The sequence below is a fragment of the Kogia breviceps genome, chromosome 15 (genome assembly GCF_026419965.1).
Source record: "Kogia breviceps isolate mKogBre1 chromosome 15, mKogBre1 haplotype 1, whole genome shotgun sequence".
NCBI classification, from domain to species: domain Eukaryota; kingdom Metazoa; phylum Chordata; class Mammalia; order Artiodactyla; family Physeteridae; genus Kogia; species Kogia breviceps.
Genome location: NC_081324.1, coordinates 64,554,916 through 64,671,077, shown reverse-complemented (window position 1 = coordinate 64,671,077; position 116,162 = coordinate 64,554,916). Strand labels below are relative to the sequence as shown.

General features: G+C 43.9%; 1 protein-coding gene, 1 long non-coding RNA gene and 1 pseudogene across 2 annotated transcripts; 2 read left to right on the top strand and 1 right to left on the bottom strand.

Moving 5' to 3' along the window:
• Nucleotides 1-13,277: 13,277 nt before the first annotated feature.
• MAPK1 (mitogen-activated protein kinase 1) lies at nt 13,278-102,848 on the top strand. The gene is made up of 9 exons (XM_059041198.2): nt 13,278-13,429; nt 69,110-69,292; nt 71,014-71,203; nt 77,692-77,808; nt 84,040-84,154; nt 84,420-84,551; nt 94,391-94,500; nt 96,755-96,880; nt 101,325-102,848. Exons 1-8 carry the CDS (start codon nt 13,311-13,313, stop codon nt 96,869-96,871), a joined length of 1,083 nt encoding a protein of 360 aa, XP_058897181.1. The 5' UTR covers nt 13,278-13,310; the 3' UTR covers nt 96,872-96,880; nt 101,325-102,848.
• LOC136792633 (small ribosomal subunit protein eS27-like) lies at nt 52,119-52,366 on the bottom strand (annotated as a pseudogene).
• A 5,909-nt stretch (nt 102,849-108,757) lies between the features above and the next one.
• On the top strand, nt 108,758-114,221 carry LOC136792632 (uncharacterized). Its single transcript, XR_010836700.1, has 3 exons — nt 108,758-109,010; nt 112,650-112,881; nt 113,921-114,221. It is a non-coding gene; the product is annotated as an uncharacterized lncRNA (long non-coding RNA).
• The last annotated feature ends 1,941 nt before the right edge of the window (nt 114,222-116,162 follow it).

Here is a 116,162-nt window from a genome sequence, read left to right as displayed (position 1 = left end):
ACTCATAGAACCTGATTTAAGACTTACTGTATAGTTGCAGTAATCAAGACAGTCTGGTACTGCCACAAGGGTAGACAGATAGATCAATGGAACTGGAAAAAATCCAGAAATCAGCTATCACAAATGTAGCTAACTGATTTTTTGGTGATAAAATATATCTAACATAAAATTTGCCACTCTAACCATTTTTTTAAAACATCTTTATTTGAGTATAACTGTTTTACAATAGTGTGTTAGTTTCTCCTTTACAACAAAGTGAATCAGTTATACATATACATATGTTCCCATATCTAACCATTTTTTTTAAATAAATTTATTTATGTATTTGTGGCTGCATTGGGTCTTCGTTGCAGTATGCAGGCTTCTCATTGCTGTGGCTTCTCTTGTTGCAGAGCACAGGCTCTAGGCATGCGGGCTTCAGTAGTTGTGGCTCGCGGGCTCTACAGCTCCGGCTCAGTAGTTGTGGCATGCGGGCTTAGTTGCTCCAAGGCATGTGGGATCTTCCTGGACCAGGGCTCGAACCCGTGTCCCTGCATTGGCGGGCGGATTATTAACCACTGCACCTCCAGGGAAGTCCCCTAACCATTTTTTAATCGTGGTTAAATATACATAACAAAATTTAGCACCTTGATCATTTAAGTGTACAATTCAGTGGTATTAAGTACATTCACAGTGTTGTGCAGCCATCAGCACTATCTATTTTCAAAACATTTTCCTCACCCCAAGTAGAAGCTCTACCCATTAAGTAATAACTCCCCAGTCTCCACCCTACCTGCAACCCCTGGAACCTCTAATCTACTTTCCGTCACTACTAAACACTCATATAAGTGGAATCATAAATATTTGTCCTTTCGTATCGGGCTTATTTCGCTTAGCATAATGTGTTAAGGGCTCATCCATGTTGTGGAATATATGAGAACTTCATTTTTATGGTTGAATAACATTCCACTGTATGTATGTACACATTTTGTTTATCCATTCATAGATAAACATGTGAACAAACATGACATTTATGTTGTTTCCACACGTTGCCTATTGTAAATAATGCTGCTATGAACATTGAGTTCCTGTTAACAAATCTTTGGGGTATGTAGCAATACCTAGGAGTGGAATTGCTGATGGTATGGTTATTATATCTTTCACCTTTTGGGGAACTATCAAACTATCTTCCCCAGCAGCTGCACTATTTTATATTCCCACCAGTAAGGTACAGCGTTCCAATATCCCCCATGTTTGCCAACTCTTATTTTGTGTTTCTTTGTTTGTTTGGTTTTTTGCGGTACGCGGGCCTCTCACTGTTGTGGCCTCTCCCGTTGCAGAGCACAGGCTCCGGACGTGCAGCCTCAGCGGCCATGGCTCACGGGCCCAGCTGCTCCATGGCATGTGGGATCTTCCCGGACTGGGCATGAACCTGTGTCCCCTGCATCGGCAGGCGGACTCTCAACCACTACGCCACCAGGGAAGCCCTGTTTGTTTGTTTTTAATCATACCCATCCTAGTAGGTGTGAAGTGATATCTCATTGTGGTTTGATTTGCATTTCCCTAATGACTAATGATGTTGAATATATATATATATATATTTTTTTTTTTTTAATAATTTTTGGCCGCTCAGCTTGTGGGATCTTAGTTCCCCGTTCAGGGATCAAACCCCGGCCCTGGCAGTGAAAACACTGAGTCCTAACCACTGGACCGCCAGGGAATTCCCTTGAGCATCTTTTAATGTGCTTATTTGCCATTTGTGTATCTTCTTTGGAGAAATGTCTATTCAAGTCCTTTTCTCCTTTTTTAATTGGGTTGTCTTTTTGTTGTTGAGTTGTAGTTGTTTTTTTTTTTAATTGAGGTATAATTGACATACAACATTATATTAGTTTCAGGTGTACTACATAAAGATTCGATATTTGTATTCATTGCAAATTGATCACCATGATAAATCTTAACATCCGTCACCATACCCAGTTACAGATTTTTTTTCTTGTGATGAGAACTTTTAAGATTTACACTCTTAGCAACTTCAAATATGCAATACAGTATTATTAACTATAATCACCTTACTGTACATTACATCTCCATGACTTATTTATTTTATAATTGGATGTTTGTACCTTTAAAAACATCTAGAATGAATTTTTACTTTTTTCTTCCAACTTTATTGAGATATAATTGACATACAGCACTGTGTAAGTTTAAGGTGTACATCGTAATGATCTGACTTACACACATCATGGAATGATTGTCACAGTAAGGTTAGTGAACATCCATCATCTCATATAGATACAAAATTAAAGAAATAGAAAAAAATTTTTCCTTGTAATGAGAACTCTTAGGATTTACTCTCTTATCCACTTTCATATATAACATGCAACAGTGTTAATCCTATTTATTATGTTGTACATTACACCCCAGTACTTATTCATCCTATAATTGGAAGTTTGTACCTTTTGACTGTCTTCGTCCAATTCCCCTCCCCTCCCCCCACCTCTTATAACCATAAATCTGATCTTTTCTATAAGTTTGTTTGAAGTGTAATTGACCTAAAACACTATGTTAATTCCTGGTTCACAACGTATAGATCCTATATTTCTATACATTTAAAATGATCACCACGATAAGTCTAGTTACCATCTGTCTACTGTCTGTCGCCACACAAAGATATTACATAATTATTGACTACATTCCCCACACTATATATTTCATATCTGTGACTTGTTTATTTTGTAACTGGAAGTTTGTACCTCTTAATCTCCTTCTCTATTCCTTTCCCCTCCCACCCCCTTCCCTCTGGCAACCACCTGTTTGTTCTCTGTATCTATGACTCTGTTTCTGTTTTGTTCTGTTGGTTCATTTGTTTTGTTTTTTAGATTCCACATATAAGTGAAATCATACAGTATTTGTCTTTCTCTGTCTGACTTATTTCCTTTAGCATAATACCCTCTAGGTCCATCCATGTTGTCCCAAATAGTAAGATTTCATTCTTTTTTATTTCTGAGTAATATTCTGTTGTATAAATATACCACATCTTCATTATCCATTCATCTATTGATGGGCACTTAGGTTGCTTCCATATCTTGGGTATTGTAAATAATGCTGCAGTGAAAATAGGGGTGCATATATCTTTTATAATTAGCGTTTTCGATTTCTTCAGTTAAATACCCAGGAGTGGAATTGCTGGATCATATGTTGGGTAATTCTATTTTTAATCTTCAAGGAACTTCCATACTTTTTTCACCAATGGCTGCACCATTTTACTGCCCAACCAACAGTGCACAAGGGTTCCAAGTTCTCCACATCCTTCCAACACTTGTTATTTTCCATTTGTTTTTATTTTTAATAGTAGCTATAACTAATGGCTGTGTGGTGATATCTCATTGTGGTTTTGATTTTCATTTCCCTAATGATTAGTGATTAGTGGTGTGCTTATTGGACAACTGTATATCTTCTTTGGAGAAATTTCTATTCAGGTCTTTTGCCTATTTTTTAATTGGGTTGTTTGTCTTTTTGTTGTTCAGTTGTAGGAGTTCTATATATATATTCTGGATATAATCCTTTATCAGATATATGATTTGCAAATATTTTCTCCCATTCTGTGGGTTGCCTTTTTACTTTAGTGATAGTGTCCTTTGATGCACAAAAGGTTTTAATTCTGATGAAACACAATCTTTTTTTTGTTGTTATGTGTGCTTTCAGTGTCATATCCAAAAAATCTTTGCCAAATAGTAAGCCATGAAGCTTCTCCCTAATTTTTTTTTTTTTTTTTTGGCTGCGTTGGGTCTTTGTTGCTGCACACAGGCTTTCTCTAGTTGCAGCAAGTGGAAGCTACTCTTCGTTGTGGTGCAGGCTTCTCATTGCGGTGGCTTCTCTTGTTGCGGAGCATGGGCTCTAGGCACACGAGCTTCAGTAGTTGCAGCATGAGGGCTCGGTAGCTGTGGCTTGTGAGCTCTAGAGCAGAGGCTCAGTAGTTGTGGCACACAGGCTTAGTTGCTTGTGACATGTGGGATCTTCCCAGACCAGGGCTCAAACCCATGTCCCCTGCATTGGCAGGCAGATCCTTAACCACTGCACCACCAGGGAAGTCCCAGCATTGACATCTTGACAATATTGTCTTCCAGTCCATGAACTGAGGATGTCTTTCCATTTATTTGTGTCTTCTTTAATTTCTTTCAGCAATGTTTCATGGTTTTCAGTATACAAATCTTTGGTCTCCTTGGTTAAGTTTACCCCTATCTTATTCTTTTCGATGCTATTATAGTGTTTTCTTAATATCCTTTCTGGATTATTCATTGTTAGTGTGTAAAAATGCAACTGATTTTTGTGTGTCGATTTTATATCCTGTAACTTTATTCAATTCATTTACTAGTTCTAACAGTATTTTGTATAATCTTTAGGGTCTTGTACATATAAGATAATGTCGTGTGCAAACATAGGTAATTTTACCTTCCTTTTCAATTCAGATGACTTTTATTTCTTTTTCTTGCCTAATTTCTCTGGCTAGAACTTTTAATAGTATGTTGAGTAGAAGTGTTGAAAGCACACATCTTGGTATTGTTCTTGATTTTAGAGACAGAGCTCTTCTTTTTCAATGTAGACATTTACAGCTGTAAATTTCCCTCTGAGCACTATTTTCACTGCACACCTTAAATTTTGGTATATTGTGTTTTCATTTTCATTCATCTCAAGGTATTGTCTTATTCCCTTTGTGATTTATTCTTTGACCCATTGGTTGCTTAAGAGTATATGTTGTTGAATTTTCACATATTTGTGAGTTCTTCAGCTTTCCTTCTGTTATCCTTTTCTAGCTTCAATCCATCATGATTGGAAAAAATATTCTGAATGATTTCAACCTTTAAAAATTTTTTAAGACTTGTTTGGCAGCCTAACATATAATCTGTGCAGGAGAATGTTCCATGAGCACTTGAGAATAATGTGTATTCTGCTGCTGTTGTGTGGTGTTCTGTTTATGTCAGGTCTAACTGGTTTATAGTGTTGTTCAAGTTCTCTATTTCCTTATTGTTCTTCAATCTGGTTGTCCTATCCATTATTGAATGTGGGTATTGAAGTATCCAGCTATTATTGTAGTATTGTCCATTTCTCCCTTCAGTTCTGTCCATCTTGATTTATTTAATCTTTTGTCAATATATAATGACCTTCTTTGTCTCTTATAATCTTTTTTTAAAATTTATTTTAATTTATTTATTATTTTTGGCAGTGTTGAGTCTTCGTTGCTGTGTGTGGGCTTTCTCTAGTTGCAGTGAGCAGGAGCTACTCTTCATTATGGCGTGTGGGCTTCTCATTGCAGTGGCTTCTCTTGTTGTGGAGCACAGGCTCTAGGCACATGGGCTTCAGTAGCTGTGGCTTGCAGGCTCTAGAGTACAGGCTAAGTAGTTGGGGCACATGGGCTTAGTTGCTCCACAGCATGTGGGATCTTCCCAGACCAGGGCTCAAACCCGTGTCCTCTGCATTGGCAGGTGGATTCATAACCACTGTGCCACCAGGGAAGCCCTCTTGTAATCTTTTTTAATTGAAATTCTGTTTGTCTGACAATAATATAGTGACCTCAGCTCTTTTGTTTATTATTTGCAAAGAATACCTTTTTCCATTCTTTTATCAATACTTTCAAGCTCTTTGTGTTTTTATATTTAATGTGAACCTCTGGTAGACTTCATAAAGATAAGGTCTTGTATTTTTATCCATTCTGCCAGTCTCTGTCTTTTAATAGGAGGGTTTAGTCCATTTATGTTTTTTGGGTTTTTTTCCGGCCATGACACACGGCTTAGTTCCCCAACCAGGGACTGAACCTGGGCCCTCAGCAGTGAAAGCTCTGAGTCCTATCCAGTGGACCACCAGGGAATTCCCTAATGTAATTAGTAGTAAAGAAGGATTTATTTTATTTATCAATTTTAGACAATGTTTATTTCTTATTCTGGAAGTGAGGAATTAGCTTTTCTGTGCTACTCTAACCCCCACTTTTCTCCTTTCATCCTCACAATATATTTTCCCACTGTGTATAGTTAAATCAATAGTTAGTGTTTACGTTATTGACCAAGTAAGTAAACTCTGTTCACTCAAGCTGTAAATTATTATTACATTTTCTTTTTCTTACAAGTTTATTTTATCTGGAGTTAATAATTATTTCTTTCTTCAATTTTTTTAGTTTTCTAAGTACCTAGAGCTGTTTTCTTCCAAAGGTTCCAAACACATAGCAATAATTTTTCCAAATATTCAACCCATAACTGATCAATTCCATCTTTTCCTTGGAGACTTAATCCCACAGACCTCTGTCTTTCTGCTCCACTTTGGGCTGGTTGCTCACTAAACCTGGTACACAAACGTTGTCCTGGAACTTCCTTTTGCCAGTCAAGAAAGATTATTTTTGTCATTTAGCTATTTGTTTTCTGTGTGTCTTTTGTGTTTTTTGTTCTTCAATCTCCCCATTACTGCCTCTTTTTAAAAAAATTTAGTTGATTTTTTTTGGTAGCATACCATTTTAACTCCCTTCCCCTTTCCTTTTCTGTATATTTTTATTTTCTTAGTAATTACCTTGGGAATCACAGTTAACATCTTAAATTTATAAGTTATAAAATAAATATAACACATAAACAATTTCAATTAAGTAACAATTTTTAAAAATTATTGGACTTCCCTGGTGGCCCAGTGGTCAGGACTCTGCACTTCCACTGCAGGGGGCATGGATTTGTTCCCTGATTGGGGAAGTTCCATGTACCGCGCAGCATGGCCAAAAAGAAAGAAAAGAAAAATTTTTAATTATAAAATACTATGAATTATACTAGCTTCCTTTCAATATTAAATTATATTACATCTCCATCCTTCCTCTTCTGGCCTCCATGATTTATGAGGAGAAATCAGCTATTCATCTTATCGAGAATCTCTTGTACATACTGAGTCACTGCTCTCTGGCTGTTTAAAAAAATTTTTTTTGTCTTTGGGTTTCCACAATTTGAACATAATGGATCTCCTCTGGATAATGATTAGACGGGGTGGGCATGTGACCCAATCTGCCATGAGACAGGAGGGGAGGCTGCTGTGTGTCTGGTTGTCTCCTCACTCCTAAGAAGGGGACTCACCAGGGGAGACCATCCTTTCTGCCTTTGAATAGTGTGGCGCCATGTGTAGTCTGGAACTGCTGCAGCCACCTCCCTACCTGCCTGAGGATGATGCCAATGCACAGAATAGGCTAGAAGGGCAGAGAAGGGGAGCAGAAGCCGTACTTGTGGGATTCTTGTCAGGTGAGAAAGAGTCCGTACTGTTTATACAAATTTGGTTTGGCAGGACCACCACTTAGTGCCTAGGATGTAGCAATTAAGGAGGTGCTTGCTGTCAGATGCTGATGCTGCACTGTGTGACCCTGAGAGTGAGTATTTCCTTAAATGTTTCACCCTAAGTGCCTCACTCATCTCTTCCTGGTCCTGACCCTATGTGATTCAAAGTTTTCTGAACCTACAGCTGAAAGGTTCTAACTGACAAGCAGAGGACACTGAAATGTAAGGAATGGACAGGTAAGAGGAACTCAGAAAAGGAGATGAATAACAGCTGCTCTGTTTGGGCCAGCGTGCTGTTATATAATAATGGTGCCAGTGGCCAGCCCATGCTTCCGCCTAATACTAAAATTGCCCTCCAAATTTTCAGTTGTAGCCATCTTATTGTCATGATTTTCTACAGTATGTTACTGCATCTGACCTGAACAATATATGCTTCTTTGAATTTATTTAAATGTTTTATGGTCCAGTGTAGGATACTTTTTATATTTTATGCAGAACTCAGTATGTTTTTATGCCTTATTATTCTGCTGTTTAACTCGTCTTTATTCTTATTTTTGTTTATTTTATACATCACAGTCTAATAGTGGTGTGTAATATATTTTACTATAACTGTGTTTCTATTAGTTGTATTGTATTTCTAAAGATTGTTTCCTGGTTTGTGTTGCTGTATAATTTGGGGCATTTGGTTTCACAATGACTTTTTATTCTATGTGTATTTTTTGTACATCTTTTCTAACAACAGTACATATTCAGAGTTTGTCCTTTGATCTGATCTGAGATTTTCATAATTTTATATAGGAATTTTAGCTATTTATGTGTTTCTTATTTATTTACATTTCCCTTATTTGCTACACTTAGTTTCACTTTCCATCGTCTAATATTCTTGTATTTTGAGGTGTTTTTTTTTTTAATGATTCCTTGCCATTTCTTTTTTATTTACAACGTGAGGAAAGTGTCTAGTATACTTCTGGTTACATACTCTTGATTTTTGCTGTATGAATTACCTTCTTCCTTTTATCTCTTGTAATAATTTATAAGGTAGACATACAGCTTTTTACACTGAAAAAATATCTGAAATTATATAATTTTTTTTGATGTGGACCATTTTAAAAGTCTTTATTGAATTTGTTACAGTATTGCTTCTGTTTTATGTTTTGTTTTTTTGGTCGTGAGGCATGTGGGATCTTAGCTCCCCGACCAGGGATCGAACCCGCAGCCCCTGCATTGGAAGGCGAAGTCTTAACCACTGGACCGGCAGGGAAGTTCTATAATTTTTTTAAATAACCTTTTTCCTCATTTTACGTAAAACAAAGACTTAGTATCTTGCTTTTTCTACCCTCTTTCTTCCTATCTGATTGCATTAATCTGAGGTTAAAACCCCCTATTTTAAAAAATCTTCTTTCTCAATTTTTTTCCTTTTGCATTTTGTTTGTTACTATAGCAACAACAATTATTTCAACTTATCAGCATGGGTCTCTACTGAGTGTTTTTATTCAGTTATCTCTCTATCTTTAGCTAGTTTCAAGGCTCATTGCCAGTTCTTTTCTCTCGTTTCATCATTCATGAGTTTCTGATTCATGTCCCTGTGATTTATTGTTTGACTCTGAGCAATTTTTGCAGAAAAGGGAGTTAGTTGGGTCGTGTATTAGTCACAAACTCTTGTGGTTTCAAGTGACAGAATCCTAATTCAAATTGATTTCAGTTAAAAAAAGAGAATATATTGTCTCATGAACCTGTAAAGTCCAGGCTCAACTGCATACAGCCTCGAACTGTGTCATCAGGAAACCGTCTCCATCTCTGGACCCTGCTTTCCCCATCTCAGCTTCATTCTCAGAGGGCAGTTCTCACATGGTGGCATGTCTGGCCCCAGACTCATACTCCCTGCCCTGGCATGCTGGCAGAAGGGGAGCACTCCTTTCCCAATTGTTTCTGCAGAAGTCTGGGCTGAGGGATTTCCCTGGCGGTCCAGTGGGTAAGACTCCGCACTCCCAATGCAGGGGGCCCGGGTTCGATCCCTAGTCGGGGAACTAGATCCCGCGTGCCGCAACTAAGAGCCGGCATGCTGCAACTAAGAGTCAGCATGCCGCAACTAAAGTTCCTGCACGTGGCAGCGAAGATCCCGCCTGCCGCAACTAAGACCTGGCGCAGTCAAATAAATAAATATATTTTTTAAAAAGTCTGGGCTGGGCTTCCCTGGTAGCGCAGTGGTTAAGAATCCACTTGCCAGTGCAGGGGACACGGGTTCGAGCCCTGGTCCGGGAAGATCCCACATGCCGCGGAGCAACTAAGCCTGTGTGCCACAACTACTGAGCCTGTGCTCTAGAGCCCGCGAGCCACAACTACTGAGCCTGCATGTTGCAACTACTGAAGCCCATGAGCCTAGAGCCCGTGCTCCGCAACAAGAGGAGCCACCACAATGAGAAGCCTGTGCACCGCAATGCAGAGCAGCCCCCACTTGCAGCAACTAGAGAAAGCCTGCATGCAGCAACGAAGACCCGATGCAGCCATAAATAAATAAATAATTAAAAAAAAAAAAAGTCCGGGCTGAGTGTCAATTGCCTGGATCAGATCTCATACCCATCCTTTAAACCAATGTCTGTGACTCTGATTGTGGAGCCCTGGATCACATGCTTACTCTTGACTTGGGGGTGGGGCCAGCCCTGCAAACCACATAAGGGTGTAAAAGGGACAGTTCACCAAAGAAAAACCGGATTGTTACTACCAGAAGGAGAAGGGGTCAATGCTGGGCAGGCAAAAAATAACATATCCATTGTTTTCTAAGATTCTACAGATCTGTGAACTGTCACCACTCTAGAGAGACAATAAGGAAGACATCCAGGTGGCCAGCTGGCCATCTAAGCAGGGTCTTAGGCTTAAAAGTGGCTTAGCATGGTCTCACAGTGTTCCAGAGCCTCGTTCTCAGGTTCTCAGCTCTGTGCTTCTGGAAATTTGTTGTTGTCAGTCTAGCTAGATGATTGTCCCCCATGGGCCTGGCTCACAGCCTGACTCAGCAGAGACAGATGTATATCTAAATCCCATTTTAGAGGGAACAGTAATTGCCAAAGGACCTAAACAGAGCTGTCTCCTGGTCAGTGCACTTTTCCTGTCAAAAACCACAAGTGAAGCCAAACTCTAATCATAAGGTAGCATAGTAACCACAGAACCGGGCAAGAGAAGTTCTCAAGAGAAAGGTTATTGGCCAGATGCATCATGCCATGACAATACAGTGACTTTAAAATATACATAAACACTGGAAGAATGAAGAGACGACATATTACAAGGCTGAAAGGCAGGAAAGAACTGAGAGCTGCCTGGTCTGGCTGGAGCACAGGGGAGGGCAGGTGAGGAGGGCAGGTAATGTTGTGTGTCAATTATACCTCAACTAAAAAAAAAGAAAATAAAACAGTGCTTTTCAAAGTTTAATATCCATGTGAACCACTGGGGAATCTTGTTAAAATGCAGACCTTGAATCAGTGGTCTGGGGCAGGGCCTGAGATGCTGCCTTTGGAACAAACCCCCACATGATGCTGATGCTGCTGGTCTGGAGACCACACTTTGAGCAGCAACAATTCCCAAAATATTAAGAAATAGAATTTATAGGCGTTTGTGATGGGTTGGATGGGAAGAGGGGTTGGGAGCAAGGTAAAATGCGTTGTTAAGGATTATCCCCAAACTTCCAGCTTGCGATCCACAAGTACAAGACGAGGAACAGGTTTGCGTGGGGTTGATAATAATGAGATAACATTTATTGGGTATTTACTACGTGCCAGGTTCTTTACATATGCTGTCTTATTTATTCCGTACAATAGGGAGGTAGGTGCTATTGTGATCTTTAAGAGTGAGGAAACTGAGGCCAAGGTCATACAGGTAGTAAGAGGAAGAGCCAAGATTCAAACTCTTTCTGGTAGTCTGAGGGCAGAACTCCTGCAGTTAACCATTGGCAGTTTGGAAATGTAAAGTTGAAGCCCCCGTAGGATGTCACATGGAGCTGTCCAGGTGGACAAGCTGACCACAGATTCTGACAGTTAAAGACCTGGGAGGAAGTGAGGCATCAGTGGGAATTAAACCATGCAAGAACGGCTACAACCTATCCTCTCAGAGTGCTGCCAATCTTGTTCCATTTTCCTTTGGTATTTAATTATTACAGAGGAGGACTCTGAAGAAAACCAGCTTTTAGCTTCTTAAATAAATTATCTTTTTTTTTCCTGATTGGATACTGTGTTTGTTCTTTATCCCTGAAATTTAAGAACTTTTCCAGATTATGTCTTGAAGTTGGTTTCTGCTTATTGATTTTTCTGAATTCAGAGAACTCACTCAAGTTTCCACTTCCACCTCAGATCTTTTTAGACCAAGGGCAAGTTTTCTTTTACTATAATTTAAGTTATTGTCTCTAATTGATTTGCTCTGTCTTCTTTGGGGGTGCCTATAGTTTGACTCTCCGTGGTATTCTCCTGTACATTTTTTCTCTTAAAGAATTTCATCACTGACTTTTTCTTCTATACTGCTGATTTGCTCTTCTGCATTGTTAAGTCTGCTTTTTACTGATCCAACCATTGCTTTTACTTTGGCTATCATGGTTTTAATATCATGGTACTCTCCATTTATCTTGTCCTGTTCTTTAAAAGATGCAATGTCCTCTTTTAGTCGAGAGTAAGAATTAGGTGTTTTCTGCAACTGGGCTCTGCTTCATGGACTAAATATATTGCAAAGGAGTAATTTTTGGCTCTAGCACTTTATTTTTCTCATGTGCCACATATATCTTTCCCCAGAGGGTTAAATTTTTTTTTTCCTTATTCACCTTTGATATTGTCTAGTTGATCTTTGTTGTTGATGCCTGGAAGTCCAGGCTTACAAGATCACAGTGTTGGACAATCAGGATGCAGGGTTCCCCACCCTTACTCCCGGTCCACAGATGGCCCGGGTGTCGGTTCAGAAGCAGTGGTTAGATCAGCTTCTGTCTCATTGTCTTAGCTATTCTTGGCATTCACTTGCTTCAAGATTCCGACTTTTTTCAACCTCTGGTGTCTGTGACTATTTCTGAGCCTCAGTGTGTTTATCTCATATTCTCTAGATCTTGATGCTTTGGACTCCAGCGTTTCTATCTTTGCGTTTCTATTTCAGTATGTCCTATGTCTGAGATGCTGTCCATCTGTACAAATCTGGGTCTCAGTCTCTGAATCTCAATGTTTTTCTCAGTGTCTCGGCCCCCTACTCCCGAACCCCTTACTGATGTTTATATTTCTTCATAGCACTTATCACAACTCGAGTCTCCCTCCCTCCCTTCCTCGCGACCCATCCATCCATCGATCCACATCTCCTTATGCTGGAATGTAACTTGTGGCAGAGTGGACGCACAGAATCAGGGTAACACTTGTTGAACGAGCCTCTGTCTGATCAGCGGGTCCCGTCCTGGCCTCTCGTCTCGGCCTCCACCTCTAGGTTTCACACTTTCTCAGGATGCAAATGTCTTTCTCGGTCTCGGTCATCCTTCCGGTTTCTGTCCGTGTGTCGAGGCCTCTAAGTCCGTGTGGGCCGCGGACTCGCACAGGCCTGGCCGGGGCGCGCGGCGGGGCATGACGGAGGTTGCCTTCCTGGGCCCCGCCAGCCCACTGGCTCAGCCTCCGCGTCTCCTGTGCCTAGGGTTCCGCCTCCCGCGAGTGCACGTGACCGCGTCCCGCAGAGCCGCCGCAGTGCCCCGCCCCGAGCGCGCTGCTTTCGCCGGCCGCGCAGCCCCGCCCCCGGGCGCGGGGAACCAATCAGCACGCACGTCTCCCGGCCCCGCCCGACGCCCTTCTCGGCGCGCGCCCCTCCCTCCGCCTGCCGGCCCGCCCGTCAGTCAGTCAGTCAGGCAGGCAGTCGGTCCTAGCGGCTGGCTGCTCCTCGGCTCTCCCGAGCGGCGGCCTCCCTCTTCCCTCCCGGCCAGCGGCGGCGGCTGCAGCAGCGGCGGCGCGGTCTCCCGGGAGGCGCGGCGTGGGCCGAGCGGCGGCCGCGGAGCGTCGAGCCCAGCGCGGCGGCTGCGGCGGCCCGGCAGCCAACATGGCGGCGGCGGCGGCGGCGGGCGCGGGCCCCGAGATGGTCCGCGGGCAGGTGTTTGATGTGGGGCCGCGCTACACCAATCTCTCTTACATCGGCGAGGGCGCCTACGGCATGGTGTGGTGAGTGTCCGCGCCCCGCAGCCCGGCCGCCCCCGCTTGGGACTGGCGGATGCAGCCGCGGTCTCGCCCGGGCCCCGGCCCTGCCCCGGCCCCGGCCCCCGGCCCCCGGCCCCCGGCCCCCGGCCCCCGACCTCGTTCCCCACCCGGGCTGCGCCGTCGTCCTTGAGCTGGGGGCCTCGGGCCGGGCCGGGCCGTCGGGCCTGGGCGTTGCTCCTCGCTGGGCTCGGGGGGCGGAGGCCGGGGCCGGGATCCCGGGACCGGCAGCGAGGCGCCCCCGCCCCCAGTGTGCGCACAGCGCGGCCTCGAATTCCTTCGGATGCTCTCCGTGGCGTGTGTGCACAGCTCCGAAATAATCATATGATTTTCCTCCCCTCGTCTGCGTTTTCCGCGAACGGCTTTCGTTAAGTGCCTTCCGTGGTGCCAGGGGGGCTCTCCTACGCAGGCTTTAGTGGCCTATAGTTAGTGGCACCAGTGTTCGTTGTGGAATATTTCAGTCTTGAAGTCTTTAAACGGTTTTTAATACCGTACTGCTAGCGTTTCAGGAAGGAGAAGCCAGCATTGCCCTTTTGGTTTATTAAGGAGTCATTTGGAGTTGGGCGTAATTTGACTTGTTTTTTTTTTGCCCCGCGTGAGCTCTCTTACCAGCATAAAGGCATCCAGACGTTTTAGCACAATTACTGTGGACTTTCCCTGTTAATGCTTTAGTGGTCAGTATGTGTGCGACCCTAATGGAGTTCTTGCAGAATCACATTCAGGCTCTCTCGTCTCGATCCAGCTCACCGAAACGTTTGTGGAATGGGGGTGACGGTCTTGTTTTTCATTAGAACCAACTAGCTGTCTTGTTTTGTGCTGGTGAAGACCTGTGCAAGTGTAGACTCCCTTACACCGAAATCTTCTCGTGAGTGTGTCTTTTCCGTTGAACGAAGGAAGCGAACTAATATTTATTGAACACTTCGTGGCAGGTACTGTGCTTGGTCCATTATCTCATTTTATTTTAACAAACAGCTGGAGGGAGGGGAACGCGGTGATGTCTTTCAGATGAGAAAGTATTTCGAGGTGAAGCCAGTTCCTAAGGTCATACAACTAAAGAGGCATACTTGAGATTGTGGACTGAGATCCTGTTTCAGTTGCTGCAGCTCTTTTCATTACACCCCACTTTCCTTAAATAGTGTTATTAATCATTTTAGAATTTTAGGGTGTTTTATAAGCATTTCTATTTCAGAATGTATTCAAGTTTGAATGATCATAATTTTAGAAATACCAGAGGGCATGTTTTGCCAAGTGTTAGTTAAAATTATTTTTTAAAAAAATACTTTAATTGAATCCTGAATATTTTCATTCTCTTCAGGAGCAAAATGTTTCACAGTGTACAGCTGTGAAAATTAACATGAACTCAGAGGCTTAGGAGCCAAAAGAGAAATTAAATTAGGCCAGGCCTAAAATAAATAAGGTCCTAGAATGTAATGGAGAGAAAGAACTGCCCGCAGCATCAGTTGTACCTGCTGGTAAGTGTGCCAGTAAACGTGTCTCTTTATGAGAGGTTCAGAATTGTCCATCAGGTCCTTCAGCCCTTTAAAATATGTACTAAAAAAACCTAGTTTTATGACATTTAAGTTGAAAGTTTTTTTAATTTCTTTTTAATCTGAAGCTGATTTAGATCTGGTAATTTTCTATCACTGCTATAGACTTATTTGACCTTCTCAGTCTCTATCAGGTGAAATATCAAGTCCTCTTACTGTGATGTTCTTTTCTTAAGTAACATCCAAGTACAAATATTATTGGAATTAGAATCTGGGTCCAGATTATAGCTTTTTATCTTAAGGTTGATGATATTTATTTAATATAAGAATTTAATCTACCTCATACAGTATTAGCATTTAGTAAATGTTGGTTAACAATGCTGGGTTTATGGAGGATTTCTTGACTGAAATGTTAATATTTGAATAGTGACATTTTTTAAAACATTAATGTTTCCAGAAGGATTTAAGGATTTTCAGGAAAAAAGGTGGGTTTTTTTTCATTTCCTGAATCAGTTCATTAGGAATTTGCCTTTTTCTTGCAGAGTCCTTTCCTAATCATCAAGTGGAGGATATAAAGATGAAAAGTGGAGTTTGAATTGGGCATTTAGGAGTGAGTGTGATTTTGATAGAAAGATAATAGGTGAAAGTGACAGTTTGAGCTGTGGAATCTAATCCTGGAAAAGTATTTAGGTGACAAACTTGTAGAGGACTCTAAAGGCAAAACTGAGTTTGGTTGTATATTTGTACAGTGGAGATGCATGAATGTTTTTGGAAAGAGGCAGGCACATGGTCAGTTTTGGAATTTGGGGGAGGATAGACCAACGCTGGTGGAAATGACAGGAAGAAAAACTGAGGTGGGGAATCAACTAGGCTGTTGTAACTTCTAGAGGTGAAGCAATATAGTGGGCGTGGAAGATAGCAGATGGAGATGAGAGCCCTTATAAAGATAGAATCAGTAACAGGGGCTCTTGTCAGAAGAGTGGTGGACTTCTAATCATGGCAAGTGTGGGATGAAGCAGAGGATGATGAGTGAGGTCTTAACCAGTAAGAGGTGAGAGAGGTGGGATTTGGATTTGAGAGGGATTTCCAGGCTTGATGTGGCATGGACATGGCTGTTAATTCCAAGGCTTCTAGCGTGGGAGCCTGGGAGGATGGTGGAGCTGTTTTGAGAGAAGGAATACCGTATAGGCAGAGGAGGTTTGCTAAGGAGAAATAGTGAGTTCTCGTTTGGACTTGCTAAGTTTGTGATGCCTTTAGGCCATTTAAGCTATATCCAGAAGGCATCTTGAAAATAAGAGGGAAGTAAAGTCTGGAGATGAAAATTTGTGTAAGTTATAGTCTTGGGTGGAGGAGCACAGATTCTTTTTTTTTTTAATTAATTAATTAATTTTTGGCTGTGTTGGGTCTTTGTTGCTGCGTGCAGGCATTCTCTAGTTGCAGCAAGCTGGGGCTGCTGTTTGTTGCGGTGCAGGGGCTTCTCCTTGCTGTGGCTTCTCTTGTTGCGGAGCCCGGGCTCTAGGCACACTGGCTTCAGTAGTTGTGGCGCATGGGCTTAGTTGCTCCATGGCATGTGGGATCTTCCCGGACCAGGGATCAAACCCGTGTCCCCAGCATTGGCAGGTGGATTCTTAACCACTGTGCCACCAGGGAAGTCCAGAGCATAGATTCTTATTTGAGGTCATTGGTTAGGTGAAATTCCATGCATATGTTATGTATGTTTATCTTTGTAGTGAACAATCCATAATATTTATTAGATTTTCAAAGGGTCCATTATCCCAGAAAGGTTAAGAACCAGTGAGACAGAAGAGAAAGCCCAAAGAGGTAACTCTGGCAAACAAGTGCTTTTAATAAGTGGGCAGAGGAAGAGGAAGCTGAGGACTGGTGAGATGTATAAGAATCAGGAAAAAAAAATGGTATGATAGAGGAGAAATTGAAGCTCTTTGCTTGGTCATCTAATTAAGATAAGTATTTTGGATAAGTCAGTTTGAAACACTTTCTAAATGTGACTGAGAGGTCGTGGGGTCATCTCCATAGAGACACTAATTGAAGCCTTGAGAGTGGATAAGATGAGAAAAATGTGAGAGCTGAGCCAAAGGAATGCCTGACTTTAGGTGTCAATAGAGGGCAAGTTACAGAGGAGGACGGAGGAAATGTGGTCAGAGACCAGAGAACCAGAGTTCACACTATTAAAGGAGGTCGTGGTCATTAGGGATTGGTTTAAATACTGTAGAGAGCACCGTGCAGCTGGAAGAGCAGCTGTTGGATTTGTTAACTTTCAACTCTCCTAACAGATGGGCTCTCTTCTCTTCTCTGCCATCCTGTGTGTGGTTGAGCTTGCTCCTCACCATGCCTTCTCACAAGACTTCAGGATCAAGCGATTTTTGGCCAAGAAATAAAAGCAGAATCGTCCCATTCACCAATGGATTCCAGTGAAAACTGGTAATAAAATCAGATACAACTCCAAGAGAAGACATTGGAGAAGAACCAAGCTGGGTCTATAAGAAGCCTTGCACATGAGGTGGCACACATATTTATGCTGCATCTTACCATGTCACTCTGAGAACATCACTACTATTTGAACAGCTGGATGTGTTTTATTGCGAAAATGATTTTTCTCTTTGTGTGTTTGTGCACTAGTGCTTTGGCTCAGTAATAAATATGTGAGACCTTAAAAAAACCCAAAAAACCAGATGTTTCCAACTAAAATTTCATTGTGATCACATTCCTGATGGTATAATATCCTGTCCTGTGAAGTTTTTTGTCATTATGGCAGACTAATAGAACTTTTGTTATGTTTTTTAAATGTACATACATTAATAATTAACATACATTAATTAATCCTCACACTGCCAAGGTGGTTACTTTAAGTAAGTGGGAATTTGAGACACAGAAGGGTTAGTTAACTTGCCCATGGACACCCAGCTCACAAGTGATAGAGCATCCTAATCTGGTTCCTAAGTGATACTCAACCAAAGACCCAAGTTGAGAAAATACAAGTTTTCAGTAACAGGAAATATCTGTTGTCTGCTTTTTGCTTGTGTCACGTTTTATTTTTTTTTAATTTATTTTTTGGCTGCCTTGGGTCCTCGTTGCTGCGTGTGGGGGCTACTCTTCGTTGCAGTGTGCGGGCTTCTCATTACGGTGGCTTCTCTTGTTGCGGAGCATGGGCTCTAGGCGTGTGGGCTTCAGTAGTTGTGACTCATGGGCTCTCTCGAGCGCATACTCAGTAGTTGTGGAGCATGGGCTTAGTTGCTCTGCAGCATGTAGGATCTGCCTGGACTAGGGCTCGAACCCACGTCCCCTGCATTGACAGGCGGATTCTTAACCACTGTGCCACCAAGGAAGCCCTGTGTCACGTTTTTTTCTTTTTACATTTTAGCCTTTTAAAAAACGTTTCATACAAGGTTATTCACTCAGAAAACTTTCATTGAGCACTTGTTATATGTTAGGATGCACATGGTCCCAGCCTTTTAATACCTCTTAGTCCAGATAGTGGGATGGAGTTGGGCAGTAATGCAAAGAATGTACCAGTGTCATACAGAAGAGACGTGTGCAGTATTGTGAGGAAAAAAAGGCCTGAATGATAGGGGACTGTCTATGTATGGTTTCACAAACTTTTGAGGTGGATGTTGATATATGACTGGGAGTTTGCCTTGAGAAGTGCATTCTAGGTAGAGGAAGACGTACATGCAAAGGCACAGAAGTATGAAAACAGCACATCAGGTCAGGAAAACCAGGAGTTGTTTGGGAAGTAGGGGTATGGGTTGAGTGCCTTCGGAAGAAAGCTGGAGTTGAGACAGTTGGGGTAGGCCCGGCCATATTCTGAAGGACACTGTTTACTGATTTCAGACTTGATTTTTTAGGTGAAAGTCATTAGAGGATGCCCTTTTTCTGCCAGTTCCTCATGACATTTTGTGTTCCCTTCCTTGTCTCTCTTATGCTCTCTACCTGCTTGTGCTTATTTTCACTTCTTATCTAGGGGTATTCAGCGGGTGTGATTTTTTTTTTTTTACTCCCTCTCCAGTGACATTTTGAAATGTATGTGGGTTAGGTTTTGTTTTTTGGTTGTTAAATTGATTGGGGGGTGTTACTGGCCTTCGGTGTGTGTATGGTCAAGGAAGATGTGCTGAACAACCTGCAGCTCACGGTGTAGTACTGTACTGGAGGACCATCCTGCTAAGAGGCCAGCAGTATTTCCCTCCAGCCAATTCCCAAGAAACACTGGGCCCTGTTCAATTCCTGTCTTCCTCTAAGGTTCATCTCCTCCGTAAACTTGTGCTTATTACTCTCTGCTGTAGTGCTCCCTCCTGCCCTTCCTGGAACTCTGCTGGGTATTTGTACCACCTGTCTGAAAGGCAGGGCCAGCAGTAATATAAATCATCTATAAAGGCCTGAGACCTGGAAACATCTGGATTCAGATTCATAGTTTTGCTTGTTAACTGTTAATTTAACTTTTAATAAAGATGTCTCTTCTATGCTTTTTGGAGCTCAAAGATGTGAGGAGACCAGCTTAGATGAGCAGCAGAATATCCAGAGTTTCTGAACGGTTTTGAGTGCAAGTAAAACTCAAACAAAATTAAATTTGATATTAATAACATCCTGGTGGTTAGCTCTGATAGGCTATTCCCAAGAATTTAATGGGAATGCTCTCAATTCTCAAGTATTTATAAAAAGAGTCTCATGAAAAGCATCCAAGTTGAGTTTTCCCAGGAATCATCTATAATTTACTCCTCATCTCACATTAACATATCCACTAAGTAAAAAACAACTGATTCCCCAACAAACATCTAGAGCTACCTCACCATCATGCATCCAGCCTGTTCTACCTACCCACCTGCCTAACCCTGAAATGCTTTTTCTCCCCGTTTGCTTCTCTTGGGGCTCCCATACATTGGAAAGCCAACAGGATAGACATTCTCCAAGATCTCTCTGAGATGCTCAGTCTTAGGGCAGGCTCTGGGTTCTGAACCCATCCACAGCTAGTAGGAGCTGGGAAGTGAAGTGTATGTATGGGTGGGGTCTGCATGGGATATGCCATGACCAACTGACTAACATTAGTTGCAGGCCTGCCTTGATTTAGGTGCTATGGTTTCAAATTCATTTTCATCCTAATCTTTGAGGTATTTTTTTCAGTTTACAGGTAAGAAAGCCAGATCTTGGGTAACTTGTCCAAGGTTCACAGCTAGTAAATATATAATAGAACTGAGACTTGTCTAGACCTCAAAACTGGTGATTTTTTTTTTTTTCCCCACTACTATAGCCCTTCCTCTGTTATAGCAAGTTACCTGGAAACATGCTTCCTCCAGCCTGAGTTCCTAAATGCATTGGCCACCAAAGTATAAAATGATGATTGTCAGCCAACTTGGGCCTGTTGAGATGGAAGAGGGAAGAACTAGATACTTGGAAAATGAGAGGGAGGTAGGATCAAAGCAACTTCAGTTTTTATCAGGAGGGTCATGTTGATTTCTTCTCACTCCTTCTACTTACCTCCACCAATTTCTTGATTTTTATTCATTTATTAACATTATTAAGCTTGTACCTGACTTATGTGCTAAGCAGTGGGATAGAAGTGATTTTTACTCTTTAGTGTTTACAGTTCAAAAGGAAAGTAATCACATTTACTGAGTATGATGAGGTATAGAGTGCTTGCTGGAGGGTTATCAAAAGTGGAGCAAAGAGTTTGAGGAGTAGTATGGGAGGGTTTCCTGGAAGAAGTAGTGTTTAAGCTGGGACCTGGAGAATGACTTGGAGCTAGCTGAGTGAAAGGTACGGAAGAGTGCTGAGTGTTTCAGGCACAGCTTGTAGAAAATAGATTGTAGAAATTGGGGAGTTTATGGTTAAGATCCAGTGATCTTTCTCATGGTATCTCAGGGACAGGGAAAGTAGTTAAAGCTTCAGGTATGGTTGTAACCAGGAACTAGAAAATAGACCAAGGCACTACCCCCCTCTCTCTTTACATTTACAAAATCTTCTTGCATCCCGCATCTCTCTGCACAGCTGTTTTGGGTTTTTTTTCCCTTTTCTTTTCTCTTCTACCACATCTTCATGCACTTGGCAGAAGAGAGCTGACCCTAGCTTCTCAAAGGTATGTGTCTTCAGTTTATTGACACCCAGGGGCTGAGAGCACTCTGATCCTATTCCTGGGGTAGAGAATCTGATCCAGCTTGGGATAGTGTCCACCTCTGGTCTAGTCTGCTGAGGCCCAAGTTGCAGTCGTCTCATGAGGCTAGACAACTCGAAGGTATGAACAGTGGGCTGGGAGTGGTCAAAAGATTCCTCCCATTGACTACTGACTTTCCTGGTTAAAGTTCTTGGTGCTGCTTGCCTGCTCTTGAGCTGGAACCTTGCCTGATGTTGGGGCCTGTCAGCAAGGAGAGGGGAGAGAGAAGTAGTTGAGGCAGGAGAAGGGCTATGAGTTGCTTTTAGGGCTCTTCTGCCTTCCTGTCTGTGGCAGTATGGTGGTGGCAGCTAAGCTGGGTGGCATCTTTAAAATTTATTTAGTATTTAATATATGTATAACATGTGAGTTTTGCATCCTAACGGTGAACACCTAAGAACCCACCACCCACTCACTGACTGACTTCAGACCAGATTGTCTGAAGCCCATATTCTGATCCCTGTCCATAGCCTTCATCCCAGAGTTTTATCATCTTTCTGGGAGTCTGTACAATGGACTGGGTAAGAACATGGGCTTTGGACACTTATATGAGAGCTACACTTTTTTTTCTCACCTGTAAAAGGTGATAATAATACATTTCCCCAGAGTTGGGAGGACTGAATGAGATATGTAGGTGAAGTGCTGAGCACTTAGTATCTGGTTGCTTGTCATTGTTGTTATGCTCTTAAAGTAAATGGGCAATACCTGGATCCTCCCTCAGCGCAGTCTCTTGGAGTATCATCTTGGGGTGTAAAGCAGAACATGCAGAAATAAAAGTATTAGACTTGGCGTCACATAAGTGTGTTGAGTTCCAGTTATGTGATCTTGAGCAACTTCCTCTCCCATTTTTTAAATTAATTAATTAGTTTATGGCTTTGTTGGGTCTTTGTTGATGCACGCAAGCTTTTTCTAGTTGCGGTGAGCGGGGGCTACTCTTCATTGTGGCGTGCGTGCTTCTCATCGCGGTGGCTTCTCTTGTTGTGGAGCACAGGCTCTAGGAGCGCAGGCTTCAGTAGTTGTGGCACGCAGGCTCAGTAATTGTAGCTCGTGATTTCTAGAGCGCAGGCTTAGTAGTTGTGACGCAAAGGCTTAGTTGCTCTATGGTATGTGGGATCTTCCCAGACCAGGGCTCGAACCCATGTCCCCTGCATTGGCAGATTGATTCTTAACCACTACACCACCAGGGAAGTCTCCTCTCCCATTCTTTGATTTTACAGTCAGCATCTCCCGTGCCTATCCTGGTCCATGTTCCTGCCCTCCCTCAGGAATGTTGCAGTGCATTGTTGGAGACAGACTGATAAGGAAATAAATTATTGTGTCGTGTGGTAAAAACACTGTTCTGAGATCATTCTGGACAGAGCGGCTAACTCCACTTGGGCTTCCCAGTTACTAATTAAATCAACAAATAGTGTATGTCTATACCAGGCACGCACTCGTTGTTCCGCTACATTGGTGAACGAAACATTTAGCCTTCAGGGAGCTCATAGTCTATGGGTGCCTGGCTGAATGGGAGTGGCTTGAAGAGAGGATTAGAAAGGTTTGGTCAGGCCTTGGCTTTAGGTTCCTTTTAAGGGGTTTCCTTTTGGGAATTCCCTGGCAGTCCAGTGGTTAGGACTGCACGCTTCCATTATAGGGGACACGGGTTCGATCCCTGGTCAGGGAACTAAGATCCCGCAAGCTGCATGGTGTGGCCTAAATAGATAGTTTCCTTTTATTTCTCTTTTTATAGTACTTATCATAGACATGTCTAAGGTACTTTTTTCAGTTTATTGATAAATCATTTAAGCCCAAAATTAAAGCCTTGAGGAAAATTATTTTCTGTACTGTAAAGTTAAAGAACTTTCTAATGCTGTTGTTCCAGAGTAATAGTTTACCTCGAGTGATTAGGTTATTCACATGTGTTTGGCTAAGAGAGTTTTTAACTGAGTGGCTGGAAGGAATGTTCTTTGTTTTTCTTTTTTTTAAATAAATAAATTTATTTATTTTTGGCTGCATTGGGTCTTCATTGCTCCACGTGGGCTTTCTCTAGTTGTGGTGAGCTGGGGCTACTCTTCATTGTGGTGCGGTGGCTTCTCTTGTTGCAGAGCATGGGCTCTAGGCATGTGGGCTTCAGTAGTTGTGGCACGTGGGCTCAGTAGTTGTGGCTCGCGGGCTTTAGGGCACAGGCTCAGTAGCTGTGGCATGGGCTTAGTTGCTCTGTGGCATGTGGGGTCTTACTGGACCAGGGCTCGAACCCATGTCCCCTTCATTGGCAGGTGGATCCTTAACCACTGCGCCACCAGGGAAGTCACTAGAACAAATGTTAATGTTGCTACATTGTCATTGGGAACAAATGTATAGTAAAAAATGTAGAGTTTCAGAGATAGGGAAATTCTTAAATAGAACTGATTAAAAGTAATTCTGGGGAAAAAAGTAAGTACAGTCTTATTTATAGAACAAATAGTTTTAGCTGCACAGCTAAGGAAAATAAGCAAAACCAATGCACTTCTCCAATTAATACCTAAATTGCCACTGATCACAGGTCAGGATTGCAAAGTAGAGAGTAAAACCTACAGAATGCACCTTGGTCACAAGGATTTATCTTGAGTCAGTAACTAAGTTGAGGGTACTGTTACTTATTACTTCAGTCGATATGTGAAAATGTTTAGTTTGGGGCTTATTTGAGATATCCTTCCATTTTCAGTGTTATCAGTGCTGAACCCATCCTCAAACTTGTATTTCCCACATTACATCATCTTTCTGTTTCATGGTTGAAACAGATAATTTTTTGTTTTTTTAAAGGATCAATATAATCCTTTCCCATGAGTTAATTTTTACTTCAGGACTATATAGACATATAAAAATATTTGATGTTATGTTTCAGACCAGTGAGAAACCATTTGATAGGAATGCTAAGTAATTCATTATCTATTACCATTTCCAGGAATGTTCATTGTGCCATTCTACCTGTTGTGTGTTTTGCTGTTTTCAAGCATCCTTTCAGGACAGCTCTGATCCCTTAATTTAAGTGATGGTAAAAGTGATATTCCTTAAGAGTGTTGTAAATTATTTCTTTAGTCCAAAGCGAGCTGGAAAGAAAAGACATTTTGATTCTCTGTCCACTCTGACATAACTGTTGGAAAGAGCCATTTGTTTCCTGCCACAGAGAAAGTATAAGACAGAAATTAGTCATAAGAGGGCTAAAGTTTTATAGAAACTTTAGGAATGCTTCTGGATACCCCAGCAGGCAGAATGTAGCATTCAAGAACTGGTAAATGTTTATCTAGCATCCTAGAATGTAGTGCTTACCTATAAAAATGTAAATTGGAAAATATTTTGGCCTCACGTGGTTTTTGGCTTTAGCAGGAAAGCCTCTAGTGTTTCCCTATTAAGATGCTGGCATTGGGCTGAAGTGTATTTTAGTTATTATATTTACAGAAATATCCATCACTTCTGTTTTGGTTGTTTTTAACATAAATAAGTGAATTTTCTCAAATGTCTTTTCTGCCTTCGTGGAGATGATCATATGGATTTTCTCTCTTTAGCATTGAGGATCATACTAATGGATTTCCTTATATTGAATCTTCCTTGCGTTCTTGGAGTAAAAATCCTAGTTGGTTATGTTGTATTCTTTTTTTTTTTTTTTTTGAATTTTAGTTTATTTATATTTTATACAGCAGGTTCTTATTAGTTAGCTAATCTTATGCATATTAGTGTATATATGTCAATTCCAGTCTCCCAATTCATCCCACAACCCCCCCCCCCACTTTCCCCCATGGTGTCCATGTTTGTTCTCTACTTCTCTACTTGTGTCTCTATTTCTGCCCTGCAAACTGGTTCATCTGTACCATTTTTCTAGGTCCCACATGTATGCATTAATATACAATGTTTGTTTTTCTATTTCTGACTTCACTCTGTATGACAGTCTCTAGATCCATCCATGTCACTACAAATGACCCAATTTCGTCCCTTTTTTATGGCTGAGTAATATTCCATTGTATATATGTGCCACATCTTTATCCATTTGTCTGTCGATGGGCATTTTGTTTCCATGACCTGGCTATTGTAAATAGTGCTGCAATGAACATTGGGGTGCATTTTTTTGAATTATGTTTTTCTCTGGGTATATGCCCAGTAGTGGGATTGCTGGGTCATATGGTAATTCTATTTTTAGTTTTTTAAGGAACTTCCATACTGTTCTCCATAGTGGCTGTATCAATTTACATTTCCACCAGCCAGTTTAAGAGGGTTCCCTTTTCTCCATACCCTCTCCAGCATTTGTTGTTTGTAGATTTTCTGATGATGCCCATTCTAACTGGTGTGAGGTAATACACCTCATTGTAGTTTTGATTTGCATTTCTCTACTAATCAGTGATGTTGAGCAGCTTTTCATGTCCTTCTTGGCCATCTGTATGTCTTCTTTGGAGAAATGTCTGTTTAGGTCTTCTGCCTATTTTTTGATTGGATTGTTTGTTTTTTTAATATTGAGCTCCATGAGCTGTTTATATATTTTGGAGATTAATCCTTTGTCCGTTGATTGCTTGCAAATATTACCTCCTATTCTGAGAGTTGTCTTTTCGTCTTGTTTGTAGTTTCCTTTGCTTTGCAAAAGCTTTTTTTTTTTTTTTTTTTGCGGGCCTCTCACTGTTGTGGCCTCTTCCATTGCGGAGCACAGGCTCCGGACGGGCAGGCTCAGCGGCCATGGCTCACGGGCCCAGCCACTCAGCAGCATGTGGGATCTTCCCGGACCGGGGCACGAACCCGTGTCCCCTGCATCGGCAGGCGGATTCTCAACCACTGCGCCACCAGGGAAGCCCAAAAGCTTTTAAGTTTCATTCGGTCCCATTTGTTTATTTTGGGTTTGATTTCCATCACTCTAGGAGGTGGATCAAAAACGATCTTGCTTCTGTGATTTATGTCAAAGAGTGTTTTCCCCTAAGAGTTTTATAGTATCCGGTCTTACATTTAGGTCTCTAATCCATTTTTTTTTTTTAAAGATGTTGGGGGTAGGAGTTTATTAATTAATTAATTTATTTTTGCTGTGTTGGGTCTTCATTTCTGTGCGAGGGCTTTCTGTAGTTGTGGCAAGTGGGAGCCACTCTTCATCGCGGTGTGCAGGCCTCTCACTATCACGGCCTCTCTTGTTGCGGAGCGCAGGCTCAGTAGTTGTGGCTCACAGGCCCAGTTGCTCCGCGGCATGTGGGATACTCTCAGAACAGGGCTCGAACCCTCATCCCCAGCATTAGCAGGCAGACTCTCAACCACTGTGCCACCAGGGAAGCCCTCTAATCCATTTTGAGTTTATTTTTGTGTATGGTGTTAGGGAGTGTTCTAATTTCATTCTTTTACATGTAGCTCTCCAGTTTTCCCAGCACCACTTACTGAAGAGACTGTCTTTTCTCCATTGCATATCCTTGCCTCCTTTGTCATAGATTAGTTGACCATAGGTGTGTGGGTTTATCTCTGGGTTTTCTATCCTGTTCCATTGATCTATATTTCTGTTTTTGTGCCAGTACCATACTGTCTTGATTACTGTAGCTTTGTAATATAGTCTGAAGCCAGGGAGTCTGATTCCTCCAGGTCCATTTTTCTCCCTCAAGACTGCTTTGGCTATTCGTGGTCTTTTGTGTCGCCATACAAATTTTAAGATTTTTTTCTTCTAGTTCTGTAAAAAATGCCACTGGTAGTTTGATAAGGATTGCATTGAATCTGTAGATTGCTTTGGGTAGTATCGTCATCTTCACAGTATTGATTCTTTCAATCCAAGTACATGGTATATCTCTCCGTTTGTCATCTTTGATTTCTTTCATCAGTGTTTTATAGTTTTCTGAGTACAGGTCTTTTACTTTCTTGGGTAGGTTTATTCCTAGGCATTTTATTCATTTTGTTGCAATGGTGAATGCGATTGTTTCCTTAATTTCTCTTTCTGATCTTTCATTGTTAGTGTATAGGAATGCAAGACATTTCTGTGCATTAGTTTTGTATCTGCCAGCTTTACCAAATTCATTGATTAGCTCTAGTAGTTTTCTGGTGGCATCTTTAAGATTCCCCATGTATAGTACTATTGTCATCTGCAAACAGTGACAGTTTTACTTCTTTTGCAATTTGTATTCCTTTTATTTCTTGTTCTTCTCTGATTACCATGGCTAGGACTTCCAAAACTATGTTAAATAATAGTGGCGAGAGTGGACATCTTTGTCTTGTTCCTGATCTTAGAGGAAATGCTTTCAATTTTTCACCATTGAGAATGATGTTTGTTGTGGGTTTGTCATATATGGCCTTTATTATGTTGAGGTAGGTTCTCTCTCTGCCCACTTTCTTTAGAGTTTTTGTCATCAATGGGTGTTGAATTTGTCAAAAGCTTTTTCTACATCTATTGAGATGATCATATGGTTTTTCTTCTTCAATTTTTTAGTATGTTGTATCACATTGATTGATTTGCATATATTGAAGAATCCTTGCATCCCTGGGATAAATCCCCATTGATCATGGTGTATGATCCTTTTAATGTGTTGTTGGGTTCTGTTTGCTAGTATTTTTTTTTAAATTTATTTATTTTATATTTTATTTTTGGCTGTGTTGTGTCTTCGTTGCTGGGCATGGGCTTTCTCTAGTTGCGGTGAGCGGGGGCTACTCACTGTTGTGGTGCACGGGCTTCTCATTGCGGTGGCTTCTCTTGTTGTGGAGCACAGGCTCTAGGCACGTGGGCTTCGGTAGTTGTGGCACGTGGGCTCAGTAGTTGTGGCACGCGGGCTCTAGAGCACAGGCTCAGTAGTTGTGGCTCACGGGCTTAGTTGCTCTGCGGCATGTGGGATCTTCCCGGACCAGGGCTCGAACCCGTGTCCCCTGCATTTGCAGGTGAATTCTTAACCACTGCACCACCAAGGAATCCCTGTTTGCTAGTATTTTGTTGAGGATTTTTGCATCTATATTCATCAGTGATATTGGTCTGTAATTTTCTTTTTTTGTAATATCTTTGTCAGGTTTTGGTTATCAGGGTGATGGTTGCCTCATAGAATGAGTTGGGGAGTGTTCCTTCCTCTGCAGTTTTTTGGAAGAGTTTGAGAAGGATGGGTGTTAGCTCTTCTCTAGAATTCACCTGTGAAGCCATCTGGTCCTGGACTTCTGTTTGTTGGAAGATTTTTAATTACAGTTTCAATTTCATTACTTTTGATTGGTCTGTTCATATTTCCTTTTCTTCCTGGTTCAGTTTTGGAAGATTATACCTTTCTAAGAATTTGTCCATTTCTTCCTGGTTGTCCATTTTGTTGGCACAGAGTTGCTTGTAGTAGTCTCTTACAATGCTTTGTATTTGTGCGGTGTCTGTTGTAACTCCTCCTTTTTCATTTCTAATTTTATTGATTTGAGTCCTCTCTTTCTTTTCTTTTTTTTTTTTTTTTTTTTTTTTGTGGTACGTGGGCCTCTCACTGTTGTGGCCTCTCCCATTGCGGAGCACAGGCTCTGGACACGCAGGCTCAGTGGCCATGGCCCATGGGCCTAGCCACTCTGCGGCATGTGGGATCTTCCCAGACCGGGGCACGAACCTGTGTCCCCTGCATCGGCAGGCAGACTCTCAAACACTGCACCACCAGGGAAGCCCGTCTCTCTCTTTTTCTTGATGAGTCAGGCTAAAGGTTTATCAATTTTGTTTGTCTTGTCAAAGAACCAGCTTTTAGTTTTATTGATCTTTGCTATTGTTTTCTTTGTTTCTGTTCCATTTATTTTTTCTCTGATCTTTATGATTTCTTTCCTTCTACTAATTATGAGTTTTGTTTGTTCTCCTTTCTCTAGTTCCTTTAAGTGTAAAGTTAGATTATTTTTTTGAGATTTTTCTGGTTTCTTGAGGTAGGCTTGTATTGCTGTAAGCCTCCCTCTTAGAACTGCTTTTGCTGCATCCCATAGGTTTTGGATCGTTGTGTTTTCATTGTCATTTGTCTCTAGGTATTTTTTGATTTCCTCTTTGATTTCTTCAGTGATCTCTTGGTTATTTAGTAACGTATTGTTTAGCCTTCATGTGTTTGAGTTTTTTACCTTTTTTACCCTGTAATTGATTTCTAATCTTACAACATTGTGGTTGGAAAAGATGCTTGATATGATTTCAGTTTTTTTAAATTTACGGAGGCCTGATTAGTGATCCAAGACATGATCTCTCCTGGAGAATGTTCTATGTGTGCTTGAGAAGAAAATGTAATCTGTTCTTGGATGGAATGTCCTATAAATATCAATTAAATCTATCTGGTCTATTGTGTCATTTAAAGCTTGTGTTTCCGTATTAATTTTCTGTCTGGATGATTTGTCAATTGGTGTAAGTGAGGTGTTAAAGTCCCCTACTATTATTGTGTTATTGTCGATTTTCTCTTTTATAGTTCTTATCAGTTGCCTTATATATTGAGGTGTTTCTATGTTGGGTGCATATATATTTATAATTGTTATATCTTTTTCTTGGATTGATTCCTTGATTATTATGTAGTGTCTTTCCTTGTGTCTTGTAACGTTCTTTATTTTAAAGTCTATTTTATCTGATAAGAGTATTGCTACTCCAGCTTTCTTTTGATTTCCATTTGCATGGAATATCTTTTTCCATCCCCTCACTTTCAGTCTGTATGTATCCCTAGGTCTGAAGTGGGTCTCCTGTAGACAGCATATATATGGGTTTTGTTTTTGTATCCATTCAGCAAGCCTTTGCCTTTTGGCTAGAACATTTAATCCATTCACATTGAAGTTAATTATTGATTTGTATGTTCCTATTACCATTTTCTTAATTGTTACGGTTTGTTTTTGTAGGGCCTTTTCTTCTCTTGTGTTTCCCACTTAGAGAAGTTCCTTTAGCATTTGTTGTAGAGCTGGTTTGGTGGTGCTGAATTCTCTTAGCTTTTGCTTGTCTGTAAAGCTTTTGATTTCTCCTTCGAATCTGAATGAGATTCTTGCCAGGTAGAATAATCTTGGTTGTAGGTTCTTCCCTTTCATCACCTTAAACATATCGTGCCACTCCCTTCTGGCTTGTAGAGTTTCTGCTGAGAAATCAGCTGTTAACCTATGGAAGTTCCCTTGTATGTTATTTGTCATTTTTCCCTTTTCGTTTTCAATAATTTTTCTTTGTCTTTAATTTTTGTCAATTTGACTACTGTGTGTCTCAGCGTGATTCACCTTGGGTTTATCCCGCCTGGGATTCTCTGCACTTCTTGGACTTGGGTGGCTATTTCCTTTCCCATGTTAGGGAAGTTTTCAACTATAATCTCTTCAGATATTTTCTTGGTCTCTCTCTCTTCTCCTTCTGGGACCCCTATAATGCGAATGTTGTTGCGTTTAATGTTGTCCCAGACGTCTCTTAAGGTGTCTTCATTTCTTTTCATTCTTTTTTTGTTTATTCTGTTATTCTGTCTTCCAGGGCACTTATCTGTGCTTCTGCTTCAGTTATTTGCTGTTGATTTCTTCTAGTGGTATTTTTCATTTCAGTTATTGTATTGTTCATCTCTGTTCTTTAATTTTTCTAGGTGTTTGTTCTTTAATTCTTCTAGGTCTTTGTTAAACATTTCTCGCAACTTCTTGATCTTTGCTTCCATTCTTTTTCCGAGGTCCTGGATCATCTTCACTATCATTATTCTGAATTCTTTTTCTGGAAGGTTGCCTGTCTCCACTTCATTAAGTTGTTTTTCTGAGGTTTTATCTTGTTCCTTCATATGGTACAAAGTCCTCTGCCTTTTCATTTTGTCTTTCTGTGAATGTGGTTTTCCTTCCACAGGCTGCGGGATTGTAGTTCTTGCTTCTGAGGTCTGCTCTCTGGTGGATGAGGCTATCTAAGAGTCTTGTGCAAGCTTCCTGATGGGAGGCACTGGTGGTGTGTAGAGCTGGGTGTTACTTTAATCCGCTTGTCTCCTGATAGGTGGGGCTGGGTTCCCTCCCTGTTGGTTGTTTGACCTGAGGCAACCCAGCACTGGAGCCTACCTGCTCTTTGGTGGGGATAATGGCGGACTTGGGAGGGCTCTTGCCAAGGAACACTTCCCAGAACTTCTGCTGCCAGTGTCCTTGTCCCCACGGTGAGCCACAGCCACCACCACCACCCCGCCTCTGCAGGAGACCCTCCAACACTAGCAGGTAGGTCTGGTTCAGTCTCCTATGGGGTCACTGCTTCCCCTGGGTCCCGATGCATACACTACTTTGTGTGTGCACTCCAAGAGTGGAGTCTCTGTTTCCCCCAGTCCTGTCAAAGTCCTGCAATCAAATCCCATTAGCCTTCGAAGTCTGATTCTCTAGGAATTCCTCCTCTCATTGATGGACCCCCAGGTTGGGAAGCCTGACGTGTGGCTCAGAACCTTCACCTCCAGTGGGTGGACTTCTGTGGTGTAAGTGTTCTCCCGTTTGTGAGTCACCCACCCAGCAGTTACGGGATTTGATTTTATTGTGATTACGCCCCTCCTATTGTCTCATTGCGGCTTCTCCTTTGTCTCTGGATATGGGGTATATTTTTTGGTGAATTACAGTGTCTTCCTGTCGATGATTGTTCAGCAGTTAGTTGTGATTCTGGTGCTCGCAAGAGGGAGTGAGTGCAAGTCCTTCTACTCCACCATTTTGAAACAATCCTGTGTTCTTTTTTATACGTGCTGTTTGAAGAATAAGTTAAATACATGTAATTATTATACAAATTTGAAAATAGAACACTGTCAGGACCTTAGAAATGTCTTATCAAATCCCCTTCTAGAGTTGACCACTATCCTCAATTTTGGTGATAATTGTTCTTTTCTGCCTCTCCCCCTTATTTTTTACTTTTTAAGAAATTTTTATTTTTTTTAAATTTTTTATTTTAATTGAAGTATAATATACATACAGAAATGTGCACATATCATCAGATTACAGGTTGATAAATTTTCACAAACTAAGCACACCCATGTAACTAACCAGTGTTCAGATAAACAGAACCCCAGCACCTCAGAAGTTCCCCTTGCACTCCTTCCAGTCGCCATTCTCCAGGCGGAAGCTCTATCCTGATGTGTAACAGCATGGATTCATTTTGTTTTGTACTTCCCATGATTGGAGTCGTATAATACGTTTGTTCTCATTGGTATCTGGCTTCTTTTATTCAGCATCATGTTTGTGTGGTTGTGGATTATTCATTCTCATTACAGTATTGGTATTCCATGGTGTGACTATACCATAATTTATTTATCTGTTCTACTGTGAATATGCACTTGGGTTGTTTCCAGTTTGGGGCCATTATTATTAGTGCTACTATGACCATTTTAGTGCGTGTGTTTTGGTGAACATGTGTGCAAATTTCTGTTGGGTGTATACCTAGGAGCAGAATGGCTGCATCACAGGCTATGCATACATTCCACGTTAATGGATGTTGCCAAGACATTTTCCAAAGTGGTTAAATTGTATTCATGCCCACTATCAGTGTATTAGAGTTCAGGCTGCTCCGTATTCTGATCAACACATCATATTTTCTATCTTAGTTTTAGCCATTCTGGGGGGCATGAAGTGGTATTTGTTGTGGGTTGGGTGTTGTTTGCATTTTCCTGATGATTTTAGCTCTGTTTTATATTAGCCTTTTGGCTATCTTGTGAAGTGTTCAGGTTGTTTGCATTTCTTTTCTATTGAGATTTTGGCCTTTTATTAAATAATAGGAGTTCTTTCTAGATACTGGACATGAGTCTTTTTTTAGGTTTATGTATTACAAATAACTTCTCCACTTTGGGAGTTGCCTTTTCATGCTCTTAAGGGAGTCTCTTTGATACTATGTCACAGATTTCAGTTCTCTGGTGAACTTCATCATTTTCTCAACTACTTTCTGCTGGCTAGACTGGCAGTGTTCAGAGAAGGGCTGTTGGTGGGAGGAAGCACCAGGGAAGGAGTAAGGAGCAGGCCTCTGGCCTGTATTGCGCCTGCATTGTGTCTCGTGCAGTTGTGCATGTTATGAGATTACAGTTGGGAAGGCTGGAGGTTTTTCTCCTTTGCTCAAGGGAAGAAAGTAAGGGCACTAGAAGAACAGACATCACTGGAAAAACCATGGCAGACTGAGTGTATGTGACAAGTTTTTTTGCCGGGTGTCCTTAGCTTCTGAGTCAAGTAGGAGGTTGGGTCGGACATCTGCCAAGAGTGCGTTGCCTGGAGGATCCAAGGCTTGGAAAAAGTTGGGGACAGCTCTTGTGTGCTTGAAAGTCAACCAGAGATGAAGCAAAGGGACTGACCCAACTCCTTGAGGGTGAGGACTGTTCACTGCTGTCACCCCAGTACCTAGTACACACATTACACATAGGTGCTCAGAAAATATTTGTCAAATCAGCCAGGTGGAAGACTACCAGTGATGGTACACTGAGGCTGAGCTAGCTGGCTGAGGCTGCTAGCTCTGTGCTGTCCTCACATTTCCATTTACTTCCCTATATTATTTGAATACTTGAATGAAAGAAGAAATAAAGTTCCTCGTGCCCCTTAGGCCTCTTTAAGAGCAGCAGGAACATGTCTCTTTTATCAGTTTAGAAACTGCATTTAAAAATCTCAGCTCTGGCACTAATAGCTGGGTGATTGACAGCATGTCATTTAACTTCTCAGAGTCTCATTTCACTCTTTGGTGAAACAGGGATCATGCCTTTTGTGTGCTGAAATGACTACATCAACTGAACCACTGTAATCCTGATCCATCTCAATATGGGTTTAGAAGATAAAGCATTGAAATGAATGACTTGGGTGCAGGCTGAACACTAATGTAAGTAAGTAACTTGTGGAGCTCGTTTTGGGGTTTTAAAATTATTTTTTAATTGCAGTAAAATGCATATGACAGAATTTACCATCTTAACCATTTTTGAGTGTACAGTTCAGTAAGTATATTCACTTTGCTGTATAACAGATCTGTAGAACTTTTTTATCTTGCAAAACTGAAACTACCCATTAACAGCTGTTCATTCTCCCCTCTCCTCAGCCCCTTTCAACAACCATTCTGCTTTCTCTATGAATTTGACTACTCTAAGTACCTCATATAAGTGAGCATTAATGTCCTCAAGGTTCATTCATATTGTTGCAAATGGCAGAATTTTCTTTGTTATCCATTCATCCATTAATGAACAATTGGGTAGCTTTCACAACTCTTGGCTGTTGTGAATAATGCTGCTATGAACGTAGATGTACAAGTATCTCTTTAACACTCTGCTTTCAATTCTTTGGCTATATACCCAGAAGTGGAATGGTAATTCTGTATTTGATTTTTGGGAGAACTACTGTATTTTTTAAAATAATTAATTTTTGGCTGCACCAGGTCTTAGTTGTGGTATGTGGACTTCCGAGTTGTGGTGTGCAAACTCTTAATTGTAGCATGCGTGCAGGATCTAGTTCCCTGAACAGGGATCAAGCCTGGGTCCCCTGCATTGGGAGCATGGAGTCTTACCCACTGGACAACCAGGGAAGTGTCCCCTACCATACTGTTTGTTTCTTTTGGTGGGGGGCTGCATTGGGTCTTTGTTGCTGCATGTGGGCTTTCTCTAGTTGTGGCGAGTGGGGGCTATTCTTCGTTGTGGTGCGCATGCTTCTCATTAAGGTGGCTTCTGTTGTTGTGGAGCCTGGGCTCTAGGCGCACAGGCTTCAGTAGTTGTGGTGCACGGGCTTAGTTGCTCCGTGGCATGTGGGATTTTCCTGGACCAGGGCTTGAACCCATGTTCCCTGCATTGGCCGGTGGATTCTTACTGGACCACCAGGGAAGTCCCTTATTTTATTTTGTTGCCACACTGCGCAGCTTCTGGAATCTTAGTTCCCCAACCAGGGATTGAACCCAGGCTCTCTGCATTAGAAGTGCAGAGTCCCAATTACTGGACCACCAGGGAATTCCCTATTTATTTATTTTTTTAATTGAAGTTTAGTTGATTTACAATGTTTGTTAGTTTCAGGTATAGAAGAACATTTTATTTTTATTCCGTAGGTTTTTAGTGGAATTTTGTAAGTCTTGAAGATGAATTTTCCAATTAGTCAGACTAGATTTCATAAGTACTCTGATACTCATAATCCCACAGGTGACTTTAGGAGACTCCTCCGTTTTCCTCAAACCTGGGATGGGGCCTCCAGCGTCTGTCTGTCTGTTAGTTCTACTTATCTCAGGTGGCCTCCAAGATGAGGCTTATGGCCTCCCTGAGGGGAGAAGTTGGGCATTGCCCTCATGTTCTCCATTATCCCTTAATGGAGCCAAGTGAGAGTCCCCAAAGGATAGTGTGTGCAGAGAGGGTGGGGAGAGCCCAGCCTGTTTCACCTGTGGGGAGTGGCGGGGGTGGGGGGGGTACTTTCTCCCTTAAGTGGTCTCAGAATTGTCTGCATAGAAAGTGTTCTTCTCTTTGTTCCTGGAGTTAGTATGAAGTGGATTTTTTTTAATGGTTTTAATGCATATGATGAAACTACCTAATTGCTTTTATGGCGGTCCAGTTTTTTATGAGAGGCCTTAGTTGAAGAAAAGCACTAATTATGGGTTATTATTCCTAATAGCAGTAATAGATAGTACTTTATCTTTTAAAATATTTCATTGAAATATACGTTTAGCCAGGTACACAAATCTTTAATTGTTCAGCCCAGTGAGTTTTCACAGACTGAACACACCTGGGTAATAAGTACCCAGATCAAGAAGCAGAAGTGATAGGCATTCCAGAAGCCTGCTGTGTTCTTCCTTTTAGTCACTATCCACCCCTTACCCACCAGAGTAGCCATTATCCTGACTTCTAACATGTTTGCCTGGTTTTGTATTTTATATAAATGGAATCACAAAGTATGTATTCTTTTGTGTGTGGTTTGTTTCACTCAACAGTTGTGAGAATCATATTGTGTGTATTTGTGGTTTAAAATTACTTTTTAAAGTATCCTGCTAACAACCTAGGAAAGGACTTTACCCGTGACTTTGCCATGCTCTTGATGCTCCAGTTCTGGAAGGAAGATGTTTTTAGGTGGTCTTCACATTCTCTTCATTCCTTTTCTAGACCAAATGACACCTACAAAGTTTTCTGTAATCTTGTTTTTCCTTATTTCATTTGTTGTACTAATCTATTGCTGTGTAATAAATGCCCTACAACTTCATGACTTAAAACATCAATAAACATTTGTTATCTCACACTTTCTGTGAGTTAGGAATTGAGTGGGCCTAGCTGGGCAGTTCTGGCTCAGGGCTTCATGAGGTTGCAGCCAAGATTTCATCTGGGCCTGGGGTATCTGCTTCCTAGCTCACCCAGCTGACACATTGGCGCTGGTTGTTTGTGGTGGGGAGATGGGGGGTTAGGGCTCAGTTTTTCCCGGTGGAGCCCTCTCCATAGGCTGCTTGAGTATCCTCACTACATCGTGGCTGGCTGGGCTCTCCCCAGAGAGCACCTTTTTATGACCTAGCCTCAGAAGCCGTACAGCATCACTTCCACCCCATTTTACTTGTAAAGCAAGTCACTAAGTCTGGCCTGTATTCCAGGGAGGAGGAGAATTAGGCTTTTGGAGGTTAGGGAAGTCATCTGCTATACAGACTCATCTAGTGGAACTGTAGCTAACACAGCTATATTTGGCTTTTAAAGTCTCTAAAATAGAATAGAGGTTTTAATGAGATAGTTGGAAACTTAATGTCCGCTACCTTGAGTGGATACCACTGTAAGCTGATTGCTACAGTGTAAGGTGGGTAGTATTTTATTTGCATCTGTATTTATAAATATTGGCCTTGTGGATAAGTTTGCTGGAGCTTAATGTTAAGTGTTGCTATCTTTCTGTAACCATTTTACTGCAGTGTCCGTTTCACATAAATATCACCTGTTCTTAAAAATGTGCTAATAATTCTTAGGGTTTTGACTCTTTAATGTATGAATTTATACAACTAAGCTTTAAAACTATAATACTTTTTTGTATAAAATACATAACATTTTAATACATTCTGACTAGATCTCCAAGGCTCAGCAGAGGTATAAAATGACACAGTTCAAGTAAATTATCAGGTATACCAGAAGTACAAACTTAAGGGACTTAGTTGAAATATGGTGATCTTCAGAGGGCTGAGCTCTGCCTTGCCCTTTGCTGCAGCAAGTTCTCTGTAACTTCTGCCTCTGCTGTCTCATCTCCAAATAACGGTCTGTACCCCTCACACTGGCAACCCCTGCATTCTTACTTCAGCAGAGCCAAGAAGGGAAGGGCCACGACCACTGGAATTGGTTTTAAGGGTTGGAACTCATCCCTCGGTCAGATATGTACAGATACACAGTCCACTTATGAGTGGGATTAGTGCTGTTTATAAGAGACCCCACAGAGCTTCCTGGTCCCTTCTACCATGTGAGGGTCCAGTGGGAACTCTGCAAAGCAGGAAGAGGGCCCTCACCCAACCATGCTGGCACTCTGTTCTCAGACTTCCAGCCTCCAGAATAGTGAGAAATAAATTTCTGTAGTTTATAAAAACACAGTCTGTGTTTTTTTGTTTTGTTTTTTTTAGCAGCCCAAGTATAAGACAATCCCTATGTTTTCTTTAAAGAGTTTTATAGTTTTAACTCTCACATTTAGGTCTTTGATCCATTTAGAGTTACTTTTTGTATATGAAGTAAGGGTCCAACTTCATTCTTTTGCATGTGGCTATCCAGTTGTCCAAGTGTCATTTGTTGAAAAGACTGTCCTTTCCCCACTAAGTGGTCTTGGTACCCTTGTGGAGTATCAGTTTACCATAGACAAATGGGTTTATTTCCAGACTCTCCTCCATTCTGTTTGTTTATCCTTGTGCCAGTACCACACTGTCTTGATTACTTTTTTTTTTTTTTTTTTGTGGTACGCGGGCCTCTCACTGTTGTGGCCTCTCCCATTGCGGAGCACAGGCTCCGGACACACAGGCCCAGTGGCCATGGCTCACGGGCCCAGCCGCTCCTTGGCATGTGGGATCTTCCCGGACCGGGGCACGAACCCGTGTCCCCTGCATCGGCAGGTGGATTCTCAACCACTGTGCCGATGGGGAAGCCCTTGATTGCTTTCTTGATTACTTGCTTTGCAGTAAGTTTTTAAATTGGGCAGTGTGAGTCCTGTCGCTTTGTCCTTCTTTTACAAGATTATTTTGGTTATTCTGGTTCCCTTCAGTTTCCATATGAATTTTAGGATCAGCTTGTCAACTTCTACAAAGAAAAGACTGGGATTCTGATAGAGATAGTGTTGAATCTTTAGATCAAGTTGGGGTATACTGCCATCTTAACAATATTTTGTCTCCTGATCCATGAACATGGGATGTTTTTCCATCTATTTAAGTCTTTTAGCAAAGTTTTATAGTTTTAAGAGAGTAAGTTTTACCCCTCTTTTGTTAGGTTTATTCCTAAGTATTTTGTTTTGATGGTATTGTAAATGGAAGTGTTTTCTTGATTTCGTTTTTGTTTTTTAAAAAATAGATTTATTTATGTATTTATTTTTGGCTGCCTTGGGTCTTCGTTGCTATATGCAGGCTTTCTCTAGTTTCGGCGAGCTGGGGCTACTCTTTGTTGCAGTGCAGGCTTCTCATTGCGGTGGCCTCTTGTTGTGGAGCATGGGCTCTAGGCGCACGGGCTTCAGTAGTTGTGGTGCTCGGGCTCAGTAGTCGTGGCTCACAGGCTCTAGAGTGCAGGCTCAGTAGTTGTGGCATATGGGCTTAGTTGCTGTGCGGCATGTGGGATCTTCACAGACCAGGGCTCGAACCTGTGTCCCTTGCATTGGCAGGCGGATTCTTAACCACTGTGCCACCAGGGAAGTCCTTTTCACTATTTTTAAATGATGCAGCTGTAAACATTTTTAGCACAAACAGCACCCCACCCCCACCCCCTCTGAGTAACTTTCTTAGAACCTATTCCCCAGAAATGATTGACTGGGTCAAAGATAGGACTTTTGTAGTATGTGACCAGATTGCTCTCCAGAAATAGCATTTGAATTTGTGCTGTCCCTGTTAACCTTTTTTTCCCACCCACAGCCTGCTCTCTAGCACCTGCCCCTGTTAATCTTTTTGTGTGTGTGTGGTACGCAGGCCTCTCACTGCTGTGGCCTCTCCTGCTGCGGAGCACAGGCTCCGGACGCACAGGCCCAGCGGCCATGGCCCACAGGCCCAGCCGCTCCGTGGCATGTGGGATCCTCCCAGACCAGGGCACGAACCCGTGTCCCCTGCATCCGCAGGCGGGCTCTCAACCACTGCTCCACCAGGGAAGCCCGTCCCTGTTAATCTTTAAAAGTCCCTCTTTGCTCTGTGTCCCCCACCCCAGCCCCAGTTCCCTCTTGCTGTGACAACATGGTATTATTCTTTTATTTGTATGTAATTGAATAGAAATGAGATAAACCTTTTAGGTGCCTTGTTTTTGGTTATTTGTGAGGCCAAATTTTTTTCTAAGTTTTATTCACTTACCTGATGTTTGAACTGTATTCAAATTATGGAACCGTTTATGCACTAGAAGCTGAGCATTAATGTTCTGAAAGCCTTTAAATTTTTTCTGAAGGCTTTAAAAATATTTGTATAATCAAATTCATCAACTAATTGTCTGCTGTGTTCTTTTATTGCTTCAGAATTGGTGAACTACATGAAGGCCTTTAACCTTTAATTTAGTCTTTTAAGCTGTGTGGAAATAATTGTGGAGAAGAATGCTACATTTATATGCTTTATGTATTTTATTCCATATTAAGAGTATAATTTTAGCAGTATTAGACACTTTGTCGAATTTCACATGAGTTTTCATATTAAACGTAGAGGTGTTTACCTGTGTCTTTCTGGAATCTATTTGTTCCATTGGTCTAGTTTATTATTTTTAACTATAACCTGGTATTATAAGGCTTTTTACTCTTGTTTTGCCCAGATGTCTCCTCTTTTAACTTCTTAGCAGGGCTTCTACCTTGAATCCTTGTCAGTTTTCATACTCTGGTGGAGTGCGTTGGCCAAGATAAAACATATATCATCAGGATGCCTTTTCTTTCCCTCTTCCCCACTCCCAGGACTCAGAGCCAGTTTGTCTCCTTGCTCTTGTGCCTCGTCTTGGTTGCTGTTAGCTCTCCAGGGTGAAGAGATCTTTCAGGTTGAACTCTGGGCCACACTGTGTAGCTCTGGGATTAGGGATTGAACCCAGGCCCTAGTCAGTGAAATCGCCGAGTCCTAACCCCTGGACCGCCAGGAAATTCCCTCAGGTTGAACTCTTAAGTGTTAGCACCTGATATAACGATCTGAAAAAAGAATTTTTTTTTTTAATGAGATCATGCTTTTTTTTGAGGGGCAGGGGCGGTGATAGCTAATTCCAGAACATTTTTATCATCCCCAAAAAGAAATGCTGCACCTAGCGGTCACTCCCCATATTTTCCCCAGTAATCAACCCCTGTGCAGAGCCTCCTGCCAACGTGGAGCTGGGGGAAGGGGTGCCCTTTTACATTCCGGCTTCTTTATACATGCATTTTACATTTTACTATTTTGTTAAGTTGTTAAGATTTACTTTTCAGAGTACTTAGTTGCTATTTGGCATGGGCTCCATAAAATGAACTTGGCGAATAACCACCTTCACTTATTTTACTTCTCATAGTTGGGCCCGGGTGTGCATCATTTTCTCATTTCTTTCTGCATTCTCAGATCTTTGTTTTTCCTCCTTTTGCCACTGGTTATTCTTCCTTTTTGAGCCTCTTCCTCTTGGATTTAACCCTGCTTGGTAGGCACACTATTCTTTTATTCTTGCCAATGATATCCTTTTTGTTTTTAATTGAAAAAAATATTATTTGTTTATTTTCTCTGATTTTTATTTTTTTATTTTATTGAAGTCTCTCTGACTTTAAACAGTTAATCTTAACTCTTTTTGTGGGCCTCTGTTATTGTAGCTTAATTCTTTTATTTTTATTTTTTGACCACGCCGTGCAGCTTGCAGGGTCTTAGTTCCCTGATCAGGGATTGAATCTGTGCCCCCTGCAGTGGAAGCACAGAGTCCTAACCACTGGATCGCCAGGAAAGTCCCTAATTCTTTTTTTTTTTTTTTTTTCCGGTTCGCGGGCCTCTCACTGTTGTGGCCTCTCCCGTTGCGGAGCAGGCTCCAGATGCGCAGGCTCAGCGGCCATGGCTCACGGGCCCAGCCGCTCCGTGGCATTGTGGGATCTTCCCGGACCAGGGCACGAACCCGTGTCCCCTGCATCGGCAGGCGGATTCCCAACCACTGCGCCACCAGGGAAGCCCCCTAATTCTTTTTTAATCTGTTTTCCAGCTCTGATGGTGTCATCTGCACTGTCTTCTGTCTATTTAACTGATTTCTGTTATTGTTACCTTATAAATTATTATTTTTTAACTTACATTCTGCTTGACTTATTCTTTTTTTTTAAAATCCTGATTCTGCTATTTGCCGAATTCTTTTTTTATTTTAAATTCTTTTGTAATATGTCACGGTTCTGCAGAATATATTCTGGTCTGTTTTTATTTAGCATTCCCCTTGTGTGTAACACTTTAAATGTGTTACCGAGTCCCATTCTGTCTTTATCTGCATTCTTAGAGATGACTCTGCTAAGCCTGCTCCTTTTCTCCTGGGCCTTTATGGTTTGTGCTTAGTGGCCACTCCCGCTCCTGCTTTGCCCTTTAAAATTTGCTTGCTGTGTTCCTTCAGTTGAGTCTTATCTTTGTTCTTTGTTTATAACATGTTTATTTTGTTGAGTTTTGAAGGAGGCGGCATTCTGTACCATTTTGCACTTAGTGCTTCCCAAAGTTCTGTTGTGTAAGACTTTCTAGGCACATTTTTACATAATGGAAAGAACACAATTCAGAGGAAGGACCAAGTGTTAATCCTAGCCCTCCCATTGGGTAGCTTTGGCTAAGATATTTAGACTATATGGTAGGACTTAATTCTTTTAAAGTTTTATATAGTTGTTGTGTTCTTAAAAATTAGCATAATTTTTATATCTAACGGGAATATAAGGAAAATTAAAATAATACAGTGTAGGGCTTCCCTGGTGGCGCAGTGGTTGAGAATCCGCCTGCCGATGCAGGGGACACGGGTTCATGCCCTGGTCCTGAAAGATCCCACATGCCGCAGAGTGGCTGGGCCCGTGAACCATGGCCGCTGAGCCTGCGCATCCGGAGCCTGTGCTCCGCAACGGGAGAGGCCACAACAGTGAAAGGCCTGTGTACCGCAAAAAAATAAATAAATAAAGTAATAATAATACAGTGTACCATGATGAACTGAAAGTTGATATAATTATTAACTGATTTATTTTAAAATGATAATGAAATAAGTTAAAAATGAGATTGTTGGGCTGGAACTCTGATAAAATTGTTGTCACATAGGTGGCAGTGGTATTGTTTGCATTTGTATTGAATTTATGAAGTGAGTTTGCAGATACTTATTCTTCCAAATAAGCCTGTATATGAGAGATAAGTATTCTTTCCATTTTATGGGGGAGATATTGAGGTTCAGCAAGGTTAAGAGAATTGCGCATGGTTAAAAGCACAGAGCTGTGACAGTGCAAGAACTTGAATTCAGATTCAGGACTTCCAAAACCAGGGCTTTGTAACTTGACCCAAAATAAAACTTAACTAGTTTTAAGGTTGTTTCTTCAGATACATGCCAGTCTATCACTTGGGTAGATTTTTCGGAGTACAGGCCCTAGTTTCAGCAGTTGTCCTGGAGATCAGCTGTCACTCTGAATGTGTGGAGGATCAGTGTTGGGAGTTATCTGGGGGCAGCCACTGTCTCTGGCAGTGTTCCTCTCTGTCTGGATCTTTGATTGTGTCTGGGAACAGATATATTTATTGCTCAAGGGTGAAAGTGAAGAGATAATATGGGGAGAAAAGAAAAGAAACTGATTTCAGAAATAAGATTTCCACAGTAACTTGAGCAATGAAACATTTGAGAAATTCTTGGTTGTGCTGACCAGGATCCTACGGAATTCTTGTCGGTCTCTGAAGTCTTTGGGGATCCTTTGTGTACACTCTCAGATTATTGAAACACAGGGACTCAGGCCAGGACTTGAGGGAAGGAGGACTCAATTGAGGAATTGGGAAATCATCAAGAATCATGGCAGTGGCTCCATCATTCTCTCTTTTCACATTCTTCTCATTCTCTGTTCTCTTTTTAAAATCTTTGTTACACACATGCACACACAAATGTACATATATGCATATAATTTTAACAAAAGGATGTAGTTTTTTAACCTTTTATTTTGAGATAATTTTAGACTTAGAAAAAAGGTGCAAAAATAGTCCAGAGAGTTCCCATGTACCCACCTTTTCCTAATGTTAACATGGTGTATGTCTGTAGGAATGTCATCAAACCAAGAAATTAAAACTGGTTCAGTACTAGATGCAGACCTTATTCACAGTTCCCATTTTCCCCCAATGTCATTTTTTCTGCCAGGATCTCATTTTGCATTTAATTGTTGTGTCTCCTTAGTCTCTTCCAACTCTGACATTTCTTCAGTCTTCCTCTATCTTCATGACCGTGACACTTTTAACGAGTACTGGACTGTTGTTTTTCTAAATTTATTTATTTTATTTATTTATTTTGGGCTGTGTTGGGTCTTTGTTGCTGTGCGTGGGCTTTATCTAGTTGTGGTGAGCGGGAGCTACTCTTCGTCGTGGTGCGTGGGCTTCTCATTGCGGTGGCTTCTCTTGTTGCAGAGTATGGGCTCTAGGCGTGTGTGCTTCAGTAGTTGTGGCATGCAGACTTCAGTAGTAAGCGCACAGGCTTAGTTGCTCCATGGCTTGTAGGATCTTCCCAGACCAGGGCTCGAACCTGTGTCCCCTGCATTGGCAGGCAGATTCTTAACCCTGGACTGTTATTTTTGTAGGCTGCCCCTCAGTTTGTGTTTATCTGATGGTTTTTCATGAATGGAATGAGATTATGCAGTTTTAACAGAAGTGATGTTGTGCCTTTCTTGATACATCACATCAGAGAGTTGGTGTTGTCGAGATATTTTATCCTTAGAGATGTTAACTTTAATCACCTGGTTAAGATGGGGGTCCATCTACTTACCCCTTGGTAATTAATAAATATCTTAGAGGATGTACTTTGAGACTAAGCAGATGCCCTGTTGATTCTCAGATTTCTACTCACTAGATTAAGCATCCATCCATGGATCTTTTTCTGAAAAAATTATTGTGGTATTTACCTAATGACAGTTTTTCTATTTTCCTCATTCCATCTGATTGGAGTGCCTCTGTGAGAAAGAGCTGTACCTTCTCCCCACTGATTTATTCACTTACTTATTTGTGTCAGTATGGACTCATGGGTGTTTGTTTTATTCTGTGGGTTGTAATCCAGTATTGTCATTTTTTATTTCAAATTGTTGCAACTTCGACCTTTGTTTGCTCCTTCAGAGTGTCTGCTTTCTACAAACCCCACCCTTGTTTGAGTGCTTTATTAAGGGCAAAGTGTGCTCACTGCTACTGGGGTATAGTTGCTTCTAAGTCTTCTCAGTGAACAGAGCTGGGAAAATAGATGTGTGTACACCATCCCACCCATACACACATCTGTATTTCTCTGTCTGTGTATATGTTAAAAACTATGAGTTCATACTGATGTCTCTGATTCTAATCCAACACCATGTGGTTTATTTTAGCCTTTCCTCTTGCTTGTAATTCTTTCCCCAGCCTGGGTCTCATTATCTTCCATTTTGTTTGCTTATTTGTTTAGTCACATTCTATTTATACATAAAGTAGATGCAGAATTGCTAGCCCATATCCTTGTAAGAAACAAGTTCACTAATTAGATTACAAGATTTGTGTTCAGCCCTTTCCTGCTTTAGCTTTACAGCATCCAGTTAAAATACTGTTTTCTAAAGTTGCTTAGTCTGGTTTCTAGTTCCTCATGCCCTTCAGTGTGGTTATGTCATTCATTTATAATACAGTTAGGTTCATTTGTTACTGTTCGTGTTCCATTTGGGGTTCTTCCCATATCCTCATTCTTTTGTTTCTTTAGTTTTTTGAATATGTGATGACTGTGACTCTCAGAGTAAGAGCTGTACACAAGGTATACTCAAAGAACAGTCCCTCCCTTCTCATCCCTACCACCCTGTTCCCATCCTCCCCTTCACCGCTTTCCCACTCACCCCCTGTATACAGTCAATCTCTTTAGTTCTGGGTTTAACCTTCCTATATTTCTGCTATACAGATAAGCAGATACATTTATGTTTTTTTATAATCCTTCTTTCTTATATGAAGGGTAGCATAGTATAAATCTCTTTTATACTTTGCTTTTTTACTTAACATTGTATCTTGGAACCACTCTGTTAGTTTGTAAGAGATCTTTTTCATTCCTTTTTTTATAGCTGCATAGTACTCCATCATGTGAGTGTATCATAGTTCATTCAGCCTTTCTCCAATGTATGGGTATTTAGGTTGCTGCTAGTATTTTGAGGTTACATATAATGTTGAGGTGAATTACCTTGTGCTTATGTATTTTCATATCACTGGAGATGTATCTTTAGGGTAGAATCCTAGGAGCAGAATTGCTGAGTCAAAAGATAGGTGTAGATGTATGATTTTGGTAAGGACTGTCCTACCAACCTGTCCAGAAGGGTTTATAACCTGTCTTCCCACCAGCAGTGTTTGAGAGTTAGTTAATTGCATATATTTTATAATGCATACATATGAATGATTATCAGATTTTGTTCAGGGTCTTCCTTTCCTTATCTACTTCCTCTCCTATCATGGTGGGTTGGGGAGAGAAAAAAACAACTCCAACTGTAGAAGGTTTTTTAATGGAAAAAAGTAAAATTAGTTTTCTAGCTCTGACTGGAAATTTTTTTACTGGTATTTTAGAGTTATAATTATATGTTACCGTTTTCTACTTTACCTAGTTTAGCATCTGTTGTATAACATCTCACCGCCTACTTAGTTGTGCAGGCAGTTCTTTTCAGTTTAGATAATAATGCTGTTTGCTTCCAGTTTAAACACTTTTCCGTCTTCCACAGGTCTGGGTGGGTGTTAATATTTCTGACATTGGGGCAGTTCGTGAGAAACTTGGATTTCTTGACTAACCTAAAGTTTCCATGATGGGGATGATCATCCGAGCCTTTCTTTCTCTGACTTGACTCACTGGGGTACAGTTTACAAAGGTGAGCAAGGGTGACCTTATGAAGTAGATCATCCTCTTTTGGACTGTAGCTCCCTTTCCTCCTGCTCCTTCTCCCCTGTACCCCCACTTGAGATCCTCACCTTTATGGTTTCCTAATCTGCTAGTCCTGTCTGGCCTGGGTCTGGATCTGTCTGCTGACCTCTCTTCTCTTCTCTTGACGACTCCACTCCCATTTTACGAGAACCCAGCTGTTTATTTTGTCTGATCTTACTCACAGGCTGATGATATATGCTAGAGAAAATTACTGAATCGTCATGATTGACACCACTAAAAATCTCTGGATTCTCATTCCTGCTGGTCTCCAGCATATCTTGTTACTTGTCCCCATTCAGACACCGATCTCACCTCCTTTCCCTCATCTTTGGTTTGCCTTTGTATCTCCTGCCTTCAGGTCTGTTTTCCCACACCTCATTTACAGAACATATTTTCAGAGGAGACAGGTTTTGGCTCATCCTGACGAAGAAGATCTAAATATCCAGAACCTTCAAAACAGATAGGCTCCCTTGGGAAGCAGAATGCTTTCTGTATCATGGTCAGTACGATGATTTTTATTTTTGTCCTTATTGTCTGCCGTCCTCAGCTTCATTTCAGTTGCCCCACCAGAATCATGAGCCAAACCTTGGTTCATCACCAGCAAAAGGGCATACATAGCCAGTGGAGGACTACTGACCCTCGCATGGTGTAGCGGCTGAGAAACACGGGTTTTGGAGGTCAGCACGCCTGGGATTGAATCCCAGTTCTGTTGGCTGCTGGTTGTGTAATCAGAGACAAGTTACTTGACTCCTCCCTTCTGCCTTAGTTTCTTCATCTGTAAAGTAGGGGCTGTGCTTTACCGCCATAGGGTTGTGGTGAAGACAGCACGTAAAGGTTTTTCTGAAGCTATCAGCACTGTGCTGAGGGCTCAGTAAGCAGTGGTCATTATGGTTACTGAGGTCCTCTCTCAGTGTCTCACTCAACTTCAGGGCCAGAGGTGCGCAGAGCTGCCTGGCTACCCAGAATGCGTAGCACTGGAGGAGACTCGATGCTCTTAGTCTTGGTTCAGTATGCCTGGCTGTTCTCAGAGCTCACCGCAAGCCAGCCTGACCTGGACTGTCCTAGAATCCTTGCCCAGTGAAGGCAGGAGAGGATAACTGAGGAGGAAGGAAATGTAGGGGGATGATCCACAAGTGAGTAGTAGCCCATCTGCTTCATCACAGTCTCTCTCATGACAAGTTCAGAGCGTAGGTGAACTCCGAAGGTCATTTCTAAAGAGTACTGCTTGGATTAGAGTACTGATTGGATCTGTTGCAGAGTACTAATTCTGACTTTGTGCTACTCTAGTGTGCTTCAAATAACGGAGTTTATGGTTGTGGGGTTTTAGGATGATGATAGTCATGGTACTAAATTCTAATGGGGTGTCTTAGATCTAGTAATAGAGACGCATTTTTTCCTATTAATCGGAGAGAAATGTTTTTCATACTTTTTCCTTTAATAATTTGTGTACTTGAGCCCACCAAAAAATTGTAGAACCTTTACTGAGTATAAGTCACTACAAGTCTTCATCTTTCTATGGCTGTATCTATGTACATATATCTATGTATGTACATTCAGTCATATAATTGGGTGTGGGGTTTTTTTCCAGTCTCTTGTATACATATAAAATTTTTTATTTTTATTATTTTTGTGTGTGTGTGGTACACGGGCCACTCACCGTTGTGGCCTCTCCCGTTGCAAAGCACAGGCTCCAGACACACAGGCTCAGCGGCCATGGCTCACGGGCCTAGTTGCTCTGCGGCATGTGTGGGATTTTCCCAGACGGGGGCATGAACCCGTGTCCCCTGCGTCGGCAGGCAGACTCTCCATCACTGTGCCACCAGGGAAGTCCCATATAAAAAATTTTTAAAGAAGTTTTGCACTTACGTTGGAAGAAGCCTGAACACAGAATAATGGTATCTTCTTTTTGGAACTTGGCCAACATTATCAGGGCAGACATACAGGGCATAGCCAATCTACGACTAAAACTCAGACCTCCTGATTTGAAGTCTAGTTTTTTTTCCGATGTTACTTTCTTTTTATGGTTTCATTGGATAAATTAATAAAAAACAATTAAAAATAATTAATTAAAAATGACTTCCACTTTTTGGGGGATGGTCTGATATCTTTCAGGCTTTTCATCTGCTGTTTTTGCAATCTTCATAACCCATAGGCTTTCCTCATTTTTGAGTCAAGCAAATGGTTGCTCAGAGGTGTTGGGTAGTTCAGTGATGTCTCAGCTCCTAAGGGAAGGGGCCAAAATTGGAACTCACCTGACTCTTTGGCCCCTGTTCTATTACTGAAGAGATTTAAAAATGCATATGTAGACAACAAAATTTGTTCAAGCTCTGGGCTGTACAGAGCACCTTTCCTAGAGAGGATGCACATGTGTTCATGACATCAGATTTTAAGTTGCAATATCTGAAGTATTATTGGAACACTCAGTCTTAAAATAATGTAAAATTATGATGGTTTTACAGCTAAAATGACTTCAGCTTTTATTTGCTCACTGAATGGTTCACACACTCTAAAGAAACCTTTGCACTGGCTTTCTTGGTTAGTAATTATGAGAGAATCAGGCTAAAGGAACAAATACGTTTTCTTTTAAAGCAGTCATTTGTATTATCTACCTACTTACTTTTGGAACATTAATTTGGATCAGTCTGACTTACTTAGCATCTGAAGACAAGTTAATTTCTATCTGTGAAACAAAAGTACTGTGATTTTGTGTTCAGATAATTAAAGTTCACCAAAATGGGTAGCTTAGAGAACAGCTTAATAGCTCTCTCTAAAAATAACCCATTCACAGTTGATAGTGTTTGACTTGCTTAACAACGTGTACAGTATGTGGTGCTAATGTATGAGGAGATAGCTCCTTCATTAGACAAACTTTATTATCCACAAATATTATTGAGCCTCTGCTATGAAATGACTATAATGACAGTGGGCTGGGGAGGATGGGGAGAAAGCCTGGACGTACCAGAAATGTTATATTTATGCCAAAACCTCAGAAATGACTGTGGAAGCCTGGGCATTTATTCTAATGATGTTACCATTACTCAAAACCTGTTTGGAACACTTCCTATGAAATTATCCTCAATATGAGCATATGAACCATGAGAGAAAATCAGCCCCACAGTTTTGTAGCATCGCTCAATTTTAAAAAATCACCTTTTGAGGTATAATTTATATACAACAAAATGGACCTTTTCTTTGTGCAAAGTTCAGTTTAGTCTTGGCAAGTATATACCCTGTGTAACCACCATCACAGTGGAGATATGGAACATTACATAACCCTAGGAAGAAGCACCCTTGTGCCCTTCGCTGTCAGTCTTCAGCTCAGGCAACCATGGATCAGTTTTCTATCACTGTAGATCAGCCTCAGCTTACCTAGCGTTTCAGATAAATGGAATTTAGAAGTCTTTGCTCTTTTTTGCCTGGCTTTTTCACTTAGCGTAGGGTTTTCCAGGTTCATCCTTATTATCGCATGTAGTCATTTCCCTTTTGTTGCTCAGTGCTATTCCATTGCATGGGTGACACACAGTTTGTTTATTCTTTCCTTGTTGATAACTATTTGGGTTGTTCTAAGTTCGTGACTGTTATGAATAAAGCTCCTACAAACATTTGTATACAAGTCTCTATGGATGTATATCCTCTTTATTTTTTAATTGAAGTAATTTGACATACAGTATTTTATTAGTTTCATGTGTACCACATAGTGATTTGACATTCGTATACATTGCGAAATGATCACCACAATAAGTACAGGTACCATCTGTCACAATACAAAGTCAATACAGTATCATTGACTGTATTCCCTATGTTGTACGTTGCATCCCCTTGACTTATTTATTTTATACCTGTAAGTTTGGACCTCTTGACCCCCTTTACCTGTTTCCCCCCCATCCCTACCCCCTGCCCCTCTGGCAACCACCTGGGTTTTGTTTGTCTTGTTTTTTAGATTCCATGTATAAGTGACATCATGTGGTATTTGTCTTTCTCTGTCTTACTTATTTCACTTAGCGTAATGCCCTCAAGGTCCATCCATGTTGTGGCAGATGACAAGATTTCTTTCATTTTTGCGGCTGACTGATATTCCATTGTACATGTATACTACATCTTCTTTATGACTGGTATTCCATTGTACATGTATACTACATCTTCTTTATCCACTCATCCATCAGTGGACACCTAGGTTGTGTCTGTATCTTGGCTGTTGTCATAGACATATTTTTCATTTCTCTTGAGTAAATAATTAGGAGTGGAACTGCTGGGTTGTATGGTGAGTGTGCATTTAACTTTTCAGAAACCCCCAAGCCTTTTCATAGTGGTTGTACCATTTTGTAGTTCCACCTGCAGGGTATGAGAGTTCTAGCTTTTCTACATCCTCATCAGCACTTGGTATGGTCATTCTTTTTCATTTTAGCCATTCTAATGGGTATGTTATGTGGTTTTAATTTACATTTCCCTTATGACATCATTCATCTTTGTATGTGTGTATTGTCACGCAAAAAGTGTCAGTTCTTTTGCCTACTTAAAATTTTGGGTTGTTTGTCTTATTTTGAAGTTGTAAGAGTTCTTTATATATTCTAAATACAAGTCCTACATGTTGCAATTTTTTTTTCCCATAAGCACAGCTCATTTTTGACCTTGACAGTATTTTCTGGCCTGTTCACCCATCTTGCTCACTAGATCCCAGTCAGCACCTTTCCTTTTCAATCTCAGTAACTCCTCCTGTCTCCACTGTTGTCATCTTGTACATTCCAGAGGCTTTACCACTGCCCTTAGAGGTGTGCTGCTTTTTCTTTTTGTGAGTATTTTACTGATTTGAGAGTGCTGCTGGTTCACAGTGCCGTTGAGTCTGGGATGCTGAATGTCCTACAGTGAGCAGCATGATTTCGTACAATGAACTGACTAGCTTAAAATGCCAGTTATGTGCTTGTGGCTTAGTCCAAGCCACTACCATCTCTTACTGGTGCTATTGCAGTGCTTCAAATGGTTTCTTTTTTCACTCTTTCCTTTTTACAATTTATTCTTCATATCACAGCTGGAGAGAGCATTTACAAATATAAATTTGGTACTTTTAGTCTTCCCTTAAAGTGGAAGTGCAGTTAAGATGAATCTTAAACCCTTAGCACAACTTCCAGATCACAGCCTCTTCCTGAGCCATGTGCTCTTGGCTTGGTATGTGCCAGCCACCAGTAGCCTTCTATAGGGTCCACAGATGCACTGGCCTAACCTCTCTCTGTTCAATAGAACACTTGCCTTCTTGGCTACCCCTCACCTGGCTAATTCCAGCCTATCCTTCCTGTTTTAAATGCCACTTCCTTAGAAAGGAAGAGCCTTCCCTGAGCCTCTAATTTAAACCAAGTTCTCTAGTTATCCATGATGATGTTAATTATAGCATTTGCATTTTTTCTTAGCATCTATCATAATTTATCTATTTTTAATATATGTCTCCTTACCGCACCCCCCCTTTTCTTCTTTTGGCCTTGCCACACGGCTTGTGGGATCTTAGTTCCCTGACCAGGAATTGAACCTGTGCCCCCTGCTGCACTAGACCACCAGGGAAGTCCCCTAATACATGTCTCTTTATATTTCCCCCATGTTGTATAAAGTTTATGAGAGTAAGGAGCTTTCTGTTTTCGCTGTAGTATCCATAGCACTTAACAATGTAGACGATTAATGAATACCTGATAAAATTGATTTTAACATTTGAATGGTTTTAAGTTTATTCATTGTGCCTCCTTCAAGATCCCAACTGACATTTTTTCTCTTGAGTACAAACTTCTGTGTACTAGTTTTCTGTCTCTGCCATTTGCACTGAATCTGTAAATTGCCCTGGTAATAAGAGTTCTTAATCTTTTTTGTGTCATGGATCTTTTAGGTGGTCAGTGAAACCTGTGGCTCCTTCTCAGATTAGTGGGTTGTTTTTTGTTTTGCTTTGGGTTTTTTTAATCCAAAATATGTTTATTGGGATCATTTACCATTCATCTTGATTCAGGGTGCTTTTAGTGCTGCTTCCAACTAAAGGAGCATCCTTCTGTAAGCCTTGCTTTTTCCTCCTGTAGGCTGGCAGAGAACAGTAGAGCAGCCAACACACGAAACTACTGTTTGTGCCTGGCTAGAGATGGTGGTGGTTCTATAGCATCCTGGGCATTTCACATCCATGGAGTAGGAGGTGGGGCTCTGCAGCAGGTGCTTCTTGTTGTGTTTCCTCTTCTGGCGAGGGACGCAGGAGATCCTTTGTGAGAGGCATGTTCTCCTGAGGAGGTCCTCACTGCCAGATCAGATTAGTGGTCTTAAATGAATAGAATAAATAATGTAAGGTTACCAAGGAAATCGGTTATGTTGAAGTACTGTTTTTTTTTAATATTAAGAAAATACATCTTTAATGTGTGTGCTTTTTATTAATGCCCTAAATAGCAAGATCAAGCAGCAGATGTGACAACTACTGTAATTTCAAAGTAGTGAGACATATAAATATTTCGAGAATTACAATTGTAGGCTTTTTACTGGTCTTAATATTTCTCTGTTTAGCCGCCTTCAGTCTCTGGAAATACCTGTATTTCTGATATTGTCACTTTCGTGGCTGGAGAATTCTTTCTGTTATCAGAATAAAGTACGGATTTGGGAATTGTCTCTACTAAAGGAATTTAGAGCCTGAACCAAGATGGTGGAGTAGAAAGACGTGCTCTCACTCCCTCTTGTCAGAACACCAGAATCACAACTAGCTGTGGGACAGTCATCTACAGGAGGACACTGGAACTCACCAAAAAAGATACCCCTCATCCAAAGACAAAGAAGAAGCCACAGTGAGACGGTAGGAGGGGCAAAATCACAGTAAAGTCAAATCCCATAACTGCTGGGTGGGTGACTCACAGACCAGAGAACACTTATACCACAGAAGTCCACCCACTGGAGTGAGGGTTCTGAGCCACACATTAGGCTTCCCAACCTGGGGATCCAGCAACGAGAGGAGGAATTCCTAGAGAATCAGACTTTGAAGCCTAGTGGGATTTTTTTTTTTTTTTTGCGGTACGCGGGCCTCTCACTGTTGTGGCCTCTCCGGCTGCAGAGCACAGGCTTCGAACGCACAGGCTCAGAGGCCATGGCTCATGGGCCCAGCCGCTCCGCAGCATGTGGGATCTTCCCGAACCGGGGTACGAACCCGTGTCCCCTGCATCAGCAGGCGGACTCCCAACCACTGCGCCACCAGGGAAGCCCGCCTAGTGGGATTTGATTGCAGGACTTCGACAGGACTGGGGGAAACAGAGACTCCACTCTTGGAGGGGCACACACAAAGTAGTGTGTGCATTGGGACCCAGGGGAAGGAGTGACCCAAGGGAAGACTGAACCAGACCTACCTGCTAGTGTTGGAGGGTCTCCCGCAGAGGCGGGGGTGGCTGTGACTCACTGTGGGGACAAGGACACTGGCAGCAGAAGTTCTGGGAAGTACTCCTTGGCATGAGCCCTCCCAGAGTCTGCCATTAGCCCCTCCAACAAGCCCAGGTAGGCTCCAGTGTTGGGTTGCCTCAGGCCAAACAACCAACAGGGAGGGAACCCAGCCCCAACCAACAGCAGTCAAGTGGATTAAGGTTTTACTGAGCTTTGCCCACCAGAGCAACAGTCAGCTCTACCCAGCACCAGTCCCTCCCATCAGGAAACTTGCACAACAGGCCTCTTAGATAGCCTCATCCACCAGAAGGCAGACACCAGAAGTAAGAAGAACTACAATCCTGCAGCCTGTAAAACAAACACCACGTTCACAGAAAGATAGATAAGATGAAAAGGCAGAGGGCTATGTACTAGATGAAGGAACAAGATAAAACCCCAGAAAAACAACTAAATGAAGTGGAGACAGGCAAACTTCCAGAGAAAGAATTCAGAATAATGATAGTGAAGATGATCCAGGACCTCGGAAAAAAAATGGAGGCAGAGATCGAGAAGATGCAAGAAATGCTTAACAAAGACCTAGAAGAATTAAAAAACAAACAAACAGAGATGAACAATAAAATAACTGAAATGAAAACTACACTAGAAGGAATCAATAGCAGAATAACTGAGGCGGAAGTGACCTGGAAGACAAAATGGTGGAATTCACTGCTGCGGAACAGAATAAAGAGAAAAGAATGAAAAGAAATGAAGACAGCCTAAGAGACCTCTGGGACAACATTAAACACAACAACATTTGCATTATAGGGATCCCAGAAGGAGAAGAGAGAGAGAAAGGACCAGAGAAAATATTTGAGGAGATTATAGTCGAAAACTTCCCTAACATGGGAAAGGAAGTAGCCACCCAAGTCCAGGAAGTGCAGAGAGTCCCATACAAGATAAACCCAAGGAGAAACACGCCAAGACACATAGTAAACAAATTGGTAAAAATTAAAGACAAAGAAAAATTATTGAAAGCAGCAAGGGAAAAACGACAAATAACATACAAGGGAACACCCATAAGGTTAACAGCTGATTTCTCAGCAGAAACTCTACAAGCCAGAAGGGAGTGGCATGATATACTTAAAGTGATGAAAGGGAAGAACCTACAACCAAGATTACTCTACCCAGGGCTTCCCTGGTGGCGCAGTGGTTGAGAATCCGCCTGCTGATGCAGGGGACACGGGTTCGTGTCCTGGTCTGGGAGGATCCCACATGCCGCGGAGCGGCTGGGCCCGTGAGCCATGGCCACTGGGCCTGTGCGTCCGGAGCCTGTGCTCTGCAACGGGAGAGGCCACAACAGTGAGAGGCCCACGTACCACAAAAAAAAAAAAAAAGATTACTCTACCCAGCAAGGATCTCATTTACATTTGATGGAGAAATCAAAAGCTTTACAGGGCTTCCCTGGTGGCGCAGTGGTTGAGAATCCGCCTGCCGATGCAGGAGACACGGGTTCGTGCCCTGGTCCGGGAAGATCCCACATGCCGCGGAGCGACTAAGCCCGTGAGCCATGGCCGCTGGGCCTGCGCGTCCGGAGCCTGTGCTCCGCAACGGGAGAGGCCACAACAGTGAGAGGCCCGCATACCGCAAAAAAAAAAAAAAAAAAAAGAAAAAAAAAAAAAAGCTTTACAGACAAGCAAAAGCTAAGAGAATTCAGCACCACCAAACCAGCTGTACAACAAATGCTAAAGGAACTTCTCTAAGTGGGAAACACAAGAGAAAAAAAAGGACCTCCAAAACAAACCCAAAACAATTAAGAAAGTGGTCATAGGAACATACATATCGATAATTACCGTAAACGTGAATGGATTAAATGCTCCAACCAAAAGACACAAGCTTGCTGAATGGATACAAAAACAAGACCCATCTATATGCTGTTACAAGAGATGCACTTCAGACCTAGGGACACATACAGACTGAAAGTGAGGGGGTGGAAAAAGATATTCCATGCAAATTGAAATCAAAAGAAAGTTGTAGTAGCAATACTCAATATCAGATAAAATAGACTTTAAACTAAAGAATATTACAAGAGACAAGGAAGGACACTACATAATGATCAAGGGGTCAATCCAAGAAGATATAACAATTACAAATATATGTGCACCCAACATAGGAGCACCTCGTTACATAAAGTAACTACTAACAGCTATAAAAGAGGAAATCAACAGTAACAGAATTAATAGTGGGGGACTTTAACACCTCACTTACACCAATGGACAGATCATTCAGACACAAAAGAAATAAGGAAACACAAGCTTTAAATGACACAATAGACCAGATAGATTTAACTGATATTTATAGGACATTCCATCCAAAAACAGCAGATTACACTTTCTTCTCAAGTGCACACAGAACATTCTCTGGGACAGATCACATCTTGGTCACAAATCAAGCCTCAGTAAATTTAAGAAAACTGAAATCATATCAAGCATCTTTTCTGACCACAACATTATGAGATTAGAAATGAATTACGGGAAAAAAACGTAAAAAACACAAGCACATGGAGGCTAAACAATACGTTACTGAATAACCAAGAGATCACTGAAGAAATCAAAGAGGAAATCAGAAAATACCTAGAGACAAATGACAATGAAAACACAATGATCCAAAACCTATGGGATGCGGCAAAAGCAGTCATAAGAGGGAAGTTTATAGCTATACAAGCCTACCTCAAGAAACAAGAAAAATCTCAAATAAACAATCTAAACTTACACCTAAAGGAACTAGAGAAAGAAGAACAAACAAAACCCAAAGTTAGCAGAAGGAAAGAAATCATAAAGATCAGAGAAGAAATAAATGAAATAGAAACAAAGAAAACAATAGCATAGATCAATAAAAGTAAAAGCTTGTTCTTTGAGAAGATAAACAAAATTGATAAACCATTAGCCAGTTTCATCAAGAAAAAAAGGGAGGACTCAAATCAATAAAATTAGAAATGAAAAAGGAGAAGTTACAACAGACACCGCAGAAATATAAAGCATCCTAAGAGACTACTACAAGCAACTCTATGCCAATAAAATGGACAACCTGGAAGAAATGGACAAATTCTTAGAAAGGTATAACCTTCCAAGACTGAACCAGGAAGAAATAGAAAATATGAACAGACCAATCACAAGTAATGAAATTGAAACTGTGATTAAAAATCTTCCAACAGGGCTTCCCTGGTGGCGCAGTGTTTGAGAGTCCACCTGCCGATGCAGGGGACACAGGTTCGTGCCCCAGTGTGGGAAGATCCCACATGCCACAGAGCGGCTGGGCCCGTGAGCCATGGACGCTGAGCCTGTGCGTCCAGAGCCTGTGCTGCTCAACAGGAGAGGCCACAACAGTGAGAGGCCCACATACCGCAAAAAAAAAAAAAAAATCTTCTAACAAATGAAAGTCCAGGACCAGATGGCTCCACAGGTGAATTCTATCAAACGTTTAGAGAAGAGCTAACACCCATCCTTCTCAAACTCTCCAAAAATTGCAGAGGAAGGAACACTCCCAAACTCATTCTGTGAGGCCACCATCACCCTGATAACCAAAACCAGACAAAGATACTACAAAAAAAGAAAATTACAGACCAATATCACTGATGAATAAGATGTAAAAATCCTCTGTAAAATACTAGCAAACAGAATCCAACAACACATTAAAAGGATCAAACACCATGATCAAGTGGGATTTATCCCAGGGATGCAAGCATTCTTCAGTATACACAAATCAATCAATGTGATACACCACATTAACAAATTGAAGAAGAAAAACCATATGATCATCTTAATAGATGCAGAAAAAAACTTTTGACAAAATTCAACACCCATTTATGCTAAAAACTCCCCAGAAAGTGGGCATAGAGAGAACCTTCCTCAACATAATAAAGGCCATATATGACAGACCCACAGCAAACATCATTCTCAATGGTGAAAAACTGAAAACATTTCCCCTAAGATCAGGAACAAGACAAGGATGTCCATTCTCACCACTATTATTCAACATAGTTTTGGAAGTCCTAGCCATGGCAATCAGGGAAGAAAAAGAAATAAAAGGAACACAAATTGTAAAAGAAGAAGTAAGTAAAACTGTCACTGTTTGCAGATGAGATGATACTATGCATAGAGAATCCTAAAGATGCCACCACTAGAGCTAATCAATGAATTTGGTAAAGTAGCAGGATATAAAATTAATGCACAGAAATCTCTTGTATTCCTATACACTAATGTTGAAATATCTGAAAGAGAAATTAAGGAGACACTCCCAGTTACCATTGCAGCAAAAAGAATTAAATACCTAGGAATAAACCTACCTAGGGAGACAAAAGACATTTATGCAGAAAACTGTAAGACACTGATGAAAGAAATTAAAGATGATACCAACAGATGGAGAGATATACCATGTTCTTGGATTGGAAGAATCAATATTGTGAAGATGACTATGCAACCCAAAGCTATCTACAGTCAATGCAATCCCTGTCAAATTACCAATGGCATTTCTTACGGAACTAGAACAAAAAATCTGAAAATTTGTATGGCGACACAGAAGACTCTGAAGAGCCAAAGAAGTCTTGAGGGAAAAAAACTGAGCTGGAGGAATCAGACTCTCTGACTTCAGACTATACTACAAAGCTACAGTCATCAAGACAATATGGTACTGGTACAAAAACAGAAACATAGATCAGTGGAACAAGATAGAAAGCCCAGAGATAAACCCATGCACCTATGGTCAACTAATCTATGACAAAGGAGGCAAGGATATACAATAGAGAAAAGACAGTCTCTTCAATAAGTAGTGCTGGGAAAACATGTAAAAAAATGAAATCAGAACACTTCCTAACACCATACACAAAAATAAACTCAAAATGGATTCGAGGCCTAAATATAAGACCGGATACTATAAAACTCTTAGAGGAAAACATAGGAAGAACACTCTTTGACATAAATCACAGCAAGATCTTTTTTGATCCACCTCCTAGAGTAATGGAAATAAAAACAAAAATAAACAAATGGGACCTAATGAAACTTAAAAGCTTTTGCACAGCAAAGGAAACCATAAACAAGACAAAAAGATAACCCTTAGAATGGGAGAAAATATTTGCAAACGAATCAATCGACAAAGGATTAATCTCCAAAATATATAAACAGCTCATGCAGCTCAATATTTAAAAAACAAACAACCCAATCAGAAAATGGGAAGAAGACCTAAATAGACATTTCTCCAAAGAAGACATACAGATGGCCAAGAAGCACATGAAAAGCTGCTCAACATCACTGATTATTAGAGAAATGCAAATCAAAACTACAATGAGGTATCACCTCACACCAGTTAGAATGGGCATCATCAGAAAATCTACAAACAACAAATGCTGGAGAGGGTGTGGAGAATAGGGAACCCTCCTGCACTGTTGATGTGAAAGTAAATTGATACAGCCACTATGGAGAACAGTATGGAGGTTCCTTAAAAAACGAAAAATAGAATTACCATATGACCCAGCAATCCCACTACTGGGCATATACCCAGAGAAAAACATAATTCAAAAAGACACAGGCAACCCAATGTTCATTGCAGCACTATTTACAGTAGCCAGGTCATGGAAGCAACCTAAATGCCCATCGACAGAAGAATGGATAAAGAAGATGTGGTGTATATATATACAGTGGAATATTACTCAGCCATAAAAAGGAACGAAATTGGGTCATTTGTTGAGACGTGGATGGATCTAGAGACTGTCATACAGAGTGAAGTAAGTCAGAAGGTGAAAAACAAATATCGTATATTAATGCATATATGTGGAACCTAGAAAAATGGTACAGATGAACCGGTTTGCAGAGCAGAAATTGAGACACAGATGTAGAGAACCAAACGTTTGGACACCAAGGGGGGAAAGCTGCAGCAGGGGGGCGGTGGTGGTGTGATGAATTGGGCAATTGGGATTGACATGTATACACTGTTGTGTATAAAATTGATGACTAATAAGAACCTGCTCTATAAAAAAATAAATTAAATTTTTAAATTTTTAAAAAAGGAATAAAGTACAGATTTCTCTGTGTGACATTACCTTTTGCTTTTTGCCCAGATGAGCTCTAAACTCCAGCTATACTTGACGACTTTGCACTTGTACCCAACCTTCCATGCTTTAGTTCCTACGGCTCCTTCCTTCTGCAAGCCTTTCCTCATAGACTGCCTATTAAACCCTGCTGTGCTTTTTAACCCACCTTAAATAAATACCACCTTCTGAAAGAGGTTCACAGATATTAACATAGAGCAATGTCTGGCACATAGTAAACACTCAATAAATTGTAGCTATTATTAAATAAGAATTGTTCATAAAACTTCTTTTTATTATTACCACCAAACTGTAAATGTCTTGAGTGATGTCCATATAAGAAACAAGGCAACACAATGTATCAGTAATTGTGAGTTAACATGATGTAAAGCGAAAATATGCCTCATATGTAATACACATCAAAAATAAAAGTCTTGACCTGGGGGAAACAAGACTTGAAAGTGCTGCATCACCCTGTTAACTGTTGTTGCTTTTTACACTGTAGTAAGTATGACCTTGAGAGGAGGAGGTGTGATCAGGAGTCGAGGATGTGAAGAGTTGGCAGTACAAGCCAGCCCTGTGGGCGGCTCCTCACACCCCACAGCCTTGGAGTGTGTGTGAGAATGCAGTAGCCAAATTGGAAGTGGAGCTGGTGTGAGCACCACCAGCACTGGAGAGTAGTGACCATGCTGAGCGCCCTGCAGTCAGGCCCATGGACAGACCCACATATACCTAGAGAAAAAGCTGGAAAGTTCAGGATGACCAGGGGAAGGTCAATTTTATGAGACACAATCAAAGAACTTCTAACAGTGAAAGGAACTATACCACAAAAGTAAAGCTATTCAAATGAATAAAGTCTTAAGAATAAAAATTCTTGGGCTTCCCTGGTGGTGCAGTGGTTGAGAGTCTGCCTGCTGATGCAGGGGACACAGGTTTGTGCCCCAGTCCGGGAAGATCCCACATGCCGCGGAGTAGCTGGGCCCCTGAGCCATGGCCGCTGAGCCTGCACGTCCGGAGCCTGTGCTCCACAACGGGAGAGGCCACAACAGTGAGAGGCCCGTGTACCGTTAAAAAAAAAAAAGAAAAAGAAAAAGAATAAAGGTTCTTTCCTAAACTCTAATAACCAAATAACTAGAAATCCTGAAATTTTGAAATAATGCTTTTTTAAAGAATAAAGGGTACAGCTTTCATGGAGCAATTTGGAGCAGGCCTTATTTTCCTTCACATGCAAGACTGCTGTCATTCCAGCTGGCAAACATAGTAGATTTGAAATGGCTCCTCTGTTTCTCAGAGCCCATAATATATCAAATTATTTCTGTGTGTCCAAGTGGGAATCCAAAAATAATTCTTTTATAATCTCAGAGCTTACTACCATAGGTATCTGACTGCAGCTTTTCTCAGCTAATACTTGGGCATCAGCATAAGTTTTCACTCTCTGTTGTAATGACAATCTCAGCTACTAAGTGGTGCCTGTTGCTACGTTGGAAACCAGTGTAGAGAGAGCACTTGTATGTTTCTTTTTTCCTTGACATTTAACACTTTTCTAGAAATGTTTACTTTCCCTTGGATTTTGTACTTGTGAAGTTGTTAGACTTCAATTAAATGTATGTTAAGCTCCTTGACCTTGACCTTGTCCCACAGTTTGCTGGTGCTCTGTTTCCCCCCTGCCCCCATTGCATTACATTTTGGCTAGATTCTACTGCTCTGTCTTCTAGGTCACCAGGTTTTTCTTCAGTGTATAATCTCTTGCTAATTTGAACTGCTGTATTTTTTTCATCTCTAGAAGTTCATTTTGAGTCTTTCTTATACCTTCCACTTCTCTCTTTATATCGTGCTCTACGTTCATGAACATATGGAGTATATTTATACCAGTAACCAGTACACATGATTGTCTACTAATTCTGTCATCTCTACTTCCTAGGTATGTTTTTTTATTGGCTTTTCTCTTCATTATAGATTGTATTTTCCTGCTTTTTTGTTTTGTGGCTGTTGTTTTTACTGATTTACAGTATTTCAGATGTACAGCAAAGTGATTTGGTATATTCAATATTTATATATTTTTCAGATTCTTTTCCATTATAGGTTATTGCAAGATATTGAATATAGTTCCTGGGGATTTTTTATTTTGGGGGGGGGGTGGATGTTGATTGGATGCAAGACACTGGATTTTACATTGAGTGCTAATTGTTTTTTGGTATTTCTTTAAATACTTTGGGACTTTTTTTTCTGGGATGCAGTTAAGTTACTTGGAGCACTGATCCCTTGAAAGCTCTCTTTTAAGCATTTTAGCTCCCTTTTAAGCATTTAGTCCAGGATAGCCTTTAGTCAAAGGCTAATTTAGCCCCAGTACTGAGGCAACAACCTTTCTGAGGACTCAGTTTTTTGTCCTGGTGTGAGGAGGTCTTTACTGGAAAAGTGGTAGAACAGGAACTGTTCCCAGCCTTGTTCCACATGGATTCATCCATCTGCTCCTCTGTGGTGGCTCCTTCCCCAGCCTTGGAATTTGATCATGTACAATCTCTGATCATTATCACCTGGACACTCAGAGGGAGCCCTCTGCGGATCTCCCCAACCTTCTCTGAAGTTCTCCTCTCCTGTACTCAGCCGCAGAAATTCTGAGTTGGACTCTCCAGATCTTGAATTCTGTCTCAACTCAGGGAGACTACCAGGCTCCATTTGGGTTTCCCTTTTCTGCACTGAAACCTGGAAACTCCAGGCAGTAAGCTGGGGCAGTCACAGGACTCAGCTTGCTGGCCTGTGTTGCCTGTTGCTGGGTGTCAGAAAACTGTTATTCATAAATACTGTCTGGTTTTTTAAGTTAAGATAAGAGAGTTAGATCAGTCCCTGTTCTTTCATCATGGTTAGAAGCAAAAGCCTGTGAAGGTATTTAGAACTTTAGGAACTCATTTAAAAACTCAAGTTATTTCCTTCAAGTTGCCTTATCTTATATTACCTACCCCTCACTGGTTATTTTTTTCTCCCAACAGAATAGACAGAAATAGTAAGACAAAATACAATTTAAATTATGTTTTAAATCACTCATGGTCCCATCATCCTAGCTTGTTCTGTATATTGCCTCTTCTAGATAAATATTTTTAAGCTGCAGTCTGTTGGTTTATTTTGAATCTCACCTTTAGTTAATATGATCTTCATACTTAGTTTAATGGCTGCACAGTGACCTGTTATATTAATATTCCATAATGTATTCATCCTTATGTTTGGCAATACAGGTTTTGTTCTTTTAGGTAGTTTTGCAGTAAATACTTTTAAATATCATCCCTATTCTTAAGGATGCTCAAAGGGAGAAAGGCAGGTGGGATGATGTTCTATTTATTTCAATCTGCAGTGAGATTTAGCCTATATTGGGTATTTAGTAAATGTTTGTCAAATGATTGAGGTGGAATATAACTTAAAGTTCAGTTAGGTAAAGTTTTCAGTTACCTTTTTAGGAATATTTTTGTTCCATTGGGCATTCATTTTTATTTTTATGGGGGATTAAAGTAGATAATTATGAAATGTTTATATTTCCTTCTACTTATTAAATTAAGCCCATATTTTCTACATGTTAATTATAATTATGTCATCAATTTTGGAGGTATAATTTAGTGGAAGACCTTCTTCAGATAAACTTTTATGTTGGAATAATTTTAGGTTTACAGAAAAGTTGCCAAGATAGTGCAGAGGGTTCCCATAAGCCCCCACCCAGTTTGTTTCCCTTGATGTTAACATCTTACATTACTGTATGCACTTATCAAAACTGAGAAACCAGCATTGGTATAAAGAAATTTCAGACTTTATTTGGAATTTGCTTTTCCACTGATTTCCTTTTTCTGTTCCAGGAGCCAATCCAGGATACTACATGCATTTATTTGTTATCTCTGCCTGTCTTTCTGTGACTGTTTTCTCACTTTTCTTTTCATGACTTAAAGAGTACTCGTCAAGTATTTTGTAGAATATCCCTCAACTTGGATTTGTCTGATGTTCTTCTCACTATTAGCCTGGGGTTACAGGTTTGGGGAAAGAATATCACAGAGATGAGCTGCCTTTCTCGCCTCATCCTATCAGGGAGTCACAATGTCCACATGACGTCACTGGTAGTGGTAACTGATCGCCTGGTGGAGGTGGTATCTGCCAGGCTTCTCCACTGTAAAGTTACTGTCCTTCCCTCTTCACATTCTGTTCTTTTGAAGCAAGTCTCTTAAGTTCAGCCTGCCCGCAAGGTGTGGGGGCTGGGAGAGACTGAGTTCCACCTCCTGGAGGGGAGAGGATCTACACATATTACTCCAAGTTCTTCTGTTAGGAAGATTTGTCTCTTCTCCTCCACTGTTTGTTTCTCCCCTGTGAATTTGGTTACAGCTGCTAGAAAGAAGACATAAGTGATTTAGAACATATAGTTCTGCCATTGAGGAATATAGTCTAATTGAATGGAGAGCATTTGAACAGGACCAAGCTAGGAAACATGAGGTTTGTGAAGTAGGCACTACTTCTTGAGTTGCCTGTGGCCACTTTCTCCAAAGTTGTGGCTCCACCATCGTTCCAAGTTGGCTAAGACGGCTCCTGCCTGGTGCACTGCCCTCCCCATTCCATTCCTTCAATAAACTACTACCTGAGGGAACTTCATAAAAATATCGCCATGCTTAAAATCACTGTGTAACATCCTTTGGTGCCTCCCCAAGGTAAAATTATAGATATTTAAACATGGCCTGGTTCCTGCTTATGCCTCCGGCTTCAAGCCCATCCGTGTTCCCTTGGGTTCCACTCTCTTGCTGCAGGTTCCTGCAGGCCTCTGTAGCTTTGCATGCTCCTCTGGTTTGCCTGAAGTGTGTGCTGCCTTCTCACACCTGCTTAGTTTTTGGGAGTCTTCTCTTCACCCCACCTGGTCCACCAGCCTTCGACCCACCCACTGCTTTCATAACAGCCTGTGCCTTTTGGTTGTTCCCTTGGATTTGCCAGTCATTCTCCTCCTCCTCGCCTTCTTTAAAAGTAGTCACCTGTGCTGCTTCCACTCCTGTCCCCACTCCCCTCCATTTACTGCCACCCAGGGTACCACACATCAGCTGATTGCAGATTCATTGAATGCTTTCCAGTTGTTGTCAAGCATTCCTGTTTGGAACTCTTTATAATCTTGGCTTCTGAAACATCACTCTCTCCTGGTGCTTATAGGTGCTTCCTCACTCTCTAGCTGGTTCCTCCTTCTCTGTCTGCTCCTGAGTTCTGTCCTCAGACCTGTTTTCTCCACGTATCTCTCCTCAGTAGTGCAACCCTCTGTGGCGTCCGTTAAAAATTCCCATATCTTACTCCTAACCTTGTTCTCTCTCTTTAATGCTGCTAGAAGTGCAAAGCCATCCGAATCACCTGCAAGCCTCCTCAGATCTTTAAATCAGGAAGTACAAGACTGTCATTGTCTTCCCCTACCCCCATCTTCATTTTGTGCCTCCCAAACCCAGGCCTGCCCCTCATGTTTTGTTTGCAAGGCCTGGGTCAGGAATACAAATGGAGCATCACATTCCATATAAATCAAACTAAGAAACAAGAAATGTATTCCCTCCCCCCCACCCCCCGAGACAGATAAACTTTCTTAAAGACCTGGAAGATCAGGTTCAAATTGAAAAATCTTCGGCTTTTTAGAGTTGGGTGTCAGCAGTTCCAGGAGAGCAGGCCTCCAGCATAGCCCTCTTCTCTTCTCAGCCAGTGCTGTGCCCCCCAAACCCCCATGAGCTGGAGCTTGTGGACCCCCCAGCCCAACAGTCCACGTACCGTGTATACCCTGCAGATAGGTCCCCTTGGCCACCCCTTGTGGTACACACCCTGGAGGAGCATTCTGCTCGCTGCCTTGGGCTTTTGGGGCTCCTGATGGCACATTCCCTGGACCCCATAATCACCACTGGGTGAGGAGGTGCCTGATTGGGTGAGGGCCAGCTGTCCCCGTAGATGGCCTGATTGTTTTCCTCTGCACATGTTGCCTCTAGCCTTCTCTGTGCCCTTGCTCCTCTTTCAAAAGCCTGCTCATCTTTCAGGGTATGGTTTCTACAGGCCTCATCTTCTTTTAATCCTCTCTTTGTTGCCCTTATTTGGACTTAATCTACCCAGCTTCTCCTTGGGTTTCAGAAGTGCTTTACTGTGATAAAGGCAGTGCATGCTGTCTCTCTTCCTGTCTCCTTCCCTCACTAAATTGCCAGCTTTTTAAGAGCAGGATCACTGTTTGGTTTTGCCCCCATTACTAACACGAAGTCTCAGAAGTGGGAAGTGCTTGACAAGTGTGGCTTGAATCCGCTGCAGCTCTGGCGTCACCCTCCTGTTGTTGTGGTAACCCTGTCAAAACAGGAAATGAGGTTAGTTTAGCATGACTTGTTCATAATTGACTCATGCTGGTTCCCTTTTCTTCCCTAAGCGATCACAAAACATCTATTAAATAATCTACTCCAGAATTTTGTGGGCTTCTACTTCCACATTAACTGGTCAAATACAGTTCTGGAATCTCTGTTCCCACCCACCCTGGCCCTGGAATTCACCATGCATTTGGAGAGCCCTGGCTCCTTTTTATAATTGCTCTCTTAAGAATTGCTTGATGAACAATATACCAGTGTACAGTTTAAGTTTTGACATGTTATACACCCATTAAGCTATCAAAACATTAGATAATGAACATTCATTGCCTCCAAAAGTTATCTAGCTGCCATTTCCATTTGTGTAATCCCTCCCTCCCAGCAGCCCCAGGTAAACCCTTGTGATGTGCTTTCTGTCCTCATAGACTAGTTTGCATTTTATATAAGTAGAGGTACTTTTCTTTTGGTCTGGCTTCACTCAGCATAATTATTTTGAGATTCATCTGTGTTGTATATATCAACAGTTTGTTTCCTTTTATTGCTGAATAGTAGGAATCTACCGTTTTAAGAATTGAGTGTGCTCACCTCTGGGCTTGACCTCCCATTCCCCACCATTTGTGTATCTCAAGATAGAATTCATCTTGGACTTGAAGCTGCATTTATGTAAGATGATTGGGTGCTCTCAGTAGCTTGAGCTCCTCAAGGGCACAGTAATAGTATAATCTTTGTATCCTGTTAGTATAACCAAATGGCTGGATAAAAGTTTCCTCCTTTACTTAGGGTATGTGTGTGTGCGCGTGTGTGTGTGTCTGTCTGTCTGCGCCTCTCTCTCTGTTTTATTTATTTACTTTAAGTTTATTTTTGGTTGCATTGGGTCTTTGTTGCTGTGTGCAGGCTTTCTCTAGTTGCAGTGATCGGGGGCTACTCTTCATTGCGGTGCTTGGGCTTCTCATTGCAGTGGCTTCACTTGTTGTGGAGCACGGGCTCCAGGTGTGCGGGCTTCAGTAGTTGTGGCACACAACAAGTCAGTTGTGACTTGTGGGCTCTAGAGCGCAGGCTCAGTAGTTGTGGCACACGGGCTTAGTTGCTCCGCAGCGTGTGAGATCTTCCTGGACCAGGGCTCAAACCCGTGTCCCCTGCATTGGCAGGCGGGTTCTTAACCACTGCGCCACCAGGGACACCCTCTCTGTTTTAAATAACATACCCAGTTCCAGTTTCATCACTGAATGTCAGTGGGTACAGTTGGAAGGGCACACTGACCATACGCCCCTCTCCCCAAGCAGTCTTATTCTCAAAGGCAAGTTTATGCCCATGTTTGTTTGACTACCATGCTTCAGTAAAACTGGATATTTATTTATTTAATTTTAATTTTAAAATATTTATTTAATTATTTTTGGCTGCGTTGGGTCTTCGTTGCTACGTGCGGGACTTCTCTAGTTGGCAGCAAGCGGGGGCTACTCTTCCGTTGCAGTGTGCCAGCTTCTCATTGCAGTGTCTTCTCTTGTTGCGGAGCACGGGCTCTAGGCGTGCGGGCTTTAAGAGTTATGGCATGGGGGCTCAGTAGCTGTGGCTCATGGGCTCTAGAGCGCAGGCTCAGTAGTTGTGGCGCATAGGCTTAGTTGCTCCGTGGCATGTGGGATCTTCCCAGACCAGGGCTCGAACCCATTTCCCCTGCATTGGCAGGCGGATTCTTAACTACTGCGCCACCAGGGAAAGCCCTGGATATTTATAATGTTGAGTTTAAACCAATATTTCATAACTATTTTAACCTGTGTTCTCTTTTGTTGAACTCAGGCTCTAAAATCTGAATTACCAAAAAAGTTTTGATTTCTAATAGTATTTACTCCCAGTGTTGAATAAGCTTGCTTGAACGACGTATCCCTTTGCCTGTCTACCTAAAAATCAGTGGTTTAGGCCTTCTTGCAGCAAACCAAAGCAAAATACGATTTGAGTAGTTATTCTTTTATTTAAGGAAATAGACGTCATTTCAAAGTGGTGGGGTACCCGAGTGCAATGTATAAATGGTGTGAGAACACTGAAGCTGAGTGAGACAAGGTCCCTCCTACAGCATAGTTTTGTGGTAGAGTCAGACAAATGCATCAATAATTCTCAGTATAAGTAGACTGATAGATATCATTATAGAAGCACAAACTTGAGAATAAACTTATTTTACTGTTCCCTGTTTCTGGCACTTACCCAGAGGAAACCAGAAGTAATGTCTTACTGCCTGTCTGTGTTCTTTCATTGCTTCGGTCAATGGACCAGATGTTGATACTTGTTAATATGAAAAGCTCTTACAGAAAAGATTCAATAAAATATTGTTCATAAAGATAGTAGTAATATTCAAGATTCAAATTCATCATAAAACTGAAGATAAAATAATTATTGCTTCTGCTTGGAATTCTATTAAGTCAGACCCTCAGGACAACTTGGAAAGAACTGGGCCCTGTGTTATGGCTGTGAAGGTATTTTTTGAACAATACTTTTTAGGTTTTGTTATAAGGCTACCCAAACATCTTGATTAAATTTCTTGTGGCGGGGGGTGGGGGGTAGGAAGAAATAGTCATGTCATTTTGCACGTAAGACAAAGTTGTTGCAAGCGATCAATGCATCCTCCTGCCTCACCTTTTAATTGAAGTATAGTTGACTTACAATATTAGTTTCAGATATATGGCATAGTGATTTAGTATTTTTACAGATTATGCTCCATTAGAAGTTATTACAAGATAATGTTTATAATTCCCTGTGCTATGCAGTATATCCTTATTGCTCTCTTGGGTCCATTTTTGTTCAGGTTGAAGATGTGGTTGATGGTCATTTGAATGTTTCTGCTGAGTCAGTGGAATCTGATACAACAGTAGGAAGTTGTTTTGGAGGCAGAAATGATTGTTCTCACCAGAATGCAGTTGCTGTTAAAAACAGTGGGAAAATGGCGTGTGTGTATCATACGCCCATGTTCCTGGATTTATGAAAATGGGCATCTGTACAGTTCCCAGGGCCAGGCCCTCTGTTAGTTTTGAGATTCTGTGTGTGCTGCATTTTGCCATCCGCATCCTCCCTAGCTTAAGGCCTCTTTGTGGATTATACGCATGCTTCCTTCACGTGTATGAAACAAGTATTTGTCCAGAATGCTAAACATTTAATACTTTACCGTCTTGTTCTGAGAACTGTTTTTAATGCCATCTCCCCTCCTCCCCTCCTTTTTTATTTATTTTTTTAGCTCTGCTTATGATAATGTCAACAAAGTTCGAGTAGCTATCAAGAAAATCAGCCCTTTTGAGCACCAGACCTACTGCCAGAGAACGCTGAGGGAGATAAAAATCTTACTGCGCTTCAGACATGAGAACATCATTGGAATCAATGATATTATTCGAGCACCAACCATCGAGCAGATGAAAGATGTGTATCCTTTTCAGGCAGCTGCTCCACTGCTCCGTCACCTGGTTGAGTAATGTAACTGGATGTGTCCTGCACTTATAGGGGTGGAGGAAAAGTAATAAAGCACATTTAAGGGGAAACTGTACTTTGCTTGTCATTTACTGTAATACTTGCATCATTTACATTTTTTCTCTGATTCATTTTTTCATTTGTCAGTAACTGATTTTACTATCTTTTTGGCAAATCCAATATTTTCTGTCAGTTTCAGTAAAGATTTCCTTTAAGTGTAGTTGTGGAAAATTTTGGAGAACACCTTTTCCAGTCATGTGTTTGCCACTCAATGTATGGTTTGTTATGATGGTGAAAAGGAAAGAGCAGTCAACTGTGGAAGAAGGTGCCCTGTACAGCACCTGGTCAGGTCCAGACTGTTCTGATCTTAGCACCATTTCACATCCGGGTCCAGTATTCTCATTTTTAAAGCTGGCGTGCTCTCCCTCATGATCTTCAAGGCTGGCTCAGCTCTGAAGTTGTGTGATTAACTATGACCAACATTTAGAAATCTGGTCTAAGCAGGTAAAGGCTTGGGTAAAGGAGGCTGCCTGGGTAAAGACTGTGTTTGAAAGGTAGAAGTGTGAAGTGTGCTGAGGAGGACCTGATGGGAGAAGGTGCCAGTTCTGGCCGCAGCAGTGTTCCCACCAGTTTGCCCACTTTGCATTCTGCCCCTCCAGGGAGAGGCAGCTCACTATCTCCAGGCAGCCTTTCCATTTTTATTTTATTTATTTTTATTATTATTATTTTTAGCCTTTCCATTTTTAGACAGCTCTGTCACTAAGTTCTGGTGATATTTTAAGTGAAATGCCTCCTCCTGCCATCTGTTGTCCTGCTTTACCTTTTGCCTTGAAAATCACATCTCTGTCAGATGACAAGTTTTCCAGTCATGTTTCCTTCAAATCCTGTACCATGTCTCATCTGGCATGAATCTGTAGATGTGTAATATTTACACAGAAATGAATAAAAGAAATGCAAAAACACTAATGAAATAGTGAAGTTAAAACCTAGTGGCTTTTATAATTTATTTTCTGTGGGAATGAAGTTAGCCATAACTAAAATTCTAGACACTGAGATACATGGATAGGCAGGAAAACAAGAGGAACTCAACCAGGACAGGCCCCTTCCTAGCACAACTTCCAACAGTTTTACTTACTTATTTATAATCTTAACCTTAATTGAAGAGTGAAGCAGATAGACTGAGGTTGAGTTTAGTAGCAAATGTGTTCTAGGCCTGTGTTTCCCAAAGTTTTATGGTTGATTTTTGTGGAGAAGGAGGGGGACAAGAAGGGAGGTAAAAGAACAGTGACGTTTTGAGTTGTTGCTAGGCCAGAGAGGAGGGAGTGCCTGGAGCTGGCCCCCACCCTCCCCCAGCCTTTCCCAACAACCCCAGAGGGCGTCTGTTGATGGTGGACAGCTTGGAGACCAGGACTCGTCCACACCACCTGCGTCAGGTCTCCGCTAGCGCACATCACTGCGAACATCAGGCAGGCATGATGCCTGCTGTCTCACAGGACCTAAGAAGGAGTTCACGACTTTCCCATTCCTTCTGTTGAGGTGTACCAAGTTTTCATCAGGTTCTCATTTCCCTCCTGAGCCTCATGATGTAATAATGGACCCTTTGGGTTCGTTTTGTTTTCAGTGCTTTGCTAAGTGTGACCAGTTATTTTGGTGTGTTACCTTAACCTTTCCAAACAGATATATAGTACAGGACCTCATGGAAACAGATCTCTACAAGCTCTTGAAGACGCAACACCTCAGCAACGACCATATCTGCTATTTTCTTTACCAGATCCTCAGAGGGTTAAAATATATCCATTCAGCTAACGTGCTGCACCGTGACCTCAAACCTTCCAACCTGCTGCTCAACACCACCTGCGATCTCAAGGTCAGCTTGGTTATTTACTCTTAGGATGATATCTGTTGAAAAACTCATGTTACTGGGGCATATTTATATTTATTGTTATTCAGATTTAAAATTACACCAGAAATGCATGAAAACATTTATGGCAAAAAAAAAAAAAATGCAAGTAAAGAGTGCTAGTTCTCTTTTTTCTTCTCGATCCCATTGCTCCTCCTTCTCCAGAGGTAACCACTATAACAAATTGGTGTATTTTCATCCAAAGTCTTTTCTGTGCTCTTACATTCACATGTACTTTTTTACTTACAGATGTAAATAAGATTATGTGTACATTAAAAGGTCTATTTCATTGGTCACCTTTTTCTTTGATAAATTTTATACAGTAAACACTCAGAAAACAGCAGAAAAGTTGACCTTAATGATTTCGATTCCTAAATAATGATTTCCCAATAAATAGAAAAACCCTAGATCCTTTATAGTCCTTAGAGTTCTCTTAAAAATGGGCAGCATTTGTATATATTTCTATTTTAATACATGGCAGAGCTAAATAAGGAGAGAGGTCTACAGCTGTCTCCAGTATGATGAAGGGAATGTAGATTCAGTCTAGTTAAAATGCATGTGAATTTAAGACCTAGATGAATGAAATGACATCCCATGTTCATGGATTGGAAGGCTTAATATTGTTAAGATGGCAGTACTTCCCAGTTTGATCTACAGGCTTAATGCAGTCCGTATCAGAGTCCCAGGTGGCTTTTTTTGCAGAAATGGGCAGGCTGATCCTGAAATGCATATAGAAATTCAAGAGACCCAGAATAGCCAAAACAATCTTATGAAAGAGCAAAGTTAGAGGACTCACACTTCGTGATTTCAAAACTTATTACAAAGCTATAGTAATCAAGACATTGTGATACTAGCATAAGAGTAGGCATATTAGGTCACTGGAGTAGAATTGAGTCAATAAATAAACCCATATGTTTTTGTTTTTTTCATTCATTCATTTATTTTCGGCTGCGTTTGGTCTTTGTTGCTGCGCACGGGCTTTCTGTAGTTGTGGCAAGTGAGAGCTACTCTTCATTGCGGTGCGCAGGCTTCTCATTGCAGTGGCTTGTTTTGTTGCGGAGCACGGGCTCTAGGTGCACAGGCTTCAGTAGTTGTGGCACGCAGGCTCAGTAGTTGTGGCTTGCGAGCTCTGGAACACAGGCTCAGTAGTTGTAGCACACAGGCTTAGTTGCTTCACGGCATGTGGGATCTTCCCGGACCAGGGATCAAACCCAGGCCCCCTGCATTGAGAGCGTGGAGTCTTAGCCACTGGACCACCAGGGAAGTCCTGAGTTGTACAGTCTTGTAGAGGTCTAAACCCTACATCACCGTCTTTATTTTTTTAATTATAATCAAAAATTTTGAGAACCTGCTGGTTCTATGCCTTATACTAGGAGTGGAGAATACAAGTAATGAAACACGATCCTCCTTATACCAGCTCACTATTCTGAAAATTGGTAACTAAAGGGAAAGGATTAAACATTTTCCCTGTCTTTACAGTGAGATCTGGGCATCAGGGTAAGAAAATAGCCCCAGTTGATGAATGATGGCTCTTAAAATAAATGCCAGCTAATAAATGCACAAGGAATAATAAAATTAGAGAAGTTGCCATTTTGCAGCCTCCAGTGACATAATTGATTTGTGCAATATAATCCCTGGACCCTCTGCTCAGACTCCAATCCCCTGGGTGGGCTGCCACTGCCTCCCCATGTGGCCTCCCTGTTCACCTCGCACCTAGACCGTGTCCTGGTCTGAAGCCCTCTCTCAAGCCCACCGGGCTGCTGCGGTTCCTCCCAGCCCACAGTGACCCTCAGGCCACAGGACCCCTGCTGATGGCTTCCAGACAGGAGGAGCGACTGCCGCTTTAGTTCTTGTTTAAAGAAAGAGCTGTACTGCAGCGTTCAGCATGGGGAAGGAATGCTGCTAATTCTAAAACTTTTCCTTCTTCATCTTGCCACTCTGAACAATACAGTTTTTTTCTAACATTATTGTTTAAGTATTAATGTAAGATTTTACATTAGTGGTAATGCCCTACCCTGGTTTTTACTTTTAAGAGATAATCAGTAGTTCAGATACTGTGAAAAGTGGTCAGTACTAGAGTCTCTGCCAGTTAATCCACCTGAGTTGCTATGCTTCCTATAAACATTTGAAATAAGACATTTATTCACCTGATGTTGAGAGCCCACTCCACTTAGGGATAAAAAGTTAGCTGAGTATTACCTTTTTCTAGGGACTTATATTCCATCTGTGGGGATGGGCATATATCATGACATATCATATACCATGACAGCTAACTGTCATGGTTTGTGGGTATGTGCTTACATATAATACACGTCAAATAAAGTATTAGCAGAGTTTAGAAAAGTGAAACCTCTCAGAAGAGGTCACTTTTATGCTGGTATTTAGGGTCAGGCAATGGTGAGCATCAGGACCTGAGAGGGCGTCATGGAGTCAGGAAGGGCATGGAACTGTCGGAAGGAGCAGATGTGGCACAGAGATGGTGGTGGGAGACACCCGAGCAGACAGTGTATGGAGGGTCTTTGCTTAAAGAATTTGGGCTTTATTTACTAGGCAGAGGGGATTAGTTAAAAGATTTTTGAGCCAGAAAGGTGATTTATGTTTTAGAAATAACACTCAGGCAGGAATTTCGAGGAGGAATCAGATTGCAGTCAGGTAAAACGAGTCTCCCTAACTCCAGACAGACTAAGGCCCTGTCCGTTGAGATGTTGGAGGGGCAGCCAGTTGAAGAGCCACTTGGGGAGGTTTCAGCTGCAGGGCCACCCTGTCCCTCACACACTTCCAGGCAGTTGCTCTGGTTTCCCAAGGTCTTCCTGTGGCTGACATCTCTTCAGTGTTCCAGTGTCACTGCACATGGGTCCTCCTCAGAGAGGGCTGCTCCATCTTAATAAGCACACTGTCTCGCACCACTATGTTAGCTGTGTCTTGCTCTGTAACAATCACCTCAAAATGTAGTGGCCTTCCAAAGAAGAAACTGAGGGATAAAAAGACCAAGTGAAGGCAGAACACAGAGAGTTTTTTGGGCGGTGAAACTATTTCTGTATGACAGTACTGGTGGACACATGTCATTACACACTTGTCAAAACTCATAGAATGTACAACACCAAGAGTGAACCTGAAGGTAAACTGTGGACTTCGGGTGATAATGATGTGTCAGTGTAGGTTCCTCAACTGTAACAGACGTCCCACTCTGGTGCAAGATGTTGATAGTGGGGGAGGCTCTGCCTGGTGGGGGAAGCAGATGTACATGGGGAACTCTTTGTACTTTCTGCTGAATTCTGCTGTGAACCCAAAATGGCCCTAGAAAAAGAAAATCTGTTACTAAAAAAAAAATGTAGTGGGCTTAAACAACAAGAATCATGTTAGAGCTCATAGTTTTTGCAGGTGAGGAGTTCATTCAGGGTGCAGTGGTGGGCGGTGACTGGTCTCTGCTCCAGCCTCTGGGCCTTGGCTAGAAGATATGGGGGTGAAGGCTCAAGTCATCTCCCACAGGGCCTGGCAGTTGATGCCAAGGAACAGCCACGTGTAGCCCACGTGGCCTGGTGTCCTCACAACATGGGTAGAGGGTTCCAAGTACCCCAGTGGAGAGAGCCAGGTAGAAGCCACATTGCATTTTATGATTTTGCCTCAGAAGTCTCACAGCATCACTACCACTATATTCTGTTGGTTTAGGCAGTTACAAAGGTTTGGCCAGATTCAAGAGAAGGGAAGGGCTTCCCTGGTGGCGCAGTGGTTGAGACTGCCTGCCGATGCAGGGGACACGGGTTCATGCCCCTGTCCGGGAAGATCCCAAATGCCGCAGAGCAGCTAAGCCTGTGAGCCATGGCCACTGAATGTGCGCATCCGGAGCCTGTGCTCCACAACGGGAGAGGCCACAACAGTGAGAGGCCCGTGTACCGTTAAAAAAAAAAGAGAGAGAGAGAGAGAGAGAGAAGGAAAGATAGATCCTGCCCTCTTGATACAAATTCAGCCAAAGAGCTTGAAACAGGAGCGTGGGTAAGGGTTATATTGGTATGACCCTCTTTAGAAAATCCAGCCTGCCATAGCTGTGTTTAAAGTTGCTTACACCACTTACCCTGTCTTTGTAGATGTTTAAGAATCTCATCAAGCCTCCCAAAGTGTGGCTTCTGTTTCTTTGTCCACGCTCCCAGAGGTGTGTGGAGACGTCAGCCTCGGTACTTGGCCTCACTGAGCTGGGAATTTCCTATATGCTGTTTTTTTTAAATCTGGGATTTGTTTCGTGGTTCCACTGACCCACAAAAAGCTGTGGATCAAGTCTGGAGCCATCCACACTGTGGGGGGCTGAGTGTAGTAGAGGGCGGTGAAGGATCTGGGAATCCTGGTCAGGGGCTTGCAGTGCTTTTACTCTGCTGCTGAGATGCAGTGTTTCTCCTCTGAGCACATGACTCAATATGGCTTCAAGTGTCCATTTACATGCAGAAGGCAGACCAAGTGCTGAGCTTGATTGAACTTGAATCAGAGGATGAGGTGTTAGCCCTGAAAAAAGAGAAACTGTGGGCTGTATTGGAAGTTGAAGCCACACGGAATTGACGTGAATTGGTGGTAGTCCAGCATGGCAAATGGTGACTTCTGGATGGCTTAGAGAACCCACCTTTGCGTGTAAGGAGAAATCGCTCCTCTCTTGCTTCCTGAGCTGGAATCACGCCTGCAGGGATTGTACTGCTAGTGAACTGAGTATTCCTGCAGTTTGTTTCACGGGACTTGGTAGAATAGGCTCAAAGGAAACAAATAGGGCGCAGGTATGTCGAAAGCCTCAAGATCAGTCAAGCTGAGGTTAGAGCTTACCACGGTCCCCCTGTAAAACTTATGGCCGTCCATCAGCCCGATCCTCTGACAGGCCCGGGACTGTCAAGGGTGCAATGACATCAGCAAGCTGGCCGACTCAAGAGGTGAGGCTGGTGCTGGGGGGCACGGGAGGCCAAGAGGGGACTGTCAGCTGCAAGAGGGCCCAGACAGCCTTACCATGCAGCTCTGTTAGGGTGCACTTAGAGCGTAGCCTGTGGAAGAGCGACTGGGGAAGCAGATGTGGCATTGGCTCCTTTTGAAGATGCAGTGACAGTATGTCAAAAGACGGAAATTGGGCAACACAGATACGTCACTTCTCTTAAATGCTGCAGTCGAAGCAAGCAGCAGGGCCTGTGAGGTCAGAGGTGCCACATGGGGATGCCAGTGTCCAAGCCTAGAGGAAGACACTGGTGAGGTGGACGGGAGCGTTCAGAATCTTTCTGAATTGTCAAGAACTTCAACTATGGGATCTCTGAGCAGAGGTTGATGTCCATTTACGTCTCATGAGTGTCTCTGAGGTGTGTCCCTTCCTCCGTATCCTATTTTTATGACCTGAGCTCAGACCCTTATCACTTCTTAGATGAATTAAAGCAATAAGCCTCCAAAGTGATCTCTGTCTTCCAGGCTGCCTTCTGCTAGACTTTGGCCTGTCTTTGTTAACATCTCTCTCTCTTTCTCGGGTTAGTTCCCCAGGAGCTAGGAATTAAAATATCCTGAAATTGTACGGGACTAAATATGTTATAGTTACTTTCCTTATACATTGGAGCTGGAGTAGCACCAAAGCGTTGAATGGTGAAAGGCCAGCAAGTACTTTTGTGAGTCAGGAGAAATTAGAGGCTGGGTGTTTGGTTTTTTTAAAAAGATTCATCTTCAGTATGTGAAATATCTTTTTTAAAAAGATTCATCTTTGGGCTTCCCTGGTGGCGCAGTGGTTGAGAGTCCGCCTGCTGATGCAGGGGACACGGGTTCGTGCCCCGGTCTGGGAAGATCCCACGTGCCGCGGAGCGGCTAGGCCCGTGAGCCATGGCTGCTGAGCCTGCGCGTCTGTAGCCTGTGCTCCGCAACGGGAGAGGCCACAGCAGCAAGAGGCCCGCGTACCGCAAAAAAAAAAAAAAAAAAAAAAAAGATTCATCTTCAGTATGTGAAATATCTTTTAAAGCTTTGGGAGTGGGTTTGGCTATGTGGAGGGAGAAGGAGGTAGGAAGAGCAGGTGGAGGACCAGCAGGAGGTCAGGTCTACGGAGAGAGGGCGAGTGCGGAAGAGGAGTTGATCCCACGGTGACCACCCCCGAGCGTCAGCAGGAGAGGTCTGGTTTGGGTAACCTTATTTTCCAAGCAGAACAATTTTTGTCAAGTGGCCTAAGCAAAGTTGCTGTGGGATAAGCAGATAATGAGAGGTGAGGATACCTCTGAAGATGTGTTCTGTTCAAGACTCCTCCAGCCTGTTCCTGTCTGATGCGCAGCAGTTGCTTTTCAGATTGTGGTGAGGATTAGGTAAGAGTGAGTGTGTAAAATTCCAAGAAGCATCTGCCACATAGGAATGGTAGCAGTTACTTGTCATCATTACTGCTGTTGTCTTTTTTGTGTTTATGATGTTTTGATGTTAAATTGGTTAGAATCTCTAAGAACGTGTCCTTTTATTTTCTCTCTTAGATCTGTGACTTTGGCTTGGCCCGTGTTGCAGATCCGGACCATGATCACACAGGGTTCCTGACGGAGTACGTTGCCACACGTTGGTACAGGGCTCCAGAAATTATGTTGAATTCCAAGGTAAGAACTAAGTTTGCATAAAAAGAAAACCAAGAGGCAAAAGAACTTTGGACGTGAGTTGCAGTAAGCCTCCCACTCAGTAAGTCTCTTTCCACCTGGGTTTAGGCCTGGCCTGTCTGGTCAGAGCCAAGGTATCCCTTTGTCTCCCGTTCAACACTGAACTTCTGGGCCCTCGGCTGGGGTAGTGCTGATGTGTTATAGACTTGGAGGGCCTGCCTTCCTGGTCACTGGTACAATGAATGGTCTGTGTCCCACCCCCGGGTCAGCTCTTCTGCAGTCCTACCTGGGACAGCTTTCACTCCTGCGGCTGCAACTGCCAGGGGCAGGCTGGCTGTGTGTCAGAGATGAGCTTTGTATACGGTGTGCGTTTCTGTGAATGCAGACCAGAGCTTTTCTGTAAAGGTCAGACATACCTGATAATGAAGAATGCCTCTTTAGAAAAATTATAGTATAATTGGAAGAAAACATTGGTGTGGAAAAAATTGGAGCTGCTATAATTCTTTCAAAATTATAGGATGGTCCTGCTTCCAAATGATAGTCCCTGCATCTGTATCGAAAGCACACTTCTAACAAGGTCTTTGTCTGGGTCATAAGGAATGATTGAAAAATTTATAAAAGCAAGAGAAAGTGAAGTACGACATCCTTGTTAGGTGTATGAGCAACAGTGGCAAACAGTGAGGGCTGCTGTGGGGATTCAGTTTTGTTTTTTATTTGTTTTATCTTTTGGGCATGCCACATGGCATGTGGGATGTTAGTTCCCTGACCAGGGATCGAACCCGTGCCCCCTGCATTGACAGCACGGAGTCTTAACCACTGGACCACCAGGGAGGTCCCGGAGTTTCAGTATTTTTAATATATCATTTGCAGATAGTATTTGAATAAGGTGTCACATTTGAGAAGTTAAGTGCACCTGACATCTAATATCTAATCCTGTATCTCATATCTCAAGATAGATTCTTGATCTCAGTTCCATCTTCCATAATGTAACATTAATATACATGAAGAAAAGCTATAAAAATAGTGACTTCCCTGGTGGCTCAGTGGTTAAGACTCCACACTCCCAATGCAGGGGGCCTGGGTTCGATCCCTGGTCCAGGAACTAGATCCCTCATGCATGCCGCAGCTAAGAGTTCACATGCCACAACTAAGGAGCAGGCAAGCCACAACTAAGGAGCCCACCTGCCTCAACTAAGACCCAGTGCAACCAAAAAAAAAAAGAAAGAAAAAAAGCTATAAAAATAGACTTTGGGGTTTCCCTGGTGGCGCAGTGGTTGAGAGTCCGTCTGCCGATGCAGGGGATTACGGGTTCGTGCCCCAGTCTGGGAGGATCCCACATGCCGCAGAGCAGCTGGGCCCATGGGCCATGGCCGCTGAGCCTTCACTTCCGGAACCTGTGCTCCACAGCGGGAGAGGCCACAACAGTGAGAGGCCCGCATACTGCAAAAAAAAAAAAAAAAAAAAAGACTTTGGACCCCGTGTTCAGGTGTAGGAACCAGAAATCATCCTGAGAGCCTTCGTGGGAATGAAAAGAACAGGTGTAATTAGCCCATAGGCTGCTGTTTCTTCCTCCACCCTTTACGAGTGAAAGGACTTGGGATGTAGGTTGCTTTTGTGAGCAAACGGAATTTGTTTAAAGCAGTTAGTTATTCTTGATATCATACGTGTGTTTAGCTATGGAAGTAAAATCCCATTAAAATAAATTCCATTGTAAAGAAGGATTTGGTGTAACAGATGTTTCAAAGGAGAAAATGTTGTGTTGATTCTCTCATAATTCTGTATGACAATCCCACACAACAGGTTCTTGCTGTGTTCAGACGGGCCACGTGACAGCCGCTCCGTGCCAGAGGCACCGGTGTGTGCAGCAATGCCTGCCAGCTAGAAGGAAAGCTGTCCTTTGCGTCCTGGGCCTTGTGGTCTTAGAGCATCCGTCCCCACTTTTGAGCCGTTGCCCTGTCTTCACTTCTTGGCCACCCTCCAGGGGGAAGTAGCCAGGAGGGTGGCCTCTGTTTTTGCAGCGTTAACTGTAGTCAAAACTGAGTTTGAATCCTTTTTTATTTATAGCACCTCTAGCCTGAGAATGTTACTTCTAGCAGTGTATTCAGGATTTTCTCTTTTATTGATTTAGAACATTTTCACACTCACAGAAGAGAGTCCAGTAAACACCCATATTCCCCTTACAGCACCAGCTGTTGACATCGCTGCCTCCCTCTCTCCGCCCTGTCTCTTCTCTCTCTTCCCTTGTGTCAAACCCTCTTACACTTCACCAACATAAACCAGCACTGCACACCTCGACTTATGCAAGGAGTTCACTAATACTCCCGAAAAGGCGGTGTGCTTCCCCACAGCCATGGTACCCTGAGAGCGCCTGTGACGGCCGGCGCTCATTCAGTGCCATCCCAGTTGTGTGTGTCCCACCCATCTGGGACAGTCCTCCCACCTTCCTGGCTTCTCTGTGACACGGAATACTTGGCAGAGCACAGAGGTGGTGTTGTGCCCAGTGGGTCTCTTTCTGAATTCTTGGGACTGGCTCCTCCTGATTAGGTTTAGGTCACACTTTTCTGGCACAAACCCCACAGAGTCTTGGAAGCCATGTGTGTGGCTCCTCTGATTCCTGGCAGCCTCTCCCCCAGGGGTGCAACCTTGAGGACCATTGTCTCCATTGCAAAATGTGATTTTCTAAATTGATTGTTCCTTTTACATAGATGAGCTGGCATTCATCTGTGAAGAAGAGGTTTCCGCCTTTTCTCTTTCTCTTCCTCTGACCCCTGTCTTTGTTTTAAAAACATGATTATGGACTCATGGTGGCTGTGGGGGTCTATTGTTTGTTTGTTTGCTGTCCATTATCTTCTCTTTTTTTTTAATATACTCATTTTCCCAGCTTTGGCCAGCTAGAGCGTTCTTTGTATGTGTATTTGTAACATTTCATTTTGATAGAATTTTCAATTCGCAGAAACATTGCAAGAAAAGAAAAGGCAGGGTTTCTCAAACATTCTGTTCTCAAGACTCCTTTAATGTCTGAATGTCTAAAACTTTATCCAAGACCCCAAGCAGGTTTTGTTCATGTGGGTTTTATCAGTCAATATTTACTATATAGAAATTAAAACTGAAACCTTTTTGTTTTTGGCTGTGTTGGGTCTGTTGCTGTGTGCAGGCTTTCTCTAGTGGCGATCAGGGGCTACTCTTCATTGTGGTGCGCCGGATTCTCATTGCAGTGGCTTCTCTTGTGGAGAACAGGCTCTAGGGTACATGGGCTCAGTAGTTGTAGCTTCCCAGACCAGGGCTCGAACCCATGTCCCCTGCATTGGCAGGCGGATTCTTAACTGCTGAGCCACCAGTTTGGAGCCCCAAAACTGAAACTTTTTGAAGTATTTATTAATTTTTAAATTAATTTTAAAATAAATGTTAAAAAGTTAGATAGTTCTCATTTAAAAAATGTTTGTTTTCCACAACAAAAACATTTTAGTGAGAAGAGTAGTGTTCTCATCTTTGCAAATCTCTTTGGCATCTGGATTGATTTGAACACTGCTGGATTCTCACCTGGTTCTGCATTCAGTCTGTCAAATATATTGTTTTGGTGAAGTTAGTGAAGAGTCTTCGCACGAAGCTCAGAAAGGGAGAGTTAGTAATCTTTTCAGCTACTCTTGGCTCATCACTGATACCACACCAAAACCCAGCAGAGGAAAGGCTAATTGCCACGTGAAATCTGAAACCATGGCATCCATTGCTCTTCCTGACACCAACACCCATGCGTGATTCTGTAACAGAGAGCATTAGGGAAGCACGGTTCACTGTTGTCACATTTCACGTGTAATATCCTATAATGACATGTAACCTCTAGAAAAATCTCCTGTACACATGTGAGAGAATGAGTGAAGAGGAAAACAGAATCACAGTCGTATTAAAGCAGAGGGAAGCCGCCTCACAGAGCTGCTGGCTGGAACTGTCCACCCTTCACCTCAGATGCACACTCACCAGCTCTTTATGTTTTGTCCCTTTTGCTTTTTCATTCTCTCTCTGTGTGCTTGTTTTTGTGAGTCATTTGAGAATGGATTGTAGATGTGCACCTTTAGCACTAAGCATTTCACCGTGTGTGTGCTTAGAACAGTAGTTCGAATGTTCCCTGAGGACATTTGGTTGTGTTTAGAGACATTTTTGGTTCTCACAACCAGTAGGGGAGGTGCTGCCGGCATTGAGCAGTGAGAGGTCAAAGCAGTGACAAGCACCCTGAGGTGCGCAGGCTGGCCCCCCAACAAAGATTTGTGCAGCCCAGAGCGGCAGCAGTGGAGGTGAAAGAAGGGTGTTCTCTCACGTGACCGTAGTACGGTAATCGAAAGTGGGAAAATTAACACTGATCCAATAGTAATGCCCTGTTTATATTCAGATTTTGGATGTTGTCCCAATAATAACCTTTATAGCTTTTCTCAATATGTGTGCAAGGCTCACACGTGCATGGTTACTTTAGTCGCCTTTAATCTGAAATAGTTCCTTAGCCTTTCTTGACCTTGATATTTTTGAAGGGTGCGGGTCAGCTACTTGCAGCACGTGCCTCAGTTTTGTGTCATGCATTTTGGGCATGAATACCACAGAAAGAGTGTTTTCTCAGCATATCATCTGTCATATCAGGAGGCACACCTGGTTTGTGTCGGTATCAGTGAAGTTCTTGTTGATCTTTTGGTTAAGATGGCGTCCTCCAGGTCTCCACCATCATTATGGTTATAGTTACTGTTAATTATAGTAATAATAATTACCACGTTGGACTTCCCTGGTGGCACAGTGGTTAAGAATCCGCCTGCCAATGCAGGGGACACAGCTTCGAGCCCTGGTCCTGGAAGATCCCACATGCCACAGAGCAGCTAAGCCTGTGCGCCACAACCACTGAGCCTGCTCTCTAGAGCCCGTTGTGCCTAGAGCCCGTGCTCCACAACAAGAGAAGCCACTGCCCACGCACAGCAACAAAGAGTAACCCCCACTCGCTGCAACAAACACCCAACGCAGCCATAAATAAATGAATCAATCAATCAATCTACTAGGAAATTATGGGAAGATAACTTTAAATCTCTGTAATTTATTGAAGAGAATTGTTTTGAAATTCAACCCATTTTATCAGAGCTGTAGATCTGATCATTAATTCTTTGATTTTCAAAAAATACTTTGCTATGTTTCCATAAACTTTAATATTTGGATAAATTTTTTTCCCTCTAGCTGTTCTCCACATTTCTTCTATTTATCACTATACCTAAGCATTCTCCATAAAACTCAACTTATATAGTAACATGTCTTTTTTTTACTGTTGTATGATAATTCGTGTCTTTTCACCAAATTCCTTTAAAAGAAAAAATATACCTGATAAATGAATAGAAAAAGGAGATAAGCAATAGGGATCAGTGAGACATGATGGAGTCGGCACGTGCTTCTTTTCGGCAGAGATCATGGGTAATTGTTGTGTTTTGTTTTTAATGATTTTCAAAATGGATAAAGATATTCTGAAAATGTAGCAATGCCCCCCCTTTTATAATTATTTATTTTTTATTTTTTTATTTTTTGGCTGCTTTGGGCCTTCGTTGCTGCGCGTGGGCTTTCTGTAGTTGCAGCAAGTGGGGGCTACCCTTTGTTGCAGTGCATGGGCTTCTCATTGTGGTGGCTTCTCTTGTTGCAGAGCATGGGCTCGAGGTGCCCGGGCTTCAGTAGTTGTGGCTTGCAGGCTCTAGAGTTCAGGCTCAGTAGTTGTGGCGCACAGGCTTAGTTGATCTGTGGCATGTGGGATCTTCCTGGACCAGGGCTCAAACACATGTCCCCTGCCTTGGCAGGCGGATTCTTAACCACTGCACCACCAGGGAAGTCCAGGTTTCCAAAATGAGTAAGTGGGCCACAAATGTCCTAAAGCAATCAGTGGTTGTCTCTACTTTTTTCTTTTTCCAGCTTCAGCTTACAAGGATTCTGATTCTTTCTCTCAAAACATTTGAAAAAAGAAATGAAGTATACTGCAGAAATTCTAACTTAATAATGAGTTAATCAACTTTGAAGAGAGAAATAAAATCAAGTAATCTGGGTTGTTTAGTGTCTTATAAGAAAGCCAAATGATATTTGTCTCTCCATGGTCTCTTATTTCTGAATTATAGAGCCAGAGGAGAAGCTGACACTCCAGCAGCCCTGTACCTGTCATGCAGAAAGGTCTCGTTGTGTCATGGAACAGCAGAGGTCATTCTCCATCTTCTCTCCTTTCCACTGCAGGGCTACACCAAGTCCATTGATATTTGGTCTGTAGGCTGCATCCTGGCAGAGATGCTCTCTAACAGGCCCATCTTCCCGGGGAAGCATTACCTCGACCAGCTGAACCACATTCTGGGTAAGGTTCATGAGCATTCTGGGGACCCACTGTGTACATCAGAGTACCCTCAGGAAATTAAGAAGAGTTCCAGCAACTCTTCAAACTGATGGACATGAGCTTTTTTTTAATCTTCCTTGATTTAAAACATTAAGGACTTTGTAAAAAGCATTGGGAGGTAGTGAGAAAACATTGAATGTCAGTGCCCATTCCGCCCCACTGCTGATGGTGTACAGTTGGTTTACCTTGGTCTTGATAATTAACAGCTGATTATTTTATCTGATAGGTATTCTTGGATCCCCATCCCAGGAAGACCTGAATTGTATAATAAATTTAAAAGCTAGAAACTATTTGCTTTCTCTTCCGCACAAAAATAAGGTGCCATGGAACAGGCTGTTCCCAAATGCTGACTCCAAAGGTAAATGTGATTTCATTGATTATTTTTCTTAGGCTTAGCTTTTGTTTGTTTCTTTGTCTTATTCATTAAAGCAGTAGGTCACTAGTTTGTGGCTGTTGGATAATGCCTTATTTGGTGCTCACTCTTCATTGCTTTCTTCCCTCTTATTTAGGAGCAGTGGCCATAGGGTAAGGGAGTCTGGAGGTGACTGTTTAGTTTTCCACGTTTTAGTTTCTTTGCTACTTTTTAACTTGGATTAATTTCAATTTTTTTAAGGTCATCTTGTCATTTGATCATTTTGAAAGGTTTATCACAGAATAATTCACATAGAGTAAACCACCCTTTTTAGTTGTGCAGGTTTCAGAATTTTAACAAACGTATGCAGTCCTGTAACTTCACCACAGTCAAGTTTTGGAGCATTCCCATTGTCCCCAGAAGTTGCCTCATGCCCCTTCGTAGTCAGTTCCCTCGTGCCCCTTCGTAGTTAGTTCCCTCACCTAGTCCCTGGCAATCGACATCTGATCTGGTTCCTGTCCCTATGGCTTTACCTTTTCCAGAATGTCATAAAATTGCAATTATGTAATATGTAGCCTTTTATGACTGGATTCTTCCACTCAGCAGAATGCATTTCAGATTTAGATTTATCTGTACTGGTGCCTATGGCAGTCTCCTCAACAAATGGTGCTGGAACAATTAGACATTTGTGTGCAAAAAATAAGTAACATGGACTTAAATAGAAGGACTAAAGCTATTAAGCTTTGAGAAAAAACCAGGATAGAATCTTCATGGCCTTAGGTTGGGTGAAGCTATCTTAGATATGTTCCAAGAGCATGTTCCGTAAAAGAGAAAGGTCATACATTCGATTTTAGTCTTTGATATCTTATAAGTTAATTTTGTTTAATAATTATATTATCCTTCATTCCTGCTTAACATGTACCTGTTAAATATATTAGGCAGCTATTTTTTTAACTTTATACTGTCATAAAAGTGTGGTAGGCAGAATAATGACCCCATGCCCAAAGATGTCTGTGTCCTAATTCCCAGAAGCTGGATCCATGTTAGGTTACATGACAGAGAGGGGTAAGGTTACTTGTCAGCTAACTTTAAGGTGGGGAGGTTAGCATGGGTTGTCCACGTGAGCCTGGTGTCATCAAAGGGGTCCTTAGAGTGGAAGGAAGAGGTCAGAGGAGGGAACCCAAGAACATCTTGCTGACATGTTGGTGCAGTGATTTTACAATATTTACATCCAGTCTGCTATTGACTGAATTTTAGCTTTTTCTAATATGTGTGTATGCATATATGTGTGTGTGTGTGTGTGTGTGTGTGTGTGTGTGTACATTTATGTGTATTTTTTAACGTTAACAACGATTTACTTAGATGTTGAATTTATTTTATGTGTTGACCCTGAGCCAAGTTTCAGAAACACTTGGTTTAATTTGAATTTCTTTTGGATATAAGAGGAACTGTCTTTTAAAGTCTCTGATATAAAGGTAGTATATGATTATGGTAGACAGTTTGGACGTATAGAAAAAGTAAGTCAGAGAATAAGAAATAGTCTTAATTATCAGAATCCCAAAATAACCTTTAATGTTTGCTCTACCAAAGTGTGTGCAGCTTCTACCTATTTATAGTTATATAATGTATTCTAGTTGCAGAATTTTCAAAATTAGAACTTCCCATACCTTGCACGTGTTACTGATTAGATTGGTTTGTGTGCTATATCGTCCATCCCAAGTGTGTTACCTAGATCTGATTTCCTGAGTTGCCTTTTTTAAGAAGTGTGTACATAACAAAACTGTATAATTAAGACCTTACAAGAAACAGAACTCTTGGGCTTTTCTCCTCTTTGTTTCCTCACTCTTTTCTCTAGTTAGTCATAATTTGCATCAAATTATTTGAGGGTTTTTTAGCTTATTTTCCTTATGTTAAGGTCATGAACTTTGAGATTGGTTCGTTCAGGTAATAAAATCCAGTTAAATTTGAATTGTAGGTATTGGGTGAATATAATGAAAAAGCGGGGAAGAACTATACATAGAATCAAGTGGAAAGATTGAGTTTAGTGCTGAAATGGGCATAAAACATCATGTGTCCAGAGCACATGCTTTGCAGCCGGACCTCCCTGGTTCAGTCCGCAGCCCAGCCGCTTACCAGCTGAGCATCCTTTGGACAAACTACTTAACCTCTCTAGGCCTCTGTTTTCCCATTTATAAAATATTAGTACCTGCATCACAGGGTTGTGTGAATGTCTATACTACTGGTATTGGTAGGACTAGGTTCTGAAATCTCAAGACAAAGATTTTCATTTATATATCTTGGGTCCTTTCTATGTCTCTGTAGTTATAAAGAATGGGTACATAACGTTCCCTTGTGGGTGGCCTGTAGTGTCTTTCACAACCTCATATTGGACATTGACATTCACATCAGTTATCTGTTGCTGTGCAACAAACCCCTCCACAACTCCCGGGCCTTCAGATCACCCCATATGATGCTGCTGCACACCTGAAAGTTAGAAACAGTTCAGTCAAACCAAACCAAACCATAATTAGGTTAAAGTGGCACCTTGTGAAATGAGATCTAGAAGAGGATCTTACTAAAATTGACCCTTATTACCAAAAATTTTTAAAACCCGACCAGCACATATTTGCATATTTGTTCCAAAGCCCACGGGGCTGGGTGCAGCTGGGTGGGTCTGCTTAGCTCACCTCATGCTGCATGGCCTAAGGGTGCCTCACAGCACCTAGCACCCTGTTGGCTCTCATCCTACCGTGGACCAGACTGGGCTTCTCATGCTGGCAACAGCATTCCAAAAGAACCAGAGCAGGAGCTGCAAGATCTCTCCTAGCCAAGTCTCAGAAATGGACATTTCTGCCACAGTCTGTTGGTCATAGCACATCACAAGGTCAGGCCCGACTCAAGAGGGGAGAAATGAATCCACCCCTTCATGGGAGGAGCTGCAAAGAAATGGGGGCCATATTTATCTGCCACCAGGTTGCTTCTAGTTTCTTACTACAGCATTGGTAAATGTATTCACTTAATAAATAGATGGGTGTCTGTTCTAAGGCCCTGGACATAGAACAGCAATAAGACAGATTTAAGAACCTGCATGCAGGTAGCTAATAGTCTAGATTTGCATGAAAATAACAGGAAGAAATGAATGGAAGACCTCGGGAATCTCAAGAAATTAAAACTTCCAAGCTGAAACACTAGCACTTTTAAGTCTGGTTAATAGTATAGGGTTGGCCAAAATGTTTGTTCAGATTTTTCCATAAGATCTTAATGGAAAACCTGAGTGAACTCAAATAGTTCACAGAAAAGGAAATGTAAATGTCTCTTAAATACAGGAAAAGGAACTCATTGTTATTTATTATATGAGTTACGAACATTGAAAGGTCAGTAATTCCATTTTTTTCCCACTCATCACAGTAGCAAGAATCACAGGGTTTGATAACCCACTGTGTGGTCAAGGCTGTGGGGAAGGGGTTCTTCTCAGAGGCAGCTGGTGGAGTGTGAATCCGTGGAGTCTCTCTGAAAGGCAGCTTGGCAGTTCTGTCACATGTCTTTTGTTCCAGCAATTCTGGGTATTGCACTTTGGGGTTTGCCAACCAAAATGACATTTTAATTTGTTTTTCTTTAATTAAGAGTGAGGTTGAATATTTTTTCACGTTTGTTGGATATTTCTGACTGCTGAGTCCCTTGAACCCAGTAGTAGTGTAGATTTTTCTTCAAAGGAATCTAGCTTAGGATTCTCTCCAAAATTACTCTCGTGAGGGAGGAAGAAATGATTATTCTTCAGCAGATGGTACTGGGCTAGTTGAATAACTGTTTGGAGGAAAATCAGTTTAAATCACTATTCACACATCAAAGTGAATTCCAAAACAATTGATCAAATACTTTTTAAAAAATCATACTATTAAAAACTAACAATATTTAGAGCATTCAGTATTTTTCTGATCTCTGCGTGGGGAAAGAATATCTCCCTAAGCTTTAAAAACAAACCAAGATGGCGCAGTGGATAAGAATCTGCCTGCCAGTGCAGGGGGGACGCGGGGTCAATCCCTGGTCTGGGAAGATCCCACATGCCACGGAGCAACTAAGCCTGTGCGCTACAACTACTGAGGCTGCACTCTAGAACCTGCATGCTGCAACTACTGAAGGCCACACACCTAGAGCCCGTGTTACACAACAAGAGAAGCCACCGCAAGGAGAAGCCTGCACACCGCAATGAAGAGAAGCCCCCACTCGCCACAACTGGAGAAAGCCAGTGCGCGGCAACGAAGACCCAATGCAGCCAAAAATTAATTAATTAATTAATTAATTTTTTAAAAAGACAAACATAATGAAAGGTAGTAGATTTAAAAGTTTAAAATTTAAACTAGATTAGACTAGGTGTGGACAAATAGGTATAATTTGTTCTAGATTGAATAACATTTAAAGGATCCCTGTCCTGTTTTGTTGATGGTCACACACACACATGGTGGTTGGGTCCTGTGCCCTGCGATTGGCCTCCTGAGTGCAGACTTGTGACCTCACTTTTTCACATTTTCCTCATCTCAAAATTGGGGCAAGTTTTACCCACCTCATAGGATAATTGGGAAGGTTGAGAGCTTAAGAACATTAGGGAGGGTTAGGAACAGTAGTTCTTAATGTTAGACTTCTCGTTAATGTTATTAGTGTTTAAAGAGCAGAGAGAAATCTAAGACATCAGTGGATAAATACACGAGCAAAGGACAAGAACACACAACTTCCATGAAGAGGTACTGAGCCGAGGGTCACTGGGAGGAGCCAGTTGGGAGTTAGCAGTTGAGAGTTTAGTCTGGGCCGTGTTAAATTGTTAGAAACGGCTTCCTTGGTGGCACAATGGTTAAGAATCTGCCTGCCAATGCAGGAGACACGAGTTCAAGCCCTGCTCCAGGAAAATCCCACATGCTGCGGAGCAGCTAAACCTGTGCATCAGAACTACCGAGCCTGTGCTCTAGAGCCTGCGAGCCACAACTACTGAGCCTGCATACCACAACTACTGAAGGCTGCATGCCTAGAGCCTGTGCTCCGCAACAAGAGAAGCCACCACAGTGAGAAGCCCACGTGGAGCAATGAAGACCCAACGCATCCAAGAATAAATTTTTTTTTTAATTGTTAGAAACAACGTCAGCGCTAACTGTTCATTGTTCATGGATCAGAATCAACTGATACATCTACTCAAAAGAATATTATATCAAGTCCCTAAAAGTGATTTTTACAAAATTTCTGTAGTATGGGAAAATACTAATGAGCAGTGTTGACTGAGGAAATAACACAGCCTTTGTTATGTGTAATATGATCTCAACTGTGTGAAAGAAGATGCACCGGGAAATTCTATAAAACGTGTCCAGAGATGAGCAGTGGTTCCCACTGAGCGATGGGGCTGTGGGCGTGAGGTGAGTCGTCACAGACTGGAGGGTCGGCTCTTTGAGGCCTTCTCCATCCACTTCATGAGAACCCACTGGGACTGGCCTCGGCCCGAAGAAGGACTTCACCGGCTCTCGGAACCGACAGGCCCAGCAGGGCTTGGATTCCGGACGTAGCCGCTTTGACCACAATTTGGACTTTGTCATTCAGCGTTGCCTTCCTCTGTTGCATCTTTCTTGTTAACCAGCCTCTTTTCTCGTGGTGACATCATGGCCACCAGCATCTCCAGGCTCACGCTGACCTGTTTCCTGATAGTTTTAGCCCAAGTGTGGGGCTGTCACTCACTGCCTCTGTGTCCACACCCTTGACAATCATTGTGGCCAAGAGAACCCGGTGAATGTGGCTGAGCTGGCGTCACCGCTCCCACGGGCAAGCATGAGAGCTCCCCCATGGCAAGTGCAGCTCCCCCATGGAAAGTGTAGCTCCGTGTGGTTAGAGGGCAGGGGACACCGGTGCGCAAAGCCAGAAGATGGCTGTGAGCGCGTGAAGAAAGATGAGGAATTCTGTTCTCTCAGTCCCACTTCTGTTTTTTGGAGGTATTTTTTGGTCATGCCATGCGGCATGCGGGATTTTAGTTCCCTGACCAGGGGTCAAACTGCTACCTCCTGCAGTGGAAGAGCGGAGTATTAACCACTGGACTGCCAAGGAATTCCCCTATTTTTTGAAATTTTAAAAAATGCCGTTCTTGTGAGAAGTCTGTGTCCATTTCTCAGATAACCTGGTATTTGAAAAGCTTCCAAACTTTATTACTGCTCCTGTAAATGCATATATGTATATATGTTCTCAATGGGATAATAAGCTGTATTCTATTTCATTACCTCCAGAGAGTCTCAGTATACAGAGAGTGAGAGTCCTGAGGTGACAATAGATTTAGGAGTTTTTTAACAGATGGCATTTTAAATCCTGGAAGAGGCTGGGGAGGTGAAAGTGAGATGTGTAAGGAGCTGGACAAGAATCTTCCCTGGGCAGTGCAGGAGGGATGGGGACTCTTGCAACCTGTAGAGGAGATGGACACAGATAATGCCTTGTGAGAATGTGGCCGAGTTCAGCACCTCCACGTGGCACAGAGGCCTCTAGTTCAGGTCATGGGTGACCACATAAGAGGAGTGGGAACATGAAGACAGAAAGGACTGGGCCAGGTGAGGGCAGCAGGGGGAGCCACAGCAAGGAGGATTGGCTTTGGGTAGGGAGAGGGTCCCCTCTTCCACAGAAGGATGCATATGGATCTGGTGGAGGAATGTCCAGGAAGGTCACCCCTGGGGATCTTGATTTTCTCAGAAGGATGTGCTGAGAGGAATGAGGGCCAGTGGGCAGGAAGGGCATGATCCACCCATGTGAGTAGAGAAGGGCTGACCAGGGCGTTCCCTGAGCTCTTGGGGACCATGATAAGATTAAAGATCTTGAGTTTTTGTGGCTCAGCAGTTCTTGGTAGTGTGCTCCTTAGACCTCTAATGTCCCCAAGATCCTTCCAGGGGGGTGGTGAGGTGAAAAATCCTTTCATGACGACACTGAGGCATCCTGCACCCTGTCCCTTGTGCTGCCATCTGTGCTCAGTGCAGGGCGAGGCGGCAGTGCCAGCCTCCCAGCTAAAACCAGGGCAGCTGCATGTGAGGTGCCCTTGGTGAAGCAGCACAGAGAACCCGCTTTGTTGTATCCTGTCCTTTGTACCAGTCTTTTTAGTGCTTCATGTGACAGCGCGGGTAAGTGCACACAGAACACATCTGCCATGTGCTGAGTGCAGTGGTATCCTCAAAGGATGGTGCTGTGCAGTTGTTTGAATTGTGAGTTGAATTAGCTGCTTTTTAATAATTGATCCTCAGTAGTTTTCAAGAGTAGGGCTCTGAGATTAGAAAGTTTGAGAAGCACTGTTGCGGTGGCACAGTCTGCACAGGTGGCCTTTTTCTCTGGCCCTGCTCAGAAATTCGAGCTGAGGATGGAAGTGACAGATGGCAACCTTGATCTGGGATCAAAGTGTTGCTGGGTAGGTGAGATGGCCCCAAAGCAGTGCTGCCAGCCGGTGACCCGCCCTAGGACCTGGAAGGAGAAGTGACTGATGAGCCGGAAGGGTGGAGTCGTGTTGCTGCACACCCCCCGGAGTTAGAGGGGAGGTGTGGGCTCATGGCTGCCACCAGGGAAAGTCAGGATCGTGGTCAGATGTCATCCTGGCCTAGAAGGGGCTTCAGTCTTTTAGGGGAAATAAAATCTGCCTCCAAGGAAGCATATTCACAGCCAGCGTGATTCATACGTTGGAGTGGTGCCAGCGGGATGCTGAGCATGAGGGAGGAGGGAGGCCGGGCTCTCTGACTGTGGGAGCAGCACCTGCCAGCTGCTTCCCATCTCCCCCTCTCCCCTCCTGTAGCTGCGAGCAGTGCAGAAATAGCGCTGCAGTCAAAAGAGGCTGGAGAGCCAGTCAGTTTTCAAGTAGCAAAAAAAAAAAAAAAACTCTTTTCTTTTGAAATTGTTGCCTAGGATTGAACTTGAAGGAACTGAAGAGTCTGTTTTAGGAGTGTGTCAGCTGCAGAGCATCCAGTTGCCTTGGAGTGCATCCCTCCTTAATATCAACAAGACTTGGAATTTAAAAATAATGCTGTTAGACTCTTGACTGTGGCTGGGCCCTCAGCTTCTCCTGACATGGACGGAGGTTATCTCATCTCAAGGCAGTCTTTGGGGAAATGTCTGTGAGCTCTAGGGGAGGGGGGCGGGAGCGGGAAATGAGGTCGATTTTAGTACCTGTGTTAGGTATGGTAGGGCTCTGAGGCCCAGCAGGTGTGTTCGCCCGTCTACCAGTTTGAAAACGTACTATTTGTAGAAATTCATTATGTGGACTTTAAAAAAACATACTGGTTTTCACACTTCACTTTATGGACATGAAAAAAGTCCTTTATTGTGTGGAATTTCTCATTATGTCCAACACACAGTGAACCACATCGATGATCTCCTGATTGAAGGTGAGTAGGGGTGGTGTGCAAGGATGTGCATGTGGGGGCCCCGACCTTGGGCAGTGGGGCACCCCACCCACCCGCTCTCTCCCGGCCACTTCCTGGCCAGCCGCTGGCTACTCTCCATCGGGGAGCACATTTCCTAGTGACTACAGTGATTTTCCATCACCGTTCTTTATCCTAGAGCTTAGAGTCGGGTGCTCATTTGCAGATGGACGAGGTTGATAACCTAATAAGAAACTATCACCGTGAGTAACAAGGCTTCCTTAAGTAGATGCCAGTGCTTTGTTTTTGTTAGTGTCAATACATTTTCTAAAAATGTGTGTTCTTAATAATTACCTAGTAGTTTTTAGATTTATTTCTTGGAGCCCTTGGATTTCTCAGGGGTGTCTCAGGGCTGCAAGCACCACTGGTCTGAGCATTGTTAAATAAAAGGAGACAGTTTTAAAAGAAGCCCTCTTGGGTTTCCCTGGTGGCGCAGTGGTTGAGAGTCCGCCTGCCAGTGCAGGGGACACGGGTTCGTGCCCCGGTCCGCGAAGATCCCACATGCCACGGAGCGGCTGGGCCCGTGAGCCATGGCCGCTGAGCCTGCGCATCCGGAGCCTATGCTCCGCAATGGGAGGGGCCACAACAGTGAGAGGCCCGTGTACCGCAAAAAAAAAAAAAAATGAAGCCCTCTTTGTTACCTCTTTACCAGAACAGTGAAGTCTTTTCTAATATGTATTCTCCCTCATTGAAACCTACTTCTAACACTAAATACAGGAAGTATTTTGTCACATGACCCTTAACCCTGGTCCCAGCCACTGTCAGCCGTGCCACTTGGCTGTCCTTGCGGCCTGAGGTGGTGCCTAGACACTCTGCAGAGGCCCCAGGTCAGGCTGCTCATTGGCCACCGCCTCTGGCTTGTTCCTGTTGGCCCCTGCACTTGCTGCCTTGCTGTACTGTTGACATGAAAGAGGTGGTCAGGGCTGAACTGCCGGCCAGGTCGAGAGAATACTTGTAGTTTGGGGCCTTGGAGAAAGACACCAGGCTGCAAAGCAGGCCAGGGGGCCTGTGCTTTACACATGCCTCTCAGCCAGGACCTGGAAGGAGGAGGCTGAAACCACATGGGAGGCAGTGACCATTGCAGAAGTGACTTTGGAGTTGACTTAAGAGCAGTACATACATAAAACCTCTGCTTTTGACCCTGCGAGCAGAGCCATGATTTAGGACAAGGCCCAGGTTTTGGGGGCAGACTTGGGCTTGAATCCTGGCCACTATGTGGAGCCTTTGCTGAGCACATCACCTTCCTGAGTCTGTGTCTCTACTAGCAGGTGCTCAGACTCCAGCTCAGAGATGGAACAGGCACCCCTGGGTGGCGGGGGCTCCTTTAGCTCGGTTGTCTTGTGGGTCAGTGGCCTTAAACAGGAAGACGAGAGAGTATTTCATTGACTGTTTCTTTGGCTTCTAACCTCTGCAAAACCTTTCTCTTTGTAGCTCTGGATTTACTGGACAAGATGTTGACCTTCAACCCTCATAAGAGGATTGAGGTGGAACAGGCTCTGGCCCACCCATACCTGGAGCAGTACTACGACCCAAGTGATGAGGTGAGAGCCTGCACCCGCCCGGCTGAGTGGCCCTGCCATCATGTGCCTGAGACTAGTGCTGTCCCCACAGCCTGAAACCCCCTTCCTCTAGGTCCCCTGCACAGGGCGGGGCCGGGGAAGTGGAAGGGGAGGGGAGCACAGGCAGGGAAGGGATCCCAGGACTGTGGTCACAGCCTGTGGCAGGAAGAGACATGGAACCGCAGGGCCCACCCTGAAGGTAGAGGGGAGGAGTGGACAGGTCAGCCAGGACAGTCCCACCAGAGCTTGGTGGCTTTGTGCCTGCTTCCCTAGAGACACGAGAGCCTGTCGTGATGAGGAATGCTGGTCGCAGAGGTGCATGTGCGAGTCTCCAGTGCACACTGGGCATCCAGGTGAAGGTGCTGCATGTCGGGCATCTTCTGTCCAAAAGTCCCAGTTCCTTGGCTCTTTGGTTCCTCTGGGGGCTCACTTTTTTTTTTGCGTTACGCGGGCCTCTCACTGTTGTGGTCTCTCCTGTTGCGGAGCACAGGCTCCGGACGCACAGGCTCAGCGGCCATGGCTCACAGGCCCAGCCGCTCCGCGGCATGTGGGGTCCTCCCGGACTGGGGCACAAACCTGTGTCCCCTGCATCGGCAGGCAGACTCTCAACCACTGCGCCACCAGGGAAGCCCTTGGGGGCTCACTTTTAACTTTGTTCCCTGGAGGATAATGAAGGAAAGTGCAGTAGGAACCAGAAATGTGGATCTTTCTAGTTCAGGCTCAAATGCATAGACAGTAAGCCTTCACACTCCTGTTTTTAAAAAAGGGAGAACTGGGCTTCCCTGGTGGCGCAGTGGTTGGGAGTCCGCCTGCCGATGCAGGGGACGCGGGTTCGTGCCCTGGTCCGGGAGGATCCCACGTGCCGCGGAGCGGCTGGGCCCGTGAGCCATGGCCGCTGGGCCTGCGCGTCCGGAGCCTGTGCTCCGCAACGGGAGAGGCCGCAGCGGTGAGAGGCCCGCATACCGAAAAAAAAAAAAAAAAAAAAAAAAAAAAGGGAGAACTAAGAGGAGTGTATTAAAGGGGAAATGGAAGAGGAAAGGAAGAACTAACTACAAAGGTGAAAAGCAGTTACATGAAAAAGAGAAAGAGGAAATCAAATGGAGGAAGCATTTATCAGTCAGCTTCCGCTTCCACGGCCTTTCCCGGAAATAGTTGACACGACCTCCGTGGTACGTAAAAGGGCAGCAGCTGAGAACATGGGACCTGGGGCTCTTACTGCCCTGTGAGCTGGCGGTTTCCTAAGCCCCACCTCCTACTTTCAGGCTGTGGTGGTACCCCATACCCCAAGGGGGCCAGGCGGATTAGAAGGGTGGTATGTGTAGGGTCCCGTACATCGAGCCCTCCTTCAGGGAGGGGAGCTGCCTGTTTTTCTCTTTCCCCTTTCAAGAGGCCAGGGCCTAGCGCAGAGTTTGGGGTGCACGTTTCCTTCCCCTTAATACCTGGTGTGAAGGTGACATGGATAAGGTCTAGGGTGCCTGGTAACAGCTGTATCGTCATCAGGTTCTGTAACATTGCATTCGTTTGGAGGGGGTTGCTTACAAATCAAAATATTAACTGACTAATTACATCTTTTATCATTGAGTATGCATGGAGGTTTTTTGATATGAATAGACAGTATTAGCTTTCTGGTTATTTATAGAGAGAGTATACTAAAAAAAAGTGAAAACTTGCAGAAAAATACAAGAAAGATCACTTTGTAGTTCTGTTATGCAGTTATCATTATTAAAATTTTGGAGTGTTTCCTTCTCAGTCTTATATTTCTATATCTAAATTTTAAAAATAAAGTAGAGTTCATTCTATTTAACACAAATATGGGCATTTTGCCATGATTTTCACCTTCCTTGCAGCTTCATTTTTTAATGGCTCCATAATATTTCTTCATATAAAGATACCGTAATGTATGTAATCAAATGCATTTATTCAAGTATTGAGGGTCCTGATTGTGTATATATACTACCACCAGCAGCAGCCCTCCCATCACAACAGATTCCTGTGGCTGCCATGTGCATGCAGTGCCTGAAGACATTGGAGAATCATGTGGGGACGCTCCCTCTCACTGGTTCAAGGCTCTCGGAAGGTGCATTTCCACAACTGGGGCGCAGCACAGGGCTGCTCATCACAGGTGCCAGTCCTGCCGTCTCAGTTGCAGAGCCTGAGCCGTGGTCTTTCTGTGGAGCAGTGAATGACTGCCTCAACCACAACCACTTTTGTCTAAACATTTTGTTTTCTTTTCAAGCCAATCGCCGAAGCACCATTCAAGTTTGACATGGAATTGGATGACTTGCCCAAGGAAAAGCTCAAAGAACTCATTTTTGAAGAGACCGCTAGATTCCAGCCAGGATACAGATCTTAAATTTCTCAGGTACGTGGAGCTTTAACTATATATAGTAAATCCTAGCAGAGGAGACAGGTGTAAAAAGTGTTCAAAAAGAGGAAACAGATCTCAATCTTAGAGAATATATGGAATGGGAGAGAGAGTGGGGCTTGTTTTGTTAGAACTCTGTAGAAATGAGCAGTGAGATAAAGAATTACGACCAAGGGTTGAGGCACCTGCTGGGGAAATGCTCTGGACAGACCTGCCCGGGACAGCTGGATGGCCGGGCAGTGGGGTCTGCAGACAGGTGACCGAGAGGACTCCGAGCAGGGTTACGAAGTGGGGGGTTCTGCAGCGGTGGGCATTGGGGGTTCTCAGCTGGATCTTAAGTCCATTCTCTCCTGCCTAGGCCTTTTTATTTATTTTCACATACTGGGGTCAGGCTGAGGGTTGGTCTGAGGTTGCCTGTGTTGGGCAGCGTCCAGGCTTGAGATCAGAAGCTGCTTGAGGTATTTCACACAGAGGGTGTGTGATCAGTCAGGAGGCTGTGGAAGGCCTGGAGAGCAAGAGGGGGGCAGTGGGGCTTCCTGCAGACGGGGGTCTGCAGGGGCTGAGGGGAAGCGATGTGAGCCAACATCTGTCTGGTCAGCAGCCCGGGAGAGTGCCGGGCCCCTGCCGGAACTGCAGCTGTTAGAGCATCACCATTGCTGAGGAGGGTCAGGAGCCTGACTGCCACTGACCCAGGGACCTCAGGGGCCTGAGTCACCGCCACCTTCCAGTACCTCTGAAACCCAGGACCACCCCTCCTGAAGAGCCACGTGCCACTAGAGGCGGAAGAAAGAAGGCTTTTCTTTAGTGCCTCATTGGCAGTCCCACCAGAAGCAGCTGCCAAGGACAGGCAGCGGTGCTAAGGCAGGGTCCCAGCCCCAGAGCTCAGAGCAGGGGACAGGGAAGGGCAGAAGGGGGGCCACAAGCAGATGTGATCAGCTCACCTACTCACAGAGCCACCAGGGCCGGACTGGGGCAGAGGAGAGGGTGGGAGAGGAGCTTCCAGACCTGGGGCTCAGACTGGGGTGTGGTTGGGAGAAGCAGTGACTACAGGGGAGTGAGGGGAGCAGAGCCCGAAAGACCCCGATTCCCTAACCAAGCAATGGAGGGGGACAGGCAGGCCCTTGCTGGGACACACTGGAGGCCAGACTCCAAGCCTGAGCACATGTGCCCCCAGCAGCCAACCTTCAGGAAGTGTCTGAGCAGGAAGGGGAGATGTCGCAGGGGACAGGGAGGCCAGTCCAGTGGGGTTGGAAGGGTTCATCTGTCCACACCTCACATCGGGACAATCTCTTGAAGAATTTGTTGCACACAAGGCACTGTGCGGTCATTCACCGACAGAAGGAAAGCGGCCCCTGGGGCCCAGCTGTTTTCACCCCTTCCTGGCCTCTCTGTCTGCGTTCACGGTGGGGGGATTGTCTCTGCCAGGGGCCTGCTCTCCCGTCCCTGTGTCCGTGCCAGGTCGGCCTGGCTGCGTTGGGTGAATAAGCTTTTGTTTGGCTCTTTACAGATTAGGCCACTGACCCCTGGCCTGGAAGGTCGAGCTGAGCAACTTTCTGCACGGTCCCTTCCATGGGTTGCTTTCCTGTGTGTTCATGGCCCCTGATTTCCCTGCCTTCTGGTTTCAGGGCATACATGCTGTGTGCTCACCCCAGTGAGCAGAACAGACAGGACTGAATGTGGCTGAGGAGCACGTGGCCTGAGAGGGGAGAAAGACACAGACCATCATGCACATCTTTTGTGTAGAACATCTAGGGGTGATGGAGCTATCAGTTTGTCATTGTTCATTTAATCCCCATCACATACTTCTTAGTGCTGGGTAGGAGGGAACGGGTTGGTAAGACCCAGGCTTTGCTTTCTAGCAGCCTGATGGCAGGACCCGGGGAGTCAGGCCCAGCATTGTGGTGCTGCACCAGGGGAGGGTTCAGCCCCAAAGATGCAGAGCGCCGGGAAGGGGCGCCCCGCTGGTGGGGAGGGGCCCGCCTCTCCTCACAGGTGGTCTTAGGTCCTGAAGTGTCAGGGCAGCTGACACTGGGCAGTCTGGGTGGTGGGACCTCAGCAACAACTTGTGGGGTGGCTGGTCAGGCAGCAGGAACAGGGGAGCGTGACAGTGACCAGGCAGGGTCCTGGGCCGCAGGACAAGGCTGCTGACTGGATGCCTACTGGAGGCCATTAGCACACGGGGACCGAGCCCACCCAGGGCCCACCCCAGCTCTGAGTATACAGGGTTGGGGCCTGTCACCAGTGGAGGCGGTGGCAGGGGGGTTGCTCTGTGTTTAGTTCACTTCCTCCAGGCACACAGAAGGCACAGCATGTGCTGGTAGCCTGATTTTTTTCCCAAACGTTTTTTAAATGATAATTTTCACCTATTCTGAGAAGTTGAGGGTTTTACAGTAGACACCCATATTCCCACCACCCCGATCCTATGATTAACGCTTTATTATACTTTCTTTGCCTTCTCACATATCTGTCCATCCATTCCTCCATCTGCATCCATCTTGTTTTTTTCTATGCATTTCAAAGGAAATTTCCAACATCTAGACTGACTTACAATTTAGTCATCTAGGATAGAAGAGTGAGTGCAGAGGAGGGTGGGGCGGGGGAGTTGTTAAGCTCTGGGCCAGGTTCTTTCACAGACATAGCCTTTTGATGATCACAGCAGCATTCTCTGAAGTCAGCACACAGCCCAGGTTTACGATTGACGAAACTGAAGGAATGTGTTGAAGCATTTTGCTCAAGATTATACATCGGTGGCAAAACTAGGCAGAGAGTCCAGGTCCTTTAGACCTGGACTCAGAAATCTTTTTTCACCTAGATTTGCTCCCCAGGGAGATGGAGGGACCGTGGGTGTGAGTTCCCAGTCTGCAGTGAGGGCAGAACTGCACAGAGGAAAGCCTGGAGGTGACGGTGCTGTGACACACGGGGCCACCTGGGAAACGTGCTCACACAGCTTTGGGGGCTTTGCTGGAGGGGACAGCAGGGACTGCTCCAGAGGACACCCTAGGTGTCCCCTGCTCGCTGATGTTCTTAGTGGCGGCTCTGAGTGATTGTAAAGGGTCAAAGTATGTTCTTTATATTTTGTTTAAGGGGCTCTATTTTAGAAATGTTTTCAGTGGAAAGGTTAAAAGGTGTAAGTGGTTAATACGTTGTGACAAGTCTCTGATTCCTCCGGCCTTGGGTCAACCTCATCCTTACAGACCATCTCCTTACCTGCTCCCCCAAGAAGCTGGGGAAGAGGAGGTGGTGCCTGCCTTTCTTCCTCCTCCGCCCATCACTTGACTCTCGGGGGGTTGGGGGGGACTGATTACTAGGGGCATTAACCCCTTGTTTCCCTTTGGTTTCATTAAAGATAAAAGCATTTAGGGCAGTTTTAGTTTTCTGCCAGCTGCTGGGTATGGCTGCAGTTCATGGTGGCACGCCTCTAGGAGGAGGTCACGTCTTGTCCCTGAGCCCATCTCCCCGAGCAGCAGGCAAGGACTATCCACCTGGCAGTGCCTGTGAGCCACATGATGCCTGCCAGTGGACGTTTAACAGGCCACGTCTCTAGGGGAAGGAAGGTCTGCTTTGCTCGCATCCTGACGCACTCGATTACCCTCTTGCTGTCTCCACGCGGCTTCATCGTGAGACAGAGAACGTGCACTTCTCCTCCCCAGGATGGTCCTCAAGGTGGAGGGAATTCCTGTGTCCACCCGCGCCCCACCCTCAGCAGTCTGTGCTCACAGCTGAGAACTGCTAGTCTGTAAACGGGTGGAGTAGATTTAACCCAGAATATAATTTCCTCAAGTAAAATAGAGATGTTAGGAGAGTGATGGGGGACCTCGGGGGCCTCCTAAGGGATCCTCGGGCGTCTGCAGGGCCAGGGGGGCCTGGCGGGACAGCAGCCATTGGGTCCCCTCCTGCCCTTCCAAGGTCCAGCCCTACCAGCTTCACTCTTCCTACCAGCACTTGGTTGTGCTTGTTGTGCTTAGTCACAGAAAACTTGAGCATTAAAAACAACACACTTTCTGCCTCCTGTGTGGTTGATTCTGACCTACCTCCTCATCTAGAGAGAGAGACGTGCTGAGAAGAGGAGGCAGAAGCGTTTTCCACTTCACACATGTGTTTACAAAGATTCTCAGACTCTGGTTTGGACCGTTGGTTAATAAATGGCATCTGGGGAATACTGATGCCGGCCTGGCTGTGAGCGAGCGTGCGTGTCTCCCCGGAGTGTTCTGGAAACATCCTCTGTGAAACGTCTGAGAGGAGGTGCCCCGGGGTGGGGGGTGGAGGCAAGCCCACCCTTGAGGAGCCTCAGGTGTGACTCATGCCACGTGGTTCTGAGGGAAATGACCTTTTCTGCAGGAGTGTTTTTCTTTTTCACTCTTCCGTTTTCCTAGCACTGCTGCTGCTGCTTTTCCACGTGGTTCACCCTTAGCTCACAGTCGGTCTGTCTGTTTCCCAACAGGACACGGGCTCTGAGGACGGGCCACGCGCAGGCATCGCTGTTCTTCCTCCCAGCTCCTGACCCCGGGCCCGTCTCCAGCCTGTCTCGGCGTGTTCACCTGACTCCTTTGAGCCATTCGGAGGGGCAGTTTCTGGTAGTTGTGGCTTTTATGCTTTCAAAGAATTCCTTCAGTCCAGAGAACTGTTCCTGGCACCCCTGTGTGTGTCGCCCTCCGGTGACCTGTGGCAGTATGTACTTCAGGGCACCTACTGCTCACCTTGCTTTAGTCACTAATCGCTTTCTGGTTTGAAAGATGCAGTGGTTCCACCCTCCCTAGTCCTCCCTCCCGATGCCCTGCTGACCCCGCCCTCACCGTCGGTCACTGCATCTCACCTTCCGAGAGGGTGGCCGCTCCTTGGGCACTTTAAGGCAGTGACTGCCCCTCTTTGCACTCCTCTCCCACCCTGCCGGGGCCCCTGCAGCTCGTGCTCCTGCCCCTGGACCCTGTGGGTGCTCGTCAGCACCTGTCCTCATGTCATGTTAATCCCTAACAGATGTATATGTACTGCTTGCCCAGCTTTTAGAAAATTCAGTCCTTTTTCTAAAAAGGAAGAAGTGCTGCATCGGGCAGTTCCACCTGTACCATTTACAGGGGCACACTTGCCAAAATGTGTTATATGCAGTTCTGGGTGTTCGCAAGACTTATGCAAAAAGATATAAAGTGGCAGCTTCTCTCGGGATTTGGTGAGAGGTGCGTGAGGTCATTCAGGCTGCCCAGATGGCGTGGGGCTGAGCTCCACGCCCAGTGGGCACAGGTGCCACGGGCGCTGTAGCCACGCTCGACGCCTGAGGGTCTAGCGGAGAGGAACACTGCGTCTTTCAGTGAGAAAGTGTACACTTCCTTTTCCTCCTACAGCATGTCAGCATCTTAAGTTCATTTTCAACCTACGATATAACAGTTTGTAATAAAGCCTCCGTGAGCTCACAACTGGAGCACTGTTCTTTCGTCAAGTGCTCGCTCACGTCTCTGATGTCACCAAGCTCAGGCCGTCAGGAGCAGCTAGCACTAGGTCCTGCGTGCGTGGAGCCCTAGCCCCTGCCCTCCTGAGCCCTCTAGTGTTTGTTCCCGCCGCCGCACCCTGTGGTGTGGACTCGGTGTTCTGTCCCCGTGCGGTGCCTCCTCTTGACTCCCCCACTGCTCTCTGTGGTGAGAAATCTGCCTTGTTCAATAATTACTGTACCCTCGCATGACTGTTACAGCTTTCTGTGCGGAGATGACTGTCCAAGTGCCACATGCCTATGATTGAAACAAAAAATCTATTGTTACCTCTGAGTTGTGTTCCACGGAAAATGCTATCCAGCAGATCACTTAGGAAAAATAATTCTATTTTTAGCTTTTCATTTCTCAGCTGTCCTTTTTTTCTTGTTTGATTTTTGACAGCAATGGAGAATGGGTTATATAAAGACTGCCTGCTAATATGAACAGCAATGCACTTGTAATTCATGAAAATAAATGTACATCTTCTATCTTCATATTCATGTTAAGATTTGGTGTTGTTTTCCTCTGGATTAGCGGGTCCAAATGGACAGTCAGGCTCAGTCTGTGCTTTAGAACAGAAAGGCTTACAGGCCTCCCCTTCCCACCAGGCACTGCCTGAACACTTTGCTTTATGTCAGGTGATTTAGAAAGCATTTCTGGAGAGTTTTTTCCTTCCACACAGCAGAGAATCAATTCTGACATGTTCGTTTCTTCAGATCATAGGTCTACAGTGTTCTGTCAGGCTCTGATGAAGCAGCCCAAATGTCTCAGGTTGGATTCTCTGATTCTTTCTAAAGAGGGCTGGCCTGTGTCCCAGTTGAGTGCTGGAAAGGGCTCCACCCCGCATCCCCCAGCCCAGCGTGCTGGTGCTCACACCTCACGGGCCAGAGCAGGTGGCTGACTCATCAGAAATAAAAACTACGTCTAGGTTTTTGCCCTGAGATACGTGATTTTTCACCTCCATGCACAGAGCTGCCTTGTGAAGGTCCACACAGCATTGAAAAGATACAGAGATTTGACTGTTCCTCGATACATTTTTAAAGGAGCATTGATAGTTTTATTGCTCTTGTTTCTTTGTACTTTTTAAATGGAATGTTAGCAGTATTATGAGGTTAACCTGCAGTCCTCTAACTAGAAAGAAAGCCATAGCCTTGGTTACTAATCCCTGAGGACTCTAGGCACGTTCCCCTCCCCCTCACCAGTACCATGGAGTCAGGTGGGCATGAAACCACTAACTGCGTCCTAGAGTCCCTGAAGCCACAGGTTGTGTGCTTTTTACTAATCATGCCAAACTTGGTTTAACAGGTCAGGGAATTGTCTTAACCAAGGTACCTGTGAAAAGTACTAGCTGTTAGGTGTGAAAGACTCATCATTTGGATCTTCCACCTCTAAAAATGTACAGGTTAGGTCATCTAAATTCATGCTGGTGATCCCGAATGCCTCCATTACTGCTCCGCGCAGATAAGTTTCAGACTGATGGCTTTTTTGATGTCTAAAATGTAAGCAAAAAATTCCTGTCGAAACATTCCAGTCCTTTCACTTAGTATGAAACAAAATACCTAGCAAGCCAGCGGGAGCAAGCCAGCGGGATGGACTTGAGAGAACTCAGGACGACTGTGCAGACACAGCCTTCAAAGCTGGTAGAGACGCGCAGCCGGTGGATGTGAGGGTAGAAGATCACTGCGTTGGTGCGCGGTGTGTTCACGTGACTCCTGCTACTGCAGGCACGGCGACGGGTGTGGCAGGGCCACAGTGGTTGGTGGCTGTCCCTGATGCAGACAGGTGTACTGCCTGCAACAAGCCGAGTACCAGTCACACGCAGACCATTCAGAGGAGACTGACCTTTATTTGCTTACGTGTTAATACAGTTTTTAAATTGGTAATTTTTCTATAGTATGGTAATAGTATGTTAATACACATACATATGCACACATGCTTTGGGTCCTTCCATAATACTTTTATATTTGTAAATCAATGTTTTGGAGCAATCCCAAGTTTAAGGGAAATATTTTTGTAAATGTAGTGGTTTTGAAAATCTGAGCAGTCCTTTTGCTTATACGTTTTAAAGCATTTGTGCTTTAAAATTGTCGTGCTGGTGTTTGAAATATGATCCCCTAGTACAGATGAGAGGCGTGTCCCAGCAGAGGAAACACGCGGTCTCCCTCACTGCGGCCAGCTTGGCATCATGGGTCAGAGACGGGAAATCCAGAGGGATGCTGTAGGCTTGCACCAGCTTCCCTGAAGCTCGTGGCCTTTTCTGTGCTGTTTATCCGTGTAGAGCACTCAAGATCTGAAACTGCTTTGTTATCTGCTTTGTACTGTTGGTGCCTTCTTGGTATTGTACCCCAAAACTCTGCATAGATTATTTAGTATAATGGTAAGTTAAAAACAAATGTTAAAGGAAGATTTTATTAAGAATCTGAATGTTTATTCATTATATTGTTACAACTTAACATTTATTTGTGGTATTTGTGATTTGGTTAATCTGTATAAAAATTGTAAGTAGAAAGGTTTATATTTCATCTTAATTCTTTTGATGTTGTAAACGTACTTTTTAAAAGATGGATTATTTGACTGTTTATGGCACCTAACTTGTAAAAAAACAAAAAGTACAAAAAAATTAGAATCATTAAATTGTGTCCGTGTTACCAAAATAACATAGTATTGTGCATGTCTAGTTTAACTGGAATTTCATATGTGAAGATATGGAGTCACCTGGTCCTTTATTAACGTTTCCCAAGCAAGTGCGTCTTCTGGTTTGACTTTGCTCGTAGTACATGGCGGTAGTACCATCAGCTGGTGCTCTGGAGGCACTGGAATCCTAGTCTGTCCAGAGTGGTCTTCAGACCTTTGGCCGTAGGGGGAGAAGGTGGTGCCACGTGCATCTCCTCTCATCTCCCTGAACTTCAGCGACCCCGCTGCTGGGCAGGTGTCACTGGCCGCCTGTTTTCAGACCAAGAAATCATGACCACGGGAGGGACTTGGACATTTGGTTTCTGTCACGGTTGGGCATCGTGCGGTGGCTTATTTACAAGAAAAGATACCAGCAGTGTCCACGGTGAGACAGCAGGAGCTCGGCTCTGGGCCTCGGACCCGCAGCTGCACCGTGGAGCCGGCACGCTCGCCTTGAGCACAGTGAAGGTTATATACAGATAATTCAAGTGCCTAGCGTAGTACCTCCAAGCAAGCGGTAAATATTCCTAAATGCTTTTTTATTTCTTTAAATTTTGTTGTGAGGCAGCACGACAGTGTCTGCTAAGCAAACTATTTTCTGTTCAGCTGAGAGGAAAACTGCCGCAAACGTTCTTCAGGCAAATGAGCAGATCCCTCCTGAACTGGGAGTTTCTGAGAGGTGTTTGAAGCACTGGTATTGCATTTGCTTTCCCTGGAGAGATGAACACTCTCTGCTGTTGTCCCAGTCCTTTAGACAACGATTCAAATGATCCTCCTGTTAGTGGACACAGGAGTCTGATAACCCTATGTCCCCCACTTTAATCGTGAGCCCCCGGCCTTAGCAGCAGTGCAGACATTCTGGTTGGCACTGTAGATGGCATCTCGGCTGGCCCAGTTCACTGTGTTCAGTCAGAACCAGAGCATCCAGGGCTGACCGTGACTGCAGAGCAGGTGGAGGTGGGAGGGAGGGGCAGAGGGGCTGGGGTGTCTGCAGAGGAGTAGCCGAGCAAGGCCTTGTGTCATGGGGGCTTGGCCACCTGCGGGGGAGGCTGGTGGGGGCGGGTCCAGGCAGACCCGGGCCATGGGGGCGCTTTCTTTGACTCCAGCGCCAAGAATGGCTGAGGACAAAGGTCATCTTCTAGAGGGGTTGGCGGTGCTCACGACATGTCTGTCCAGGTGAAATGGGAACTGTCATGAGGAGGAGGAGATCCGAGGAGGCCTGCAGTGGAGCCGACCTGAGGGGCACGTCATCACAACCCACAGCTGGGTGATACCGGGCCTGGGAGAGATGGCTAAGTGACAGCCACGGCCACCAAGGCTGCACAGGCACCTGCCAGTGCTGAGCATTCGTGGCAGGAGGTACAGGAAGGTAGGAGGGGATCTGGTGCTGTCACACCCAGGTCCTGTGCAAATGAGACTCCCGGGGCTCGCCAGGTCACCCTCGGGGTGGCAACAGTGAGGGGAGGGGAGAGACCCGTCACCTTGAGCTGTGACCACCGCTGGAAGACTCCGGTTATGCAGACCACCTGCCGGCCTCAAGGCTGATCTGCTCGCAGTGGACTGGGTGCCAGGCCCTGTCTGCCAAGAAATCCATGAAGTTGCCAGCCTGTGAGGGAAGGGGGACCTCTCAGGAAAGGCCCAGAGGACCTGTGTCTAGCAGCTTTGCGATAATGACCATGTGTGCGCAGGTCCACAAAGATGCATGGATTTAAAATCTGAACGATGACAACAGGAATGTGAAAATTATTCATTTTTACCAGAAAGCAAAGTTTTGTCTTTTTCTGAGCAGATCAGGGAGACCCTGTGGGTCATCCTCACTCCCTTCATGAGGGCCTTGAAAGCCACCCCAGTGCTGTGGACACAGAAAATAGGAGCCTCCTCATTTCAAAATTAAGGCATCTTTATTCACTAATATCTGGACAAGTTATTTACTGTTTTCTCCTTCCCCTTCATCCTTTTTCCTAACTAATATCTTTCTAAAATTGGGAGTCGGAGGAATTCTGTACATAACAATGTGCATTCACATGTTGGGTGTCAACGTGCTTTTCCCCAGACCAACCAGAAGCAGGTACTGGGTCCTCATAGTCTGTGCTGGGCTGGGTCCGAGGATGGCCTCCAGCTCTTTTCTGCTGTGGCCGCAGGCTTGGGAAAGAGGTGTTGGGGGGTAAAGGTATTAGGTAAGGGGAGCACCAAATTGGGTGGGAGTTGGAGAGGATACGCTTGAAATTCTTGGCCAGAGGGGCAGGGGAGCCACCGCTCCTTTTTCAGTAAGACCAGAAGGTAACAAGTCTGGGATCAGCTGTGGAAATAGTGGGAGGACCAGAAATGGCGCAGCGGGGCTGGGGGGTGGGGCAGTGGCCGGGACACCGGGGCCAAAGCTTTCAGGTCCGAGCGCTAGCGGGTGGTTGGGGGGTCTGCGCATCCTGGCGGTGTGGGCACACAAGCCAGCTGTCCGTCCCCAGCGGGCCACCAGGCTGACCCTAAGGCCAGAGTTGGGCAGGAACCAGTGGCCACATTGCCACTCCCAGAAATCTATGGCCGCTTTTTACTTTTCTCAAAGCCCAAATGAGTGCTCTTACTCCACACCGAAGTGTTCCCATTCCGTGAGTGTGGGAGCTGGCCAGCTCTGTAGGCTGGAGCGTGTGGGGTTCCTGAGGTTGAATCAAGCACCCAGGGAGCAGGAGAACACGGGTGCACTACCACAGCGATAGACCCGCCATGGGGACCAGTGGGAATGGTGCCAGGGAGCCAGAGCAGATTTCTTCTGAAGAACTGGGATTTCTTAGATTGCTTTTGAAAGTCTCTGCTGCACTTACACATCCGGTTTTCAAATTTTCAAGTATTTTTTATCACCAGTGCCTTTTCATGAAGTGAACTCAAAATTCACCTGCTCTGAATAAGCAGGGGTGGGGCAGCCCAGCACCCCTACCTGTCTCCATCCCACAGAGCATGATGTTTCTTCCCCAGAAGAACCAAAAGATGATCATAGACGCCGTAGAGAGAAGAGCAGGTGCCACCAAAAGGCAGCAATTGAAGAAACAAGGCCACAGAGGACACCATGTCCACAGTGGACCAGGGAGGGCCGGTAGCGTGGGGGTTACCCGCGGGAGCGCCTCACCGCTGGATTAAGTGGGGTCAGCCTCCTGATTTAAAAGTGCAGGAAACAAGCTCAGCCTGATGCTCTGTGATGGCCTAGTTGGGTGGGATGGTGGGGGAGGTCCAAGAGAGAGGGAATGTGTGTATGCGTGTGGCTGATTCACTTCTCTGTGTGGCAGAAACAAACACAGCATTGTAAAGCAATTGTATTCCAATAAAAACAAAATATATTTTTTAAAGGGCAGGAAACATTGTTAAGACCAATGAGAAGTACAAATAGGGAGTGGGGGGATAGATGATAAGATGAGTTTGTAAGGATGGAGGATGAAGCGTCCAGCATTGATGCAGCGTCTGGCAAGGGCATGTCTGCAGGGGCAGCTGCGTCGTCTGTGAACATGCTGGTTCAGAAGGAAACGCTGGGCCAAGCAGGTTGCAAGGAGGAGGAAGTAACCGTCAGAGGAGGTCTCCCCTGGCCAGGAGGTATGGGGGGCTCAGGACAGGGGCGGGGTGTGTGTGCTGCCACCAGGGTACATTCCCTGAAAAGACAAGTAGCAGACAGAGCATGTGGGTGAAGTCAGGAGGACGAAAAAGGCAGATGATGTCATGACGGCCGAGCAAACAGGACGCCTAGTCTGCTCTCTCCCAGATGGAAGCTGGGCACGGGGCCCCTCCCTGACCACCCACCGGGTCGTGGGACGGCCCGGCTGCTCCACGGGGAACGAGGTCTTAGAATAGCCTGGAGCCTAAAGCTTTGAAGGGAGTCACAGGCTCGGCTCTCCCTTTTTCAGATGTGGTGGCTTAGACTGGCCTGGCCGGAGACACGTAGCTGGGTGACTGTGGGGTCTGACCCCACCCCCCACAGTGACCTGCAAGGACGCTGACCTGGAATGACCTGTAATGTGAGTTCTCTAGTTTCCCACCCTGGCTGTTGCAGGTGCGGGTATTCAGCCCACCCACCCACCGCTTGATTTAAAATCGTGTGGCCATCAGGGTAGGATGTCCCGCCTGGGTGCAGAGGACGCAGGTCCACGGGCAGCAGGGGCTCCAAAAGGCAGGCAGATGCACCCCTAGCTCCCTTAGTGCCCACTGTCTGGCCGCTGAGCCGTTGGCCAGGCCCACTTCGGTCCCTGCTGGGGAGAGGGACGCAGCCTGGCGGGGGAGGGGTGGGAAGAGATGGAAGCCTAAGCCTGACCCCGTAGCTGAGGCACTTCGGTCCCTCGGGGTCTCTGCTGGTGAAATTGGGATGGTGGCTCCCAGGACTCAGGAGGGACGGGTGTGTCCTGCATCTGCAGTGGGTTACACACCAGTGCTTCCCCCCTCCCCCCCACACCTTCCTTGTCATTTGTGTTTTGCTGCTTGGCTTTGCCTTTTGTTTTTCCTTGAAGTAAAAAGTGTACATTTCTGGTTCCGGAAGCAGTATCAGGCCCCCAAGGGAGCTCACCCCCATCCCTCTAGCCCTCGACACCATAACCCCACCTCTATCCACCTGGACAGCAGCCACGAGCCTCGGGGATGAGATCCCCAGGTCACGGTGATGATCTACTCAAAACCTCTCCCCTCCTGTGGAGGGTCTGCCTTGCTGCCCACCTGCTGCTCCAGCCCCATGACCCCACGCCCTTCCTGGTTCTTCCCTCCAAGCCCACCCACTGTCCTGGCTCCAATGTCAGAACAAACTGGAGGCTGGAGACCACAGGCAGGGAGCAGAGAGCTCAGGCCCCCCCAGGATGGAGGCCAAGCCCCCCTTCGCGGCAGCCCTGCCACTGGAACTGAAGAAGAACTAAAGAATTGCACACTTTGACGAGCATCTCCCCATTTCCCCCACTTCCTAGCCTCTTGTAACCATTCTATTCTAGTTCATGACAGCTCATCGTTTTCATCACTGAATAAGAGTTCACTGTATGGATGGACCACAGTTTGTTTATCCGTTCACCTACAGAAGGACATCTTGGTTGCTTCCAGTTTGGGGCAATAATAAAGTTGCTATAAACACTTGTGTGCAGGTTTCTGTGTGGACATAGGTTTTCAAGTCATTCAGGTAAATACCAAGGAGCACAACTGCACCAGGCACAGGTTTATGGAAGAAATTATATGGATTTTCTGAAGTTTATTCCAGAAAATAGAATCAGGAGGGAACACACCTAACTCATTCTATGAGGCCATCATTACCTTAATACCGAAACCAGATAAAGACATTATAAGAAAGGAAACTACAAACGAGTATCTTTTATGAATGTAGATGCAGAGGTGCTCAACCAAACACTAGAAAATGGAATCCAATAATGTATAAAAAGAATTATATGCCATGACCAGATGGATTTATTTCCAGGCATGCAAGGCTGGTTCAGTTATTGGAAATCAGTTGACATGAGCCATCACATCAACAAGCTAAAGAAAACTCATATGAGCACATCAATAAATGCAGAAAAAGCATTTGACAAAATCCAACACCCATTCATCATTAAAACTCAGCAAATTAGAAATAGAGGGGAACGTCCTCAACTTGTTAAAGAGCATCTATAAAAAACCTACAGGTCACATACTTAATAATGAGAAACTGCATGCTTTCCTCCCCAAGAAGAAGAAAAAGGTGAGGATGTCTCCTCTCACCACTCCTGTTAAACATTGTACTGAAAGAGAAAAAAACAAAACAAAACCTTGTATCTTGTACCCAGTGAAATTATCATTCAAAAATGGAGAAATAGGGACTTCCCTCGCAGTCCAGCAGTTAAGACTCCACACTTCCCCTGCAGGGGGCACAGGTTTGACCCCTGGTCAGGGAACTAGAATCCCGCATGCTGCTCGGTGTGGCCAAAAAAAAAAAAAAAAAAAAAAAACAACTTTATTAGACAAACAAAAACTAAAGGAGTTTATTGCTGGTAGATCTGCTTTGCAAAAAAACGTTTAAGAATTCTTCAGAGAAAAGGAAAATGATACAGATCAGAAATTTAGATCCATATAAGCATTTAAAATATTCCAGTCCTCTCCTTGCTTGTGTGATTTCTGACAAGATGTCTGCTGTAATTCCTATCCTTGTTTCTCTATAGTTAAGAGAGTTTGTTTGTTGTTTGTTTGTTTTATTCTGGCTTCTTTGAAGATTCCCTCTTTGTCTTTGGTTTTCTGCAGCTTGGATGTGATATGCCTGCATGGAGATTTTTGGGTATTTATCCCATTCAGTGTTGTCTGAGATTCCTGGAATCATGATTTGTTTTGTCATTAATTTTGGAATATTCTCAGCCATTATTACTTTAACCATTTCTTCTGCCCACCTTTCCTTCTGGAATTCCCATTGTGTACATGTTATACCTTTTACAGTTGTCCTACAGTTCTTGAACATTCTGGTTCTTTTTTTTTTTTTTTTCATTCTTTTTTCTCTGTGTTTTAGTTTGAGAAGTTTCTAGTGGCATATCTTCAAGTTCACTGACTCTTTCCTCAGTGGCATCCAATCTACATATGAGCCCATGAAATGCGTTCTCCATTTCTGTTAGGGTTTTTTTCCCTAGAATTTTCTTTTGATTCTTTCTTAGCATTTCCATCTCTCTGCTTCCATTACTCATCTGTTCCTGCATGTTGTCCATGTTTTCAATTAGAGCCTTTAGCATATTAATTGTAAGTGTTTTAAATTCCCAGTCCAGTAATTCCAAAATCTCTGCCATGTCTAGGTCTGGTTCTGATGCTTCCTTTGCTCTTCAGACTGTGTTTTTCCTTTTCTCTCAGCACAGGGGTAACTTTCTGTTGCAAGTCAGACACAATCTATTGGGTAATAGAAAAGGGGTAGACCGGCCTTTAGTGTGAGGTTTTTGGTTTTCTGGCTAGAAATAAGGCTCTGCTTACTGTTTGTTCAGCTGTAGGTGTCAGAGGCTGAAATGTCCTCCAGTATCCCTGCTTTGTTTCCCCTGTTGTCCCTGGGTTTCCCTAGAGATTCCTTCTTAGGTGGAATCTGAGCCTTGCTGTTCTTTCAGCGGTAATTCTCTGCAGTATACAGGAGCCCTGTTGATCAGGCAGAAGACACGGAGGGAGAGGAAGCATTTTCTGATCATATGATTAGGTCTCAGTCTCCTAGTGGGCCTGTGACCCTCACGAGTGTTTCTCAGGGCTTTTTGGCCCCCTTAAGTACGACAGAAAGGCTAGGGAGGTGATTTAGGTCTACCTTTCCCCTGTGTTGGATGAAGCTCTTAGGTCTACCCTTCCCCTGTGTTGGATGAAGCTCTGAGAAAGTCCTCTCCCTCCCTTGCTAGCTGACCTTCCTTGTGGAGAACAATCTGGGCATGTTTCGCGATGGTAACTTCCCCCATCCCTAGTCATGCACAGGGGATTTTGCTTCAGTCTTCACTGTGAGAACCTGGTGGGGTTCCTTGGAGGTAAAACTTGTGAAAGTGTGGGGCCCTCTTAGACTGGGTCCCTATGACTTCTCTCAAGCCAGTCCCACTGAGCCTCCAGCATTTCTTCGTTCGATGGTAACATCTTTTCTTTTTTTTCTTTTTCTTTTATTTCTTTTGTGGTATGCAGGCCTCTCACTGTTGTGGCCTTTCCCGTTGCAGAGCACAGGCTCCAGACGCCCAGGCTCAACAGCCATGGCTCACGGGCCCAGCCGCTCCGTGGCATGTGGGATCTTCCAGGACCGGGGCACGAACCCGTGTCCCCTACATCGGCAGGCGGATTCTCAACTACTGCGCCACCAGGGAAGCCCCGATGGTAACATCTTTGATGTTACCATTTATGGGGTCATTTGAGTGTTCCTGCCAGTTCCTGGCCCAGTGGCTTTTGTTGCTGGTAAGCTGTGATTCTCACTTCCAGTTTGTGGGGTTGGGGTTGTCCTGTGACAACCATCTGATGGATCTAGAAGTCACTGATTCTCGGTTTATTCAGCTTTTTTCTTGTTGTGAGGGCAGGTGATTACTTCCAATCTCTTTACATGTTGAAGCTAAAACTGGAAGTTAGTTTTGCACTTGCTGCCCTTCCTAACAAAGGCATCTAGGAGGGCAAGGAGTTGACGCAGCAGATGTAGCTGTAGAAATCTATTAAGTCCAGTGTCTTGAACAAACTGGAGGATTGGAGAAAAACATGTCCACGACTGATTTCAACACAGACCCGTAAGGACAACAGTGCAGGAGACACCACGGGAGTCAGGGGCACATCTGCCATGGGGACCCAACAAGAAAAGTCTATTTTCCAAAACATAAAAAGAACCTCAAAAATACAAACACCTTGCCTCATTCCCAGCTGACAGGCAAAGAACATTGCCTGCTTACAAGAGGAAAAGTACCCAGTGCCATTAGTAAATAGAGAAATGCAAATGAAAATAAAGACACAGTGCCATTTTGTACACACCCTACTTTCTGGGGGTTTTGTTGTGGTTGGTTTGCTTTTTTGTTTTTTTGGTTTTTGTTTTTTTAAGCAAAGGTGAAATTATAAAAGCCGAATATTGTGAAGTTGTAAGGCATTGCTAACAGTGCTGTAAATGAATACGTCCGGCAGAGTGACAGCAACAAATCAGGAGATGTGTTTTTACTCAGTAATTCCTTTACTGGGATTTTTTTCTCAGACAGTAATTCTAGGGAGAACAGCCACATGTACAGAGGTGTTTGTCCAGCATTATTTGTAAGAGCAGAAAGAAGGTCAGTAGCCTGCATGCCCAGCATTAGGGAATGATCTAGGGGACTTAGCGAGTGGACACAGTGGTGACAGAGTCCACGTGTCCTCACTCACCTCCCCTTCCCCGACACGCAAAGCAGAGCCTCACTGGAGAATCAGGTAGCTTTCTGTCCACTCCTCTGGAGTGACTTCGCCTCTTCTCTCATCCACTTGTCAGGAAGTTCCTGGAAAGCATGCTGTGTGGTTTGCTCGTTTGGGTATGGCCGCCGCCTCCCTCAGACTCTGGTACAGAGAAAGTCTCTACTAAAGCCTGATGCGCAAAATAATGGGCTGTGGACCAGCAGGATCACTGTCACCTGAAGCCATTTCAAAAGCAGAATCTCTGCTATAAGGTGGCAAACTTGACGGTATGTTTATTTTCCCACGATTAAACATTAAAATGCAGAATCTCAGGCCCCACCTCAGACATACTGCATTTCGGCAAACGTTTTAACAAATTCCCAGGTGATTTGTTTAAATTTTGAAAGTCTCTGTCCATTGGTTATACAGTTATTCTCAAAATATAAATTTCCATCGTTAGTTACCATTTCTCGTTAAAACGCAGCCTTGAGTTTTCTCCCTCACTGCGGGAGGCTGGTTTTAACTTCTCTCTCTCGGACCCGTTCATTTGCACCAAGAATGGAGAAATCACAGCAGCAGCTGGCGGACTCCAAGGACAGCAGGATGCCATGGCAACCGCTTCCATCGGTAATTTAATTTCATCTCTGCTTTTACATCTTTCTTTCCTCAGTCCTGAAGCTGGGAAATTTTTTTAATTTGGAAGCAACGTAAGATGGCTTGTGGTTGCTATGCCGACAGCAGCTACTTCCTAATGGGCTGGAATATCACACAGGAAACCGGCAGCAACGCATAGATTTTAGACCTCAAGGGACTACAGCGAATCTTCATCCCCTCGATTCCCTGAGGGCTCCAGGCTCCACAGCCACGCACCAGCCTGCCTTGAATTCCCTACGCAGGCTGCTTGGCCAGGCCACCCAGGGGTCTTAGGCAGACAGGGATGGAAGGCAGGTGGGGGGACCCTGTTTGAGAATTGCTTTTGGTCTTTTTCTACCCCTAAAACCTAGTGTATTTGCTTGCTGGGACTGCCATAACAAAGCACCACAGACTGGGCAGCTTGAACAGCAGGATTTATATCTCACAGTCTGGAGGCTGGGAGTCTCAGATCAAGGTGTTGGCTAATTTGGTTTCTCCTGAGGCCTCTCTCCTTGGCTTGTAGACGGTCATCTTCTCCCTGTGTCCCTGTATGATCACCCTCTGTGTCTCCATCTTCTTATCTTATAAGGACATCAGTCAGACTGGATTAGGGCCCACCGTAGTGGCCTCATTTTAATCTAATCACCTTTAAAGACCCGATCTCCAAGTACAGTCACATCTGGGGGGACACAGTTCAGCCCGTTGACATCCACCTGACTGGGTCCTCGTGGAGGCTGCCTGCACCCCAGCCTCCGGGACACAGCTGAGAAGGAACCAAGCCCCTGCCCTCCGTGGCTGGCGTCCTGGTGAGGAGGGGGCAAGAAACCAAACCAAGAAGACACTTGCTGGGGGGTGTTAAGGAGGGAATACAAATCCAGGGGATGTGAGGGGGTGAGTGGTGGGCACGGTGGTCCCCCGAGCTTGGAGGGCATGCGGACACATTGGAGCAGAATCCCTGGAATGAGGGGCCATCGGGAGAGGGGATGGCAGGTGCGGAGTCCCCGAGACGGAGCAGAGCGGCAGGAGGCACTGTGTCTGGAGGCCGTGAGCAAGGGGGCTGCTTCCTGGGAAAGAATTTACCATCGCCCCTTGCTTCTGGGAGGTGGTCTCTCAGCCCTCACAAGAGCGTCCATTTGCCTGGGGACCTGGAGCCTGAGATCAGTAAGTCATGCCTGTGTGATGGAGCCCCAGGAAGAACTCTGCCCCTGACCCTGTGAAGGCCGAGTTTAATCTGGATCCTTTCTCTGCTGTAAACTGAAACCATGAGTGTGTAACACTTTCCACGACTCCTTCTGTGAGACGGTCAAACCTGGGGGTCATCTTGGAGACCCCAAGCCGGCAGTTGTTGTCAGAAGTCCCCTCCCAACGTCCAGCTGCCTCAAAGCTTGAGGGGACAGAAGCAGGAAGTTAGGGGAGCCAGGGACCAGCCATGCCACATGGGGCATTGGAGGGACTCTGGCTTTTAGTCTGTGCGAAGCAGAAAGCTCCTGGGAGCTTTCAGAGGTGGCGGATCTGGTTGTTGTTTTAAAAGCATCTGTCCACAGAGAACACAGTTAAGGAGGCAAAGCCTGCAGCTCAGGGCCACGTGGGCTGGGGCAAGGATCTAGGCGAGAGGAGTGTGGTGACGGCGGCTGTGGTGGGGACGCCAGCAGGAGGGGGCCAGGGAGCAGAGTGGTGTCCCAAAGCGGGCTGCCCATAACTGAGGG

What these genes read in the sequence shown, in the direction of transcription:
- MAPK1 (XM_059041198.2), top strand. Translation starts at nt 13,311, where the DNA reads ATGGCGGCGGCGGCGGCGGCGGGCGCGGGCCCCGAGATGGTCCGCGGG. An exon ending in ACACCACCTGCGATCTCAAG is followed by an intron (nt 71,204 to 77,691) that starts GTCAGCTTGGTT and finishes TTTCTCTCTTAG; the next exon opens with ATCTGTGACTTTGGCTTGGC. An exon ending in CCCAAATGCTGACTCCAAAG is followed by an intron (nt 84,552 to 94,390) that starts GTAAATGTGATT and finishes TTCTCTTTGTAG; the next exon opens with CTCTGGATTTACTGGACAAG.